This window comes from Manis javanica, chromosome 16, assembly GCF_040802235.1.
Source record: "Manis javanica isolate MJ-LG chromosome 16, MJ_LKY, whole genome shotgun sequence".
In the NCBI taxonomy this organism is placed as follows: domain Eukaryota; kingdom Metazoa; phylum Chordata; class Mammalia; order Pholidota; family Manidae; genus Manis; species Manis javanica.
Genome location: NC_133171.1, coordinates 59836149 through 59976869, shown reverse-complemented (window position 1 = coordinate 59976869; position 140721 = coordinate 59836149). Strand labels below are relative to the sequence as shown.

The 140721-nt window shown below is 43.6% G+C and overlaps 7 protein-coding genes and 1 long non-coding RNA gene across 25 annotated transcripts; 4 read left to right on the top strand and 4 right to left on the bottom strand.

The window, feature by feature from the left end:
- Nucleotides 1-40194: 40194 nt before the first annotated feature.
- On the bottom strand, nucleotides 40195-57917 carry PPP1R10 (protein phosphatase 1 regulatory subunit 10). 4 transcript variants are annotated; one of them, XM_073224248.1, is made up of 21 exons: nucleotides 57899-57917; nucleotides 56679-56786; nucleotides 55933-56455; nucleotides 49879-49996; nucleotides 49109-49195; nucleotides 48821-48956; nucleotides 48361-48412; nucleotides 46100-46177; nucleotides 45780-45953; nucleotides 45448-45553; nucleotides 45240-45367; nucleotides 44659-44759; nucleotides 44270-44417; nucleotides 44035-44193; nucleotides 43690-43936; nucleotides 43442-43505; nucleotides 43136-43330; nucleotides 42913-42988; nucleotides 42573-42686; nucleotides 41700-42416; nucleotides 40195-41431 (listed from the first exon to the last, which is right to left on the bottom strand). In XM_073224248.1, exons 4-21 carry the CDS (start codon nucleotides 49983-49985, stop codon nucleotides 41322-41324), a joined length of 2799 nt encoding a protein of 932 aa, XP_073080349.1. In that variant the 5' UTR covers nucleotides 49986-49996; nucleotides 55933-56455; nucleotides 56679-56786; nucleotides 57899-57917; the 3' UTR covers nucleotides 40195-41321. The 4 variants fall into 4 exon arrangements, with proteins under 4 accessions (XP_073080349.1, XP_036882263.1, XP_036882275.1 ...); XM_037026368.2 differs by lacking the exon at nucleotides 57899-57917 and having other exon boundaries at nucleotides 56679-56869; XM_037026380.2 differs by lacking the exons at nucleotides 56679-56786; nucleotides 57899-57917 and having other exon boundaries at nucleotides 48821-48874; nucleotides 55933-56671.
- MRPS18B (mitochondrial ribosomal protein S18B) lies at nucleotides 57224-62625 on the top strand. Of its 2 annotated transcripts, XM_017655497.3 has the most exons (7): nucleotides 57224-57405; nucleotides 58553-58661; nucleotides 58768-58865; nucleotides 58992-59060; nucleotides 60338-60404; nucleotides 61409-61468; nucleotides 62040-62625. In XM_017655497.3, exons 1-7 carry the CDS (start codon nucleotides 57280-57282, stop codon nucleotides 62333-62335), a joined length of 825 nt encoding a protein of 274 aa, XP_017510986.2. In that variant the 5' UTR covers nucleotides 57224-57279; the 3' UTR covers nucleotides 62336-62625. The 2 variants fall into 2 exon arrangements, with proteins under 2 accessions (XP_017510986.2, XP_036882699.1); XM_037026804.2 differs by lacking the exon at nucleotides 61409-61468.
- ATAT1 (alpha tubulin acetyltransferase 1) lies at nucleotides 62595-89635 on the top strand. 6 transcript variants are annotated; one of them, XM_037026671.2, is made up of 13 exons: nucleotides 62595-62703; nucleotides 63661-63721; nucleotides 63831-63922; nucleotides 64047-64107; nucleotides 64230-64343; nucleotides 64543-64644; nucleotides 83904-83949; nucleotides 84068-84136; nucleotides 85673-85744; nucleotides 85915-86158; nucleotides 88740-88819; nucleotides 88913-88955; nucleotides 89284-89635. In XM_037026671.2, the coding sequence occupies exons 2-13, from the start codon at nucleotides 63683-63685 to the stop codon at nucleotides 89456-89458; spliced, it is 1137 nt and encodes a 378-aa protein (XP_036882566.1). In that variant the 5' UTR covers nucleotides 62595-62703; nucleotides 63661-63682; the 3' UTR covers nucleotides 89459-89635. The 6 variants fall into 6 exon arrangements, with proteins under 6 accessions (XP_036882566.1, XP_073080353.1, XP_073080354.1 ...); XM_037026652.2 differs by lacking the exon at nucleotides 62595-62703 and adding an exon at nucleotides 62987-63199; XM_037026668.2 differs by lacking the exon at nucleotides 62595-62703 and adding an exon at nucleotides 62988-63511.
- A 213-nt stretch (nucleotides 89636-89848) lies between these two features.
- On the top strand, nucleotides 89849-93551 carry C16H6orf136 (chromosome 16 C6orf136 homolog). 4 transcript variants are annotated; one of them, XM_037026736.2, is made up of 7 exons: nucleotides 89855-90080; nucleotides 90511-90635; nucleotides 91427-91822; nucleotides 92113-92201; nucleotides 92388-92588; nucleotides 93144-93213; nucleotides 93291-93551. In XM_037026736.2, the coding sequence occupies exons 2-7, from the start codon at nucleotides 90579-90581 to the stop codon at nucleotides 93402-93404; spliced, it is 927 nt and encodes a 308-aa protein (XP_036882631.1). In that variant the 5' UTR covers nucleotides 89855-90080; nucleotides 90511-90578; the 3' UTR covers nucleotides 93405-93551. The 4 variants fall into 4 exon arrangements, with proteins under 4 accessions (XP_017496725.1, XP_036882631.1, XP_017496724.1 ...); XM_017641235.3 differs by lacking the exon at nucleotides 89855-90080 and adding an exon at nucleotides 90170-90218; XM_017641236.3 differs by lacking the exon at nucleotides 90511-90635 and having other exon boundaries at nucleotides 89849-90080.
- Nucleotides 93552-93640: 89 nt separating this feature from the next.
- Nucleotides 93641-114121, bottom strand: DHX16 (DEAH-box helicase 16). Its single transcript, XM_037026342.2, has 20 exons — nucleotides 113445-114121; nucleotides 111994-112241; nucleotides 111735-111897; nucleotides 111393-111449; nucleotides 102180-102434; nucleotides 101791-101994; nucleotides 101519-101710; nucleotides 100769-100879; nucleotides 100507-100622; nucleotides 98711-98921; nucleotides 98414-98512; nucleotides 98153-98305; nucleotides 96619-96759; nucleotides 96273-96435; nucleotides 96059-96177; nucleotides 95879-95946; nucleotides 95013-95175; nucleotides 94756-94917; nucleotides 94290-94463; nucleotides 93641-93849 (listed from the first exon to the last, which is right to left on the bottom strand). Exons 1-20 carry the CDS (start codon nucleotides 113649-113651, stop codon nucleotides 93721-93723), a joined length of 3135 nt encoding a protein of 1044 aa, XP_036882237.2. The 5' UTR covers nucleotides 113652-114121; the 3' UTR covers nucleotides 93641-93720.
- A 2433-nt stretch (nucleotides 114122-116554) lies between these two features.
- Nucleotides 116555-125457, bottom strand: PPP1R18 (protein phosphatase 1 regulatory subunit 18). Of its 4 annotated transcripts, none has more exons than XM_037026442.2 (4): nucleotides 125318-125457; nucleotides 122259-123887; nucleotides 118062-118260; nucleotides 116555-117475 (listed from the first exon to the last, which is right to left on the bottom strand). In XM_037026442.2, exons 2-4 carry the CDS (start codon nucleotides 123858-123860, stop codon nucleotides 117456-117458), a joined length of 1821 nt encoding a protein of 606 aa, XP_036882337.1. In that variant the 5' UTR covers nucleotides 123861-123887; nucleotides 125318-125457; the 3' UTR covers nucleotides 116555-117455. The 4 variants fall into 4 exon arrangements, with proteins under 4 accessions (XP_036882337.1, XP_036882347.1, XP_036882333.1 ...); XM_037026452.2 differs by lacking the exon at nucleotides 125318-125457 and adding an exon at nucleotides 124716-125286; XM_037026438.2 differs by lacking the exon at nucleotides 125318-125457 and adding an exon at nucleotides 124674-125285.
- LOC118974006 (uncharacterized) lies at nucleotides 124152-129061 on the top strand. Of its 2 annotated transcripts, XR_005063593.2 has the most exons (3): nucleotides 124152-124271; nucleotides 126767-127583; nucleotides 128181-129061. It is a non-coding gene; the product is annotated as an uncharacterized lncRNA (long non-coding RNA). The 2 variants fall into 2 exon arrangements; XR_005063594.2 differs by lacking the exon at nucleotides 126767-127583 and having other exon boundaries at nucleotides 124184-124271.
- On the bottom strand, nucleotides 125870-128894 carry NRM (nurim). 2 transcript variants are annotated; one of them, XM_073224255.1, is made up of 4 exons: nucleotides 128582-128894; nucleotides 127811-128007; nucleotides 127031-127207; nucleotides 125870-126488 (listed from the first exon to the last, which is right to left on the bottom strand). In XM_073224255.1, the coding sequence occupies exons 1-4, from the start codon at nucleotides 128892-128894 to the stop codon at nucleotides 126165-126167; spliced, it is 1011 nt and encodes a 336-aa protein (XP_073080356.1). In that variant the 3' UTR covers nucleotides 125870-126164. The 2 variants fall into 2 exon arrangements, with proteins under 2 accessions (XP_073080356.1, XP_017534947.2); XM_017679458.3 differs by having other exon boundaries at nucleotides 126232-126693.
- Nucleotides 129062-140721: the final 11660 nt, after the last annotated feature.

Below are 140721 nucleotides of genomic sequence, written 5' to 3'. Positions count from 1 at the left end.
TTATATATTAATTAACCATATATTTTTTGGTTTATATTGGGGCTCTCTAGTCTGTTCTATTGGCCTATAGGTCTGTTCTTGTGCCAATAACAAATTGTCTTGGATTACTGTGACTTTGTAGTAGAGTTTGAAGTCAGGGAGCAGAATCCCACTTTATTCTATGGATTGCTTTGGCTATTCGGGGTCTTTTGTAGTTCCATATGAATTTTATAACTATTAGTGCTAGTTCATTGAAGAATGTTGCTGGTATTTTGATAGGGATTGCATTGAATTTGTAGATTGCTTTGGGCAGGATGGCCGTTTTGACAATATTAATTCTTCCTATCCATGAGCATGGGATATATTTCCATTTATTGGTATCTTCTTTAATTTCTCTCATGAGTGTCTTGTAGTTTTCAGAGTATAGATTTTTCACTTCCTTGGTTAGGTTTATTCCTAGGTATTTTATTATTTTTAATGCAGTTGTGAATGGAACTGTTTTCCTGATTTCTCTTTCTGCTAGTTCAGCTTAGCATATACGAATGCAACAGATTTCTGTGTATTGATTTTGTATCCTGCAACTTTGCTGAATTCAGATATTAGATCTAGTAGTTTTAGAGTGGATTCTTTAGGATTTTTTCTGTACAATATCATGTCATCTGCAAAGAGAGACAGTTTAACTTCTTTACCAATCTGGAGGCCTTTTATTTCTCTTTTTTTTATTAAGGTATTATTGATATATACTCTTATGTGGTTACTACATTCACCCATATTATCGAGTCCCCCCTCCATAACCCATTGCAGTCACTGCCCATCAGTGTAGTAAGATGCCACAAAATCCCTACTTATCTTCTCTATGCTACACTGTCTTCCCTGTGACCCCCCACACACCATGTCAGCTAATCATTATGCCCCACTATCCCCTTATCTCTCCCACCCCACCCTCCCTCACTCAGTCCTCCCCTTTCGTAACCACTAGCCCCTTGGACTGTGTGAGTCTGCTGCTATTTTGTTCCTTCTGTTTTGCTTCATTGTTATACTCCACAAATGAGGAAAATCACTTGGTATTTTTCTTTTTCTGCCTGGCTTATTTCACTGAGCATAATACCCTCTGGCTCCATCCAGGTTGTTTCAAATGGTAGAATTTGTTTCTTTCTTATGGCTGAATAGTATTCCATTGTGCATATGTACCATATCTTCTTTATTCATTCATCTACTGATGGACACTTAGGCTACTTCCATATCTTGGCTATTGTAAATAGTGTTGCAATAAACATCAGTGCATATGTCTTTTTGAATCCAAGAAGTAGTTTTCTTTGGGTAAATTCCTAGGAGTGGAATTCCTGGGTCAAATGGTATTTCTATTGTTAGTTTTTTGAGGAACCTTCATATTGCTTTCCACAGTGGTTGAACTTGTTTACATTCCTGCCAGCAGGGTAAGAGGTTTCCCCTTTCTCTGAATCCTCACCAGCATTTGTTGTTCTTAGTCTTTTCTATGTTGGCCATCCTAACTGGTGTGAGGTGGTATCTCATTGTGGTTTTAATTTGTATTTCCCTGATAATTAGCAATGTGGAGCATCTTTTCATGTGCCTGTTGGCCATCTGAATTTCTTCTTTGGAGAATTGTCCGTTCATATCCTCTGCCCATTTTTAAATCGGGTTATTTGCCTTTAGGGTGATGAGGCATGTGAGTTCTTTATATATTTTGGATGTTAACCCCTTGTCGGATATGTCATTTACAAATATATTCTCCCATACCATAGGATATCTTTTTGTCCTGCTGATGGTGTTCTTTGCTGTACAGAAGATTTTTAGCTTGATAGTCACATTTGTTCATTTTTGCTTTTGTTTCCCTTGCCCAAGGAGATGAGTTCAGGAAAAAGTTTTTCATGTTTATATTCAAGAGATTTTTTGCCTATGGAGATAGAAGATGGTGGTGCGAGAGATGAGACAGAGATCTCCTCCCGAAAACACATATAACATAAAAATATAGTTAATATAACTAATCCTAAAAGAGCAAGAGGAAAGAATGTTGCAACAGACTGCATACACCTGGAGAACAGAGCAGACCTCATGAAACAGGGTAACATACCAAAGCCTTGATTTGGCGGGACTGAAGCCCTTCCTTCACCCCAGCTCAACAGAAGGAAGATGTGAAACAGATCGGGGAGATCTGGGAAGCTTAGGACTGTTGAACTCCCAGCCCTGGAGATCTGCTTTGGTAAGACAAACCTACATTGCATGATGCTCTGGAGGTTACTGCGGTTGGAAAGCTAAGACAGAATATTTGGGGTGACTGAGATTCCAGCTATTTGTGAAGAACAGGGACGCACATCTGGCTGCTCTGGAACAAAGGAAAGGTGGGCAGTCTGAGAGGCTTCCTAGCAGTGAGAGGGCTGCTGAAGGGGCAGGCATTGCACAGAGCTTCCTCCTCAGGAGAACAGATAGGTGGACAAGGTTGTCTGGGTGCACTCTGCCCAGCAGTTTGGGAACTTCAGGAGCTTCAGGCTCCCCATCCCCCTGGCTGGCTACCAAGCTCTGAGGCCCCCCAGTGTGATATGCAGCCTGCTTCACCCTCATTCTGGCCTGCCATCATAGGCTCACAAACTGGCAGACACTGCCCTGGCATCAGGCCAACCAAAGGGAGGCCCTGCCCTATAGCAGCAACAAACGCAAAGCACAGAGGCTTACACCTGTGTTCTCAGCCCACTGGTTCTGACCGTGGGAACAGGTACTGTGACCAGGAAGCAGGAAACACTGCTTTCCTACCCCTAGACACCAATGCCTTCCCTGCAATCCCCGACATCACTATAGGGGCTGTGCAGCTCAGAGACTAGAGTTTCTGGGTACTAGAGGGCGCCACATACAAATATGAAACATCAAAGGAAACTGATTCAAACAATAATCTCACAAACATGAGAAAAATGGACAAGTGAAACAACTCACCAAACTTCCCAAAAGAGACTTCAAAATAAAAATCATAAACATGCTCATGGAGGTACAGAAAAATATTCATGGAATAAGGGACAATTTTAGGATGCAGATTCAATCATTAAGAAATTCCATTATCAGAAATGAAACACAGTGGAGGCATTTAAAAGCAGATCAAATGTAGTAGAAGAGTTGGTAAATGGAATAGAAATTAGAGAAGAGGAGAACAAAGAAGCTGAGGCACAGAGAGAAAAAAGGATCTCAAGGAATGAAAGAATATTGAGAGAACTGTGTGACCAATCCAAACAATATTCTCATTATACAGGTACCAAAAGAAGAAGAGGCAGAAAAAGAGATAGAAAGTATCTAGGAGGAGGTAATTGCTGAAAACTTCCCCAACATCAGGCTATGGACATGCACAGATCTCCCAACACAAGGGACCTAAGGAAGACAACACCAAGACATAGAATAATTAAAATGGCAAAGATCAAGGATAAGGACAGACTATTAAAAGAAGCTAGAGAGAAAAAAAAGATCACATACAAAGGAAAACCCATCAGGCTATCATCAGACTTCTCAGAAGAAACCTTACAGGCCAGAAGGGAGAGGCATGATATAATTAATGCAATGAAACAGAAGGGCCTTGAACCAAGAATACTCTACCTGGCAAGAATATCATATAAATGTAAGGAGGTATTAAAGAATTTTCACACAAGCAAAAGCTGAAAGAATTTACCTCCCACAAACTACCTCTACACTGTATTTTTGACAGACTGATATAGATGGAAGTGTTTTCCTAAGGCTAAATAGCTCTCACCAGGGGAAATAAAACCACAGTAAAGAAAGTGGAACAATTAATTACTAAGCAGATGCAAAATCAAATAAACTACCACCAAAGTCAGTCAAAGGACAGACAAAGAGTACAGAATATGATACATTATATATAAAGAATGGAGGATGAAGAAAAAGGAGGGAAAGAAAAGAACCTTCAGATTATGTTTGTAATAGCATGCAAAGTGAGTTAGACTACTACATAGTAAGGGAATTACCCTTGAACCTTTGTATCCATGAATCTAAAGCCTGCAATGGCAATAAGTACATACCTATCAATAATCACCCTAAATGTAAGTGGTCTGAATGCAGCAACCAAAAGACATAGCGTCACTGAATGGATAAAAAACAAGACCTGTTTTGCTCTTATATGCTCCCTATAAGAGACTCACTTCAAACCCAAAGACATAAACAGACTGAAAGTAAAGAGATGAAAAAGATATTTCATGCAACAAATAGGGAGAAAAAAGCAGGAGTTGCAGTACTTGTACCAGACAAAATAGACTTCAAAACAAAATCACAAGAGACAAAGAAGGACATTACATAATAATAAAGGCATCAGTACAACAAGGGGATATATATCTATTATATCTATGTACCCAACATAGGCTTACCTACATATGTAAAACAAATACTAATAGAATTGAAGGGGGAAATAGAATGCAATGAATTCCATTTTTTTTTTTACCTCAACACACTACTCACTGCAAAGGATAGACAATCCAGACAGAAAATAAGTAAGGAGACAGAGGCACTGAACAACATTTTATAACAGATGGACCTAACAGGTATCTACAGAACACTCCATCCAAAAGCAACAGGATACACATTCTTCTCAAGTACACATGGAACATTTTCAAGAATAGTTCATATACTAGGCCACAAAAAGAGCCTCAGTAAATTCAAAAAGATTGAAATTCTACCAACCAGCCTCTCAGACCACAAATGTATAAAACTAGAAGTAAATTACACAAAGAAACTGAAATAGCACACAAACACATGGATGCTTAACAACATGCTGCTAAATAAATGGATCAATGACCAAATAAAAACAGAGATCAATCAATATATGGGGACAAATAACAACAATAATTCAACACTGTAAAATCTATGGGAGGCAGTGAAGAACATGCTAACAGGGAAGTATATTGCAATACAGGCCTACATCAGCAAAAAGGAACAATCCCATATGAACAGTCTAAACTCACAAATAATGAAACTACATAAAGAAGAACAAATGAAGCCCAAAGCCAGTAGAAGGAGGGACATAATAAAGATTAGAGCATAAATAAAAAAAATCAAGAATAATAATACAAGGAATAGAGGAAAGAAGGAGCTGGTTCTAGGAGAAAATAAACAAAATAGATAAACCCATAGGCAGACTTATCAAGAAAAAAAGAGAGTCTACACACATAAAAAGAATCACAAATGAGAAAGGAAAAATCACTATGGACACCACAGAAATACAAGGAATTATGAGAGAATATTATGAAAAATTATATGCTAACAAACTGGATAACCTAGAAGGAACAAACAACTTTTAGAAAAACACAACCTTCCATGGCTGGACCAGGAAGAAACAGAAAAACTGAAGAGACCAATTACCAGCAACAAAATTGAATTGGTAATCAAAAAACTACCTAAGAACAAAATTCTTGGACCAGATGGTTTCACTGCTGAATTTTATCATACATTTAGAGAACACTTAATACCCATCCTCCTTAAAGTTTTCCAAAAAGCAGAAGAGGAGTGAATACTGGCAACCTCATTCTATGAGGCCAGCATCACTCTAATACCCAAAACAGGCAAAGTCACCACAAAAAAATAAAATTACAGACCAATATCCCTGATGAACATAGATGCAAAACTACTCAACAAAATATTAGCCAACTGAAAACAAAAATACATCAAAAAGATCATGCATGATGATCAAGTTGGTTGAATCCCAGGGATGCAGGGATGGTATACCATTCTAAAATCCATCATCATCATCCAACTCATCAACAAAAAGGACAAAAACTATATGATCACCTCCATAGATGCTGAAAAACAATTTGACAACATTCAACGTCCATTTATGATAAAAACTCTTAACAAAATGGGTGTAGAGGGCCAATACCTCCATAAAGGCCATATATGACAAGCACACCATCAACATCATACTTAACAGCAGGAAGCTGAAAGCTTTTCCTTTAAGATCTGGAAAAAGACAGCGATGTCCACTCTCCCCACATTTACTCAATATAGTTCTGGAGATTCTAGCCATGGCAATCAGACAACATGAAGAAATAAAAGACATCCAGTCTGGCAAGGAAGAAGATAAACTGTCCCTATATGCAGATGACATGATAGTGTACATAAAAAACTTCTAGATCTAATATCTGAATTCAGTAAAGTTGCAGGATACAAAATTAATACACAGAAATCTGTTGCATTGATTGCATGATACAATAACAATGAACTAGCAAAGAGAGAAATCAGGAAAACAATTCCATCAAAAAGAATAAAATACCTGGGATAAACCTAACCGAGGAAATGAAGGACCTATACTCTGAAAACTAGAAGACACTCATGAGAGAAATTAAAGAAGACACCAATAAATGGAAACACATCCCATGCTTATGGATAGGAAGAATTAATATTGCCAAAATGGCTGTCCTGCATAAAGCAATCTACAGATTCAATGCAATCTCTATCAAAATACCAACAGCATTCTTCAATGAATGAGAGCAAATATTTCCAAAATTAATATGGAACCACAAAAGACCCCAAATAGCCAAACAAATTCTGAGAAGGAAGAATAAAGTGGGGGGATTACACTCCCTGACTTCAAGCTCTACTACAAAGCCACAGTAACATGTCTCAACACCCAAAAAGCAAATGGTCTGATTAGATAATGGACAGAAGATATGAACAGACACTTCTCCAAGGAAAAAATCCAGATGGCCAACAGGCACATTAAAAGATGCTCCACATCGCTAATTATCAGTGAAATGCAAATTAAAACCACAATGAGATATCACCTCAGACCAGTTAGGATGGCAAATTTGGAACCTACACAAGACAGTTTTGTCCTGCACAAGAAGAGACCAATAGACCAATGGAACAGACTTGAGAGCCCTGATATAAATGCAAGAATATATGGTCAATTAATATACGATAAAGGAACCATGGATATACAAAGGAGAAGTGACAGCATCTTCAACAACTGTTGTTGGCAAAACTGGATGGCTATATGCAAGAGAATGAAACTGGATTATTGTCTAACCCCATACTCAAAAGTAAACTAAAAATGGATCAAAGACCTGAATGTAAGTCTTGAAACCATAAAACTCTTAGAAGAAAACATAGGCAAAAATCTCTTGCTTATAAACATGAGCAACTTTTTCCTGAACGCATCTCCTTGGGCAAGGGAAACAAAATAAAAAATGAACAAATGGAATTACATCAAGCTAAAAAGCTGCTGTGCAGCAAAGGACACCATCAGCAGGACGAAAAGGCATCCTACAATGTGGGAGAATATATTTGTAAATGACATATCCGACAAGGGGCTTACATCCAAAATATATAAAGAACTCACATGTCTCAACACCCAAAAAGCAAATAATCTGATTAGATAATGGACAGAAAATATGAACAGACACTTCTCCAAGGAAGAAATCCAGATGGCCAAGAGGCACATTAAAAGATGCTCCACATCGCTAATTATCAGTGAAGTGTAAATTAAAACCACAATGAGATATCACCTCAGACCAGTTAGGATGGCAAACAGAAAAGACTAGGAACAACAAATGCGGGCAAGGATGCAGAGAAAGGGGAACTCTCCTACACTGCTGGTAGGAATGTAAAGTAGTTTATTGTGGAAAGCAATATGGAGGTTACTCAAAAAAATAAAAATAGAAATACCATTTGACCCGGGAATTCCACTCCTAGGAATTTATCCAAAGAAAACAGCTTCTCAGGTTCCAAAAGACATATGCCACCATATGTTTATTGCAGCACTATTTACAATAGACAAGATATGGACACAACCTAAGTGTCCTAAGTAGAGGAATGGATAAAGAGATGTGGTACATATAAACAGTGGAATACTATTCAGCATAAGAAAGAAAGAAATCCTACATTTGCAACAACGTGGATGGAGCTAGAGGGTATTATGCTCAGTGAAATAAGTCAGGCAGAGAAAGACAAATACCAAATGATTTCCCTCATTTGTGGAGCATAACAATGAAGCAAAACTGAAGGAATAAAATAACAGTGGACTCACAGACTCCAAGAAGGGACTAATGGTTCATGAGGGAGAGGCATGGAAGAGAGTGAGTGGGGGACAGTCGAGGAGTGGTTGTGGGATATTGTGAGTGGTACACATGGTGTGCAGGGGGTCATGGGGAAGACACTGTAGGTCGGAGAGGACAAGTGGGGACTCTGTGGCATCTTGCTGCACTGATGGTCAGTGACTGCAGTGGGGTATGGGGTTGACTTGATAGTAAGGGTGAATGTAATAAACACATTGTTTTTCTTGTGAAACCTTCGTTAGAGTGTATATCAATGATACCTTAATTTAAAAAAGAGAAAAATTTGCCTATGCTTTCTTCTAAGAGTTTTATGCTTTCATGAATTTCATTTATGTCTTTGATATATTTTGATATATTTTGAGTTTACTTTTGCTTATTAGGTTGGACAATATAAGCAAGTTTCACTCTCTTGCATGTAGCTGTCCAGTTTTGCAAACACCAGCTGTTGAAGAGGCTGTCATTTCCCCATTGTATATCAATAGCTCCTTTATTGTATATTAATTGACCGTATATGCTTGGGGTTTTATCTGGGCTCTCTACTCTTTTCCATCAGTCCATAGATCTCTTCTTGTGGAGGACAAAATTGTCTTGATTACTGTGGCTTTGTAGTAAAGCGTGAAGTAGTGGAGCATAATCCCTCCACTTTATTATTCCTTCTCCGGATTACTTTGGCTATTCAGGGTCATTTGTGATTCCAAATGAATTTAGAACAAGTTTCTCTCATTCGTTGAAGAATGCTCTTGGTGTTTTGATATGAATTGCATTGAATCTGTAGATTGCTTTAGGCAGGATGGCCATTTTGACAATACTAATTCTTCCTAGCCAAGAGCATGGGAAGAATTTCCATTTATTAGTGTCCTCTTTAATTTCCCATAAGAGTGTCTTGTAGTTTTCAGTGCATAAGTCTTTCACTTCCTTGGTTAGGTTTATTCCTAGGTATTTTATTCTTTTTGATGCAATTGTGAATGGAATTGTTTTCCTGATTTCTGTTTCTGACAGTTCAGCGTTAGTGTATAGGAGTGCAACAGATTCCTGTGTATTAGTATTGTATCCTATAACTTTGCTAAAGTCATATGTTATGTCAAGTAGTAGTTTTGGAGTCTATTCTTTGGGGTTTTTTATGTACAATATCATATCATCTCAAAACAGAGACAGTTTCACTTCTTCCTTGCCAATCTGGATGCATGTTATTTTTTTGTGTTGTCTGATTGCTATGGCTAGGACCTCTAGAACTATGTTGAATAAAAGTGGAGAGAGTCGGCATCCTTGTCTTGATCCAGATCTTAAAGTAAAAGCTATCAGCCTCTCACTGTTAAGTATGATGTTACTGTGGGTTTGTCATATATGGCTTTTATTAGGTTGAGGTACTTGCCCTCTATACCCATTTTGTTGAGAGGTTTTATCATGAATGGATGATGAATTTTGTCGAATGCTTTTTCCGCATTTACAGAGATGATCATGTGGTCTTTGTCCTTTTTGTTGATGTGGTGGGTGATGTTGATGGATTTTCTAATATTGAACCATCCTTGCATCCCTGGAATAAATCGTACTTGAACATGATGGATGATCTTTTTGATGTATTTTTAAATTTGGTTTGCTAACATTTTGTTGAGTATTTTTGCATCTATATTCATCAGGGATATTGGTCTGTAATTTTCTTTTTTCATGGTGTCTTTCCCTGGTTTTGGTATTAGAGTGATGCTGGCCTCATAGAATGAGGTTGGCAGTATTCCATCTTCTACTTTTTGGAGAACTTTAAGGTGGATGGGTATTATGTCTTCAATAAATGTTTGATAAAATTCATCAGTGAACCCATCTGGTCCAGGACTTTTGTTCTTAGGAAACTTTTTGATTAACAATTCAATTTCATTTCTGGTAACTGGTCTGTTCACATTTTCTTTTTCTTCCTTCAGCAGCTTTGTAAGTTTGTATTATTCTAGAAATTTTTCATTTCTAGATTATCCAGTTTGTTAGCATATACTTTTTCATAATATTCTTTCATAATTGTTTGTATTTCTGTGGTGTCTGTAGTGATTTTTGCTTTCTAATTTCTGATTCTGTTTATGTGTGAGGACTCTCTTTTTTTCTCGGTAAGTCTGGCTGAGTTTAGTGTTTTGTTCATTTAATTCAAGAACCATCTCCTGATTATTTGATTCTTTCTTTTTTTATATTATTCTCAACTTTATTTATTTCTGCTCTAATCTTTATTATGTCCCTTCTGCTACTTACTTTGGGCCTCATTTGTTCTGCTTTTTCAAGTTTCGTTATTTGTCAGTTTAGACTGTTCATATGGGATTGTTCCTCTTTCCTGATGTAGGCCTGTATTGCAATATACTTCCCGGTAAGCACATCCTTCCCTGCATCCCACAGATTTTGTGGTGTTGAATTTTTATTGTTATTTGTCTCCATATATTGCTTCATCTCTGATTTATTTGGTCATTGAGCCATTGGTTATTCAGGAGCATGCTGTTAAGCCTCCATGTGTTTCTTGGCTTTTTCATTTCATTCGCAAAATTATTTCTAGTTTCATACCTTTGTGGTCTGAGAAGCTGGATGGTACAATTTCAATCTTTTAGAATTTACTGAGGCTCTTTGTGTGGCCTAGTATATGATCTATTCCTGAAAGTATTCCATGTGCACATGAGAAGAATGTGTATCCTGCTGCTTTTGGGTAGAGTGTTCTGTGGATGTCTGTTAGGTCCATCTGTTCTAATGTGTTGTTCCATGCCTCTGTCTCCTTACTTATTTTCTGTTGGGTTGATTTGTCCTTTGGAGAGAGTAAAATTCATAAAATGAATGCACTGCATTCTATTTCCCACTTCAATTCTGTTAGTATTTGTTTCACATATGTAGGTGCTCCTCTGTTGGGTGCATAGATATTTATAAAGGGTATATTACTTGTTGGACTGACCCCTTTATCATTATTTAATATTATTCTTTGTCTCTTGTGGCTTTCTTTGTTTTGTAGTCTATTTTTCTGATACAAGTACTGCAACTCCTGCTTTTTTCTCCCTATTAGTTGCATGAAATATTCTTTTCCATCCCTTCACTTTTAGTCTGTGTATGTCATTGTGTTGGGAGTGAGTCTCTTGTAGGCAGCATACAGACGGGTCTTGTTTTTATCCATTCACTTCCTGCATGTCTTTAGATTGGTGCATTCACAACATTTACATTTAGGGTGTTTATCAACACATATATATTTTTATTGCCATTACAGGCTTTAGATACGTGGTTACCAAAGTTTCAAGGGTAACTTACTTACTATCTAACAGTCTGACTTAACTCTCTTAGCATGGTATTATAAACACAGTCTAAAGGTTTCTTTTTTTTTTCTCCTCCTTTTTCTTCCTCCACCATTCTTTATACATTAGGTATCATATTCTGTACTCTTTGTCTATCCCTTGACTATGAGAGTAGTTGATTTAATTTTGCATTTCCTTGGTAATCAATTGTTCTACTTTCTTTCCTGTGTTTTTACTTCCTCTGGTGGCAGCTATTTAGCCTTAGGAACACTTCCATCTATAAAAGTGCCTCCAAAATGCCCTGTGGAGAAGGTTTGTGGCAGGTAAATTCTCTCAGCTCTTGCTTATCTGGAATTTGTTTAATCCCTCCTTCAAGCATAAATGATAATCTTATCAGATAGAGTATTCTTAGTTAGAGGCCCTTCTGTTTCACTGCATTAAATATATCACGCCACTCCCTTCTGACCTGTAAGGTTTCTTCTGAGAAGTCTGATGATAGCCTGATGGGTTTTCCTTTGTATGTGATCTTTTTCTTTCTCTGGCTGCTTTTAATTGTCCTTATCCTTTATCTTTGCCATTTTAATTATTACATGCCTTGATGTTGTCTCCCTTGGGTCCCTTGTGTTGGGAGATCTGTGTACCTCCATGGGCCTAAGAGATTATCTCCTTCCCCAGACTGGGAAAGTTTTCAGCAATTACCTCCTCAAAGGGCCTTTCTATCCCCTTTTCTCTATTCTTCTTCTGGTACTCCTATAATGCTAATAGAGTTCCATTTGGATTGGTCGCACAGTTCTCTCAATAGTGTTTCATTCCTAGAGGTCCTTTTTTCTCTCTGTGCCTCAACCTCTTTGCTTTCCTCTTCTCTAATTTCTATTCCATTTACCAACTCTTCTACTACATTTTATCTGCTTTTAAATGCCTCCACTGTATGTTTCATTTCTGATAATGGAATTTCTTAATGATTGAATCTGCATCCTAAATTTGTCCCTTATTCCATGAATATTTTTCTGTACCTCCATGAGCATGTTTATGATTTTTATTTTGAACTCATTCAGGAAGATTGATGAGTTAAGTTTCACTTGGCCATTTAGTGTTTGTGGAATTTTGGGTTGAACCAGGTTCCTTTGATGTTTCATATTTGTATGTGGCGCCCTCTAGTGCCCAGAAGCTCTACTCTCTGCAGCTACTCAGCCCTTGGGGTGATGATGGGGCTTGCAGGGGAGCAGCGCTGGTGCCCTGTTTCATGAGGTGTCTGCTCTTTTATCCAAGTGTATGCAGTCTGGCACAGCCTTCTTTCCCATTGCTCTCTTAGGATTGGTTGTGTCAGTTCCTCCCAGCTTCTGACTCACAGATAAAGGAGGAGATATGATGAGATATCGAAGATCTGAAAGGACCAGCCAGGGGACTCAAGGCTTAACAGTGCAAGAGTGGTGCTGAGAGGGCACCCTTTGTATTTATTGACCAAATAAATGTTAACAACAATAGAATTCTGTGTGAGGGACTTAATACACAATCATTAACTAACTCGAAACTTAATCCTCAGCAGTCTTCAGTCTCCTGGGGCACAATGTCTTACATGGTATTGAAACAACAGCAAGGGCAATTAGGTCACAGAAACTGTTTTGGTCTTGTTTGTTCTGTTCTTGATCACTTATCAGGAATTACAGGAAAAATAATCAAGTCATATATGATTATACATCTGATTTCTATACTTGATTTATATATTAATCCCACATTTCCCCCTCATTTTTTAAATAAAATGTTTAAGTAGTAGGTAGACAAAATAAAGATTATGGTTTCTAATAGAAAGCTTTCTAACAGTTTATCTTTCCAAAAAAGATAATTTATTTTTTAAATCTTGTGATGTAAAATAAAGATGGAAAGTAAAGTTTAATGCAGTAGGAGGGCAAGTACAGGCTGTCAGGTCCGTGCCTATAGACTAGGTATTGATCCGAGCTAGACAAGGGTGATAAAAGAGCCATGGGTGCAGAAGATTTCTCTCAAAGCTGGGGAGGTGAGGTTCTAAGCCTCACCTCTGTTGACCCCCAATTTCTCACCTGATGACCCCCCTGTGACTGTGCCTGTCAGGTTGTTCCTCCCATGCGGAATCTTACCTGTCTCTGGCTAACCAGTCATCTTCTGGGGCCATACAGGGAGATGTAAAGTTGGTGAGAGAGAAGCAATATTCTTTGAAAAGGTTAGCTTTTTACTTCTTTGCAGATTTATGCCCTGTGGCTTCTATGCCCAGCACATGTCTTAAGGTATCTTTACCAGCTGGAAGGATTATGATACATGGAATTTTAAGTACGAGGCACGAATTCTAGTAAAGGACTGTATTTAGGAAGGAAAAAGAAAAGCTATAGAAGTAGCAAAGCAAGAGAACATGAGAAGATTGATTATTTCTTTAACATAACTTCTTGTAGAGTAATGTGAGCATTTTTAGGTTTTAACGAACTACTAATTAAATTACATACACATTAACAGAACAGGAATACAGATACATAACAAAGGCAGACCTACAATTAATGGCCATATCCAATGAAACCAGAAAAATCAGTTAGGTAACCCAGACATTTGTGAAAACTTTTTAATAATATGATGAATATTGTCTAATTGATTTTGAATAGTTTGAGAAAAATCAGACAAATTTTAACACATTCCTGGAAACTGTTCACATCCCGTATGTTCTTTTAAGAGCAGATAGTCTATAGTAGCACAATTCTGGAGTACTGCTATTCTCACTTCCCCCAATCCTTGATTGTTCAGATAATATGAAAGTAGTCAAATTCGTTGTCTTACTGTACACACAGGTTAACTTAGATATTTCATTTTGCATTCCACCTATAAGTCCAGGAACTGGCAGGATGAATGCAGCAGCAACTGCAACAGAGGTGGGATATAAAAGCTTGAAGTTGTAGTAACAATCAAACGGCAGAGCTCAAAGAAATCTTTTATGAATATTTCAGGGATAACCTATTAGAGCAGGAAGGATTCCTCCCATGCCACATATACCTTGATAATGTGAAGAGAAGACTTAGGGTGTGGACCTGTACCACCTGCCCTGCCCCTAAGGTGGGCTGGGTTGTCTGGTTGCTAGCGCTGTTTACAGTGAAGTCACGGGTTATGCTGAGTTACCTTTCTTTATTTGCGGAACACTCAAACATTTGAGGCCAAGTTGCTCCTGGCCTTTTGAGCTTTAACTGATCTCACTAAAGAATGACTCTAGAGCTTAATGTTTAACACACAGTTTTGTTAGGGGGCTTCCTTGCGTGTTGTTACATTGCTCTGACTGCAAATATCCTGCCTCGCTTTTTCCGAAGACCCTCACCTTATTCTGTCTAAGCTAACGGTCCCTGTCTCATTCCCCCCTCTACAGATAGAAACCCTAGCTCCCTCTAGGGAAAGGGGGTGATGGCCGTTCTGCCTGCTTCATGCTGAGAGGGGGCGCATAAAGGATGCAGTTAGGTCTCCATTACTGGTCACTTGAGAGGGCCACGGAAGATTGGCACTTCTATTCCGGGTTCCATTTCTATTATTATTTGCAGTTTTATGACTTCCAGGCAAGATAGAACAAATCATGTTGTTAGGTTAAATAGCAATATCTGGAGTTGGATTTTCCTCTATGGAGCAACTTGACAATATTAAGAATGCATGGCTGAATATGAGGATTAGAAACAGTAAAGTTTTAATTGAAATTATGGGAGAAAACAAAAACATTTGGGGAATCATAGGTACATATTTTGGGGAAGCTAGAATTCTGGATCTACTCTACCTTTCAATGACTAGTATGAGGATTTAGTATAGATAAGGCTGCATTACTGAAACAATATTTTTCTCCAAAATCACCCTCATTTTTATTAGAAGTAACCAGATAAAGAAATTAACACGTGGCTTGACTATTTGCATAAGTGCAGCAAGAAGAGTAATTGATTACCTAGGATGTTTAAACTTTTTTTATTAAGGTATTATTGATATACACTCTTTTGAAGGTTTCAAATTAAAAAACAATGTGGTTATTACATTTACCCATATTATCAAGTCCCCACCCATACCCCAATGCAGTCACTGTCCATCAGTGTAGTAAGATGCTACAGATTTATTATTTGCCTTCTCTGTGCTACACTGTTCTCCCTGTGATGTTCCGCACCATGTGTACTAAACATAATACCCCTCAATCCCCTTCTCCCTACTGCCCCACCCGCCTTCCCACACCCCTTCCCTTTGGTAACCACTAGTTCCCTCTAAGACCACTTGGAGTCTCTTAGTCTGCTGCTATTTTGTTCCTTCAGTTTTGCTTCATTGTTATACTCCATGAATGAGGGAAATCATTTGGCACTTGTCTTTCTCTGCATGGCTTATTTCACTGAGCGTAATGTCCTCCAGCTCCACCCATGTTGTTGCAAATGGTAGGATTTCTTTCTTTCTTATGGCTGAATAGTATTCCATTGTGTATATGTACCACATCTTCTTTATTAATTCATCTACTGATAAACACTTAGGTTGCTTCCATATCTTGGCTATTGTAAAAAGTGCTGTGATAAACATAGGGAGCATATGTCTTTTTGAATCTGAGGAGTTATTTTCTTTGGGTAAATTCCTAGGAGTGGGATTCCCGGGTCAAATGGTATTTCTATTTTTAGTTTTTGAGGAACCTCCATATTGCTTTCCACAATCGAACTAGCTTACATTCCCACCAGCAGTGTAGGAGGGTTCCCCTTTCTCCGCATCCTTGCCAGCATTTGTTGTTCTTAGTCTTTTCAATGCTGGCCATCCTTACTGGTATGAGGTAATATCTCATTGTGGTTTCAATCTGCATTTCCCTGATGAGTAGTGATGTGGATGGAGCATCTTTTCATGTGTCTGTTGGCCATCTGAATTTCTTCTTTGGAGAACTGTCTCTTCATATCCTCTGCCCATTTTTTGATCGGGTTATTTGCTTTTTGGGTGCTGAGGCATGGAAGTTTTTATATTTTTTGGATGTTAACCCCTTGTCGGATATGTCATTTATAAATATATTCTCCCATACTGTAGGATGCCTTTTTGTTCTGTTGATGGTGTCCTTTGCCATACAGAAACTTTTTAGTTTGATGTAGACCCATGAGTTCATTTTTGCTTTTGTTTCCCTTGCTTGAGGAGATACATTCAGGAAGAAGTTGCTCATGCTACATTCAGGACATTTTGCCTATGTTGTCTTCTAAGAGTTTTATGGTTTCATGACCTACATTCAGATCTTTGATCCATTTCAAGTTTACTTTTGTGTATGGGGTTAAACAATAATCCAGTTTCATTCTCCTGCATGTAGCTATCCAGTTTTGCCAACACTAGCTGTTTAAGGGGTTGTCATTTCCCTCTTGTATGTCCATGGCCCCTTTATTGTATATTAATTGACCATATATGGTTGGGTTTATATCAGGGCTGTCTAGTCGGTTCCATTGGTCTATGGGTCTGTTTTTGTGCCAGTACCAAATTGTCTTGATTACTGTGACTTTGTAGTAGAGCTTGAAGTTGGGGAGTGTAATTCCCCCAGCTTTATTCTTCCTTCTCAGGATTGCTTTGGCTATTCGTGGCCTATTGTCGTTCCATATGAATTTTAGAATGATTTTCTCTAGTTTGTTGAAGAATGCTGTTGGTATTTTGATAGGGACTGCATTGAATCTGTAGATTGCTTTAAGCAGGATAGCCATTTTGACAATATTAATTCTTCCTATCCATGAGCATGGGATGTGTTTCCATTTATTGGTATCTTAATTTCTCTCATGAGTGTCTTATAGTTTTCAGAGTATAGGTCTTTCACTTCCTTGATTAGGTTTATTCCTAAGTTTTTTATCCTTTTTGATGCAACTGTGAATGGAATTGTTTTTCTGATTTCTCTCTCTCCTAGTTCTTTGTTAGTGTATAGGAATGCCACAGATTTCTGCGTATTAATTTTGTATCCTGCAACTTTGCTGAATTCAGATATTAGATCTGGTAATTTTGGAGTGGATCCCTTAGGGTTTTTTATGCACAATGTCATGTCATCTGCAACAGGGATGATTTGACTTCTTCACTTCCAATCTGGATGCCTTTTATTTCTTTGTGTTGTCTGATTCCCGTGGCTACGACCTCCAGAACTATGTTGAATAGAAGTGGGGAGAATGGGCATCCTTGTCTTGTCCCTGATCTTAAAGGAAAAACATTCATCTTCTTGCTGTTAAGTATAATGTTGGCTCTGGGTTTGTCATATATGGTCTTTCTTATGTTGAGGTACTTGCCCTCTATACCCATTTTGTTGAGATTTTTTATCATGAATGGATGTCGAATTTTGTCAAATGCTTTTTCAGCATCTATGTAGATGATCACGTACTTTTGGTCTGTTTTGTTCATGTGGTGGATGATGTTGATGAATTTTCGAATGTTGTACCATCCTTCCATCCCTGGTTGAAACCCAGTTGATCATCATGGATGATCTTTTTGGTATATTTTTGCATTTGCTCTTATAATATTTTGTTGAGTATTTTTGCATCTATGTTCATCAGGGATATTGGTCTGTAATTTTCTTTTTTTTGTGTGGTGTCTTTGCCTGTTTTTGGTATTAGAGTGATGCTGACCTCATAGAATGAGTTTGGAAGTGTTCCCTCTTCTTCTCCTCTTTGTAAAAATTTAAGGAGGATGGGTATTAGGTCTTCACTAAATGTCTGATAAAATTCAGTGGTGAAGCTATGTGATCCAGGAGTTTTGTTGTTAGGTAGGTTTTTGATTACCAGTTCAATTTCGTTGCTGGTAATTTGTCTGTTCATATTTTCTGTTTCTTTCTGGGTCAGCCTTGGAAGCTTGTATTTTTCTAGAAAGTTGTTTGTTTCTTCTAGGTTATCCAGTTTGTTATCATAGTTTTTCATAGTATTCTCTAATAATTCTTTGTATTTCTCTGGTTTCTGTACTGATTTTTCCTTTCTCATTCCTGATTCTGTATATGTGAGTAGACTCTCTTTTTTTCTTGGTAAGTGTAGCTAGGCGGTTATCTATTTTATTTTCTTGAAGAAACAGCTCTTACTTTAATTATTTCTATTGTTTTATTCTTCTCGATTTTGTTTATTTCTGCTCTAATCTTTATTATGTCCCTCCTTCTACTGACTTTGGGCCTCATTTGTTTTTCTTTTTCTAGTTTCATTAGTTGTGAGTTTAGACTGTTCATATGGGATTGTTCTTCTTTCCTGAGGTAGACCTGTATTGTAATATACTTTCCCCTTAGCCAGTCTTCACTGCATCCCACAGATTTTCTGGTGTTGAATTATTGTTGTCATTTGTCTCCATATATTGCTTGATCTCTGTTTTTATTTGGTCTTTGATCCATTGGTTATTTAGGAGCATGTTGTGAATCCTCCATGTGTTTCTGGGATTTTTCATTTTCTTTGCATAATTTATCTCTAGTTTCATACATATGAAATCTAAGAAAATGGTTAGTACAATTTCATTCTTTTTGTATTTACCGAGGTTCTTTCTGTGGCCTAGTATATGATCTATTCTAGAAAATGTTCCATGTGCACTTTAGAAGAATGTATATTCTGCTTCTTTTGGGTATAGAGTTCTATGGATGTCTGTTAGGTCCATCTGTTCTAATCTGTTGTTCAGTGCCTCTGTCTCCTTAGTTATTTTCTGTCTGGTTGATCTGTTCTTCAGAGTTAGTGGAGTGTTGAAGTCTCCTAGATCGAATGCATTGCATTCTATTTCCCCTTTTAATTCTGTTAGTATTTGATTCACATATGTAGGTGCTCCTGTGTTGGGCACATAGATATTTATAACAGTTATATTTTCTTGTTGGATTGACTTTTTATCATTCTGTAATGTCCTTCTTTGTCTCTTGTGACATTCTTTGTTTTGAAGTCTATTTTGTCTGATAAGAGTAGTGCATCTCCTGCTTTTTTTCTCCCTATTAGTTGCATGAAATATCTTTTTCCATCCCTTCACTTTCAGCCTGTGCATGTCCTTGGGTTTAAAGTGAGCCTCCTTTAGACAACGTACAGATGGGTCTTGTTTTTTTTGTTTTTTTTAAATTTGGTATCATTAATCTACAATTACATGAAAAACATTATGTTTACCAGGCTTCCCCCTTCACCAAGTCCCCCACCACATACCCCTTCACAGTCACTGTTCATCTGCAGAGTAAGATGCTGTAAAATCACTACTTGTCTTCTCTGTGTTGCACAGCCCTCCCTGTGCCCCCCACACACTATACATGCTAATCGTAATGCCCCCTTTCTTTTTCCCCGCTCTTATCCCTCCCTTCCCACCCATCCTCCCCAGTCCCTTTCCCTTGGGGAACTATTAGTCCATTCTTGAGTTCTGTGATTCTGCTGCTGTTTTGTTCCTTCAGTTTTCCTTTGTTATTATACTCCACATATGAGTGAAATCATTTGGTACTTCTCTTTCTCCACCTGGCTTATTTCACTGAGCATAATACCCTCTAGCTCCATCCATGTTCTTGCAAATGGTAGGATTTGTTTTCTTCTTATGGCTGAGTAATATTCCATTGTGTATATGTACCACATCTTTATCCATTCATCTACTGATAAACACTTAGGTTGCTTCCATTTCTTGGCTATTGTAAATAGTGCTGCAATAAACATAGGGGTGCATCTGTCTTTTTCAAACTGGGCTGCTGTATTCTCAGGGTAAATTCCTCGAAGTGGAATTCCTGGGTCAAATGGTATTTCTATTTTGAGCTTTTTGAGGAACCTCCATACTGCTTTCCACATGTTGAACTAATTTACATTCCCACCAGCAGTGTAGCAGGGTTCCCCTTTCTCCACAACCCCGCCAACATGTGTTGCTGTTTGTCTTTTGGATGGTGGTGATCCTTACTTGGGTGAGTTGATATTTCATTGTGGTTTCCATTTGCATTTCTCTGATGATTAGCCATGTGGAGCATCTTTTCCTGTGTCTGTTGGCCATCTGAATTTTTTCTTTGGAGAAGTGTCTGTTCAGATCTTCAACCCATTTTTTAATTGGGTTACTCACTTTCTGTTTGTTGAGGTGTGCAAACTTTGTATATATTGGATGTCAACCCTTTATCAGATCTGTCATTTATGAATATATTCTCCCATACTGTAGGATGTCTTTTTGTTCTATTGATGGTGTCCTTTGCTGTACAGAAGCTTTTCAGCTTTATATAGTCCCACTTGTTCATTTTTGCTTTTGTTTCCCTTGCCCGGGGAGATATGTTCATGAAGAAGTCACTCATGTTTATGTTCAAGAGATTTTTGCCTAGGTTTTTTCCTAAGAGTTTTATGGTTTCATGGCTTATATTCAGGTATGTGATCCACTTCGAATTTACTTTTGTGTATGGGGTTAGACAATGATCCAGTTTCATTCTTTTACATGTAGCTGTCCAGTATTGCCAACACCAGCTGTTGAAGAGGCTGTCATTTTCCCCATTGTATGTCCACGGCTCCTTTATCATATATTAATTGACCATATATGTTTGGGTTAATATATGAACTCTCTATTCTGTTCCACTGGACTGTGGCTCTGTTCTTGTGCCAGTACCAGATTGTCCTGATTACTGTGGCATTGTAGTAGAGCTTGAAGTTAGGGAGCGAGATCCCCCCACTTTATTCTTCCTTCTCAGGGTTGCTTTGGCTATTCGGGTCTTTGGTGGTTCCATATTTATTGTTGAACTATTTGTTCCAGTTTGTTGAAGAATGCTATTGGTAATTTGGTAGGGATTGCATTGAATCTGTAGATTGCTTTGGGCAGGATGGCCATTTTGACGATACTAATTCTTCCCAGCCAAGGGCATGGGATGAGTTTCCATTTGTTAGTGTCCTCTTTAATTTCTCTTAAGGGTGTCTTGTAGTTTTCAGGGTATAGGCTTTTCACTTCCTTGCTTAGGTTTATTCCTAGGTATTTTATTCTTTTTGATGCAATTGTGAATGGAATTGTTTTCCTGATTTCTCTATTGGTTTATTGTTAGTATATAGGAAAGCCACAGGTTTCTGTGTATTAATTTTGTATCCTGCAACTTTGCTGAATTCCGATATTAGTTCTAGTAGTTTTGGAGTGGAGTCTTTGGGGTCTTTCCTGTACAATATCATGTCATCTGCAAATAGTGACAGTTTGACTTCTTCTTTACCAATCTGGATTCCTTGTATTTCTTTGTTTTTTCTAATTGCCATGGCTAGGACCTCCAGTACTGTGTTGAATAACAGTGCGGAGAGTGGGCATCCCTGTCTTGTTCCCGATCTTAGAGGAAAAGTTTTCAGGTTCTTGCTGTTCAGTGTGATATTGGCTGTGGGTTTATCATATATGGCCTTTATTATGTTGAGGTACTTGCCCTCTATGCCCATTTTGTTAAGAGTCTTTATAATGAATGGATGTTGAATTTTATCGAATGCTTTTTCAGCGTCTATGGAGATGATCATGTGGTTTTTGTCCTTTTTGTTCATGTGGTGGATGATGTTGATGGATTTTCGAATGTTGTACCATCCTTGCATCCTTGAGATGAATCCCACTTGTGTCTGTGTTCTCAGTGCGGATGACTAAGGCTGGGTATTTAGCAGTCCTGGGCTCCCTCTCCCTCCCTGCTCTGACTCCTTTCCTCCTGCCAGGGAGCTGGGGTGTGGGGGGCGCTCGGGCCCCGCTGGGCTGCAGCTTTTATCTTACCCCCTTCGTGAGGAGCTGGGTTCTCACGGATGTAGATGTAGCCTGGCTGTTGTGCTGTATCTTCTGGTCTCTCTTTTAGGAATAGTTGTATTTGTTGTATTTTCAGAAATATATATGGTTTAGGGAGGAGATTTCCTCTGCCCTACTCATCTTGGCTCTTCTCCTATTCTTTTAACAAACAAAAAATTCTATTTTGCTGTGTACTTGATATCAAGACTTATTTGCTTTAATTTCACATAGCATGTCTATATCAATTTTTCCACAAACTTTCTACAGCTTTCTTTTTACATACAGTGTTCTCCCTCATTAAATAAACAGCTGTAATTTAGAAGTTACCTTTTGTTACCCTCAACAGAAAGAATTTCCATTCCTTATACCTTCTCTTATTAAAATACACATCTTTTTTAGGAAGTAGAGATGTTTTCTTTATTACTTTAAGTAGCTTTAATTAGACCTTAAAACCATTAGGAACTTTAATTTTCAATGAACCCTGAGAAGTGGGCTATTGTAAACCATTACATTCTTTAGATTAACAAATTCAAGAACACACTTTATAATTTCTGGAACCATGTTCTTTACAGCACAATCTCTAAGCACAAAACATGTCTACTTAGCAAAACATTAAGATTTAGGTTACCACAAAGATTCTCAGGCTGTTTGTAGGTATACACACTGTGACACACTGTAATATATTAACACACTATTATTAAGAAGTTTACTTGCTACACTTATTTACTTTACTCATTCCTAACAACTATGTTCACAAAACTTTTACTAAACAATGGACAAAGTCAAGTCCATCTTAAAGCATTTTTTCTTGAAAGATTTAACAGATAACATCAACTTCATTGACTTTGGGCAAATTTAGGCAGCTGATAACCAAAAGGACATGTCCATTTTAGTTCAATTTAAATTAGCATTAATGCTTAATATCTTCTATTAGAATTTTCTGGAAGTTTTAGAATGCCCAATTTTCACAAGCGTTTGTCTTTAAATCAATTTTTATTAATACCATATAGAGGTAGAAAGATATTTTTCATTTACACACTTAGACACACAAACGTATAGATTGAGACGTAATGACTACAGTTAGCAACACTTTTCAAAAAAGAACATACACACTGACAGATAAACTGATACAAAGATTTGAGTTACTAATATTCAATTGCCTTCTTTTTAGCTTACTTGATTAAAAGTATCTCAATTTTCAAGAATATACTCTAAGGATGAGTAGTTTACATAACTGGGTTTAGATGGCCCCAGACTAAAAGGACTGATGAAGGCTCTGAACTGATAGGGACTGTGTGTGTCCAGGGGGCAGGAAATGAAACGCAAGTACAATTCTAGCACCAGTTATTTAAAAATCAGACTGTCTTGCAGAAGATATATTTCTTTCATTTCAGGAAGTCTAGTTTAAAAATCTCCCAATTTTTGAAAATAATTATGAACCCAATGAGAATAGATTTTCACCCAAAAAATTTTAGAAAACAAATACCATATTGTAGTCTAAGGGATTTTTGACCATTTCCCTTCTTTGCATCAAAATATATTTAGCTGCATAATCTTATTATATTGTATACTTCTCTCAGGGGCCAAGCCTTTCTAATCAGAGACAAGACTGGTAGCCGATGTTAATCATCTTTTAAGTGGCTAGCAGATACTCAGACACATTTTATGAGATAAAGAGTACAGCATTGAGTTAGGAATAAGAGCAATCTCTTACCTTGTGGTGGTGGGCATCAGGTTCCGTGAAACTGATGAAGTTAGAAGAGAGTTAGAAATGTCCCCTGCCTCACTCAGAGGCCAGGGCGGCCTGAAAAAGCAGGCTGGAAGTCAGAGATAGTCACTCCCCATGGATACCCAGTCAGGCTGTCGGGGTCTGATTCCAGATACATGGACCTTTGAGAAGCCGCTGAAGTGTAGCCTCAGCCAAGACTCGCGCAGTTGCCCACAGCTTTACTCAGTCCCTCGCATCCAAGGAGATGCCGTGGAAAGGGAATCCTGGCCTCCACTCAGGTGACTTTCCCGGTTCCCAAGGGAGATGGGCGATCCACTGAGGGAGACGCAGGGGAACCTGTCACTTGAGACTTTGAGAACGGCAGCTGGGCTAGTCCCATTTAAATGGCTGATGAGCACCCAATGTTGTGTGCCATAGATGGCTTCCTTCTACAAGGACAGTGAAAGAAAAGGCAGGCTTGGATGCTGATACTCACCTCTGATGTTATCTCAGGCGAGCACCCCAAAATGATGCTAGGGTTCCTGGTATTGAAACAATAGCAAGGGCAGTTAGGTCACAGAAACTGTTTTAGTCTTGTTTGTTCTGTTCTTGATCACTTATAAGGAATTACAGGAAAAATAATCAAGTCATATATGATTATACATTTGAGTGCTATACTTGATTTATATATTAATCCCACAAGTTGTATTAACTATGTTTTCATATTATATGTGTTTTTCAGAGGAGTTCTCTGACTCACCTCTCATGCCACCATCTTTAAGCCTCTCTCATCTGGATGCCTTTTATTTCCTTGTGTTATCTGATTGCCGTGGCTAGGACCTCCAGAACTATGTTGAATAGAAGTGGGGACAGTGGGCATCCTCATCTTGTTCCAGATATTAAAGGAAAAGCTTTCAGCCTCTCACTGTTAAGTATGATCTTGGCTGTGGGTTTGTCATATATGGCCTTTATTATGTTTAGGTACTTGCCCTCTATACCCATTTTGTTGAGAGTTTTTATCATGAATGGATGTTGAATTTTGTCAAATGCTTTTCTACCATCTATGGAGATGATCATGTGGTCTTTGTCTTTCTTTTTGTTGATGTGGTGGATGATGTTAATGGATTTTCTAATATTGTATCATCCTTGCATCCCTGGAATAAATCCTACTGGATCACGATAGCTGATCTTTTGGATGTATTTTTTAAATATGTTTGCTAATATTTTGTTGACTATTTTGGCATCTATGTTCATCAGGGATATTGGTCTGTAATTTTCTTTTTTTGGTCGGGTCTTTGCCTGTTTTTTGTATAAGAGTGATGCTGACCTCATAGAATGAGTTTGGAAGTATTCCCTTCTCTACTGCTTTTTGGAGAACTTTAAGGAGGATAGGTATTAAGTCTTCACTAAATGTCTGATAAAATTCAGCAGTGAAACCATCTGGTTAAGGAGTTTTGTTCTTAGGAAGCTTTTCAATTACCAATTTAATTTCGTTGCTGGTAATTGGTCTGCTCAGATTTTCTGTTTATGCCTGGGCCAGCCTTGGAAGATTGTGTTTTTCTAGAAAGTTGTTCATTTCTTCTAGGTTATCCAGTTTGCTAGCAATAATTTTTCATAGTATTCTCTCATAATTTCTTGTATTTCTGTGGTGTCTGTAGTGATTTTTCCTTTCTCATTTCTGATTGTTTATGTGTGTAGGCCCTCTTTTTTTCTTGGAAAGTCTGGCTACGAGTTTATCTATTTTGTTTTCTCCAAGAACCAGCTCCTGCTTTCATTGATTCTATTATTTTATTTTTCTCAATTTTATTTATTTCTGTTCTAATCTTTATTATGTCCCTCCTTCTACTGACTTTGAGCCTCATTTGTTCTTCTTTTTCTAGTTTCATTAATTGTGAGTTTAGATTGTTCATATGGGATTGTTCTTCTTTCCTGAGGTAGGCCTGTATTGCAATATACATCCTTCGCTGCATCCCACAGATTTTCTGGTGTTGAATTATTGTTGTCATTTGTCTCCATATATTGCCTGATCTCTGTTTTATTTGGTCATTGATCCATTGGTTATTTAGGAGCATGCTGTTAAGTCACCATGTGTTTCTGGGCTTTTTCATTTCCTTAGCAAAATTTATTTCTAGTTTCATACCTTTCTGGTCTGAGAAGCTGGTTAGTACAATTTCAGTCTTTTTGAATTTACTGAGGCTCTTTCTCTGGCCTAATGTAATATACGATCTCTTCCTGAGAATGTTCCATGTGCACATGAGAAGAATGTGTATCCTGCTGCTTTTGGGTGGAGTGTTCTTTAGATGTCTGTTAGGTCCATCTCTTCTAATGTGTTGTTCCATGCCTTTGTCTCCTTACTTATTTTCTGTGTGGTTGATCTGTCCTTTGGAGGGAGTGGAGTGTTGAAGTCTCATAAAATGAGTGCATTGCATTCGATTTCCCCTTTCAATTCTGTTAGTATTTGTTTCACATATGTAGGTGCTCCTGTGTTGGGTGCATAGATATTTATAAAGGGTATATTACTTGTTGGACTGACCCCTTTATCATTATGTAAAGTCTTTCTTTGTCTCTTATGACTTTGTTTTGAAGTCTATTTGGTCTGATACAAGTACTGCAACTCCTGCTTTTTTCTCCCTATTAGTTGCATGAAATATCTTTTTCCATCCCTTCACTCTTAGTTTGTATATGACTTTGGGTTTGGCATCAGTCTCTTGCAGGCATTATACAGACAGATCTTGTTTTTTATCCATTCAGTGGCCCTATGTCTTTTGATTGGTGCATTCAGTACATTTCAGGATGATTATTGACACATATGTACTTATTGCCATTGCAGGCTTTAGATTTGTGGTTACCAAAGTTTCAAGGGTAACTTCCTAACTTTCTAACAGTCTGACTTAACTCACTTAGCATGGTATTATAAACACAGTCTAAAGGTTCTTTTTTTTCTTCTCGTTTTTCTTCCTCCTCCATTGTTTATATATTAGTTATCATATTCTGTAATCTTTGTCTATCCTTTGACTGACTATGGAGGTAGTTGATTTAATTTTGCATTTGCTTAATAATCAATTGTTCTACTTTCTTTACTGTGGTTTTATTTCCTCTGGTGGCAGCTATTTAGCCTTAGGAACACTTCCATCTATAGCAGTCCCTCCAAAATACCCTGTAGAGAAGTTTTGTGGCAGGTAAATTCTCTCAGCTCTTGCTTATCTAAAAATTATTTAATCCCTCCTTCAAATTTAAATGATAACCTTGCCAGATAGAGTATTCTTGGTTCAAGGCCCTCCTGTTTCATTGCACTTAATATATCATGCCAGTCCTTTCTGGCCTATAAGGTTTCTGCTGAGAAGTCTGATGACTGCATATCACCCTGGGTGGTCTTGGAGCTGTGTAGCCAGCAGGGGATTGGAGCACTTGAAGATCCTGAAAGTACACAACCAGCTTGGCAGAGTATGCCCAGACAATTTAGTCTACCTGTACTTTCTCCTGAGTAGTAGGCTCTGTGCAATCCTTGCTCCTTTCGCAGCCCTCTTGCTGTTAGGAAGTCTCTCAGACTGCCCACCCAGGGCAACTGGATATGGATCCCTGCTTTCCTCAAGCAGCTGGAATCTCAGTCTCTCCAGGTATTCTGCCTGTCTTAGCTTTCCAATCCCACTAGTCACCAGAGCACCATGTAATGTAGTTGTGTGCTCCCAGATCACATCTTCAGGGCTAGGTGTTCAGCAGTCCCATGCCTCCACTCCCTCCCTGCTCCATTTCTCTTCCTCCCACCCATGAGTTGCAGTGGGGTAGAGCTTGGGTTCCCAGGTCATGGATTTTGGTATATTACCCTGTTCCATGAGGTCCATTATTTTCTCCAGGTGTATGCAGTCTGACACAGCCTTCTTTCCTTTTGCTCTTTCAGGATTAGTTGTATTAATGATACTTTCATGTTATACGTGGTTTTAGGAGTATGTCTCTGTCTCACCTCTCATGCTGCCCTCCTCCATTCTTTATATATGAGGTATCATATTCTGTAATCTTTTTCTTTCCCTCAACTGACTTTAAGGGTAGTTGATTTAATTTTCCATCTGTTTAGTAATTAATCATTCCACTTTCTTTACTGTGCATTTATTTCCTCTGGTGACAGCTATTTAGCCTTAGGAACACTTCCATCTATAGCAGTCCCTCCAAAATACACTGTAAAGATGGTTTGTGGGAGGTAAATTCTCTCAGCTTTTGCTTACCTGGAATTTGTTTAATCCCTCCTTCAAATTTAAATAGAATCTTACTGACTAGAGTATTATTGGTTCAATGCCCTTCTGTTTCATTGCATTAAATATATCGTGCCACTCCCTTCCAGCCTGTAAGGTTTCTGTTGAAAAATCTGATGATAGCCTGATGGGTTTTCCTTTAAATGTGATCTTTTTTCTCTCTCTAGCTGCTTTTAACAGTCTGTCCTCATCCTTGATCTTTGCCTTTTTAATTATTATGTCTTGGTGTTGTCTACCTTGGGTCCCTTGTGTTGGGAGATCTGTGCACTTCCATGGCCTGAGAGACTATCTCCTTACCCAGATTGGGGAAGTTTTTGGCAATTACTTCCTCAAAGACATTTTCTATCCCTTTTCCTCTCTACTTCTTTTTCTGGTACCCCTATAATGAGAATAGTGCTCCATTTGGATTGGTCACACAATTCTCCCAATATTCTTTCATTCCTAGAGATCCTTTTCTCTCTGTGCCTCAGCTTCTTAGTATTCCTCTTTACTAATTTGTATTCCATTCACTCTTTTCTACTACATTTAATCTGCTTTTAAAGCCCTACATTTTTAAAAATCCATACATCAATTTATTAATTCATACACTGAACACTTTTTTTATATCATTAATGTACAATTACTTGAACAACATTATGGTTAGGAGACTCTCTGCATTATCAAGATCCCCCCACATACCCCATTACAATCACTGCCCATCAGCATAGTAAGATGCTGTAGAATCACTATTTGTATTCTCTATATATACTTCCTTTCCCATGTTCCCCCCACACCACTATATTATGTGTGCTAATTGTAATGCCCCTTTTTCCCCCCTATCCTTCCCTCCCCACCCATCATCCCCAGTCCCTTTCCCTTTGGTAACTGTTAGTCCATTCTTGGGTTCTGTGAGTCAGCTGCTGTTTTGTTCCTTCAGTTTTTTCTTTGTTCTTATACTCCATGGATGATTGAAATCCTTTGATACTTGTCTTTCTCCACCTGGCTTATTTCACTGAGCATAATACCCTCTAGCTCCATCCATGTTGTTGCAAATGGTAGGATTTGTTTTCTTCTTGTGGCTGAATAATATTCCATTGTGTATACTTACCACATCTTCTTTATCCATTTATCTACTGATGGATACATAGGTTGCTTCCATTTCTTGGCTGTTTTAAATAGTGCTGTGATAAACATAGGGGTGCATGTATCTTTTCCAAACTGGGATCCTGCATTCTTGGGATAAATTCCTAGGAGTGGAATTCCTGGGTCAAATAGTATTTCTATTTTGAGATTTTTGTGGAACTTCTATACTGCTTTCCACAATGGCTGAACTAGTTTACATTCCCACCAGCAGTGTAGGAGGGTTCCCCTTTCTCCACATCCTCACCAACATTTGTTGTTGTTTGTCTTTTGTATGTTGGCCATCATGACTGGTGTGAGGTGATATCTCATTGTGGTTTTAATTTGCATTTCTCTGATAATTAACGATGTGGAGCATCCTTTCATGTGCCTGTTGGCCATCTGAATTTCTTCTTTGGAGAAGTGTCTGTTCAGCTCCTCTGCCCATTTTTTAATTGGCTTGTTTGCTTTTTGTTTGTTGAGGTACGTGAGCTCTTTATATACTTTGGATGTTAATCCTGTATCAGATATGTCATTTATGAATATATTCTCCCATACTGTAGGATATATTTTTGTTCTACTAATGGTGTCCTTTGCTGTACAGAAGCTTTTTAGTTTGATATAGTCCCACTTGTTCATTTTTGCTTTTGTTTTCCTTGCCCAGGGAGATATGTTCATGAAATTGCTGCTCATGTTTATGTCCAAGATATTTTTGCCTATATTTTTCTCTAAGAGTTTTATGGTTTCATGACTTACATTCAGGTCTTTGATCCATTTTTAGTTTACTGTCATGTATGGAGTTAGACAATGATCCAGTTTCATTCTCTTACATGTAGCTTTCCAGTTTTGCCAACACCAGCTGTTGAAGAGACTGTTATTCCCCCCTTGTATATCCACAGCTCCTTTAACATATATTAATTGACCATATATACTTAGGTTTATATCTGGGCTCTCTATTCTGTTCCACTGGGCAATGTGTCTGTTTTTGTGCCAGTACCAAATTGTCTTGATTACTACAGCTTTGTAGTAGAGCTTGAAATCAGAGAGCATAATTCCCCCTGCTTTATTTTTCCTTCTCAGGATTGCTTTGGCTATTTGGGGTCTTTTGTTATTCCATATGAATTCTTAAACTATTTCCTCTAGTTCATTGAAGAATGTTGCAGGTATTTTGATAGGGATTACATTTAACCTATACATTGCTTTAGGCATGATGGCCATTTTGACAATATTAATTCTTCCTACCCAAGAGTATGGGATAAATTTCATTTATTAGTGTCTTCTTTAATTTCTCTTAAGAGTGTCTTGTAGTTTCCAGGGCATACATCTTTCACTTCCTTGTTTAGGTTTATTCCTATGTATTTTCTTATTTTTGATGCAGTTGTGAATGGAATTGTTTTCATGATTTCTTTTTCTGTTAGTTCATCATTAGTCTATAGGACTGCAACAGATTTCTGCATATTAATTTTGTATGCTGCAACTTTGCTGAATTCAGATATTAGATTCACAGTTTTGGAGTGGGTTCTGTAGGAGTTTCTATGTACGATATCATGTCATCTGCAAACAGGGACAGTTTAACTTCTTCCTTGCCAATCTGGATGCTGTTTATTTCCTCCTGTTGTCTGATTGCCATGCACAGTCTCTCCAGAACTATGTTGAATAAAAGTGGAGAGAGTGGGCATCCTTGTCTTGTTCCCGATATTAAAAGAAGAGCTTTCAGCTTTTCACTGCTAGGTATGATGTTGGCTGTGGGTTTGTCATATATGGCCTCTATTATGTTGAGGTACTTGCCCTCTACACACATTTTGTTGAGAGTTTTTATCATGAATGGATGTTGAATTTTGTCAAATGCTTTCTCAGCATCTATGGAGATGACCATGTGGTTTTTGTCCTTTTTATTGATGTGGTGGATGATGTTGATTGATTTTCAAATGTTGTACCATCCTTGCATCCTTGGGATGAATCCCAGTTGACAATAATGGATGATCTTTTTGATGTGTGTTTGAATTCGGTTTGCTAATATTTTTGAGTATTTTTGCATCTATGTTCATCAGGCATATTGGTCTGTAATTTTATTTTTTTGTGGTGTCTTTGTCTGTTTTTGGTATTACAGTGATGCTGGACTCCTAGAATGAGTTTGGAAGTATTCCCTAGTCCTACTTTTTGGAAAAGTTTAAGGAGGATGGGTATTAGTTCTTCACTAAATATTTGATAAAATTCAGCAGTGAAACCATCTAATCCAGGTGTTTTGTTCTTAGGTAGTTTTTTGATTACCAATTCAATTCCTTTGCTGGTAATTGGTCAATTCAGGTTTTCTATTTCTTTCTGGGTCATCCTTGGAAGTTTGCCATGCAAACTTTTCTAGAATGTTGTGTGTTTCTTCTAGGTTATCCAGTTTGTTAGCTCATAGTTTTCCATAGTATTCTCTACTAATTCTTTGTATTTCTGTGGGGTCCATCATGATTTTTCCTTTCTAATTTCTGATTCTGTTTATGTGTGTGGATTCTCTTTTTTTCTTTGTAAGTCTGGCTAGTGGTTTATTTATTTTGTTTGTTTTCTCAAAGAACCAGCTCCTGCTTTCATTGATTCTTTCTATTTTATTCTTCTCAATTTTATTTATTTCTGCTGTAATCTTTATTATGTCCCTCCTTCTACTGACTTTGGGCTTCATTTTTTCTTCCTTTTCTAGTTTCATTCATTGTGAGTTAAGACTGTTCATTTTGGATTGTTCTTTCCTTAGGTAGGACTGTATTGCAATACATTTCCCTCTTTGCACGTCCTTTGCTGCATCCCACAGATTTTGCAGTGTTCGATTGTTGTTTTCATTTGTCTCCATATATTACTTGATCTCTGTTTTTATTTGGTCTTTGATCCATTGGTTGTTTAGGAGTATGTTATTATGCTTCCATGTGTTTGTGGGCTTTTTCATTTTCTTTGTGTAATTTATTTCTAGCTTCATACCTTTGTGATCTGAGAAGCTGGTTGGTTGGTATAATTTCAATCTTTATTAATTTACCAGGGCTCTTTATGTGGCCTAGTATGTGACCTATTCTTGAAAATGTTCCATGTGCACTTGAAAAGAATGTGTACCCTGTTGCGTTTGGATGGAGTGTTCTGTACATGTCCATTAGGTCCATCTCTTCTAATATGTTGTACAGTGCCTCTGTCTCTTTACTTATTTTCTGTCTGGTAGATCTGTCCTTTGGAGCGAGTGGTGTGTTGAAATCTCTTAAAATGAATGCATTGCATTCTATTTCCCCCTTTAATTCTGTTAGTATTTGTCTCACATATGTAGGTGATCCTGTGTTGGGTGCATAGATATTTATAATACTTATATCCTCTTGTTGGACTGACCCCTTTATCTTTATGTAATGTCCTTGTCTCTTGTTACTTTCTTTGTTTTGAAGTCTATTTTGTCTGATACAAGTACTGCAACTCCTGCTTTTTTCTCACTATTAGTTGCATATAATATATCTTTCCATCCCTTTACTTTCAGTCTGTGTATGTCTCTGGGTTTGAAGCGAGCCTCTTGTAGACAGCATATAGGTGAGTCTTGTTTTTTTTTATCCATTCAGTAATTCTGTGTCTTCTGATTGGTGCATTCAGACCATTTACATTTAGGGTGATTATTGATAGGTGTGTACTTATTGCCTTTGCAGGCTTTAGATTAGTGGTTACCAAAGGTTCAAGGGTAATTCTCATACTATCTAACAGTCTAGTTTAACTCACTTCATATACTATTACAAACACAGCCTAAAGGTTCTTTTTTTTTTCTTCCTCCTCCATTCTTTGTGTGTTATGAATCATATTCTGTACTCTTTGTCTATCCCTTGGGTGATATCTATTTAGTCTTAAGAATACTTCCAACTATAGTAGTCCCTCCAATACGCACCGTAGAGGTGGTTTGTGGGAGGTAAATTCTCTCAGCTTTTGCTTATCTGAAAATTGTTTAGTCCCTCCTTCACATTGAAATAATAACCTTGACAGGTATAGTATTCTTGGTTCAAGTCCCTTCTGCTTCATTGCATTAAATATAGCATGCCAGATAATAAGAACTAAGATAGCAGCATGAGTAGAGCAGCGAAAATCTCCTCCCAAAACCATACATATTTTTGAAAATACAACAAACACAACTATTCCTATAAGAGAGAACAGGAGACACAGGACAACAGCCAGACTACATCTACACCTGCAAGAACCCAGCATATCATGAAGGGGGTAAGACACAAGCCGCAGCCCGGCGGGACCCGAGCGCCCCTCACCTCAGCTCCCAGTGGGAGGAGAAGAGTTGGAGCAGGGAAGGAGAGGGAGCCCAGGACTGCTAAACACCCATTCCTAGCCATACGCACTGAGAACACAGACACACAGTGTGTGAGGTGCTGGATACTAGGGATACAGGACAGTAAGAACTGTGAAAGGGTACCCCAAGCCAGTGCACCCAGGACAAAGAAAAGTGAGTGCTTTTTGAAAGTGTTAAAGGGACAGGGACCCCAAAGCTGGACGGAAGCATCCTGGGACACTTAGCCTAGCACCTGGGAATCCCAGGGAACACCAGGCGCCCTAACCCTTGGGCAGCAGCACAGCTCTGAGGCCCCTCACAGCGATAAACAGCCTCCCGCCCATTCCCACTCTGATGAGACTCCTCCATATTGGAGCAGCAGCCTGAGGCAGGCCACACCCACAGCAACCACAGAGCTCCACAGTGGCCAGGCAAGAATCAGAGGCCCCATCTACACGCAGCTGCCCAGCAAAAGCCACTAGAGGTCGCTGTTCTCCCAGTAGAGGAAGGCCACGAACCAGCAAGAAGGGACTTTCTCTTAGCCAACACAGCTCCCCAGAAATATCTCCATCACCATGAAAAGGGAGAAGAATTTGATACAGACCAAGATCACAGAGGCAAACCCTGAGAAGGAGATAGACCTAACAAATCTCCCTGAAAAAAGAATTCAAAATAAAGCTCATAACCATGCTGATGGAGCTGCAGAGAAATATACAAGAGCTAAGTGATGATGTCTGGAAGGAGATTACAGAAATGAAACAATCTCTGGAAGGATTTATAAGCAGAATGGATAAGATGCAAGAGGCCATTGATGGAATAGAAACCAGAGAACAGGAATGCATAGAAGCTGACACAGAGAGAGATAAAAGGATCTCCAGGAATGAAACAATATTAGGAGAACTGTGTGACCAATCCAAAAGGAACAATATCTGCATTATAGGGGAACCAGAAGAAGAAGAGAGAGAAAAAGGGATAGAAAGTGTATTTGAAGAAATAACTTCTGAAAACTTCCCCAAACTGGGGAAGGAAATAATCAGTCAGACCATGGAAGTACACAGAACCCCCAACACAAGGGACCCAAGGAGGACAACACCAAGACACATAATAATTAAAATAACAAAGATCAAGGAAAAGGACAGAGTTTTAAAGGTAGCTAGAGAGAAGAAAAAGGTCACCTACAAAGGAAAACCCATCAGGCTATCATCAGAATTCTCAACAGAAACCTTACAGGCCAGAAGAGAATGGCATGATATATTTAATACAATGAATGAGAAAGGCCTTGAACCAAGAATACTGTATCCAGCATGACTATCATTTAAATATGAAGTAGGGATTAAACAATTCCCAGATAAGCAAAAGTTGAGGGAATTTGCCTCCCATAAACCACCTCTACAGGGTATTTTAGAGGGACTGCTCTAGATAGGAGCATGCCAAAGACTAAATAGATGCCACCAGAGAAAATAAAATCACAGCAAAGAAAGCAGACCAACCAAATACTAACTAAAGGCAAAAAATAAAACCAGCTACCCACAAAAGCAGTTAAAGGAAATACAAAAGAGCACAGAATGAAACAACCAACACATAAAGAATGGAGGAGAAGGAATAAAAAGGGAGAAAAATAATCACCAGACATTGTTTAAAATAGCTCAATAAGCGAGTTAAGTTAGACAGTAAGATACCAAAGAAGATAACCTTGAACCTTTGGTAATTACGAATCTAAAGCCTGCAATGGCAATAAGTACATATCTTTCAATAATCACCCTAAATGTAAATGGACTGACTGCACCAATCAAAAGACACAGAGTAATAGAATGGATAAAAAAGCAAGACCCATGTCTATGCTGCTTACAAGAGACTCACCTCAAACCCAAAGACATATACAGACTAAAAGCCAAGGGATGGAAAAATATATTTCATGCAAACAACAGGGAGAAAAAAGCAGGTGTTGCAGTAGTATCAGACAAAATAGACCTCAAAACAAAGAAAGTAACAAAAGATAAAGAAGGACATTACATAATGATAAAGGGCTCAGTCCAACAAGAGGATATAAAAAATTATAAATATATATGCACCCAACACAGGAGCACCAACATATGTGAAACAAATACTAACAGAACTTAAGGAAGAAAGAGAATGCAATGCATTCATTTTGGGAGACTTCAACACACCACTCACTCCAAAGGATAGATCCACCGGACAGAAAATAAGTAAGGACAAAGAGGCACTGAACAACACACTAGAACAGATGGACCTAATAGACATCTGTAGAACTCTATATCCAATAGCCACTATTTACAATAGCCAAGAAATGGAAGCAACCTAAGTGTCCATCAGTAGATGAATGGATAAAGAAGATGTGGTACATATACACAATGGAATATTATTCAGCCATAAGAAGAAAACAAATCCGACCATCTGCAACAACATGGATGGTGCTAGAGGGTATAAATAAGCCAGGCAGAGAAAGACAAACACCAAATGATTTCACTCATATGTGGAGCATAGGAACAAAGAAAGACTGAAGGAACAAAACAGTAGCAGAATCACAGAACCTAAGAATGAACTAACAGTTACCAAAGGGAAAGGGACTGGGGAGAATGGGAGGGAAGGGAGGGATAAGCGTGGGGAAAAAGAAAGGGGATATTATGATTAGCATGTATAATGTGGGGGAGAGGCTGTGCAACACAGAGAAGACAAGTAGTGATTCTACAGCATCTTACTATGCTGATGGACAGTACTGTAATGGGGTTTGTGGGGGGGACTAGGTGAAGGGGGGATCCAAGTAAACATAATGTTCTTCATGTAATTGTAGATTAATGACAAAATATATATATCATGCCAGTCCCTTCTGGCCTGTAAGGTTTCTGCTGTGAAGTCTGATGATAGCCTGATGGGTTTTCCTTTCTATGTGATCTTTTTTCTCTCTCTAGCTGCTTTTAAAAATCTGTCTTTATCCTTGATCTTTGCCATTTCAATTATTATATGTCTTAATGTTGTCTTCCTTGGGTCACTTATGTTGGGGTCTGTGTACCTCCATGGCCTGAGAAACTATATCCTTTCTCAGATTGGGGAAGTTTTCAGTGATTACCTCCTCAATGACACTTTCTAACACTTTTTCTCTCTCTTCTTCTTCTGGAACCCCTATAATGTGAATATTGTTCCTTTTAGATTGGTCACACAGTTCTCTCAATATTCTTTCATTCTTGGAGATCCTTGTTGCTCTCTGTGTCTCAGCTTCTTTGTATTCCTCTTCTCTAATTTCTATTCCATTTACCATCTCTTCTACTACATTCTAATCTGCTTTTAAATCCCTCCATTGTACGTTTCATTTCAGATACGGAATTTCTTAATAATTGAATCTCTGACTTAAATTCATTTCTGAGTTCTTGAATATTTTGCTGTGCCTCCATATGCATGTTTATAATTTTTGTCTTGAAGTCTCTTTCAGGAAGAGTGGTGAGTTCACTTTCATTTGGCCCTTTTTCTGGGGTTTGTGAGATTTCGGTCTGAACCATGTTCTTTTGACATTTCATATTTCTGTGTGGTGCACACTAGTGTCCAGAAGCTCCAGTCTCTGGAGCTGCTCAGCCCCTAGAGTGAAACTGGGTGGGAGCGGAGCTGGTGCCTCAGGGGAAGAAAGATCTGTTTTCTGATTCCCATCTGCGGTGCCTGTTTCCAGTGTTAGAGCCAGTGGGCCGAGCACACAGGTGTGAGCCTCTGTGCACCTCCTCTCTAGCTGTTGTAGGCGGGGCCTCCCCCTGGCTGGCCTGACGCCAACACAGTAACTGCCGGTTTGTGAACCAGTGCTGGCAGGCTCAGAACAAGGTGCAGCAGGCTGCATGTCTCAGTGGGGGGCTTTGGAGCTGAGCAGCCACCCAGGGGGATGGAGCACCCGAAGCTCCTCTAAGTTCCCAACAAGCTGGGCAGAGAGCACCCAGATAACCTTGTCTAGCTCTCCCCTCCCCCGCGCAGCAAGCTCCATGCAAACCCCGCCCCTTCAGCAGCCCTGTAGCTACTAGGAAGCCTCACAGACTGCCTGCCATTCCTCTAACACGGAGCGACTGGGTGTGGATCCCCTCCTCCACAAACAGCCGGAATCCTAGTCTTTCAAGCACTCCCCCTGCCGGAGCTCCCCATAGTCCAGAGCACCATACAATATAGGTTTCTGCTCACAAAGCATATCTCCAGGGCTAGGTGTTCAGCAGTCCCTGCTCCCCACTCTGTTTCTCTTCCATCGGTGAGCTGCCTTGGGGGAAGGGCTTGGGGCCCACCAGATCACGGCTTTGGTACGTTACCCTGTTCTGTGAGGCCTGTTCTTTTCTCCAGGTGTATGTAATCTGGCGCAGTCTTCTTTCCTGTTGCTCTTTCAGGATTAGTTGTATTAATTATATTTTCGTATTATATGTGGTTTTGGGAGGAGGCCTCTGTCTCACCTCTCACACTGCCATCTTTAATCCTCAGGACTGAGTTTTAGGAACACAGAGAGCTGGGTTAGGGAAGCCAGTACTTCAGTGGAAAAGGACAGCCTGTGGGCACACAAAATTCAGAGGAGGCTTGGGAATGTAAAAGCTGCCCTTGTATGGCCAGTGATGAGTGCAAGAACCAAGCAACTTGAACTAGCTGTTCTTGAACAGTGGGTCAGAGTCCAGACCAGCAGCAGCTCCTGAGTCTCAGCAGCTCAGGGAGGAGTTTGGTGGTGCCTTTGGAGCACGTCAAGGGAAATGTGCTAGGACAGGAAGCCGGGGAGGTCATGTTCAGACTGAGTGAACAGCAAGGCTACTTGGAGGAAGTAACATTAAAGCCAAAACCTGGAGGGTCAAAGGAACCAACCAGGGGAGTGGAAAAGAGTCGTGGGGAAGGGCCCGGAGTGTGCAGAGGCCCAGGAACTGGGATGAGCTTGATAATGGTTTGAGCTTACAGCAAGGGCCAGACACACAGGGCTTTACAATGTAGCCTTGACAGGAAGTTGAGATGTGGTTCTAGGTGCAATGGGAGGCCACTGGTGCTGTTTACACAGGAGGGTGAATTCATCTGGTTTTCATTTTTACAAAATTGCTCTGGCTGCTGAATAGAAAATAGTAGGTAGAGGGAGACAGGGAAGAGACCAGGAGAAGAATTAGATATAGATATTGCCTTGGAAAGGAGATACCCTTTTCCCCCTAAGGAAAGAAGATAATCTGATATTTTCCAGTGCAGGGAAGGGGAGGTGTGTTCATATTGGATGGAGCTCACTCTAAGGAGTTTTGTTGCCAGAAAATCAAGAACTAGGACGTTTGCCAAGCTGCAGGAAAAGTTAAGTTGGTGCTAACTATTTGTACTGGGCGAAGATAGTAGGACTTTTTAATTTTTCAACATTAGGTTTACTCCATGGGATCCGGAATGAGAAATACAATAATGATTCAGAATTGGAGATCTAACTGGTGCATCTGGGGAAGCGTTAACAGAGAATGAAGCTGAAAGGGCATTTGGGGGGAGAAAATGGAAGCAAAACATAAGAACAGACCAACTGAAACAGGAGGAGGTATGGTGGGATACCTGCAGGGCTTGAAAAAACAGAAATGGGTCAGCAGGTGTGGTGAAATGGAGGATGCTCAGCCTTCCTGCCAAAATAAATATCTTAGGTAACAGGATTTTCATAGAGAATTTGGCAAATGACTGAACTCATCTTTATATTAAAATAGAACAAAATTTTTAACTGTTTAAAGGTTCTTGTGGCCTGTGGCTGGTGATGAAGCAGGTGGTAGATAGAATCAGAAGAAAAGAAACACAGAAGTTGAAGAATGACCTGGTAAGTCTTGACCTGTCCATTTTTTTTCTTTTGATCTGTGTACTTGACTTGCATTTCTCCTCTTAGCTTGGTCCTTAGATTACCTGCTCCTCTCAGAGTCTCTCCCAAGTGCACAGAGCAACAATAGGCCAACTGACTGAACTCCTGCCTCGGAAGACAAAGCAGAGGGAAGGTAGATTAGTCCCGTTGTAATCCTAAATGAGGCCTGTGAAATGTAGGAAGTTGTTGCCCTCATGTGGCCAATGCCGGGAACAACAGCCAAGAAACGTGTTCTAAGGCAGAGACTTCTCAGGGTTTCCCGATCAGCAAGCGCTTGGGAATTTAGAGCTGCGAATCTCAGGATCAATCCCAGACATGCTGAATCAGAAAATGTGCTGGGCCTCACCCCGCAAGTCTTTTAGCAAGCCCTTCAGGTGACCCCGACGAGTGCTGAAAGGTTGAAAATCACTGTTCAACAACCCACTCCCCAATAACCCCATCTTCCCTCTCCTCTGAGAATAGCAGAACTTCCTATTATTCCTACCCTCTCCGTGTTGTGGTCTCCAAAACCTGTCTACTGCAGAATCTTACTCCATCAGCCAGGCCCCCAATTTAATACTTCTCCCTAAGAACTGACACCTGTAGCTGCAGGCTTGGTTTTCCCCTGCAAGGCTACACTTGGGGAGGTCAGTCTATATAGTTCCCCTTTTCTTGCTGCTCACTTTATCCACTGAACAGCTCTTAAAAGGAGCCACTTTTTTTCCCTTTCTTGCCCAAAAACTGCTCCTGGATTTTTCATTAGCAGCTCTTCCCTCCCCTTTTCTACCTACCCTCAAATTACTGCCCTACACACGTGAGGTGGTAAGTCCAACCGGAAGTGATGTGCACACCTCATGCAGCTCTATCAACCTGAAGAGCCCCTCCTTCCCCAAGGCACCACTGCTTGATCAATGTATGTTCATCTATGGGATTTACCGTGCCTATGGTGTCTTAGATCCAAAGCGTCCCTTCACCAGTGTTTGACTTAACACCAACACTGACTTGAAGGTAGAACAAGTGCCAGCTCCACTCGAAGAACTAAAAACCCAACTCCATAAGTTTGCATTACAGCACTTAAAATAGCAGTTGGTAATGCCTGTTTTATTATTAAACAAAGGAGTCCAAATACAGGGGTTCAATAAGCTTCTCTTTCCACTGTTTATTATTAATGTACAAAATATACAAAACCGAAAGAAAAAGAAAATACTCATCCTCAAATCCATTGTGGTTCTAACCCAAGACCCTGCACAAAACCCAACCAATCCACTGTTTTCATAGAAAACAACTGATGCCAAGACAGTGAAGGAAGGGGCTGGGAAAGGGCAAGACATCTTGTTGACCCCACCCAGGAAAGCACCTGGTGGGGATCCTGAGGTGGACGACAGGACAAGGGAGGTGGAGGCCTCACACCCACAAGGTTCCAGGTGGCGGTAAGGAGCGCGCTAACTCCCAAAGGCAGTGCATGTAGTGTGACTGTTAGGCCCGGCGTGCCAGGCTGAAGTTGATGGAAAGCTGGTCTCACTTAAGTCTTTTATGAAGTTTCCAGAATGAGCTGTAGGCAAGGGTGGATCAACACCACCCACCTCACCTATTCCAGCTAAAACTTTCACTGGACACAAACATTAATTTGCCATCATCGAACCTAGCAGACCCATGATGCAGACACGGGTCTTCACAGAAAGTTGCGAAGTCTTACTTGAGAGAGGATTCAGAATGTAGACTGTGCTGGGGGAGAAGTGGGGATGATGTGTTCCAGAACTCAAATCCAGCCTGATTGAGCCCTCTCAGTGCAGTGGGATATACAATATCCCTTTTACCATCTCCCCACCTCCTGGGTATTAAGGAGCTTGGCTAGGATTATTTCATAAGTGCAGGTGATCCCATGTCAGTTCTGTGTGCATGTGGAGGACCCCCAATGGAAAGCAGAGGTGTTCTCCAGGATAACCAGATTTAGGTTCTCAGGCAGAAGAGGTTTGGGGTTACAGGGTAAATCTCCTCAAAAAGTGAAGCCAACTGGGTCTCCTCTTCAGCAGTCCAGGATACAGAGTATGTCCAGTCTCTCTCCTCCCCAGACTGGAGGAAATACGTACATCAACGTGCACCAGTGATCAGAAAACACCCAGGAACCAAGCAGGTGGGAACTGGGAGGGGGCCGGCTCCTCATCAGCTGGGGAAAGTGGGCCTCACAGAAGCCATTAACAGGTGCAAGGAGCAAGGCTGCAGTCCACAGGGGTACGTGTGGGCAGGGAGGCAGGTGGACCCTAGGGCAGGGGGGGCCCATTGACACCCGGGTGGTAGAAGGCACAGTTGTTCTCATAGCGGCAGTTGCCCTTCATCATGAAATGCCGGCAAACGGGGCGGTTTGACATGTCTGTGGGAACGATGGTGGAATGGTTAAATAGGAAATGGCTAAGTGGTCAGCGCCACCCTCACCCACCACAGTCCATGGCATCCTGAGAACTGCCTTTTAGAGAGATATGGGGTCTTGGGGTTTAGGGTTAGGGCAAACGGTAGGAACTGCCATACATGCTGGGAATGGGGCAACCTCATGTTTGGCCTGGCATACTCAGGGTGGTGACACTTCCCAGAAACTTGTATGGGACACCAAAAGCCATCTGGGGGACAGGGAGCATCCTCACCTCCTCCATGGCTGTGGCCTCCATCGTGCCCTCGGTGGCCCCCTCCTCCATGGCCAGGGCCATCATGGCCACGGTGCTCATGAGGGGGTAGCCCTCGATGGTCATGGCCTCGGTGACCAGGGACATCATGAGGCCGGTGGCCATGGGGCCCCCCATGTCCAGGACCTTCGTGAGGGCGGTGTCCACCACTTCCACCCATGCTCCCACCAGGGCCTTCGTGGGGGCGGTGTCCACTGCCACTGCCCATGCCACTGCCAGGGCCTTCATGGGGACGGTGTCCCCCACTTCCACCCATGCTCCCGCCAGGGCCTTCGTGGGGGCGATGGCCACCACCCATGCCATTGCCAGGGCCTTCGTGGGGGCGGTGTCCACTGCCACTGCCCATGCCATTGCCAGGGCCTTCATGGGGACGATGTCCCCCACCTCCAACCATGCCTCCACCAGGGCCCCCTCGTCCATTTGGGGGTCCTCCTCCAGAGCGACCTCCTCTGGCCCCTCGGAATGGAGGAGGAGGAGGAGGTTCATTTCCTCCTCGGCCACCACGGCCTCTGTGGTATGGTCCAGGACCAGGTCCTGGACCTCCCCGCATTGGGCCCCCCCGCATGGGGTCACCCGGGCCATCCCAGAAGGGATCGCCTCCCCGGGGAGGCGGTGGAGGACCCAGAAGACGTGGACCCACTGGCCCACCAGGGCCCCCAGGGCCTCCTCCATGGGGGCCTGTCAGGGAAAAAAAGGGAGAGACAATATCAGCTACCTGTTATACTCAGGGACTGCCTCACCCAACTTAAACTACCTCCCACCTTTTGGTCAACATACTATTACCAGGCCAAAATCAAGCAGGTAGACCATTCCAACATCTCACTCAATACCTACCTGGCATAGGTCCCCCAGGTCCAGGGGGAAAGTGCTGCATGCCCTTAGGGCCCCCAGGGCCTCCTGGTGGGAAACCATTGGCTATTGGCCCAGGGCCTAAGAGTCCATGAGGCACTGTTAATGAAAAAAGGAGAGAAACATCAGCAAAAGGATTCTAGAAGGGTGGCATGACTTCCCACCAGCTGTGCCTCACTGACCCTCTCAGAACAAGTTGGCAAAGCAGGGCTCTCTGTCCAGTCTCCCCCTCCCATGTCTTGCCACCTGGTGGTGACACCCCTGCTTTCCATGCCTCCACTGCAGGCTTCCTCCCCAAGGGCCCGGTGCTGGCCCTGGTAATTACCCAGCATCTGCTTGATCTTGTCTGAATAGTCTGGCTGCTTTAGCAGTTCCTCTGAGGGATGACTGTTTGGACTACCCTATGAGGCAAGGTCAAGAGAGTGAGGTCAGCAAACTGGCAGGGAAAGGAAGAGCCCAAGAGGAGGTATGTGGGAAGGTGAGGAGGACTGGGGTAAAGAGAAAGGGAGGTTCCAGAGGAGGTGCCAAAGAGGACGGATGGCCCATACCATGATGGAGGTGAGGATCTCCTGGACGTTGATGCCTCCTCCTCCAGGACCCTGGGGGCTCTTCCCAGCACTCATGCTTCCCATGAGGTTGGCTAGAACAGGAGGCAACTTGGAGCCGCCTGCCCCATCAGGTGAGCCACCAGCCCCCCCAGGATCCAGGCTCTCAACATACGGAGTCTCATCCATGGAACACTCCTGGAAGAAGAATGGGAGGACAGTGAGGGCTAACTGAAAGGACAGAGACATCCTCACACCAAAGATACATTACGGTCAACCACAGCCTCTGTCACCAGGAAGCTCACTCACCTCATCTAGGGGGATGAGTTTTGGAGGGATAGGTTCATAGGGTTCAGGATCAGGCTCATGAGGACTATCAGGAATGCCACAGGCAACAGAAAAAAGAAGAGTCAACTTATTTATATGTAAATCAACTTACTTATATATATATTATATTCAGGACTTCAAATTTCTCTTAACCTCCATCCCTTTCTTAACCACCTATGGCATGTTCTCAGGAGTCCAAGGGCTCAACACCCTGGGGATGAACTGCTCACCTTTCCTTGTTCAGGAAGAGCTCCTGAAGAATCCCTTTCTCCCGCTCCGCCTGGATATATCGCTCCTGGCTGTTGCTTCCAGGTGTGACAAGAGGTGAGGGCAGAACCAGGGGCCGGGGGCAGACCCAGGGCACCTTCTCCTCCATGTTGTCATGGCTCAGACGCCGGGCCGTCTCAAATGCATGTCGGTCTGACAATATCTCTCTCTTAGCTGCCTCACCAAAGTCCTTGATCTTATTCACATTTACTATTGAAGAGAAAAAGACCAAGAGAGAAACTAAGCACAACCAAGTCCTTTTTAAGCTCTTTTTACCAACCTGCTATATAGGAAATGTAACTTCTAACCTCGTTCAGTTTCATCCAGTTCAAAATAGAAATATTCTCTCAGTTTGCCCTCCTCAGGCCACGTCACAGTTTTCCTCTTCTTGCCTTTCCGGGTCAATTGGCTAGGATCTCCGGGACTCTCCACTGGCTTTGCATCCAGAGCTCCTGGCTCCAAAGAGGCTATAAGCAGAGAAGTTTCAGACGCAGGCCCATCTTTTCAGAAAACCCCAACACCAGAACCAATGTTTAGACTTACCTGCATCCATGAGCTCTGGAACTTCAACAGGGGGAACTGGGGTCCCTGGACGGTCTGTGTCCACAGCATCAGAGGGAGGTGCTGGTTCTGGGGAAGAAGGTTTGGCTGTGCTTGGTTCTGTGTTCGTTTTCCCTTCAAAGGGGCTTGGCTATTGTGAAAGAAGAAGTAGTTAATGAGCTGACAAAAAAGCCAAGGTCAAGGCAATGAGTCCAGGATCTCAGGTGGGATCTTAACAAAGACTCTGCCTCTAACACTGTCCCACCGCCACAAGTCCATATCCGAGACAAAACTCCTCTTGCTGACTCACCTGCTCCTGGCTGCTGGGCCCCTTCCTCTGACATCACCTTTCACACCCTGTCACTGAAACACCTACCACCCAGGACCAATACCTTGCCAGCTGTAGGTGACAGCACTTTCTTCTTCTTTTTAATTTTGATGCCTGGAACAGGGGCTGAATTGAGCGCATCCAGAAAGCCCAGGCCCTCCATAGCTACAGAAGGAAAAAGCATAAAGTGGAATCATCAGATCCCCTTCATAATCCTAATCTTATAGTCTGGGCAGAAAATGGGCCAATGGAAATCCAGCCTCAACCTAGGACACAGTGAGCTCAAGGTGAACAGGGAGTGTATACAATAGGATCCACCTAAGAAATTCTTTTCATCACTCTCTCTTTTAAAGGCAGGCAACATGTGGCTTTGGATCTGAATCAGGGCTTAAGGAAACTGAGGAAGCCAGCCTGTGACATGCTATCCTGCCAGCTGGGAGCACCTCTATCAATCACTAAATGGCACCCCCCTCTCCCCCACACCAACTCATCTCTAAAATCACTGTTACGCAGCCTGTGAAGATGAAAGGGGCGTTCCAGAGGTGCGGAGTTTCAGGACACCAAGGATTACCCACCCTCCAGGCCACTCATTCCCATGAAGAGTATGCTCCCAACTCAAAGCACATTCCCCAAACTCAGACTCACGCTGTGGTGGGATGATCTTCACTTTGATCTCTTTGGTGGCATTGGGTGTTGTGTTGAGTGGCTTGTATTTTTTCTCTGCAGGGGGGGTGGCATCTCCTGGAGTAGCTGCAGGGCTGTTAGAAAAGGAGCTGTCAATGACAGTTTGACTCACCCCATCTTTCCCTCTTGTCCGCAGACCCAGCCTACAAACCCAGAACACAGTCCGTACCTCTGACGCTTGAGGGGGATGGGTTTAAGGTTGTACTTGTCAGAAACTACCACTGCACTGGCGTTCTTCTTCACAGGTACCAAGGATGGGGTCTCCAGCTCTAGCCCTGGCAGCAGACACATGGTTTTAAAGTTGAACTCACTCCCGACTCTCCTAACTCTTCCTCCCTGTTCCCACAGTTAAATTTTCATCCAGCCTTACAGAGCCCCGCAAAGCTTCACCCACTAGTCTCGCCTCTTCCATGGGTTAACCATGTCATAAATCCACTACTCCATGCAAGGCCCTGGGCCGGCATCTGCCCACAGACCCCTGGGGCCAGCCAACAGCCTTACCAGTGGAACGGAACTTGGCATGACTGGGTGCTGTGGTTCGAAGAGACTTGGGCTTCTCCTTCTTCTTTTCTGGGGCCTCCTCTGCCCGGGTTTCAGCCTTCACCTCAGTCAAGGGTCGCTCAGGAGGGGTGGTTCGACTCTTTCCCTCTTCTTTACGTTTTTTCTTATCTTTCTCTGTTGTGGAAAAACAAAACAGGAAAGGATTTTATTTAGATAAAGAAAAACACTGTCAGTCAGAGGTGAAGCAGGCAGAGGACACTGAAGGCCCTATCCCACTGGGAAAGAAGTAAATATAAGGGATGAAGGACTAAGGAGCTTACCAGCAGGCTGAGTACTACTCTGGGAGCGGATGACAGCCATCCAGTCACTGACAAGGACTGAGGCCAATTTCCGGAGTTCTGCAGGTAAGAGAAATGGGAAATGCCTAAGTAATTAAAAATATTATTCCTTCCAGTAACAGAAAAGAGAGATGTTTGAAAATATACCATGAAAATCTGTGTAATAGAAAAAATAACCCAGAGTTTTAAAAGAACATGAGTTAGGCTTAAAAACCAAAGTCTTCAAAATGGTTTAATGAACCACAGAGTTATCTTCTATTCAGATAACTTTCAACCCAGATGCCATCACACAGGAGGGGGTGAAAAGAAGGAACATTTATTACAGAATATATTGCAAGAACTACTTTAGTTGCTTTATATGTATCTCATGTGGTTGTTACAACTTGAAGGTTTTTGATCTCCCTCCACACACACAGAAGCATAACAATTAAAGTCACAAAACTACAAAGCAGCAGAATGAACTAGTGCCTATACTCTTCCACTAATCATGTGTTATAAGAACAGAAACTAAAATCAGGAGAAAGGCAGACAGGATTCAAGCAGCTGAAGGGCTAGCAGATTTTAAAAGAAATAGTATTATTCTGCATTGTCCTAAAGGCAAACTTAATGCAATTAAGCTTCAAGGTGGCCAATTTACATTCATTGTAAAGAAGATTTTCTAGGCAACCTTTTCCCCTAGAATGCTGCTAGTGATAATGGCTTTAAAAAAATTAATTAAGTATCACAATGATGAAAAAAGAGCTTAAAAACAGAACAATTAAGGGTTGGGGAAGCAGAGTTTATTTACAGAAACAGAATTTATTTTTAAATATATGAAACACCTTTGTAGCTCTTGCCTTTCGTACTTGGCAAGTAACATCTCTTACTCTGGCACCTCTCTTCTTGTCAAAATTTCTACTTATAGACTCCTTTAATAATGAGATTGTCATAAAAAATTAAAACCTAACTCTTCTAAACACTCAACACAACTGGCAATTTCTGTACTTAAGGCAACATGAACCTCAGTGCTTCATCCCCAATGCAGGAATGACCTAAAACTCTTTTGGAGCAACTGATACTATGGTCCAGTGAGACTTAACTACTCAATAAGCATGTATAAACTTCAGTACCTAAAGAAATATAGAATAATGAAATATATATTCAAAGGAGGCAGCATAATTGTGCTAGCTAGAGAACAGGGAACAATTACCCGGCAGTAAAGAAAGAAGAGATGGATGACAAATTAATGGGATCTTCCATGTTATATGTTAAGCTACAAATTACTGAAGATACTTCAAGATGTCACAAAAATAGTGAAGGGACCAAAATCCAAAAGTACCTAAAGACTGAGAATTAATACAACTAAAAGAATCAAAAAGCTAGAGAATGTATTTCACTTAACCAACACTGTGAGTTAAATCCTTATCTTGGCAAGTGTTCCCAGTATTTTCTCCTCTAGCTAAACAACTGCAAATAGGCTTATCTAGGCCTGCCTGCTTCCTCCACACCAAATGGCCAAAGCCTCTTTCCACAAGGACCTATCACGGCATTCTCTTTAGACAAAGAGCAAGCCCTCTTCTGATCAGGGGGATCAGTTCTGCTTGAATGCTGCTCACTTGTGGAATACGAGTATCTTGTGCTCCTCGTTTACGCCTTGGACATAGACCCTTTTCTTCTCTAAGGAAAAGGCTGTGACAGTCCAGAGCCAGGTTTCATCTTTAAGCCAGAACTGTATACAGCCCTTGCCAGGAGCTCCAAAACCCTTGTCTCAGAAAAGAATCTGTTGCTATCAAAACTATGATATACTCCAGGAGTCAGGACTCTGCCAATACCCTAAAGGAAGGTGTATTGGTAGAACTAGTGTATCTATTGTTAGGAAAATAGACAGGATCCTAGCATATGTAATATTAATTTAGAAAGACAGAAGTAAATGATGGCGAAACTCTCTAGGATGCCACTATTTCCTCCAAATAATTTTAAGTGTATGCCTTTTATACCAAGAGATCTTAAGAATCAGCTTCTGGTTAAAGTATGGTATCTTATCTTACAATAAACAGTATAGAAATAAGTCCCATTCAGAACTGAGAAAAGAAAAAAGAGGGGATAGGTTAGAGGAACTATATTTCTAAAAGAGAAAAGCAAGGTAAGGTAGAATTAAGAAGGAAGGAGTGAAGGGACAATCCAAGGATGGGGAGAGAAGCAAAGGTAATTATGTGGCAGTAAAGGAGGGGGGCCCAGAACAGAGAGGAAGGACTGGCCCCTACCTTCATCTTCACTTGACTTGCTCAGCTGCTTCACCAGTTTAGCTGTGTTGTTCTATGAGAGATGGGGCACAGCAGAAAGGTAAACACCAGGAGGAAAAGCCCACTTGGAGCTAACAATTGCACAAACTTACTCATAATCTCTTAACAGTCCCTTAACAGCCACTACTTTACCTTTTATAAGACCTTTGTAGCTATATTCTTACTTAGAACAATTAAGTTGGGCAGGTACAAATATTCCCATTTTATAGATGAAGAAACTGAGGCTCAAATATATTAAGTGCCCCAAGCCACACACCTATCAGAGGTCAGTTTGAACCAAGTCCTTTGATTCCAAATTCCTTTTTTTCTCCCATTCTACCTCACAAGCCCAAGACTGCCACCACATCAGAGTTGGTATGACTTTTTCATCAGTTAGGTTACACCAAAAAGGAAGCACTGGGGTCATAAAGACTGAAGGTACCTGCTTGAGATGGTCCACAGTAAGCGGTAGGTGCTGCAGGGTCAGTAGAATCTGCTGCAAGAGGGGAAGGTTGTTGGTTGTCTTTGAATACGTCAGCCAATTGTTAAGAAGCTTGTAGCCACCAACATCAATAAACCTGTTAGCAGTAAAGAGATCTGTATTGCCCTTCTCAGGTTTTGAAGCACCACATACACACTCCCAGCCCCACCAATCCCAGGAAACCCCATGCCTTATCTCCCCCCACTTCTAACTGCATCTACCCATCCAAGCCACCAGCTCCCCACTTACTTGACCAATATTTCTGGTGACCGGGTCTGCAGGAGAATGTTCAAGTAAGTGCATCGACTCACCAACTTCCGTGCTTCCTTCATCAGGCTGCAGGAGGTGAGTTAAGGTTAGAAACAGAGCAGCCAGAGGGAGCCTCTTCTTTGAGCAGAAGAGTCTCTCATCTGGGGGGCTGCCTGGAAATCCTTGATGACTTGGGACTTTGCTGCAGAATGGGAGGCTCACACTGGTCTCTAGGAGGATGGGATGGACCCAGAGGGACATAGAAACCCAAAGGAAGACAGAAGAGAGCTGAGGAGACACTGAAGTCTCAGATTGGGGAGGGGAACACTGCCTCTCTAACACAGGGCATATTTGATTCCTATCCCAGGTGAAGAGCCCCAGCCCTCCAACCATTCCTTCCAGGTCTGTTCAGGATTGGTTCAGTCATTTACTTTCCCCTGGGAAAACTTGAGTATCCCTGAAGGAAAATAAATATGGGTATGTGGAACATGACCCCAACCAGAACCAAGAATTCTGTCACCTGGTTCCCCTGATTCCCTCCTTCCAAAGTTTGTCTCCCTTGGGACTGGATATGTGACTATCCAGATTTCATTATGGCCAGGAACCAAGGGATCATCCATCACTTATTCTAGAACTACTGTTTCAATCCTATTCCACTGACTCTCCCTTTACTCTCCAGGAAGATTGATCCTCTCTGCCTTAATTATAGTCATATTATAACATACAGTACTCCCTATTCACAATGAATCCAAAGATGGGTATAGACTCACCTGAAGATCTTGGAAATCCCATCTACACTCTTGACTTCCCCATCTCGGTTAAGGAAGCTATCCAGGCCCTTGAGCAGCTCTTTGGGGTCTATGGGACCCGAACCCATGATTGAGGTTTCTGAGAGGACAAAACAAACCCACAGAATAAATGGGTGGCAAGGACAGCCCCAGTATACCCTCTAATAAATTCCATTTCCACATTTGACAAAACACTGTACTACACTCACCATTTTCTAGATTAGAAATATCAACACCCCATTGCCATCACTGAGAAAACTGCCCTGCCAAGCTAAGCATGGTGCTACCACACGACTGGGCAATGACTGCAGGATGGGCAGCACACCCTCCTCTCCTAGTTCCATCCTTCCTAAGACAGCTGGGCTTCCCTAGATGATACCATATTAGAGCGAAGATTCACATTCCCATAACACTCAACTCTACAATGCATTTTTGCTTATTGTTAGGTCCTGTCTCTCCTTAGTTGCTGATCTGACTTGAACAAAAAATGCCAACTTGGTAAAAACTGGGCCAGTCTTGGGCACTTTGGCTAAATGTTTTCTAAGCTTAGCCAATTCCTTTTTAGCTTAGCCCATTAAGAGTCATAATCACAAATGGCAGGCTATATGCTCTGTGCCAGCAGACAATCAGTTTAAATAACAGGCACTAGAGAAGAAATGGTTTGTCAACAAGGGAGTTATAACAAGCTCCCAGAAATGGAAACAAATGGATACAAAGGAAATCTAACAGGTCTTCTTAAGCCTTGAAAGAATGTCACTCATTAACCAACCAAACACTGCACAAGTTTTTATTGTTTCAAAATTAAGGGCAGACTGGTCTGTGGTTTCAAGAGCAAAGATGCAAATCTGACCCTTTATTCCCCCAGGAAATCATACCATCTAAGATCCCTAAGAAAGCCCTGAAACTAGAAACCATGGAGCCAAAAAGAATGGAATAGAGCTAGAAGCTGGAAACATGCCAGTACATTTTAAGTAGCTACTTTAGACCAGAGAAAAAAGGAGTTAACTGAAAAGCTAAACTGCTGTTATGGGACAGACAAGTATAAAGCAATTTGTAGGCCAGGACCTAAGTTTCAGAGAGGTATAATTTACAGTGTGGTTCTGATAGGGGTTTTTATACACAATGCCCCTACCAGCTTCTGAGAACCAAAAAAGAAAGCCACCTCAGTAATGTCGGTTTGGGAAATAAGGCTGGAGAGAAAGGACAAGGAGAAAAAACATACCTTGTACCTTGCTTTTGGTACCGAGTTAACAGACACTGTCCCACCAAAGGGTGGAAAAATCAAAAGACTTTTTACAAAGATGACTATATTCTGTGCAGAAAAGAGAACAGGTTTCTTATGATGTAAATTAGTTCTACTTGTTCTCAAACCAAAAAGAAAAACAACCATTAACCATCCCAACAGTTTAGTCCTCCCAATAACAAGGTCAGTAAATTCCTAAATATTATGTCCTAACAACTAAGGTGAGAAGAGGCCGGAGCATGAGGCTTCTTGAGATCATAACCTGTGGGCTGAATACAGAGAAGATGACGTAAGAAATGTTGACAGGTGAGCACATTTGAGTTAACTGTGCTGTCACTGCTGCCCTGGAACCTCCACAAGGACAGGTAGAACCTGAGGTCTGAGGAAAAAACACTAAATAGAATACCAGGTAAAATTAGAGGTCCAAGGGCCAAATCCACTGAAGAGTCGTGATTCTTATACAGAGACAAACATGGGACAAAGGCATTTTTCCCATGTAGTTAAGACAATATAAATATGTACATACAATAAAGGGATATAAAAAAAGATTCCCCATCTGCGAGACTGGGAAAGCAATAAACGAATCCAAAGTAACATCATATAACATCAGCAACCAAAATACACAATTTAACCAAAAGCCTTCAATTAAACTTCACTTCAAACCAGTCCCCACTGACTATAGCCAACTCCACTGTTTCAAATCCAGAACTGAATAAACACCACCTCAGAGATTTTGCATATCCAACTACCATCTAAGCCAACAGGCCTACTGCCAGTTCAGAAACTAAAAACACTGTTACATGAGTTCAAATGCTCCTCTGCATTAAGAAGGTGGGAGACAAGAGAATAACAATCTTTAGAAAGAGGCCAATGAATACAAAGCTAAATTCTGTCCAGTGGCTTCTGCTGGCAATGGGACCCAGGGACTTTTTCATTCCCATTCATAACAAGAGGAACAGTCAAGGGATGCTAGAAGAAAAGCAGAATTAATGTTAAATGTTCATTTTCCACTATTACTCCTATTATTTGTATTTTGGAAATATAACAAAACTACATTTGGTCTCATGAGCATCCATCATGTGATAAAATGTAAATGTCATTTTCTCAAGATGGCTTTCCTATAGGCAAATTAGTTTTTATTAATTTAAAATTAAGGACCCCAATCTAATTTCCTTACTCTGAAGTCAGTACATTTTGAAAAAAGTTCCAAGGCACTCAAGTAGAAAGTAGCGAAGAGTCTAAATTCCTGGCACAGGCCTCCAGCAGAAAAAGCAAATGAGCTGACCAAGGAAGGAGCGGGAGGGACCAAGTGTCTTAACACTACCTAGTCCTACCTGGAGCCTGGCACGAAAGTTTGAGGGAGCTTTCTGGAACCAAAAATAATCCAGGGCATGAAGTTTTAATTTCCTTGAAGGTAGAACACACAGAATGGAGAAAGGCAACCCCCCTGGCCTTGTCTCCACCTTGTCCTAAGCTGTGCTTTCCTTATTGAGGCTGTTGCAGGCAGAGATGTGTACTATTGACACAAAGCACTGGGGAATTCCTACTGTTCTTACCAGAGATAAAATTACAAGTGCAGAAGTGAGACTTCTGCCTCCAAAATGCTCTTTACTTGAAGGTTATTCATTTAAATAGGGTGAAAAATACCTGGCTTAGCTAGTTACTCCACACCCATCACCAATGAAAAATAACTGAATTGGTTCAGGGCAAAAATTCCATGCAAGTCAGAACTTTGACATTCTTTTAAAAACAATCACAACACCCTTCTAACAGAGGAGGGAGTCCGAGTTTACCTTAACTTAGCACTTAGCACTTCTGGAAGTGAAAGTGCTTTATATCTGACCCCTTACATTCCCCTTCCTTTCCTTGGTGTGAGGCATTTACTAGCATGACTTCAGTAGTGGCCTGAATTAAGTCTCTCAGGTGATTCACAAAATTAAACCTCTTTACTAAATAGTAAGCCCCTATTCTTCAAAACCATTTTGTAAATCAGTACATGATTTCCCCAAAAACTCATCTGCCTTTCAGTAAGGATGTAAATCCCACTCCCCAAGAGTCCCAGAATAAAACTCTAGCCTCAAACTACAATGATCAGGTTCTCCGAGGTTGTCTGGATGGATCTGGTTTCCCTAGAAGACCTTGTCTCCCATCTCCCAAGTTAAGGAAGATCTTCTTAATCCCCTGCTCAGGCACCCCAGTGGTAGAAAGTTCAGCTCCCAAGGTATGCTGCAGAGACATATGGCAAACTGCTTAAAAGATAAAAAAACTTGTGGTCAATAGACATGTGGAAGAGTCCCACCCATTCAACCCAGAAACTAGTTAATTTGATTGAGTCCATACCCAGCAGTAAATTAGCCCTTAAGTCTCACCAAGTCACCACAGGACAGTTGTACAAAATGGCTTTCCGATTCTGCCTACAATTTCCAAGCTTCAGGGAAGGACTTGAAAAAAATGAAAGGTATATGGAGAGTCTGACAAAGATTTGACTTCGAAAAAGTTGGACGAAGAAAGTTTAAGGGAAAGGGTGCCCAATACCACCCCCTCAGGGGCTTGGATCTCAAACATGCATGGACTGCTATAGCACCGCAAGAGTTGAAAAATGAGTAAGACATATTCCCATTGTTTTTGAGGAATTCCTTTTAGAAGGGGAAGAAAAAGAAATTCAAAAAGAGGTAGCTCTTTGGAAAAAAGAAATGGTTGTGAAATGTTAATACCAGAAAGGTTTTGCTTACCAGAAACCGTAGCTTGATTCCCCCTGCCTTGAGTTTACAACTGTTGCCTCCTTTCCTAAAGATTCACTTCTCATCCTAGTACCAATGTACAGGAGCTAAGCCAACTGGAGAACGTGATACAGAACTGAATACAAAGAGTTTACCCCCAAACCCAGAGGCGGGAATAAGGGCGATTTAGAAGAAAGTCCTCTAAGTACCCACCCTCCCCCCAGATTCTCATTCAAAGCAACCAAATGCGACGCCCAAGAACTGGTTCCTGAGCAGAGATGGCACATTTGTGTCATTAGGCCCCAATGGTCTATTCAAATTCTTTCACAAGCCTGTGTGTCTTGCCCCGGTATCACCCAACACACATACACACATTCACACACACACGTTTGTCTTATATAGTTGGTTTGACTGGTTTTCCACCCCACAACTGAATCAGGGAAAACTTCCAAGCAGTTGTAATGAGTGCAAGGTGAAAATAAAAGCAACAGGCTCTGGTTAATAGAAAAACTAGAGCCGTCAAGGAGATGGACAGCTTCAACATCTAATTCCTGTAAGCTTTTTTTTCCGTGGCTGTAAAAGATAATTATTCTAAAGAAAACAAGGAAAATGTCTTTTTCTGTCTAGCAGCAGCGTGCAGAGTCCAGAAGGTTATCTGCTTAAGGGTGTTTAGTGTGGAGGAAAACGCTGATTACATCACCTTTCCACGCTGCTCCTCCCCTTCACCAAGTTTCTAGGGCGGCCCTAAGCTCTGGTTGGCAAAACGTGAAGCAAAACAACAAAGCAGGGGCGCCATTTTGTAATGGAGAAGAGGAAAACTTAGATAAGGTACTCCGGCTCTGCCGGGAGCTAGTTACATAAAAAAGCACCCTTTTTAAGTATAAAAAAAAGAGAAACCACCCACTATCCTGAATAATTTTTGACCTATTTTAAGAGCATTGTGAAAATAAAAGCAATTAAAATATTAAAAAGAACAATTTCCTGCGGGGAAGAACTGAATTTGCAACTGAGGTTCAACCTGCTACCATAGACCACCTCTATAATCCCTGTAAAGACGAAGGGGGAGGACTTGGACCCCTCTCAACAAATAGGGTTGAGGCGGGAGGACAGGAGAAAATGGGTCAAGACACAATCTGCAACGCCGCTTGTTAAGACAAAAGGACAATGAAAAGTCGCCATATTGAAGCAGGGAAGAAAAAAAAACCCTTTTAACGACACAAATCTTTTAGAACGCTAGCATTCAATTGCACTAAATGGCTTTAAAAGTTATACTCCTGAATTTCACATTTCCCACCCTTTCCACCCTCTATTAACTGTAGTCCCACCATAAAGTATCAAGTTAAAATGTTAATCACTCTTGGCTTTTAAATAACCTATGCAATCTGCAACAATTACAAAACATTTACCTCCCCAACTATTATCTTGTTTTGTACTGACACTATTCTATCTTGCCCTGGATTAAGTGTCTTGCAATCTTTATTCCTAGATTGCCACCTATTTAACCACACAAATACACCCCAAGCAAATTACATTGAGAGGATTTAACATTTAAGTCATAGCCAGCTATTTCTCTCTGCCCATCTCCTTACCCTGCAATCTTTATGTACAGATTGCTTATTATAATCTGGCGAATTGAAAGGCGCTCTGGTTGTCTCACACACAAAGTGGTGGGACTTCTAGGCCACAAGATCCACCATCTTTTGTATGTGAGCTCATTAACCCTTTTTAAGACTGCTGATGAGAGGAACATAACCATTCCCCCTTATACTTAGAGCTTTGGCAGTCTGGAAATTGGCTGGATTACCAAGGGTTAACCGTCAAAATTCCCACTTGCTGGCCCTCCATCTTTTCGCCTGCAGCAGGGCAGGGAAGAGGTAGGTGGCAGGGGAGAGAGAACAGGACTGTTTTTAGACCCAAAGGCCCTTTTCAGTGGAGATTAAGTGACCGGCTTGGTCCTTCTCCAGTTCTCTATTTTGTCCTATGGTCTCATTTCTTCCTCTCATTATTTTGGTTTCACAACGGGATACGTTGATTTCTTGTTGCAAGGCTGGTTTTTGAAAATTCGACACTTACTATCCAATTTTTTTGCGACGTCAGCACCTCGGGCTCAGGGGGGAGGGGGTTAAAATTTTGGAGAAAAAAAAAATCAACCAACCAGGACCCAAAACTCAATTATTTGGGGGGCCTCATTGGATCAAAAAGTCTCTTAGAAAAAAAAAAAGCCAACTCAGTATTCATTTCCCCCCCCACCCAACTCCATTTAGGGCGGGGGGGGGGGTCGTAGAAAGTAAGTTCTGAGTGGATTCAAAAAGGTAAATGCTGGATGAATGAATTTGGGTGGGTTTGGTAAGGGAGGGTGGTTGATTATTTTTGGATTTATGTGGTGATGGTCCTTCGGCCACAGATTTCAAGTCCCAAGCAGCGTGGGCTGGTGGGGTGGGCAAGATAGGTGGGAAGGGAGGGGGCAGAAGACACAGTGGTTGGGCTGGTGGCTGCTGTTTTCCCTTCCCCCCCAGGATCCTTTCAAGGGATTAGATGTTGCTGCGGCTTGTTTCTTTTTTCCTTGAGGCCGGCCTTTCTCCGAGATAATTCAAACCTGGGATAAAAGGAACACAAGGGAGAAAGCTGTAATCAGTGCGGGTTGCTTTCAAATACCCGAAAGTACCACCTTTGTTGTCCCCAACCAATTCCGTGTCCCGTCCCGAACACAGCCGCTTCACATAAGCCATCTTTGAACTGAACCCACACCTTACCCCTAGCCCACTCTGAAGCTCTCAAAAATAACTTGACCACCTAAACAACGAGAAGAAAGTACTTACCTCTAAACGAACCCCAGAATGGCGGCTGCCCGCTCGGGCGGAGTCTTTTATATCCGGACACCGCCCAACGCGCCCAACCGTGGTCAGTGAACGCCCTTGTCGCGAGACCTTGGGAGCGAGGCGTAAATCCATTGGTCAGCCCGAAAGACAACTCAGTAGCTGGTTGGCTACCCTTCCTTCGACTTCACTCAACCCTTTTCCTACCAGCACCTTCTTCCGCCTCCTGCCGGGCCTCCCGTACGTGCGCGTGACCGGAGAGACTAGCACCTCCCTTTCCTCTGTTTCCACTACTTCCGTCCTCAAGACCGTCTCTTACCCTGGGTTGGTAGAACTGAATCGGCGCATGCGCACTGAGAGGATCGCGGTCAAAAATCTCCTTCAAAATTGCTTAAAACGCAAAGTCTGAGTATGAGAGCTAAGACTCATAATGACTAGTTCGATAAAAATGTGTTTTTGAGGCCGAATTCTATTGTGACGCAGTCGAAATTGGCTTCTCCGCTACGCCCCTCCACCCTCCCACGCTTCCGTCCTGACGCAAGTGCGCGGCGCTTCCCGCCCTACGGGCTCGTCCTTGGTCCTACCCTCGTCAGTTTTCTAGGGCATGCGCAGTCGCCTTTCTAGACCTTCCTGTTTGGGGCGTTACGTCAAGATGGCGGCCTCCGTGCTCAGTACGCTGCTGAGACGCCTTCCCAGGTTTTCGCCCTCCAGAGGTGCCGCCGGAGTTCAGGTAACTCCTTGGAGCACAGTTTGCACAGCCCTAATTTAGTTATATCTTCTCTTGGTCGTCACTCCGCTGGTCGGAATCCAGGGGCTTATGACTTTGATGTCTGGGTAACTCTTTGCTTCCACCATCCTCCCCGTTCCTCTCACCCTTCCCTGTACTGCGCGCATTTTCTAATCCCGAGCCGAGGTTAGCTGTTGTCTTCTTCCCAAGTTACCAACTATGCTAAATGATTAAGTGAAGAAATCGACCCCGTTGGTAATGCACAACCAGTTCAGCTATGCAGATGGCGTCTATATCTGAGATGCTCTGAAGTATCCCTGGGTTGATGAGGGATGCTGACTTCTATCAGCCTTGATCTTTCCCATAAAGCTAGGATACAGCTTCTTGACCTGGGGACCAGTTTTTCAGCTCTCTTTATCTCACTAAATCCGTTCATTTTTAAAATTAAAGCTTAACTCAGCCCTTTGGATTGAGGTTTCGAGCCTCAAGTACTCACCACCCCGGAGGTTCTTGAAAGCAGATTTTTGGTGGGGCAGGATGAGATAGGAAGACTTGCCCACTGCCGCTCCCTGAAGTGGGCCTGAGGAGTTGTGACAGAGGTCACCACAGAGTTAATAACAGGTCTAGGAGCTTTAAAGCTAGCGTTAGGACTCGTTTGTTCTGCCTTATGGAATGTTGACTTTCAGCCTTTTATAAGCCGGGTAACTCAGTGATTCGGGATTGGATTGGAGACTCACCTGTCCTGTGCCACCCCTCTGTCCACCACATCTTACTTTCAAGAAGCTAGACATCCTCCCTTTTCTTTTTTTCTCCTTTTTTTCTTCACTACATTCAGTTCATCCAAAAATTCATGAATATCTTCTTCCATGTGCCAGGTGTTTAAGTTGTCTTTTATATAATATTGCCTTCCAGTCACCTGTCCTCATTTTCCCCTTACCTTAGCATCCTTTTCAGGATTCACTTCGAGATTGAATGATTGTTGATGATGTTAGTTTAATCTCAATAGAAATGCTATTTTCCATACATATTCTTGATATATTCCATTAACACAATGGGTGTTCATTCCTCTTCTCCCCCAAAGTGTGGACGGCAAAACAATTGGGCCCCTTCCTTGGATTTATTCTCTCATTTTTTTGCTCTCTTTTTATAGGTTCCCCTCCAGTCTCTTTGCATGGAAGCCCCCTCTGAGGAAGATTCTTTGTCCCAGCTTCCCACATCCCCTTATGAGAATGAACCCTGGAAGTACCTAGACTCAGAAGGTACCTCTGAATGGGGAGGGGAAGGTCAGGTGGGGTCTGAAATAAATGGACAGAGACACCTGCTTCACCCTCACCCAGGAATAAGTTGAGTGAGCTTTCATTTCAGAATACCAGAATCGCTATGGTTCTCGCTCCGTCTGGGCTGACTACCGTCGCAACCACAAAGGTGGAATACCCCCACAACAGACTAGAAAGACGTGTATTGTGAGTCTGAGAGTGGCACGTGAATGGGAGGTGGAGTGGGGGGTGGAGACCATGGGGACAGTCGCAGTAGCACTTTTTCTGATAGGGCTTTGAACATCTTTACTTGCTAGTTTCTTTTCTCTACAGCGTGGAAATAAAGTCGCTGGGAATCCCTGCCCCATCTGCCGGGATTACAAGCTGCACATTGACTTTAGGGTAAGGAGAATCTTTTCTCCAAGGTAAGGATTTGGAGGCTCTTTGCAATACTAATAAGATTACCATAGGTGCCTCACTCTTCTTCATTTCCTGGCACCCTAAAGTCCATTTTGTACTGATTTTCTGGCAATATAAAAACATTTTTCCCACCAGCCTTTTCCCATCTACTATGGATTATACTAAAAAGCCTCTTTCCCTACCTATGACATTTATAGTCTCAATTGGCAGGCAAGAAAAATGCCTATTTCTAATGGGAGAGCAACACCCAAAGGTTCATTTATATCCATCACAATTACTAGCAAGTAGATTAGGCTAGTTTTCTTCTTTCATTGTCATGTTGATGATTGGTGGCATGCCTAGACTTGGGATTAGAAGGCAGATACATGAAGCAAGATACAGAGTCCAGCTATTTTCTCTTCCACTGTAAGGAGAACAGGACTTGCTCCTTAAAGACTTCAAAAACCTTACAAAACTGGTAATGGGAAAGTGCTCTTCTGAGCTTGCAGTGAAGCTGTTAGAGGAGATGCTGAATGGCTGGTCATTGGGGAAGTTGAAGGGCATTCTTATATCAGTCAGCAGATGGAGATGTCTGACTACTGTCAGGCCCCTTCTGACTAATGCAGAACAGTCCTATAGATAACTTTTCAAGTTCAACTGTCTACAACTGGTTATAAAAATATTATAACCAATTGCATATAGTTTATAACCAAGGGAGACAGAAAGATTACAAATTGAATAATCAGATGATTCTGCCTGCCAGATGATTCTACTCTGCAACTGTACATGCTTTTTCCTTGGGTGTCACCTCCTGGCTGATGGTCATTTACATAATTAAAACTGTAGAAGTGATCTTAGTAAATATATCTGTTACATATACTGTGCTATTCAATATGTTAATCGTTTATACAGAAACATTACAACATACACTACATTTTCTGGATGATTTAAGGGATTGCCAACTGACCCTAATTTTTTACAAAAGGGCTGATCTTAGAACTTAACCTTGTAGAAGAGAATTCTACGTGAATCTCAGTGACAGAATACCAGATGTGCACGTGAAATGGCTGAAAGGCCAGGAAAGGGAAAAGTGCTGGAGTTTTCAAGAATCTGTTTAGTAAAGTGATGGCGCTAAAACTGGGACATGGAGGAGGAGAACATCTGGAAAGACATAGAGGGCTTAAGGTCATCGTGTAGGCAGTATAGGGGTTGTCTAGTCTTGAAAGGTCTCACTGCCCTTCCTTTCCCCTCTTGTGTTTCTCCACCACTTTCTCCTACAGAACGTGAAGCTGTTGGAACAGTTTGTCTGCGCTCACACGGGTATCATCTTCCATGCTCCATACACAGGTTAGCCCATCATCCCTGTCACCACCGAAACAGCTTTTCCTTGGAGCATTTTTCATATATTAACACAAACAATAGGTATTTGTTTGGTGGCTCTTACTTACAGCATAAAAAGTGTGATTACAGAAATCCTGCCTTAATGGGGCTACTCACATACTAAAACAATTACATGTGGACGAAAGATACAGGCAAGTACCAATCAGTATAAACAAACTAATTATAGCTCTTAAAAGATAATGCTGGTGAGTATTTTCTTTCTGTAAGGTCTCCTTACTTTTTACAAGAGGTTTTCTCACAAACTAATTATCACATAAGTTCTTTAAAACCATTGACAATTAAATTCGGTTTCACAAATTGGCTCTTGTAATATTCACAATTCAAGATTACATCTATTCCTTAACTATCGTTAACAGGCCAGATTTGGCTCAGTGCCACATCCATTTGTTTTCATATTCTGTAGCTGCTTCCACGCTACAACAGCTGAGTTGAGTAGCTGAGACAAGACCCTCAGAATCTAAAATATGTGGCCCTACACAGAAAAATTTGCTATTCCCTGCTCTAAAGCAAGATAAGTTGGCAAAGAATAGTCTGAGTCTGCCTTTTTTGGGGTGGCAGCATGATCCTTGGAAGTTAGTCTGTCAGGAAGGCCGAAGGGACTATTTTGCTACTTTTTCAGATCACTTTCCCAGGTCTGAAATCCTTACTGACCACACTCTAACCACACTCGCTTTTTGAATTGTGTTCAACTCCCTGTCTTGAGCTTTTATTACTAAATGGCTTCTTTATAGTGGCTAGGCCCTTCTAAATCTTCATCCCCACTCCGAGAGGGAGGAAGGATTCTTCCCATTGAGCAGATGGGGAAACTGGAGTCCATGGAGGGGTTAGGTGAAGGGGCCATTGGGTACAGGCCAGGTCTTCCAGATCCAGCCCTCTCACCAGATAGAAGCAGTTGTATGCTGTAGTTACTATGCATTTGAGCACCAAATTATGTTTTTTACTCCTTACAGGGGTCTGTATGAAGCAGCATAAAAAGTTGACCCAGGCCATTCAGAAAGCCAGGGATCATGGTGAGCACAAGAAGGGACACAGGGCAGTTTTATTAGGCATAAAGGTGACTTAGGGCTGGAGGGTGGCTATAAATGCTATCACCTATCTGGGACGTAGCATCCAAAATTTTCTTCCCAAGAATCTCTTCTTTCATCATTCCACTGTCCCTTGTTCTCACTCCTGAGTCTCTTTACCTTGTCACTGCCCTGTACCTTTTTCTTTGTCTTTTCTTTCTTAACCCTCTTATTTTGTAACTATTGGTCCCAATGCCATAGCTAGATCATAGGAGGATCTTTGTAGAAATTTCTGGCCCTGGGTTCCATGACATCTTTGCACAAATTAGCAAAAGGTACCTAGGGCAAATTCAACTTCATAGCCTGCATACAGGGCTATACAGCTTGGCAGGCAAGAAAGAGCCCAGGCAGTATGTAAGCCCACACTTGCCCCTTGGCCAGTTGCCTTTTTGTACCCAGTGGCTCTAATGGTACCCTTGCTCCCTCTATAGATCATTTTCCTGATTGTCTTAATCTGAACTACCTCTCTTTGCTTCCCTCCATCACTTTATATTGTCTCTCTTTTTTAATCATTTAGGTCTCCTCAGTTACTACATTCCCCTGGTTGAACCTCGGGACCTTGACCTTAATACCTCTCATGGAGCTGTGAGTGCTACTCCACCAGCCCCCACCCTGGTTTCAGGTGATCCCTGGTACCCATGGTACAGCTGGGAACAGCCACCAGAGAGAGAGCTGCTCCGCCTTCGCCGGCTCTATCAGGGGCATCTTCGAGAAGAGAGTGGCCCTCCTCCTGAGTCAATGCTGGAGGTGCCCTTCACACCCCCAGCTGGAGCCTCTTCCACTGAGCAGGCGGGCCCCCAGAGTGCTATGTAGGAGCTGCAGATTAGGAAGGGAGCCTGAGGGATTAAAAAATAGGGCCTAGGGATTACTTGATCGGATTTCACCCAGAAGAGTTCTGTTCTATGGCTAATAGCATGCCCATGGCCCATAAAGGAAATGTATTGAAAGGGATAAATACATCTGAGGCTGCAGGAGGGCAGGACAGATACATATAGAAAACCCCAACCCTGATACGTTGTATATAGATGGGCTAAAATAAACATTCTGTTGCTGTTTGACTTCTACCAGCTGGGCTTTTCCACAATAAAGCTGAGTCTCCTGTCTCTGGGCCAAGTTTCACATGAATGCCATTGGTGGTGGGGAAATGGGAACAGGCTTGAGCCGGCCGGACCAGCGACTCGGTAATTAAAGTCACTTGTAGTGGGCAGCTGTGCCAGTCTGTCATGACAACCTCTGTGGTTCCCCTGTGCCAGATGCAGCATTCCCACCATACCCAGCTATAAACTAAGGGACTAAAGGGTTGGAGAAAGACGCTGTGCCTAGGAAAAATCTGTTGCTTAGTCACCCGCTGCTGTGCAGGCAGGGGCGGGGCAGTGTCGTGTTGCTAAGGGACCTATGGTCTTGCGAGACGAACGGGGTCTCCGGGGCTGGCTGCCAGGATGGGCGTGGGGGTGGGGTGGGTCTTGGGTCCCTTTAGACACAGCGGGGAAATGAAGACCGAAGGGTGGGGCGGTGAGGGATGGGCGGAAGTGACGTCGTGTGGGGCGGATCCAGCCGTGTACAATGGGCCATGGAGTTCCCGTTCAATGTGGATGTCCTGCTCCCGGAGCGGATCACGGTGCTGGACCAGCATCTGCGACCCCCAGGCCGCCGACCCGGAACCACAACTACTGCCCGGTGATCTCAAACCCGCCCCAAGGCCCTTCTCCCGGTTCCTCTCAAAACCTGGCCCAGGCACCACGCCCCCTTTTCACTGACTAGGGACCGTTCACTTTTGGTGTCCTGGCTTGTCTTGTGATGGCCTTTGACCCCGGACTGAGCAGGGTTGATTGGCGCTTGGATCTGTGACCTTTCACACCTTGGCCCAATTTGTGGTTCCAGCTAAAGGATATGGATGACCTGCCTTTCTGCTTCCCCTGAATAACCTTAAGGGAGGAGGGAGTGTACCACAGTGAAAGAAAGTGTGGCAAAAGTTTGGGTTCCAAAGGGGTGAGTGGGAAATCAGATTGGAAGACTCCAGGGTAAAATCAGAGGATGTTAAGTGCCGAACCTGGCTGAGGGTTATGGCCCATGTTCCCAGGGATTGAGTGCCCAGGACCCTCTAATTCAGTATTTGACTCTTTCTTTTCTTTCTATAGTGTTGATCTGCAGCAGCAAATTATGACCATTGTAGATGAACTGGGCAAGGCTTCTGCCAAGGTACTGGGGAGTCTTAGACTAAAGGGGAGGCCTCTCTGGGCACAGCAGACAAGGGAGCCCTGGGTACTTTGAAATGTACCTGCAGAAAGTGTCTTCATCTTCCCAACAGGCCCAACATCTTTCAGCTCCCATCACCAGTGCATCAAGGATGCAGAGTAACCGCCACGTTATGTATGTGCTTAAAGACACTTCAGTACGACCGTGAGTGCCAGATGCTCTATCATGCCGTGCTTAATTCCTTCTCCCAATGTCCCTCTCTTTTGTTGGGGTATACTTGTCCCAGATAACTGTTCCTACCTTGTTCATTATTCTCCTCATCCTGCAGGGCTGGAAAAGGAGCCATTATTGGCTTCCTCAAAGTTGGATACAAGAAACTCTTTGTACTGGTGAGTGTTATTGGAAGGTGAGAGCTCATAAGCCTTGGCTCCTGAGAACAAAAGTGCGGGAGGTTGGGAGGTGGCGACGATGTCTGGGTCCTAAAAGGTATTTGTTGTTCTTTACCTCTTAGGATGATCGCGAGGCTCACAATGAGGTAGAACCACTTTGCATCTTGGACTTCTACATCCATGAGTCACTTCAACGCCACGGCCATGGGCAAGAACTCTTCCAGTATATGTTGCAGGTATCGATTATCCTTTCAACAGTCTATCTAAAATGGAGGTCAAAGGCCCTCTTGCCCTGATCCCTTCCAGAAGCCCTGCCTCCTGCCCTCTGCCCCCCATTTTCCCTTCACATCCTTCACTTCCCTTCCCTGGCTCCTGGTTCTTGTTGACATGCTCTCCCCACACCTCCTCCTACCCTGACTCTACTGTTCCCTGCAGAAGGAGCGAGTTGAACCACACCAACTGGCTATTGACCGACCCTCACCAAAGCTGCTCAAGTTCCTGAATAAACACTACAACCTGGAGTCCACAGTCCCACAGGTTAGAGGTATCAGAGAGTAGATCTCCATTGAGGATTCCTATTGAATTTATTTATTATTTGGGGGTAAAAAAGTGACAACTTTCAAGTTCTCCTTATTCCTCATTATGTAGGATTCATTTTATACAACTGAGCTCTTTTTCTTATCTCTCTTTTTCTTTAGTTTTTGGCAGTAACATATCTCATCCTGCAGCTATTTCACTCTCATCTATTTTGACACTTACATCATGGGTGGTTCTATACACCCACTGATACATTTGTAATCAAAACACAGCCAGCTCATTTCACCTCCTTGCTTTCACGCAGACCGTTAATCAATCAACATTTATTAAGGGTCCAGAATAATACACGTTTTCTATTTTCCAGGAGCTTTAGTCTAACATCCGAAGGTGGTTTGCTTATAAATAAATACAACATAAGGAATTAATGCTGTCCATTAATTCAACTAATATTTATTGAGCGCCTGGCACTGTTCTGGGCACTAGGAATACTTTACTTAAGAAAACAGGTAAAAGTCCCTACCATTGTGGAGTTTATATTTTAGTTAGGGAGACAAACAAGTATATAACAGGACTGATGATAAGTTCTCTGGAAAAATGACAGCCAGTAAGAAGCTCAAGAGTGACACAGTGGGGATAGCAGTGCATGCACTTGCGAGTTTAAATGGGATAAGCAGGGAAGGCCTTACTGACAAAGGGTATTTGAGCAATAACTGAAAGGAGGTGAGAATAAAAGCCAGGTAATATCTGGAGGGAGAGGGAATGGCTAGTGTAAAGACCATGAGGTGGGAGTGTGCCTAGAAGATTGAATTGCTTTGTGTGGCTAGAGAAGCTAGAGTGAAAGGCAGTATGGTAGATTAGCTCAGAGTGGTAATGGAGGAGGAGGAAGGACATTTTAGGCCTTGTAGTTTATTGCAAAGGCTTTGGCTTCTTTGCTAAGCAGAAATGGACAGCCATCATAGGGGTTTGAACAGATGCAGGATAGGATACTTTTTTTTTTAATTTTTTATTAAGGTATTATTGATATAAACTCTTGTGAAGGTTTCACATGAAAAAACAATATAGTTACTACATTTACCCATATTATCATGTCCCCACCCATACCCCAATGCAGTCATTGTCCATCCGTGCAGCAAGATGCCACAGATCCACTATGTGTCTTCTCTGTGCTACACTGTTCTCCCCGTGATCCCCCACACCATGTGTACTAAACATAATACCCCTCAATCCCCTTCTACCTCCCTCCCCACCTGCCCTCCCACACCCCTCTGCTTTGGTAACCACTAGTTCCTTCTTGGAGTCTCTGAGTCTGCTGCTATTTTGTTCCTTCAGTTTTGCTTCATTGTTATACTCCACAATTGAGGGAAATCATTTGGCACTTGTCTTTCTCCGCCTGGCTTATTTCACTGAGCATAATACCCTCCAGCTCCATCCATGTTGTTGCAAATGGTAGGATTTGTTTCTTTCCTATGGCTAAATAGTATTCCATCATGTATATGTACCACATCTTCTTTATCCATTCATCTACTGATGGACACTTAGGTTGCTTCCATATCTTGGCTATTGTAAAAAGTGCTACAGTAAACATAGGGGTGCATATGTCTTTTTGAATCTGAAAAGTTGTATTCTTTGGGTAAATTCCAAGGAGTGGGATTCCCAGGTCAAATGGTGTTTCTATTTTGAGTTTTTTGAGGAACCTCCATACTGCTTTCCACAATCATTGAACTAGCTTACATTCCCACTTGCAGTGTAGGAGGGTTCCCCTTTCTCCACATCCTTGCCAGCATTTGTTGTAGTTAGTCTTTTTGATGCTGGCCATGCTTACTGGTGTGAGGTGATACCTCACTGTGGTTTAATATGCATTTCCCTGATGATTAATGATGTGGAGCATCTTTTCATGTGTCTGTTGGCCATCTGAATTTCTTCTTTGGAGAACTGTCTCTTCATATACTCTGCCCATTTGTTAATCGGGCTGTTTGCTTTCTAGGTGTTGAGGCATGTGAGTTCTTTATATATTTTGAATGTTAACTCCTTGTCAGATATGTCATTTACAAATATATTTTCCCGTACTGTACGATGCTTTTTTGTTCTGTTGATGGTGTCCTTTGCCATACAGAAACTTTTTAGTTTGATGTAGTCCCATGAGTTCATTTTTTTATTTTGTTTCCTTTTCTCGAGGAGATGCGTTCAGAAAGAAGTTGCTCATGCTTATATTCAAGAGATTTTTGCCTATGTTGTCTTTTAAGAGTTTTATGGTTTCATGACATACATTCAAGTCTTTGATCCATTTCGAGTTTACTTTTGTGTATGGGGTTAAACAATAATCCAGTTTCATTCTCTTACATGTAGCTGACCAGTTTTGCCAACACCAGCTGTTGAAGAGGCTGTCATTTCCCCATTGTATGTCCATGGCTCCTTTATCATTTATTAATTGACCATATATGTTTGGGTTAATGTCTGGAGTCTATTCTGTTCCACTGGTCTGTGACTCTGTTCTTGTGCCAGTACCAAACTGTCTTGATTACTGTGGCTTTGTAGTAGAGCTTGAAGTTGGGGAGCGAGATACCCCCCCCACTTTATTCTTTCTTCTCAGGATTGCTTTGGCTATTCGGGGTCTTTGGCGGTTCCATATGGATTTTAGAATGATTTCCTCTAGTTCACTGTTGGTATTTTGGTAGGGATTGCATTGAATCTGTAGATTGCTTTAAGCAGGATGGCCATTTTGTCAATATTAATTCTTCCTATCCATGAGCACGGGATTTGTTTCCATTTATTGGTATCTTCTTTAATTTCTCTCAAGAGTGTCTTGTAGTTTTCAGAGTATAAGTCTTTCACTTCCTTGGTTAGGTTCATTCCTAGGTATTTTATTCTTTTTGATGCAACTGTGAATGGAATTGTTTTCCTGTTTTCTCTCTTCGCTAGTTCATTGTAGTGTATAGGAATGCCACAGTTTTCTGTATATTAATTTTGTATCCTGCAACTTTGCTGAATTCAGATATTAGATCTAGTACTTTTGGAATGGATTCTTTAGTGGATTTTTATGTGCAATATCATGTCATCTGCAAACAGGGACAGTTTAACTTCTTCCTTGCCAATCTGGATGCCTTTTCTTTCTTTTTTTTTTAATGGTTAGAATGTTTATTCTTTTTTTTTTTGGTATCATTAATCTACACTTACATGAAGAACATTATGTCTACTAGACTGCCCCCATCACCAAGTCCGCCCCACAACATACCCCATTAAAGTCACTGTCCATCAGCGTAGTAAGATGCTGTAGAATCACTACTTGTCTTCTCTGGGTTGTACAACCCTCCCAGTGCCCCCACCTACATTATGTCTGCTAGTAGTAATGCCCCTTTTTTCCCCCCCTTATTCATCCTTTCCCACCCATCCTCCCCAGTCCCTTTCCCTTTGGTAACTGTTAGTTCATTCATGGGTTCTGTGAGTCTAATACTCTTTTCTTCCTTCAGTTTTTTTTCTTATTATACTCCACAGATGAGTGAAATCATTTGATACTTGTGTTTTTCTGCCTGGCTTATTTCACTGAGCATAAATACCCTCTACTTTCATCCATGTTGTTGCAAATGGTAGCATTTGTTTCCTTCTTATGGCTGAATAATATTCCATTGTGTATATGTACTACATCTTCTTTATCTATTCATCTGCTGATGGACACTTAGGTTGCTTCCATTTCTTGGCTATTGCAAATAGTGCTGTGATAAACATAGGGGTGCATATGTCTTTTTGAAACTGGGCTGCTGCACTCTTAGGGTAAATTCCTAGGAGTGGAATTCCTGGGACAAATGGTATTTTTATTTTTAGTTTTTTGAGGAACCTCCACACTGCTTTCCACAATGGTTGAACTAATTTACATTCCCACCAGCAGTGTAGGGGGGTTCCCCTTTCTCTACAACCTTGCCAGCATTTGTTGTTGCTTGTCTTTTGGGTGTTGGCAATCCTTACTGGTGTGAGGTGATATTTCATTGTGATTTTAATTTGCATTTCTCTGGTGATTAGTGATGTGGATCATCTTTTCATGTGTCTGGTGGCTGTTTCAGTTTCTTTGGAGAAGTGTCTGTTCAGCTCCTCTGCCCATTTTTTAATTGGCTTATTTGCTTTTTGTTTGTTGAGGTGTGTGGGCTCTTTTATATTTTGGATGTCAACCCTTTATCAGATCTGTCATTCATGAATATATTCTCCCATACTGTAGGATGCCTTTTTGTTCTATTGGTGGTGTCCTTTGCTGTACAGAAGCTTTTCAGCTTGATATAGTTCCATTTGTTCATTTTTGTTTTGTTTCCCTTGCCTGGAGAGATATGTTCATGAAGAAGTTGTTCATGTTTATGTCCAAGAGATTTTTGCCTATGTTTTTTTCTAAGAGTTTTATGGTTTCAAGTCTTTGGTCCATTTTGAATTTACTTTTGTGTATGGGGTTAGACAATGATCCAGTTTCATTCTCTTACATGTACCTGTCCCGTTTTGCCAACACCAGCTGTTGAAGAGGCTGTCATTTTCCCCATTGTATGTCCGTGGCTCCTTTATCATACATTAATTGACCATGTGTGTTTGGATTAATATCTGGACTCTATTCTGTTCCACTGATCTATGTGTCTGTTCTTGTGCCAGTATCAAATTGTCTTGACTACTGTGGCTTTGTAGGAGAGCTTGAAGTTGGGGAGCAAGATCCCCCCTGCTTTATTCTTCCTTCTCAGGATTGCTTTGGCTATTCGGGGTCTTTTGTGGTTCCATATGAATTTTAAAACTATTTGTTCCAGTTCGTTGAAGAATGCTATTGGTATTTTGATAGGGATTGCATTGAATCTGTCAATTGCTTTAGGGCTTTTTATTTCTTTGTGTTGTCTGATTGCCTTGGCTAGGACCTCCATTACTATGTTGAATAGAAGTGGGGAGAATGGGCATCCTTTTCTTGTTCCAGGATAGGATACTTTTAACCAGACCATTTTGGCTTTCAAGAATAGGCAGTAGGGAAGCAAGCAGACCAGTTAGGAAGAAACAATCCTGATGAAAAAATGGTGGTGGTTCAAACTACAATAGTACTAGTAGAGCTGGTAAGGAGTGCTCAAATTTGAAATATTTTGAAGCTAAAGCAAAAGATTTCCTGATAGATTGTCCGTTGAGAAAGAATGAGGAAGTTAGGGATGATCCCAAAGTTGTTGACCTCAGCAGTTGGAAGGATGAAGTTGTATTAACTGAGATACGAGGTGGAACAGCTTTCAGGGGATGTAGTAAAAGTCCATTTTCTTTTTTTCTTTTTCTTTTTAATCTTTATTAAAAAAAAGTTTATTAAGTATAATTGATATACAATCTTATTAAGGTTTCACAAGAAAAACAATGTGGTTACTACATTCACCCTTATTATCGAGTTCCCTCCCAATACCCCATTGCAGTCACTGTCCATCATTGTAGTAAGATGGCAGAGTCCCTACTTGTCTTCTCTGTGCTACTCCGTCTTCCCATGACCCTGCACACACCATGCGCACTAATCATAATACTCCTCAATCCCCTTCTCCCTCCCTTCACACCTGTCCTCCTCCCCACCCTTCCCTTTGGTAACCGTTAGTCCCTTCTTGGAGTCTTTGAGTCTGCTGCTATTTTCTTCCTTCAGTTTTGCTTTGTTATTATACTCTACAAATGAGGGAAATCGTTTGGTATTTGTCTATCTCTGCCTGACTTATTTCACTGAGCATATTACCCTCTAGCTCCATCCATGTTGGTGCAAATGGTAGGATTTGTTGCTTTCTTACAGCTGAATAGTATTCCATGGTGTATATGTACCACATCATCATTATCCATTTATCTACTGATGGATACTTAGGTTGCTTCCATATCTTGGCTTTTGTAAATAGTGCTGCAGTAAACAGGGATGCATATGTCTTTTTGAATCTGAGAAGTTGTTTCCTTTGGGTAAATTCCTGGGAGTGGAATTCCAGAGTCAAATGGTATTTCTATTTTTAGTTTTTTGAGGAAATCTCCATATTGCTTTCCACAATGGTTGAACTAGCTTACATTCCCACTTGCAGCATAGAAGGTTTCCCCTTTCTCCACATCCTCACCAGCATTTGTTGTTCCTAATCTTTTCTATGTTGGCCATCCTAATTCGTGTGAGGTGCTATCTCATTGTGGTTTTAATGTGCATTTCCCTGATAATTAGTGATGTGGAGCATCTTTTCATGTGCCTGCTGGCCATCTGAATTTCTTCTTTGAAGAAGTGTCTGTTCATATACTCCACCCATTTTTTAATAGGGCTGTTTGCCTTTTGGGTGTTGAGACATGTGAGTTCTTTATATATTTTGGATGTTAACCCCTTGTCGGATATGTCATTTACAAATATATTCTCCCATACTGTAGGATGCCTTTTTGTTCTGCTGATAGTATCCTTTGCTGTACAGAAGCTTTTTAGCTTGATGTAGTCCCATTTGTTCATTTTTTATTTTGTTTCCCTTGCCCGAGGAGATGTGTTCAGGAAACAGTTGCTCATGTTTATATTCAAGAGATTTTTGCCTAAGTTTTCTTCTAAGAGTTTTATGGTTTTATGACTTTCATTCAGGTTTGACCCATTTCAAGTTTACTTTTGTGTATGGGGTTAGATAATAATCCAGTTTCATTCTCTTGCATGTAGCTGTCTAGTTTTGCCAAACACTAATTGTTGAAGATGCTGTCATTTCCCCATTGTATGTCCATGGCTCCTTTATCATACATTAATTGACCATATATGCTTGTGTTTATATCTGGGCTCTCTAGTCTGCTCCATTGTCTATGGGTCTGTTCTTGTGCCAGTACCAAATTGTCTTGATTACTGTGGCTTTGTAGTAGAGCTTGAAGTCAGAGAGCATAATTCCCCCAGCTTTATTCTTCTATTCGGGGTCTTTTGTGGTTCCATATAAATTTTAGAGCGATGTATTCTAGTTCATTGAAGAATGCCATTGGTATTTTGATAGGGATTGCATTGAATCTGTAGATTGCTTTAGGCAGGATGGCCATTTTGACAATATTAATTCTTCCTATCCATGAGCACATATGTATTTCCATTTGTTGGTATCTTCTTTAATTTCTCTCATGAGTGTGTTGTAGTTTTCACGGTATTGGTCTTTCACTTCCTTCATTAGGTTTATAACTAGGTATTTTATTCTTTTTGATGCAATTGTGAATGAAATTGTTTCCCTGATTTCTCTTTCTGCTAGTTTATCGTTAGTGTATAGGAATGCAACAGATTTCTGTGGATTAATTTTGTATCCTGCAACTTTGCTGAATTCAGAAATTAAATCTAGTAGTTTTGGAGTGGATTCTTTAGGGTTTTTTTAAGTACAATATCATGTCATCTGCAAAAAGTGACAGTTTAACTCTTCTTTACCAGTCTGCATGCCTTTTATTTCTTTACCAATCTGCATGCCTTTTATTTCTTTGTGTTGTCTGATTGCCATGGCTAGGACCTCCAGAACTTTGTTGAATAAAAGTGGGGAGAGTGGGCATCCTTGTCTTGTTCCTGATCTTAAAGGAAAAGTTTTCAGCTTCTCACTGTTAAGTATGACTTTGGCTGTGGGTTTGTCATGTATGGCCTTTATTAGGTTGAGGTACTTACCGTCTATACCCATTTTGTTGAGTTTTAATCATGAATGGATGATGAGTTTTATTGAATGCTTTTTTGGCATCTATGGAGATGGTCATGTGGTTTTAGTTCTTTTTGTTGATGTGGTGGATGATGTTAATGGATTTTTGAATATTGTACCATCCTTGCATCCCTGGAATAAATCAGTAGGAGTCCATTTTCAGTGTGTTAATTAGAGATGTCTGTGCTAACTCCAAGCTGAATAGACAATTGAGTACTTATCTGGAGTTCAGAAAACAAGTTTGGAATGGAGAGTTTTCAGTCTATAAACAGTATTGAAAGCAGAGAGACAGGATGAGCTCACCAAGGAGAGAGTATAGAAAGAGTAGTCCAAGGACTTGAACCTATGGGCACTCTTTTACATCACAGAGGAGAACAAGATCCAGCAAATGTGACCATGGAGTGACCAGTGAATAAATGAAAATTTACAAGTAGGGTGACATGGAAGGCCTATAAAGAAAATGTTTCTACGGGGAGGGAATGGTTTACTGAGTCAAATGGTGCTGATCAGTGAGGTAAGAAAAGGTCTGAGAAGTGACGGTTGGATTTAGCTGCCTGAAGCTACTGGTAATCCTGACAGCTTTAGTGCAGTGGTGGGTGGGAGCCTGGATGAAGTGGGTTTCGGAGATTGAGATGATAGGAACAGGGGACAGCAAGAATAAACCACTGTTTTAAATGCTGATTAAAGGGGAATAGAAATAGAGCAAGAGCCAGAGAGAGAGGTGGATCAAGAGAGGGTTGATTCTTTTCCATTGAAAGAACTAACAGCATAAGAATGACTCAGTAGAGAGAAAAATTGATGTCAGAGAACATGGGGAGAATTGCTGAAGCAATGTCATTGAGTGGGCAGGAGGGATTGGGAGTGGGTTGACAAGTAGCCTTGGATAGGAGCACAGACAGTTCATCCATTGTAACATGATTTGTTTGCTGTGCTAACAGAGGAGGCATAAGGACATGATGAGTCCTTGGGATTGGGTAAAGGGAGGCTTGATTTAGGTTTATTTTGCAAGGTGATTATGTGTCAGGGGACAGAAGTGGGTGGGCTAAAATATATTTCATGTAAGCGAACCAGAATGAGCAAAGGCGAAGAGATTCAACTACCTTTCAGGGCGCTGCAAGCAATTTGGTGTGGCTAGATTGCCGGGCATGTGCTTGCTGGGAGAGCATGAATGTGGGTAGGTAGACATTACAGTAGGATCAAGGCAGGGACAATTAGAATGTTTCTCCAGTACATTTTTCCATTAGGAGGCAGCAGAGAGCAGTGGAAGGAGCACATTTTGGCATCAAACATAATTCCCAGGTAATATGTAAAATAAGAGCAGCCTGCGTGTAAATAATAATAGCTAATGTTTTATAAGCTCTGTGTGCTGTCCTCCATGTATCATTTCAGTTAATCTTCCTACATCTTTTTAAGGTAGGTGCTATTTTTCTTTTTTTTTTGAGAGGGCATCTCTCATATTTATTGATCAAATGGTTGTTAACAACAAAAAAATTCAGTATAGGGGGGTCAATGCTCAATGTACAATCATTAATCCATCTCAAGCCTAACTCTCGTCAGTCTCCAATCTTCTGAAGCATAACGAACAAGTTCTTACATGGTGAACGAATTCTTACATAGTGAATAAATTCTTACATGGTGAACAGTACAAGGGCATTCATCACAGAAACTTTCGGTTTTGATCACACATTATGAACTATAAACAATCAGGTCAAATATGAATATTTGTTTGATTTTTATACTTGATTTATATGTGGATCCCACATTTCTCCCTTTATTATCATTATTATTTTTATTTTTAATAAAATGCTGAAGTGGTAGGTAGATGCAAGATAAAGGTAGAAAACATAGTTTAGTGCTGTAAGAGGGAAATGTAGATGATAAGTTGTGTGCCTATGGACTAAGTATTAATCCAAGCTAGACAAGGGCAATAAAACATCCACGGATGCAGAAGATTTCTCTCAAAGCAGGGGGGATGAGGTTCTGAGCCTCACCTCTGTTGATCCCCAATTTCTCACCTGATGGCCCCGCTGCGACTGTGCCTGTCTTAGTTTGTTCCTCCCTTGAGGAATCTTACCTGTCTCTGGCTAACCAGTCATCTTCCGGAGCCATACAGGGAAATGGAAAGTTGGTAAGTGAGAGAGAAGCCATATTGTTTGAAAAGGTTAGCTTTTTACTTCTTTGCATATTTATGCCCTGTGGCTTCTATGCCCAGCACTTGTCTCGAGGTATCTTTACCACCTGGAGGAATTATGATACTCGGTAACTTCGATATGAGGCATGAATTCTATTTAAGGGTTGTAATTAGGAAGGAAGAAGAAAAGCTATAGAGGTAGCATATGGAAGAAAACATGGGAGGATTGATTATTTCTTTGACATATCTTCTTGTAGAGTACCTTAAGTATGTATAGGTTTTAAACTACTAACTAATTTGCACACACATATTAACATACTAGGAATACGGTGACATAAACAAAGCAAATCTATAATTACCATCCATCTCCAGTGAAGCTAAGAAAACCATTTAGGCACCCTAGGCATTTGTGAAAATTTGTCTATGATATGATGCATATTGTCCAACTGTACTTGAACAGTCTGAGAAAAATCAGACAAATTAAAGCAGCCCATTTCTGGGATCTGTTCACCTTCCATATGTTCTTTTAACCGTAGATAGTCTATAGTCATAAGATTTTGGAGTGCTACAACTTGCACCCCTCTCAACTCCTGGTTGAGTTCCAACAGTACAGATCCGGTCAAATTCGTTGTCTCACTGTATGCACATGCCAGCCTAGACATCTCCCTCCTCATTCCAATGGCAAGTCCAGGAAATGGTGGGGTAGACGCAGCCACAACCACAGCATCGCCCGTATCCCTGTGGAGGCTTTTTGATGATCATCCCCCGGCACGAGTCCTCCAGAGAGTGCTGATGCCGGAAGCTCCTCCTCATATCGTATCTTAGTTCATTTTCTGGGTAGCCAAGCTAGGCCTTGATCTTCTGCATAGAAACAAACAGACCCTTTGCCCACACTTTGACATGCCCTCTATACCACTGTGCAGAACTCATTGGAGGTCAGCACACAGGGACTGCTTTTTTTTTTTTTTTTATTAAGAGAAAGGAATATTATCAGAAAAGAGTACCTCCATAGTTGATCCTCTGACACCCTTTAAGTGCTCAACATTAAGGATATTTAAAGCATGCATTGATCTTTGATTTACCAATAGTTTTATCCTATCAAGGAGTAATCCCCCTTTTCTTTCTTTCTTTCTTTTTTTTTTTAATCTTTAATCTACACTTACATGAAGAGTACTATGTTTACTATGCTCTCCCCTATATCAGGTCCCCCCTAACAACCACATTATGGTTACTGTCCATCAGCTTAGCAAAATGTTATAGAATCCCTACTTGTCCTCTCTGTGTTGTGCAGCCCACCCTCCCCTTTCTCCCCCCCCATGCATGCTAATCTTAATACCCCCTTCTTCTTCCCCCCCCTTATCCCTCCCTGCCCACCCATCCTCCCCAGTTCCTTTCCCTTTGGTACCTGTTAGTCCATTTTTGGGTTCTGTAATTCCGCTGCTGTTTTGTTCCTTCAGTTTTTCCTTTGTTCTTATACTCCTCAGATGAGTGAAATCATTTGGTATTTCTCTTTCTCCGCTTGGCTTATTTCACTGAGCATAATACTCTCCAGCTCCATCCATGTTGCTGCAAATGGTTGGATTTTTCCACTTCTTATGGCTGAGTAGTATTCCATTGTGTATATGTACCACATCTTCTTTATCCATTCATCTACCGATGGACATTTAGGTTGCTTCCAATTCTTGGCTATTGTTAATAGTGCTGCGATAAACATAGGGGTGCATCTGTCTTTCTCAAACTTGATTGCTGCATTCTTAGGGTAAATTCCTAGGAGTGGAATTCCTGGGTCAAATGGTAGGTCTGTTTTGAGCATTTTGATGAACCTCCATACTGCTTTCCACAATGGTTGAACTAATTTACATTCCCACCAGCAGTGTAGGAGGGTTCCCCTTTCTCCACAGCCTCGCCAACATTTGTTGTTGTTTGTCTTTTGGATGGTAGCTACCCTTACTGGTGTGAGGTGATACCTCATTGTAGTTTTAATTTGCATTTCTCTGATAATTAGCGATGTGGAGCATCTTTTCATGTGTCTCTTGGCCATCTGTATTTCTTTTTTAGAGAACTGTCTGTTCAGTTCCTCTGCCCATTTTTTAATTGGGTTATTTGTTTCTTGTTTGTTGAGGCGTGTGAGCTCTTTATATATTCTGGACGTCAAGCCTTTATCGGATGTGTCATTTTCAAATATATTCTCCCATACTGTAGGGTTCCTTTTTGTTCTATTGATGGTGTCTTTCGCTGTACAGAAGCTTTTCAGCTTAATGTAGTCCCACTTGCTCATTTTTGCTGTTGTTTTCCTTGCCCGGGGAGATATGTTCAAGAAGAGGTCACTCATGTTTATGTCTAAGAGGTTTTTGCCTATGTTTTTTTCCAAGAGTTTAATGGTTTCATGACTTACATTCAGGTCTTTGATCCATTTTGAGTTTACCTTTGTATATGGGGTTAGACAATGGTCCAGTTTCATTCTCCTACATGTAGCTGTCCAGTTTTGCCAGCATCATCTGTTGAAGAGACTGTCATTTTGCCATTGTATGTCCATGGCTCCTTTATCAAATATTAATTGACCATATATGTTTGCTTAATTTCTGGAGTCTCTAATCTGTTCCACTGGTCTGTGGCTCTGTTCTTGTGCCAGTACCAAATTGTCTTGATTACTGTGGCTTTGTAGGAGAGCTTGAAGTTGGAGAGCGAGATCCCCACCCCCACTTTATTCTTCCTTCTCAGGATTGCTTTGGCTATTCAGGGTCTTTGGTGATTCCATATGAATTTTTGAACTATTTGTTCCAGTTCATTGAAGAATGCTGCTGGTAATTTGATAGGGATTGCATCGAATCTGTATATTGCTTTGGGCAGGATGGCAATTTTGACGATATTAATTCTTCCTAGCCAGGAGCATGGGATGAGTTTCCATTTGTTAGTGTCCTCTTTAATTTCTCTTACGAGTGTCTTGTAGTTTTCAGGGTATAGGTCTTTCACTTCCTTGGTTAGGTTTATTCCTAGGTATTGTATTCTTTTTGATGCAATTGTGAATGGAATTGTTTTCCTAATTTCTCTTTCTATTAGCTCATTGTTAGTGTATAGGAAATCCACAGATTTCTGTGTGTTAATTTTGTATCCTGCAACTTTGCTGAATTCCGATATTAGTTCTAGTAGTTTTGGAGTGGAGTCTTTAGGGTTTTTTATGTACAATATCATGTCATCTGCAGATAGTGACAGTTTAACTTCTTCTTTACCAATCTGGATTCCTTGTTTTTCTTTGTTTTGTCTAATTGCCATGGCTAGGACCTCCAGTACTATGTTGAATAACAGTGGGGAGAGTGGGCATCCCTGTCTTGTTCCCGATCTCAGAGGAAAAGCTTTCAGCTTCTCGCCGTTCAGTATGATGTTGGCTGTGGGTTTATCATATATGGCCTTTATTATGTTGAGGTACTTGCCCTCTATGCCCATTTTGTTGAAAGTTTTTATCATGAATGGATGTTGAATTTTGTCAAATGCTTTTCCGCCATCTATGGAGATGATCACATGGTCTTTGTCCTTCTTTTTGTTGATGTGGTGGATGATGTTAATGGATTTTCTAATATTGTATCATCCTTGCATCCCTGGAATAAATCCTACTTGATGACGATGGATGATCTTTTGGATGTATTTTTTAAATATGTTTGCTAATATTTTGTTGACTATTTTTACATCTACGTTCATCAGGGATATTGGTCTGTAATTTTCTTTTTTGGTGGGGTCTTTGCCTGGTTATGGTATCAGGGTGATGTTGACTTCATAGAATGAGTTTGGGAGTATTCTCTCCTCTTCTATTTTTTGGAAAACTGTAAGGAGAATGGGTATTATATCTTCTCTGTATGTCTGATAAAATTCCGAGGTAAATCCATCTGGCCTGGGGGTTTTGATCTTGGGTAGTTTTTTGATTACCGATTCAATTTCTTTGCTGGTATTTGGTCTGTTTAGATTTTCTATTTCTTCCTTACTCGGTTCTTGGAAGGTTGTATTTTTCTAGGAAGTTGTCCATTTCTTCTAGGTTTTCCAGCTTGTTAGCATATAGGTTTTCATAGTATTCTCTAATAATTCTTTGTATTTCTGTGGGGTCTGTAGTGATTTTTCCTTTCTCGTTTCTGATTCTGTTGATGTGTGTTGATTCTCTTTTTCTCTTAATAAGTCTGGCTAGAGGCTTATCTATTTTGTTTGTCTTCTCAAAGAACCAGCTCTTGGTTTCATTGATTTTTTTCTATTGTTTTATTCTTCTCAATTTTATATTTTCTTCTCTGATCTTTATTATGTCTCTCATTCTGCTGACTTTAGGCCTCATTTGTTCTTCTTTTTCCAGTTTCGATAATTGTGACATCAGATTATTCAATGTGGGATTGTTCTTCCTTCTTTAAATATGCCTGGATTGCTATATACTTTCCTCTTAAGACTGCTTTCGCTGCGTCCCACAGAAGTTGTTGTTGTCATTTGTCTCCATATATTGCTTGATCTTTATTTTAATTTGGTCAGTGATCCATTGATTATTTAGGAGCATGTTATTAAGCCTCCATGTGTTTGTGAGCCTTTTTACTTTCTTTGTACAATTTCTAGTTTTATACCTTTGTGGTCTGAAAAGTTGGTTGGTAGAACTTCAATCTTTTTGAATTTACTGAGGCCCTTTTTGTGGCCTAGTATGTGGTCTGTTCTGGAGAAAGTTCCATGTGCACTTGAGAAGAATGTGTATCCTGTTGCTTTTGGATGTAGGTTTCTATAGATGTCGTACATCTGTTCTAGTATGTTGTTCAGTGCCTCTATGTCCTTCCTTATTTTCTGTCTGGTGGATCTATCCTTTGGAGTGAGTGGTGTGTCGAAGTCTCCAAAAATGAATGCGTTGCATTCTATTTCCTCCTTTAATTCTGTTAGTATTTGTTTCTGTCAGCCTCCTCCCTGTCTCCGGCCTGCAGATAGAGGAGGCGACGCAATGAAATATCAAAGATCTGAGTAGGCCAGCTAGGGGTCTCAAGGCATACCAGCTCAAGAGTGGTGCTGGAAAGGCACCTCTCATATTTATTGATCAGGCATCACATTTTTGAGTGGGTTAACAAGTTTCTAGACACAATGATTAACATGCTTTACTATAGGAATGTAATTGCCTCCAGGTCACTGGGGCAAGTCGTCCCTGGCACCAGGCAATGAGGGGGTAGAGATAACAAGAAACAGATCTTGGTTTAGATTTAGTGAGCTGCGGCATGCACCACAGATAACAAGGATGGCAAACAATTCCCATAGAAACAGAATCATCTATGGATGGCAACCCACAGTTTCACATATGCTGGTGCTCCTGTGTTGGGTGCATATATATTTATAATGGTTATATCCTCTTATTGGACTGAGCCCTTTATCATATGTAATGTCCTTCTTTATCTCTTGTTACTTTCTTTGTTTTGAAGTCTATTTTGTCTGATACTAGTACTATAATACCTGCTTTTTTCTCCTTGTTGTTTTTCATGAAATATCTTTTTCCATCCCTTGACTTTTAGTCTGTACATGTCTTTGGGTTTGAGGTGAGTCTCTTGTAAGCAGCATATAGATGGGTCTTGCTTTTTTATCCATTCTATTACTCTGTATCTTTTGATTGGTGCATTCAGTCCATTTACATTTAGGGTGATTATTGAAAGATATGTACTTATTGCCATTGCAGGCTTTAGATTCGTGGTTATCAAAGGTTCAAGGTTAGCTTCTTTAACATCTTCCTGTCTAACTTAACTCGCTTATTGAGCTATTATAAACATTGTCTGATGATTCTTTATTTCTCTCCCTTCTTATTCCTCCTCCTCCATTCTTTATATGTTGGGTGTTTTATTCTGTGCTCTTTTGTGTTTCCTTTGATAATTCAGCTTTTTGAATGTGTTGTTCTACTTCCTTGAGTTCTCAGCTTTTCAGGTTAATTCTCTAGGACTATTAAGATCTGAGGGTCTTTTCAAAGTATTGAAGAGATGTTGCAGTTTATAAGTAGGAATATTTAATAACAGTCAGATCCAATTAATATCTCCTAATAATCTTCAAAAATCATTTAAAGTTTTAAGATGATCTCTCCTTATCTGAATTTTTGAGGGATTATTGAATTTCCTTGAATTCTATTCCCCAAGTAATTCATTGGGTATTGTATTTGTATTTTATCAGGAGCTATTTATAAGCCCCATTGTTCTAATTCAGCTTCTGTCTCATCGAGAATGGTAGTAAGAGATAAATGTTTAGGTAGGGCTATGAGAATGTCATCCATATAATGAATGATATAAGCTGAGGGCCATTTTTCACGTATAGGCTGAAGGGCTCTGTGTACATAATTTTGGCAAATTGTGGGGCTACTTAGCATTCCCTGAGGAAGCACTTTCCACTGGAACCTTTCTGATGGGGCCTATAAGTTCAGGGAAGGAACAGTAAAAGCAAATTTCTCCCTGTCTGTAGTGGCTAGAGGAATAGTAAAAAAGCAATCTTTAAGATCAATAATAGCCATGTTCCAATCTTTTGGAATCATAGTTGGAGAAGGGAGACCTTGTTGCAAAGGTCCCATAGGTTTAAGAACTGCATCAATGTGTCTTAAATCATGCAAGAGTCTCCACTTTCCTGATTTCTTCTTTATAACAAATACAGAGGAATTCCACGGACTCATGGGAAATTCTAATTTATCTAGCTGAAGCTGTTCTTAAACTAACGTGTGTAAGGATGCCAGTTTTTTTCTTTATTAAGGGGCCATTGATCCACCCAAACAGGCACAGGGATAATGTTTCCCTGTCTGTGAGCCTTTTTAAAAATCTCTCATAGCATTAGTCCAATCAGTCTGTTTGAGGGTTCCCTGTGGTGGCAACCAATAACAATGTTTCTTAATATATTTATAAAGCTGAGCAAAATCTCTTTTAGAAGTTTTCACCCCTGACGTTTTTAGGAGGGCACGGAGCAATTTTAAATAATCCTCCAGTTTAGCTGTTTTGGTTTCAGTTTGGCCCACTATAGTGTCCCTGACGTCTCGATCCTATCCCTACGCGCAATTTCCCAGGAGTCTTACCAGATCAACGATCTTCGGAGCCTGCCCGCTCTGCTTTTCACGGGTCACCCGAGCGGAGCTTCCCTGCTCTGGGTTTCAAATGTCACCATTCTGAGTTTCAACAGTCCCTGTTCTGAGTTTCAACCATCCCCTCCCTGCTTCTGAGCCGACCTGATGAGTTATCGAAGACCTGAAAGGACCAGCCAGGGGGCTCAAGGCGTAACAGCTCAAGAGCAATGCTGAAAAGGCATTTCTCGTATTTATTGAATAAATGAACTTACAGTGAACTCAAACATCATTACCTGAGTCTAGCCCAAGGATGCGACGCTTCTCAAGGATACCAAAACTGTGTGAAGGTGGCTCCAAGCCATGAGAACTGCTTTGGTTCTCATCACTCAGTCCTTGACTACACATCAACAGAGTGTGTGGGAAAAACAATCATGTGTGCTTATACATTTGATTTCTACCTTACTTGAATTATGTATTAACCTCATCAGTCCCACATATGTCATTTGGCCTTGTCGGGTGTGTTGTTTTTTTGAAGTTTTCGACAGTTTTAGATATCTCATCTTCCCTGATGTTTTGTGCACTGTGTCCCCATTAGCCTGGGTCCTGAGAGAACTGAAAAGTAGGGTCTGGGTGTTCTGCTTTTGAGGTACAATCCACTATTTAACAATGTAAAATACACAATTCAGTGGTTTTTAGTATATTCACAGTGTTATGCAATTATCACCACTAATTACAGAATATTTCCATCACCCAAAAAGAAACCTAGTACTCATTAAGCAGTCACTCCTGTTCCCCTTCCACTAGCTCTGTCAACCATTAATCTAGTCATTCCATGGATTTACTCATTCTTCACATTTTATATAAATGGTATCATACAGTATGCAGCTTTTGTGTTTGACTTTCACTCCGCATAATGTTTTCACGGGGTTCATCCATGTTGTAGCACATATTAGTACTTCATTTCTTTTTATAGCTGAATAGTATTCTGTTATATGGATATACCACATTTTGTTTATCCACTTATCAGCTGATTGATATTTGGTTGCTTCCACTTTTTGGCCATAATGAATAATACTGCTATAAATATTCATGTATAAGATTTTCTTTGTACATATATTTTTAATTCCCTTGGGGATATACCTAAGCATGGAATTGCTGGATCATATGGTATTTCTATATTTTACTTTTTGAGGAACTGCCAAGCTTTTTTCTACAATTACTGCAACATTTTACATTTCCACCAGCAATGTATGAGTATTCCAATTCCTTGACATCCTTACCAATGTTTATTTTCCTTTTTTAAAAAATACCCATTCTGACAGTTAAATACTTTGTAATAATCTTGAGGAGCTTGCAAATAAAATTTCTGCATAATTCATTTCTAAAAAATGCCCATTCTAAGGAAAAAAGCACAACTCTTTATTAAGTAGTTTTTACATCTACTGAAGTTTGATCCTTTGGTTGCAGCCTGACATCATGTTTTATGTAAATCATTGTTCAGTTGCTAGTAAGTGAAGTTTAATAAAAGTGAGACATCTGCAAAAACAAAAACAAAATACCTGTTCTAGTGGATGTGAAGTGGCATCTATTTTGTGGTTTTGATTTGCATCTCCCTAACAACTAATGATTGAGCAGATTTTCAAGTACTTGCTGCCATTTGTATATCTTCTTCAGAAAAATGTTTATTCAAGTTCTATGCCCATTTTTAAATTGTGTTCTTTATTTGCTCTTGAGTTATGGGTTTTTTTAATGTATTCTGGATACAATACTCTTATCGGATGTATGATTTACAAATATTCTGTTTGTTGGGTTGTCTCTCCATTTTCTTGATGGTGTCTTTTGGAGTGCAAAAGGTTTTTTCTGTTAAAGTCCAATTATCTATTTTTTTCTTTTGTAGATTGTATTTTTGATGTCATATTCAAGACACCAATCCAAGGTCATAAAGATTTACCCCTGTTTCTTTCTAAGAGTTTTCATAGCTTTTGCTGTTACATTTAGGTCTTTGATACATTTTTAATTATTTTTTTGTCAGGTGGAGGAAGTAGGAGGAGAGGTCTAATAAATTCATTATGTTGCATGTGGATCAGTTGTCCTAGCACCATTTGTTGAAGAGATTGTTCTTTCTCCAAATTGAATGGTTTTGGCAACCTTGTTGAAAATCAATTGACCATAGACACATGGGTTTATTTCTGGACTTTACTCACTCCATTACTGTAGTTTTGTAATAAGTTTTGAAATCAGGAAGTGTGAATCCTCTAACTTCTTTCTTCCTTTTCAAGACTGCTTTGGCTATTTGAGGTCCTTTGCAATTCCATATCAACTTTAGGATATGCTTATCAGGGTCTGAGTTTTTGACTGACTTGGTCTACAGGACAGGAATGCTGGCTTTTGTTCCTCCCTCTAGGAAGGGTTCCATACCCAAGAATGTGCTGAGTGACTGAATAGACAACCATTTTTCTCCTGTTTCATTTTATAGGTGAACAACTTTGTGATCTTTGAAGGCTTCTTTGCCCATCAACATCGTAAGTTTTCTCACCTTGTGTGTAATGTTTAAGTAACTGGGGTGAGGGAAAGGAAAGAGGTGGATTCTTGGTCCCACTGGCCTCTCACTGAGGGGCACCACCACTTCCTTCCTCACAGGGCCCCCTGCTCCCTCTCTGAGGGCAACTCGACACTTTCGCGCTGATGAGGTTGATACTACGCCCGCTGGTAAAGCTACATTGAATGGGTGGAATTGTAGTGCCATGATGGCTAGTTCCTCTGGAGGCTGTGGGGAGACAGTGTGATCTGTGGGCAATTTGGAAGAATTCTAAGGCAACCTCAGTCTCCAGCAGTCATTACCTGTTTGCCTTCACCCTCAAGGGAACTCAGTGCATCTTATACTTATCAAGACTTTTCACTAAGCAAGCTCATTGGGAGCCTATTTGGTGATTAATCCTGAAGGAGCCTCTTGCTGCTTCAGGTCCATCAAAATAGATCAGAGTCACTGTCAGCCAGTGAGGGACAGGCAAGTGCAGTCAGCCCTTACATTTCATGACAGAATAGTGACATAAACGATCCAAAGTTTAAATAGTCATTTTGGAAGATAACACTCAGAATTTATAACATTTCCAACCAAATAATAAAATTGATGTGGAGAAACCAAACCTAGAAGCCACTGAAGTGCTGCCAGATTCCCTACTCCACCCTCATCCCTGCCAGTCAGAGCCCACTTCCTCTTCCTCACTGCTTTCCAGAGGAGGAGTGGCACAGCCCTCTGCTGGCCATGCAGTACGTGCTTGCACAGAAGGGCCCCCTTCTGGAGCTGGCTTTGCAGCCTACTCTCACCACCTCTGTGACCAGGAAAGGGAGTATCCATCACCAGTCTGTTCCTAGCTTCGATCATTGTCAGAGGCAATTCATGTCCATGACTTGCTTTGGTTTCCAAGGCTTCCCCCATCTAGCTCTTGCTGAACTACAGGCTGTGAGAGGGAGTGAGAGCCAACAAGCATGGTGAAGATGCAAGTCCACAGGGAAGGGACTGTGGATAAAGCTTAATGGATTTGCTGAGAAGTCTCGTTTGGTACACAATGGAGAACCTCTTGAGAGGGGAAGGGAGGAAGCAAGCAGGGAAGTGAGGGAATGGGAGACAGAGCCTTAGACAATACGTTAGCCTCCCATTTACTCTGGTAACCCCTTCCCAGATGTCTGTGTTTTCTTCTCAGACTCTCTTCCCTCATAATAAAACTTAATCTGTCTTCCTATCTTTGCACCAGAAAGAAAGGTTCAGTCCCACAGCATTCTCCCCTGACTTGGCTCCAAAGCAATTCCTAATTAACCAAGGACTTTGCCCATCTCATCTAGAAGGACCTGGGGTCCTCGTTGGCCAGGCTGTGACCATTCCACTGCCCCAGAATCCCAGGGGGTCCTGAGAGCATCCACTGACAGTAAGAGCTCACCTCCCTTAGCTGCCCTTATGAATCTCCCAGGCGCCAGTCTTCCCCTGGATCTTTTCCCTAAACTCTGCATTTGGCCTACTCCTTCTGGCTCTCCTCAGAAGTGCTCCAGCACTCCCCCTGAATTCCCTTTTGATGTGATGGCATTGCTGCAGAGCTGCTTCTGCAATGGAGCGGAACTCTCTTCTTCCCCAGGAGGAACTGTGATGTCAGGGAGCAGAGGTTTGGGGTTATGGGGGTACTGGCTGGGAGGACGGGAGCAGAGTTTGTCTCCTAATGCTTACCTTGCCTGTGTCCTTTCTACCGCCAGCTCCAACAAGGAAGCTGCCACCCAAGAGAGCAGAGGGAGACATTAAGCCATACTCTTCTAGTGACCGAGAATGTAAGACTGGGGAAGAGTGTCTGGGCCTGGGGGACCTTAACCCAGGGGAAGGATTAGTTTTCTCTAAGGGCTCTGATTTCTTTTTTTTCTACGTGAATCTTTGCCGTCATGACTCTCTTTTCTCTCCTTTTTCTTCTTTCTCTGTCTTGCTCCTTATTCCCTCTCCCCAGTTCTGAAGGTAGCTGTGGAGCCTCCTTGGCCCCTTAACAGGGCCCCTCGCCGTGCTACACTTGCAACCCACCCACCCCCCCGCTCCAGCAGCCTGGGAAACTCGCCAGAACGGGGTCCCCTCCGCCCCTTTGTGCCAGAGCAGGAGCTGCTGCGTTCCCTGCGCCTCTGCCCCCCACACCCTACTGCCCGCCTTCTGCTTGCTACCGACCCAGGGGGCAGCCCAGCCCAACGCCGCCGTACCAGGTAATAGGAGTTAGAGGGTTAGGAAGCCTCACCAGTGTCAAAGAGGGTGTTGGATATAACACAGGGCAATCTGAGTCTGTCAAAGATGTGAAGTAACAGGACAGGTGGACTGAAGAGTCCTGAAACCTTTTGAGAATATACAGGAAAATATTTGTGGGAGCAGTCTGGAAAGATACTACAGTGAGAGAGCAGAATAGGACTTTCTGTGGCATCTAGGGACTCTAGTTTTAAAGTGAGAGTTGGGAGGAAGAGTAAGAAGAGCACAGGTCCATTGGGTGGGGGAAACTGAGCCTGTCAGATTGGGGAACTCTTGGTTTAAATAATTGCTGGGAAGGAGCAATGTCTCTGACAGACTGGGGAGCCACTGGCCCCAGGTCACTGCCTTGTGTGGCAGGAACCCACCCCATTAGGCAGAGTAGGCATCTCCTTTAATTCTCTCCCTAGCTTTCTCTTCACCTCTGACTTCTCTGTTTTTCTCTCTCCCCCATTTTCCCTCTCCCTTCCTCCTGTCCATAACATCCATCCACAGCTCCCTTCCCCGCTCAGATGAGAGTCGATATTGACAGACAGCTAACCTCCTGCCCCTCCCTGGGAGATTTGGGGTGGGCAGAGATTGGTTTCCCTGAGAATCCTGGACCTACTCTTCTACTGCATCCCACAGGATTTCGTGGAACCTGACAGTCCGTAGGATTCCCTCTTCCCCTTTCTCGGTTATCATGGTCATAGATGGCCTAATACTTTGTAGCTTTTCTTACCACAGAAAGCACCCCTTCTCTCCTAACTTGGACTCTGAACAGTCTCCCACAGACAGTCTGATTCGCTGCCAGACTTGTTGGCTGGGTGGTTCATACTGATTATCCAGGGAAGCACATTCTAGCTTGCTGTCAAGACTCTAGAGCACCATAGAAGACCCAAGAGCCTTCTCTGCCAGGGAAACCTTTTAAGGAGTCCTGTCTGTAGAAAAAATCCCAGAATCCCTCTACAGTGTCTGCTGGTGGCTCTAATACTGCTTTGTGCTGCCTACCACACTTTTCCCAGCTCCTCCCAGCCTGCTGATGCCAAGCAGTGAGCTCTGCTTCAGAGCAGTCCAGTAAGGTAGGACAGGGACCTAACAGCTTCCCAAAGGGATCCACTCAACATTGCCAAACTCTTTTAATTTCCACATTTTTGTATGTGTCAGGGAACCCTTAGGTGATGTATGGAGCTCTAAAGACTCACCATATTTCTAAAGACACCACCACTTCCCAGAAGCAAATTCTGTGAGGTAGTTTCTTGGCAGTAGAGCCCAGTTAGCACCCTGGGATCACTCTTAGCCATGTTTCAGAAGGTAAACCTGAGTGTCAAAGATCTGTTAGCTCCTGGAATCCCCTCTTGCAACTACCCCTCCCCAGTAGCTAGATGCTGATATATTCCTGTCCTGTGAGATTATCTTGAGATGATAGAACTCTTCCTCTGCCCTTCCTTCCTTCATAGCAAGAACTTTCTTCCCTGCTCAGTACCCAGGTTTTAGAACATCCTTCCCCCTCCCTACCCTTTAAATGTGTGGTAGGTCAGGTACTCCCACTGTGTCCCCTATGTCCTTGGGAGCAGGATCTCCCTCTCTCTCGGCTCAATCCTCCTTTTCCTTCTCCCTCTCAATGTTGTCTGAATAAATTGTGAATTCTTTTGTGTTTTTAAATGGACATTTTCAATGAAAAAAACAAACAAAAACAAAACCTTAAGGTCTCAGCCTCATTTATGCATCATTCCTGAGGTATCAGGACCTGTCCCTCATCTTCCTCACCTCTGGGATCTACAGCTCCTCCAGTAAGGAGTCTCAGAGCTCCCTTTGCAGGATCTGGTGTCTGCCCATCCCCACTTCACTGCTAGACATTTTTCGAATTCTGTGTCCTTGCATATAGTCACTGGATTCCACTGTGTAGGCTTCTATATCCACTCCCCTATCCCCTCCAGAAACCTCCAGCTCTCCCCAGTGACTTGTACCCTTTACCTTAGGCCAGCTTATACTGAGATTTCAAGATTTATCAACATCTCTGGAATCCACTCATTGCCTCTTGAGTGTTCCCTTGATTTCCTGGCCTCTCCACCACTAAACCCCTGGACCTCTCTCAAGACAATCTTTTTTCTGTTGAGAGTCCAGCAGTCTGTCACCTCTCTCCAAAAGGCTCCCTTCATTTTCCCCCTGAATTCAGCCTTGCCACACACTCCCTATTTCCCCCTGGTCTGAGGTACCCTATAATGAAGGTAACCATTTTTCCAAGCCAAACATCAGGACACCTGGTCCAACAAACTTCTTGCCTATATGTGAGTCACTTTTATATGGTTTATATCACATTTAGCCTTACCTCAACTAGAAATAATAAAGCAACAAATCAGGACTGCTCAAGAAAATCTTAGGGAATAAAATGAGCTCCCTCCCCTTTTCTGGGTCACAGCTTAGCTTAAAACCCTTCAAAAATGATAGTTACCCCTTTCTTCTCTTTGCTGTGCTGTTCCTTTTATTCCTCTCCTCTAATTCTTCCATACCCACTCATCTTTCATCCTGTAGCCTCTTCCCTATCATCTCCCATTTCTTCTGCAGGGAGACTTCCCCAGGGTTGGTAGACCAAAGCTGCTGCTATAGCCGCCCTGAGGGGTTGAATTCCTCATCCCCCACTACAGGTAAGTATTCATCCCTTCTTACCCTCAAATCAGGTAAGCCATTATTTACTACTTACTCTAGCCTTCCCATGCACATGCCTGGTATTTTCACAGGCAACCAAGAACTGAAGCAGGGGAGACAGGAAACAGAGAATAGGTGAGATATGAGCCCCTCCCCGGACTGACTCCTTTCCTAACATCACTCTCAGCTACTTCCTCCTAAATCTTACTCTCTGAACTGGACACCAACTCCTCCCACAGATCATTCCACCTAACATTATACTGCCCTCTTTCCCCATTAAGTTCAGCTCTTGGGCATCCCTTGGCACTGAGGGGTTTCAAATTTGGACATAGCACTAATGGTGTCAGCCTCATAATCCTCATGTGCTCCTCTACGTAAGAGCCAGACAAACCTTGAAGAGTGTGATCTTAATTCCCACGTGAGTACCCATATAACCACTCTCCATCTCTCTCCCACCTACCAGGTCTGCCAGTGAGAAGCAGGTCTTATCACAGGATGGGTCTGGAGAGGTTCCCATGCACACAGTTCCTCCACAGGCCCAGGCCCCACCAGCCCAGTCCTGGACAGTGGGTGGGGACATGTTCAACGCCAGGTTCATTCGAAACTTGCAGGAACGTCGCAGCACCAGGCCTTGGTGACCATAGGCCCCTCTCACACCTTCAAAGTATTATTTCTCTCTTACTACAGGGAATAGTTAAAGCCCACCCTCATAATGGATGTAATTCATTCACCCATTCAACAGGCTTTCTTATCAACGTTTAGTCATTTGTGTCTTATTTTTAACCAGAGCAATAAAGTACTTATTTTTATCAGTAGCTACTGAAAAACTTGTCATTTCAATCCCACCCCTTACTTTCGTTACACCCAGTTCAACACCATCATCGCCCAATTTTTTGCGCAAGCGCCCCAGGTGAGGCCGCAGTGCTCGGGCCGCTAATTTACTGCGCAAGCGCTCTGGAGCAGCCGCCAATCTGGCGTGCGCAGGCGCACTTACTGCAGAACGAGAGCCTCGCCACCTCCCAGGAATAATCCTCAGTGCGCAAGCGCGCGACATCTCCGTTTCCCTCCCCTCAGCCCCTTCGCCCCCCCGGCCTTTCCCCTTCAAGAAGCTGACTGCAGGGCGCGCTCACCCCTGTGAGGAGGCTAGCGGCCGGACTCGAGAGGCGCTCTCTACACTCCCGGAAGATCATGTACCAGCCTAGCCGGGGGGTGACCCTGCGTCTCGGCCACTGCCTGCGCGCCTACCAGGCTCGCCCCCAGGTGAGAGCAGAGGGAGAGCGGGAGAAGAGAGGGGGCGGGGAGAGACCCTCCTCAGAGCAGGCGCGTGGGGCGGAGCGCGCTCTCCGTTCCGCGCAGGCGCAGTCATGTCCCACCGCCCCTTGCCACCTGTGTTGGGCGGTGCGTAGAAGGGCTAGTGGTTGGGGGGTACCGGAGCGCGGCGCCGCCAACCCTGGCGCGCAGAGGACGTCGGTTCTGCTGGGTTTGGGGTGGGCAAGCGGGGTTGAAGGTGGGTCAGCGGTCCGCGTCCGCCTTTCGCTTGCGTCTCCGCGGTTATCTGTGCCTGGAGGTGATTTGAAGGGCAGGGGACGGAGAGGTTCGCAGCGCGGCCACGGCGCCGCCCTGGAGTTGCCCGGTCCAGACCAGACAGACCTGCGGACTGCGCTTAGCCTCCCTCTCATCTTGCTCCCAGATAGCAGTTCCGGCGGGAAGGCCGGCCCGGGGGGACCCGGTTTGGGCCCCTGTGCCCGTGCGGGCAAGATGGCCACGCCCCCCGGGGAGGCGGTGCCTCGGGGATATCGTCGGGACAGAACAGAGGTACCCGCGGGGCCTGCCCGCCTTCCCGAGAGTGAGACGCCCCTGGGGGGGTTCCTTGGGAGCGGAGGGACTCGGGTCAGGCCTGACTTTGGTTGACCTAACCGTATTGCACTTTCAACGTTGCTAAGCCAGGAGGAATGAAGTCCAACTTTTTAAGTGCCCTAGGGTGGTCTATCATGGGGGGGCCAAAATGATAATAACTTACAATTATATACTACTTTATGGGTCGCAAAGTTTTAGTTACACTTATTATCCTCACATAGTCCTCATAATAAGTCAGGGTGGCTTCATCATCCTCATTTATAAGAGGAAACTGACGTAAGGAATTAGAGTGCCTAAGGTTACACGATAGAGTTGGAACTCAAAGAAATGTCTCCTAGTTCCCGTTGGACGTTCTTTTCTCTTTACAACATCTGTCTTACACACTTAATCTTCGAGTTGAGTTAAAGGCCATATAGTTTCATCTGCAGTATAGTAAAACCTGTTACTCATTTGTTCTTCAAATATGTATTACGATTCTTGCTCTAAGAGGTGGAACTGCTTGCTCTCAGTGTTGGAATCTTAAATGTAAAGGTATTTGCTAATGCTTTGGGGAGGTACTTATACTTAGGTCACAGGAAACTATTCCCTCCTGTTTTCACTAGAAAGGGAGATGAATCCATTCCATTTTAATATTCCATCTTTCCTATCAGGAGGAGCAGGTGGGATTGGAAGCATGTTAATGAGCAGTTTGCATGAAGGGGCATTAGACAGCTGGATTCTTACCTTTTTCTCTGGTTCTTCCTCCTTAGGACCAGCTTTCTCCACGGCCTCTACCATTCCCACCCCATTGGCTCCACTCCACAACTTCTCCATCTTCTCCTCTTCTCTGGTCCCTCCCACCTCCATGCCTTCCTACTCAGCTGCTTTCCCGAGCCCCCCCATTACCTCTTCCTGAGGTCCAGGCCCTCAACTCACCATGGGTGGTTCTCCCTCCAGGAAAGGGGAAGGAGGGACCAGGACCTGAGTTGCACAGTGGCTGCCTGGATGGGCTTAGGAGCCTATTTGAGGGACCACCCTGCCCCTATTCTGGGGCTTTGATGCCTTTCCAAGCCCCTGGTACTGCCTGCCCTTCCCCTGCCACTCCATCAAGAGATCCAAGTATGGAAGAGCACCTGGCTGTCATGTATGAGAGACTGAGACAGGAGGTAAGTCAGTTCAAAAGTGGCCTTCATCTGCAGTGGGAAGAGATGTAGGTGATACTTGGAAAATTTTTCCGAGGGTTAGTCAGCTGGATTCTTTCTTGACACTATAAGGCAGGCAAGAAATCTGTTTACCAAGGAAAAGATGATCCTCAGTTTGGATTAAGGGAAATTGAACATGGAATAAAATGACCTTTCACTCAGGGGAAAAGGGAAAAGGAAGCACTAAAACTAGGAAACAGAAATAGAATCATCTTTTCTTTCCTACTGGTTTGATGCTTTCTTCTTTCACCTAGCTTCCCAATCTCTTCCTTCACTCCCATGACTACACACTCTATTCATCAGATGTGGAATTCATCAATGAGATCCTGAACGTGCATACCAAGTGAGAATCCAGGGACTGGTAGGACCTTGGAGAGGAAAAGGACCCAATGCTATGTATTGGACCCTTTTCACTTACCCGAGAGGGTCCGAGGCTGCTTCTTACAAATGTTCCCCATTCCTCGGACAGAGGCCAGTTTATTTTCTGATTTTACCATCATGAGCTTTCTTTCCCATTCCTTCTTCACAGGGGTCGGACATGGTACATTATATCACTGACCTTCTGCCGTTTCCTGGCCTGGAACTATTTTGCACAACTTCAGTTGGAGGTTCTACAGCTGACCCGCCACCCAGAGAATTGGACCCTGCAAGCCCGCTGGCGGCTGGTGGGGCTGCCCATACACATGCTCTTTCTGCGTTTCTACAAACGTGACAAGGAAGAGCTTTACCGGTAAAAGAAGAAAGAAAGAACACACACTACAAGCAGTTTCCTGATCTTACCCTTTTAGGACCCTGATTGTCTAGTCTCCCAGCCAATCCTTGATCTACCCTGACCTGACTGCAGACTCAAGGGCAGAGATCTTGCTAGTATCCTGTAATATAACAGAAATAGGGACTTTTAGTATATTAGGAAAGCTCTCAACTCAGTTTCTTCATGTACCTAATATATAGTAGATGTCCAAATATTTAAATAAGTGAAAATTCCTATTTTACAAGTTGAGCCTCACAACCTTGGGTAAAGTACCTAGCAAATTTCTGGCACAGAGAAAATTCACAGGAAATTGTTAGGGTTGGCCCAAACCCGTGGTTCTCAAGCTTTGCTATATAGCGGAGTCATCTAAGGATCTCTTAAAAATACTGGTGCCAGACATTCTGATTTAATTGCAACAGGATGTACCTGAGCATATGTAGCAAAGTTTAGGAATGACTAGTTTAAACAAATGCTGGGAGTCAAACTTTGTGGCCAGTCACCCTTACCCTCAGTGAACCTTTTTCTCTTCATCAGGACCTATGATGCCTATTCTACCTTCTACCTGAATTCCAATGGGCTCATTTGTCGCCATCGCCTAGGCAAAGTGAGTCCTAGAGCAGGTTGGTGGGGGGTAAGAGAGTAGAACACCCCATCACCTGGCATTAACCTTTCTCTCTGCAGCTGATGCCTTCACACTCACCGCCAACACCTGTGAAGAAGCTGCTAGTAGGAGCCCTCGTAGCTCTGGGGCTGTCAGAACCAAAACCCAGCTTACACTTGTGTTCTGAGACCTGATCCAGAACTGGAGTGGAGGCAGCACTGAAGACTTTGCTACACACAACAGGGGGCTGTGGGGGCAGCCAAGAAACTCAGGAGCTGGCTTCCTCCCCTCTTCACTCTCTTCCTACCTTCCTTGCCATCTCATGCTGTGTAAAGCTGCTGTGTAATTTAACTGTAAATAATAAATCTAAGTGAATATATGAACTAGTTTGCATGTCACTCTCTCTGGATCTCAAAAGTTCCCACAAGCATTATTCCAAAAATGTTTTATTAATGGATATTAAATAATGTCCAGAAGGAAAAGGAGCTGGTGTTGGGTTCTATGTCCTCTCTACCCTAGCTCTTCTCGTGTCTTGCCTATTTTTTTGGGCATTTTCTTTGCATGGGGATCTTCTAGCTCCTTGGCCTTATAATAATGGGGTGCCACCTCCAGAAGCCAACTGCTCTCAATCTCCAGTACCTACAAGAAAGAAAGAAATCAGTAGGGTTCCCCTTTTCCAACCTAGGTTCTAATGTATGTGTGATCAGAAAAGTTTCTCTTCTCCCTTTGACTGCAGGGCTAAGGGAAAAGGTGCTGAGCTCAAAGACTACATACCCCAAGGGTAGACATTTCTATGTGTTATCTCAGGCTAGTCCTGAAAAAAGCCTGAACCTAAAGACTAAAGTAGGCTCAGGATAGAGACCACATCTGCTTGATTCACTATTATCACTGACACAAACAAGAGGCATTCAAATATTGACTGACTGAACATAAGAGTTCTCGGATTTTAGTAGATGCTGAGGTACCTTGCAGGATGTCCTATTTTATCCTACCTTACACCAATGTGTTCATTTCTCTGCCAGTCCCAACAATTTGAACCCACACATCTCCACCTTCCTAGGCAGGGGATGGTCCCTCACCTGTCTCATGAACTCCTTGGTGGTCAAGACAAGTTCATGGTAGAGCAGCCAGCGTGGCTGTTCCTCAAAGAGAGAGGAGTTGGGATGAATGAAGACCGTCTGTTGCTGTTTCACTGTGCGATAGCCACTACGAGTCAAGCGTGCTGTGTGGTAAAAGTAACCGGCAGTGATGGCCTAAGGAGCAGGCAGAAAAGGAAGTCAAAGGGGAAGCCAGACAGCCAGGCACCCATGGCACTTGCTATGTTTAGAGCTCAGGTTTCTGGAGAACTAGAAAGGTAAGGAATGCATGAAGAACCCCCGGCAAAGGAACCTCCAGTGGTAAGGGAGAAAGCACAGGGAAAGCACAGCTGCCACAAGAGCAGGAGGGCATACTTCCAGGCTTAAGGAAGTGCAGCAGACCACCGTGGGAGAGGCGCACTGCTGAGGAACCAGCCCGGAGCCAGCAGCAGACCAAAGAAACACTGACCTTGCGAACTCGGACATAGTCCCCCTGGCAGGAGCTGAGGCCAACTTCCACACGTTCCAGGAGCCCCTCCAGCTGTTCCCGCACATCCCGGGCTCGGCGCATTGATCTGAACTGAACAAAGTTCTCATAGCACCACTGGGAAGAATAACCACTCTCGACCCACTTTGAAGAGGGTTAAAAAAAAGAAGGTTAAGTATATACAACAGCACCAGAGTCCCCCATATCTCACCCACTCCCATTCACCCAAGCCCAGTGACCTGTGTATAAACATTTAGCAGAACCAGGTGGTCCCCGCCAGGGAGAAAAAAGTTGACACGGGCATTGTCGGCATGGACGACCTTATCTTTAGGTCTGTAGAAGATAGAGTTGTTGACAGAGAGCATGGCAGCCACTGTCAGGATCTCCTCTGAACAGCTGTACCTGGGGCAGGGAGAGAAAAGCATGAGAGTTCAAGGCAAGATATAGTAACAGACACAGTGGGGGCAAGTGATCACTACATATGGATGAATGTTCACATGGAGACTGCAAATGGGATGATGGCTACACATCAGAGTACAGACTTTGGTGGCAGGGGTGGAATGACAGGGGTTGAGGAGGTGGGGGTGGTAGATGAAACAGTACCCAAGGAGGAATATCTGCAGAGGGGGAGGCAGGAAAGACCTGGGCACTTCTGTGGGTTTTGTAGTAGGAAGGTATGCATTCCACGCATTTGGGAAATGTAGCACTTCGAGTTCATGTGATGACCTCTGACTGATCACAGCAGAGGAATGGCATTTAAAGCTACATCTAAGTGTTCCAGTCTGAAACCTTAGGAATAATTAAGTCCCCAAACCAGACCTCACTCAGCCCTCCTCACAGTTGGAAAGTCTTCCATTTCCATTCATGCCCCCAAATTTTCTGTGTTTGTCAATCTTAACCCATTTGATATTATCATCAGGGACAGAACAGTGTCTTACTGATCCTATGGACCTCAAAACAGCATTAAGAGTTCTTCAGTAACTTATTATTTGTTAAAGAAGAATATGTTAGAGATAAAAAGAGCAAGATGACAACAGATGGCCACAAGAGACAGAGGAGGTATGGCCAGTTTGTGTGTGGGGCCCCGGCTGGAGTGGTGGCTTACTTCTCAGAGGCCAAGATCATTTTAGATAGCATGGGGTCCACCGGCAGCTCTGCCATCTTTCGGCCAGACTACAGAGAGAAAAGAGAGCTGAGGCCATCTTCCTTCAGGTGGCCCTTTGCAACTTGAGGGCTCATGCAACCCCTTCATCCTGCCCCAGTCCAGGCTGTCCTCCCACTTCACCGTGGTGAGCTCGCCAAGGTGGTTGAGGGCTCCCAGAGCGTAGAGCTGCTCCAAAGCCAGCAGCAGGGTCTCATATGGTGGAGGGTCCAGGAAATCAAAGTGCATCAGGTCATGAATCCCTGAAGAAAGATGTGAGAGGGTAGAACAGTTTCTTCACAAGGATTAGTGGCTCCAGCCCCACTCCCTCCTCAGGAGGACTGGAGACCCCAATCACCTAAACTCTTGAGCAGCAACACAACATTGCCCAGGCTGGTCCTCTGGATCTCAGGCACTGTGGTTTCCTCCAGCTCATGCTGATAGGCCCAGGCGGTATACAAGCGGAAGCACTTCCCTGCAGCCACCCGACCTGCCCGACCAGCCCGCTGGTTGGCTGAGGCCTGGAAAGAAAGGAGAGGCAGGCTGGCTAACAATCTGGTAAGGGGAGAGAAAGGGTAGTATTTATGCAGGAAATCTGGGAGAGTGCAAACTGCTTATTCCTGTCCTCTAAGAAGCCAGAGGGCTTCTGGGGCTGTTTCTTCCTCCCACTCCTCCATGGAGACCCTGCCGGAGCCCAGGCTGACCTTGCTGCAGGGTGTGACAGTGAGTGATTCCATGCCCGTTCGGGGGTTGTAACTCTTCTGCTTACAGAACCCTGGATCCAGCACATAAATGATGCCCTCAATGGTGAGCGATGTCTCAGCGATGTTTGTTGCTACAACCACCTGAGTAAGAGGATATAGTCACCCAGAGAACCCCCACCCACCTAGCTACTAGACACAATAATTCTGGAAGTTTTGGAGTGGAGAAACAGGGGCAGACAAGGGGCAGGAGCTGAGAGGATTAGTGTACAAAGTTAGGAGATGGGAACAAGGCCAGGAGAAGGGTAAGGGAGGAATAGGGATAAGTGGAGACAAAATGCGGAAAGGAAATGGAGAAGAGGATTCAGTTTTTTTCAGAGATGGGAGGTGGTGGGTCCAGGTCCCTGCCCCTATCTTTCACATTACCAAGTTCATATTCACCTTGACACATTACTGCCTGCAACAGCCTCCTAATGAGTCACTGTCTCGGCATCCAGAATGGTCCTTTTAAAATATAAACCTGTCATATCACTTCCCCCATCCTTCAGTGGCTTCCCCTGCTACTCAGGAATTCTATTCAAGCCCCTGATGCCCTGAGTCCTCCAGTCCCTGGCTACCTTGTAGACTTCATCTCCTAGCACTGTGGGCTCTCTTGCTCCACTCCCCAGCACCCACCTCACTCAGGTCCTTTGCATGAGCTGTTCCCTCTGCTGAGCACACTCTTCTCCCACAGATCAGCCTGGCTCTCTCCCTCACCAGGTCAGGCCTCAGCCTCCCTTTCACCTTACTGGAGAGAGAAACACCTTCCCTAAAAGCCCAAGGAAAATACCATACCCTCGACCCTATCTTCTCATCTCTGTATCTCTTCACAGCATGTGTCGCAAATCAACAGTATGTACATACATACCCACTGTCTCTTAACTGACATTAAGGACTGTAAGCTCTGTGAGGCTAGGGACTTTGTTTTGTTCATCGCCATGTCCTCATCCTCTAGAACACTACCTGGCATGTGGGAGGAACTTGTTAATTATCTGTTGACTGAAAATTACATCTTTGCTCCAAACCCTTTGATTGCCACTCAACTGTCTAAAGTCCAGACTCTTCCACCTGCCATCAAAGGCCCTCCCTGATTTCAGTCATAGTTGGTTTTAGCTTGTTTCCCACCACTCCACCATGTGAACTTTCCACTAAGCCTTCTAGATTACACTCTGACCTCAAACACACCTTAGACTTTCCTCTGATATTCCCCCACAGTTTTTCTTATAGGTCCAAATGAAATCCCCCCTCCTGGCACACCAGGGCTTCCCTTCTCCTCTGCATCTATCCCCACAGTGCCTACTTTCCAGATCACACACTCAGCTGCCTCTCTGTTCACACCGTATTCATCCTCCTTCTCTAGCTCTGGAGGCGAAGGACCACCTGCTGCTCAGCCTGGGAGTGAAGCCTAGGACACACCTTGCATAGGGCAGGCACAGTCTTCCATTTTGGCCACGAGTGGTGTGAACTACAGTGAAGAAAGTTGGTTTCTCCAACTGACCTTTCGTGCCCCAGGGGGTGTGGGCTGGAAGATCCGAGCCTGCATGTCAGAAGGGAGGTTGGCATAAATGGGTAGCACCAAGAGCTCCCGGATTTTGGAGCCCAGGCGGCGGCAGCGATCCTGGAGCATCTCACAGGCAGCTTCGATCTCCTCCTGGATTTGGAGTGGGGACAGCAGGTGTACAAGAGTCACAGAAGGCTGACCTGCCAGCCCTGTCTTCCCCTGGGATGCACATATTGCCCCTCCCCGCTTGTCACATACTTGTCCTGTCAGGAACACCAGGATATCCCCGGGGGGCTGGGTCACATGGATTTGCAGCACAGACACTACACAGGCCTCCAGGTAATCAGCCTCTGGAGCCTGGGGAGGAGGAAGAGAAGGAGAAGGGTCCAGGAAGGCCATCTGCACATGCAAAGCTCTTTCTCTCCTCCCAGCTAAACACTTTCTGCCAGTTCCCCTTTGGACTCTCTCTTTCCCCTTCCCTCCTTGGGACAACCTCCTTGTAAGGTGCCAGCTTCACTGCCTCGCAATTAAGTCCATCCTCCCCAAGGGGGGCACCTTGGTATAGAAGATGTCAACCGGAAACCTGCGTCCAGGGATTCGGAAGACAGGGGCATCATCAAAGAAGGTAGAAAAACGGGCTGTGTCCAGTGTGGCTGAAGCCACCAGGACCTTGAGTTCAGGCCGAAAACGGGCAACATCCTTGATCAACCCAAAGAGAATGTCTGTGTGTAGGGTCCGTTCGTGAGCCTCATCTACCATCACCACGCTGGGGAAGGAATGGGAGCAGTGAGCAAGGAGAGCCAGGCAATGCAGAAATGGACACAAGGGTCCCTTGGGTGTGCCCAAAGAGCCCAAGGATAAATGTGAATCATGGAGAAGCGAAACATCCCATTAAGTCAGACCAATAGTAAATTAGAGAAAGCCAGCGCCCTGCAGTCTGCAGCCTAGCCCAGCCTGGGCAGGCGACAGCACCCGAGATCTGGAGGCTGAAAGCCGAGGCCAGAACAAGTCAGACATGCCCTCTAGGTTAGAGCAGAAGTCTGTTCTAGTCAGCAGAGGTAGAGGCATCTGTTTAAAAGAAAAAAAAGTGACGACAGTCCTCTTTGAATAAGGCTGGGCCCCCCCAGGCTGGGTGAGGAAGGGCAGACAGGACTTGAGCCACCATGACTCAAACAATCCAAAAGCTCCCAGGCTCCTGTGGGAACTTGGTGCATGTCCCTGTTGGACCTGCTGCCTATTTCTGAAGGGAAGGGCTAGGGGAGCCTTCCTACCCCAACCTTAGAGGATTCTGCAGGCTTCTCGGTCTCCTCCCAACTTAGTTATGTGTGTGTCACCTTCTTTCTCCTTGTTCTAAGCTTTGGAATTCCAGATGACAGCCAAGCCTGCAGGAGCTCACCCCTAACTCGGCCCTCTATGCCTAACCTTTACTGTGATGGTGAAGTCCCTGGCTGTTTTACAAGGCAGGCTGGCTTGATTGGAAAACTCACACCCGAAACACTTGCATTGGCTCTCAGGTGCCATGGGTTCTTATAGATTTTTGCAAGTGATGTGAAGGATCAAATCATATTTGCCCTATTTCTCCACTGTGATCTTCTAGGACCAGAAATTCACAGCCTCCCAAGAGTTCAAAAGGCACATACTGCTCAGCTGGCCTGACCCCACCTCCATCCCATGCATGAATTCTTTCTCCTCCTCAGCACATGCTCATCCAGCCTGCTTGGCCAATGCCAGCACTGAGAACTCACTATTCATAGACCAAGCCCCTCCAAGACTTGGGCTACAGGCCCAAGAGTCAAGGTGAGAGTATTTTGACAGCCCTTGCAGTCCCTACCACTCTATGGCTTCTTAGCATTGAGATGAAATCCATCTCCCTATAACCTCCCCCATGGTTCCTAGGTGTGGCTCTCTAGAGTCATATGAAACAAGGCTGATCCCTTTTTCCATATAACAGTCCATCATATACTTAGAGGACCTCTGAGTTTCTCCCCTCTAAGCAGAATATTCTAAATTTCTTTAAGTGGTCGTCACATGCTTTTTAAGTCTCCACAGTACCATTCTATTATCCTGGTTGCTTTCTAAATTCTGGAATCAACTGGGGAGGGAGGAGAAGCTTTCTCTGCCGTCTTTTCTACCCCCGGACCCCACCTTCATAGTACTTGGGGGTCAGTTCTAAGAATGTTTGAACCATAAAGATTTAAGAACTGGTAAACTAATCAGAAGAAAATGCCCAAACTGACTGGGTAGGAAGGAAGGAAAAAAGGGCCAGGGATTAAAGGAGATCAGTAAGGCACCAAGAGGAACGAGGGCAATGGAAGGTGGGAGTCAGGCAGGGATGCAACCCCTGTGTATACCTGTAACTTGCAAGGTCAGGCTCAGAGAGGAACTCCCGGAGAAGCATCCCATCTGTCATATAGCGGAGGACAGTTCGCTCTGATGTGCAGTCCTCAAAGCGTATGCTGTAGCCAACCTGTCAAGGTTAGCAATCAAGAAGGAAGTACAGGGCTACAGGACGAGGGGCCAGTGCCTGGACCTGTGGTGTGGGTCCTCGGGGCAGATGGGCTGAGACCCAGACCCTAGGAGCTCCCCTTGCTCCTCAGTCCCCACAGACCTTACCTCATTCCCAAGCTTCACACCCATCTCCCTGGCCACTCGGGCAGCCACACTCATGGCTGCCACTCTCCGGGGCTGGGTGCAGGCAATCTTCATACCCTTTTTTGTGTAACCCTGAGTGACAAGGAAAAAGAACATGCTTTACTATGTACATCCCTGGAGCCCAAGACAATTCAGGGAAAAATGTTGTAGGTGCAAGGTAGAGGGAGAGTAGGGAATAGACAGGCTAGAAACCAGACAGTGGGGCAAACAGGACAGCTGACCTAGGGCCCTAGGGGGCCTGCACACAGCCCTGACTGTCCCAGACCTTGCAAAATCAAGTTCAGGGCTCAGCTAGACTGGAGCTAGAAAAGGACAGACCAGCCGGACAGACCCAAAGCAATGGGAACAAAGAGGGGGAGAGCAAACAAACAAGTCCATTCATTCCTCATTTTCTGGCCCTGGCAGAGCTGTGTGGGCCAGGCTGGCTAGAATGTGGGGAGGTCCATACCCCACCATCTGTCCATCCGCATGTCCTTTCAACATGAATGTACTAAATGCCTACCAGGCATGGCAAGGGTGGCAGAACATGAGAACAGAAATGAGAAAAGAATCTGGCCCTCTTTCTCAGGAGCCTCAGGATTTAGTGGAAATGACCAAACAATCCAAGTGGAAAAGGTAAGTGACCAAACTGTCACATAAAAGGAGCTTTGATGGGACTGTGCTTGCCAATGGCCGGCACCCCCACAACCTAGAGCAGATGGATGACTGTACCTCCTCGAATAGGTATTGCGGGATTTGGGTGGTTTTCCCTGAGCCTGTCTCGCCTTCAATGATGAGGACCTGATGACTGGCAATAGCAGCCAGGAGCTCCTCGCGAAACGGGAATACAGGGAGGCTGCGGCGGACGGCCTGGATGGACTCCTTCTGCTGAGCCTGGGTTGGTGCAGGTGATGCTGATGGCTCCTAAGAAGGAGAAAGAGGGGCATGAGCTCCAGAGCCAGCTCCCCATCTTCCTCAGAATGTCCCAGAACTTACCCTCTCACCTCATTGCCTTGGAGCTGAGTGGCTCGGACAAACTCAATGGTCTCATCCTCCTCCAGAACCAGTTGATATTTGGGCTCTTGGGCGGCAGCATCTCGGGCCCCAAACTTCAGGGATGCTGCCCCCAGCCGGGCCTCCTCCCAGCGCCGCTGCTCCTCCCCAGGGGCGCCGGATTCTTCCTCCACGATATCCACAGCTCGTGCTGGCTATGGAGAGGGTCATGGGAAGACAGAGGATGCCTCCCTCTGTGCCCAATCCCCTCCTCCCCAGTCACCACCCCTGCCCTCTGGGAAAGGCAAGACAAAGACTGGGCCAGCCAAGGCACTGCCCACTGCCTTTCCCTTCCCTCAGCCTGGGGACCAGGGCTGAAGCAGACCCTGTTTCGCCTCACCTGTCCTCGGGTCTCCTCAGGCATGTGGTAGCGATTGGTCACCTCCAGCTTCTCCTGCTCTCCTGCTGCCCGGTACTCCCGAGCCAGATCCCGCACTCGCCGCTTGTATTTGAGCTCCCGCCGCTCATGCCGGCTCAGCTCTACATCCCCAAAAAGGAACTCCTCATCAGCCAGCTCGGCCTCCAGGTCCTCAAGCTTCTCTCGCTCTCGCTTAGCCAGGTATTCTCGGCGGGATTTCTTCCGCAGCTCAGGGACCTGGGTCAGGACAGGCAGTCAAAGCCTCACCCTGCTGGAACAGCAACCCTTTTCCTTCCCTACCTGTCAGAATGACACAATCCCTACAGGCCAGTATGAGAACCTAACAATGTGTCCACCACCTTCACTCTGTGATGTCCAACTGGACAAATGGCATGCCCAAAGCTGGGCCTCTATGAAAGCCACACACTGACCCCACACACTGCCTTCCAGCAGCAGGATCCAGTTAGAAGGTCCTCTGTGCAGCCTCATCCTCTTTGTCAAGATAGATTCATTAAAGCAATTAATTGAATATGTTATGTTCTACCCTATTTGATTCAACTTAGTAGAAAGGGGGAAAACAAAAGGCTGATAACAGCATTTAGAAGCATAGGTCTCAAACTGAAAATAAGTGAAACAACTGGAAACCACTTGATGTGCCAACACTAGGTAATCTTCAGCCCCAGTTAGAGGCTCCCTGGTCTTAAACCAAACGACTATAATTTGGGGAAAGAGTATATAATTTTTTTTACATATAAAAAGTTGGTAGTACATCATCCAACTGTAAGGCAAGATGTAATCTAGGATGCTTAGCTCTCTGAGACCAACCTCTCCCCCCTATATAATGTGTCACTTAGCTTCTACATCTTTCCTTTGTTACAGACTTCTCAGGACACATTCTGGATGACAGTTGAAGACTGGCTACATCCCTAAGGCCTCTCTTGGTTCTCATCACAACTCCTTCCCCTGGGGCAACATCATCTTCCCAACAATCATGACACCCTCCTCTACTGCAGTTGTGAAAGTTCATCAAAACTCTTCCCTTGGGGCTCTGATTCTATTTAATTGCTTGTGTTTTCTGTGACAATTTAAACTGCAGTTTATGTTCATGATCTAATCTGAGTTCCACAATCAAATACTCTTTCAGCCGGATGGGTAAAGCAAATGGATGTCTTTTTAAAGTAAGGGCAAAAAATCAGTGCAATTTGAGCATCAAAAATAAAAATATGCAGAGGAGCCAAGATGGCGGCATGAGTACAGCAGTGGAAATCTCCCAAAACCATATATATTTTTGAAAATACAACAAATACAACTATCCCTAAAAGACACACCAGAAGATACAGGAAAACAGCCAGGCTACATCTACACCTGCAAAAACCCAGCGCATCGCGAAGGGGGTAAGATATGAGCCGCGGCCCGGTGGGACCCTAGCGCCCCTCACCCCAGATCCCGGCGGGAGGAGAGGAGTCAAAGTAGGGAGGGAGAGGGAGCCCAGGACTGCTCAACACTCAGCCCTAGCCATCTGCACTGGGGCACGGACACACAGTGCATGGGCTGCTGGATACTAGGGAAACGGAACAATAAAACCTGTGAGCAGGTCCCAGCAGGCAGCACCCCTAGGACAAAGAAAAGCAAGTGCTTTTTCAAGGTCTTAAAGGGACACGGACCCCACACCTGGACGGAAGCGACCTGGTGCACTCAGGCCAGCAGCTGGGAATGCTGAGGAACTCCAGGCACCCTAACCCCCTGGGCAGCAGCGCAGCTCTGAGGCCCCTCAGGGCGATAAACAGCCTCCCGCCCATTCCCCCTCCAACAGGGTTCCGCCACAGCTGAGCTGCAGCCTGAGAGTGGCCACGCCCACAGCAACCGCAGAGCTTACTCCACAGTGGCCAGGCAAGAATCAGAGACCCCATCTGCATGCAGGTGACCAGCACAACCTGTTAGGGGTCACTGTTCTCCCAGGAGGGAAGTCCACAAACTAGAAAGAAGGGACATTCCCCTGGCCGACACATGTGCCAGCTACCCACAACTACCTCTATCGCCATGAAAAGGCACAAGAATTTGATCCAGACCAAAATCACAGAGACAACGCCTGAGAAGAAGCTTGGAGAGATAGACCTAACCAATCTCCCTGAAAAAGAATTCAAAATAAAGGTCATAACCATGCTGATGGAGCTGCAGAGAAAAATGCAAGAGCTAATGGACAAAGGGAGGGAGACTACAGAAATAAAACAATCTCTGGAAGGACTTAAAAGCAGAATGGATGAGATGCAAGGGGCCATTGATGGAATAGAAACCAGAGAACAGGAATGTACAGAAGCTGATGCAGAAAGAGATAAAAGGATCTCCAGGAATGAAACAATGTTACAAGAACTGTGTGACCAATCCAAAAGGAACAATATCTGCATTATAGGGGTACCAGAAGGAGAAGAGAGAAAAAAATGGATAGAAAGTGTATTTGAAGAAATAATTGCTGAAAACTTCCCCAAAATGGGGGAGGAAATAGTCACTCAGACCACAGAAACACACAGAACTCCCAACAGAAGGGACCCAAGGAGGACAACACCAAGACACATAATAATTAAAATGGCAAAGATCAAGGACAAGGACAGAGTTTTAAAGGCAGCTAGAGACAGGAAAAAGACCACCTACAAACGAAAATCCATCAGGCTATAATCAGACTTCTCAACAGAAACCTTAAAACCAGAACAGAATGGCATAATATATTTAATGCAATGAAACAGAAAGGCCTTGAACCAGAATACTATATCCAGCACGATCATCACTTAAATATGAAGGAGTGACTAGACAATTCCCAGACAAGCAAAAGTTGAGGGAATTTGTCTCCCACAAACCACCTCTACAGGGTATTTTAGAGGGACTGCTCTAGATGGGAGCACAACTAAGGCTAAATAGATATCACCAAGGAAAATAAAATCACAGCAAAGAAGGCAGACCAACCAAATACTAACTAAAGGCAAAAAATAAAATTAACTACCCACAACAGCAGTCAAAGGAAACACAAAAGAGCACAGTATAAAACAACCAACATACAATGAATGGAGGAGGAGGAATAAGAAGGGAGAGAAATAAACTATCACCAGACAGTGTTTATAACAGCTCAATAAGAGAGTTAAGTTAGACAGTAAGATACTAAAGAAGCCAACTTTGAACCTTTGGTAACCACGAATCTAAAGCCTGCAATGGCAATAAGTACATATCTTTCAATAATTCCCCTAATGGTAAATGGACTGACTGTACCAATCAAAAGACACAGAGTAATAGAATGGATAAAAAAGCAAGACCCATCTATATGCTGCTTACAAGAGACTCACCTCAAACCCAAGGACATGCACAGACTAAAAGTCAAGGGATGGAAAAAGATATTTCATGCAAACAACGAGGAGAAAAAAGCAGCTGTTGCAGTACTAGTATCAGACAAAACAGACTTCAAAACAAAGAAAGTAACGAGAGATAAAGAAGGACATTATATAATGATAAAGGACTCAGTCCAACAAGAGGATATAACCATTATAAATATACATGCACCCAACACAGGAGCACCAGCATATGTGAAACAAATACTAACAGAATTAAAGGAGCAAATAGAATGCCATGCATTCATTTTAGGAGACTTCAACACACCACTCACTCCAAAGGAGAGATCCACCAGACAGAAAATAAGTAAGGACACAGAGGCACTGAACAACACACTAGAACAGATGAACCTAATAGACATCTATAGAACTCTACACCCAAAAGCAGCAGGATACACATTCTTCTCAAGTGCACATGGAACATTCTCCAGAATAGACCACATACTATGCCATAAAAAGAGCCTCAGTAAATTCAAAAAGAGTGAAAGTCTACCAACCAATTTTTCAGAACACAAAGGTATAAAACTAGAAATAAATTGTACAAAGAAAGTAAAAAGGCTCACAAACACATGGAGGCTTAATAACATGCTCCTAAATAATCAATGGATCACTGACCAAATTAAAATAAAGATCAAGCAAAATATGGAAACAAATGATAACAACAACACAAAGCCCCAACTTCTGTGGGACAAAGCGAAAGCAGTCTTAAGAGGAAAGTATATAGCAATCCAGGCATATTTAAAGAAGGAAGATCAATCCCAAATGAATAGTCTAACGTTACAATTATAGAAATTGGAAAAAGAATAACAAATGAGGCCTAAAGTCAGCAGAATGACAGACATAATAAAGATCAGAGAAGAAAATATAAAATTGAGAAGAATAAAACAATAGAAAAAAATTAATGAAACCAAGAGCTGGTTCTTTGAGAAAATAAACAAAATAGATAAGCCTCTAGCCAGACTTATTAAGAGAAAAAGAGAATCACCACACATCAACAGAATCAGAAATGAGAAAGGAAAAATCACTACGGACCCCACAGAAATACAAAGAATTATTAGAGAATACTATGAAAACCTATATTCTACTGAGCTGGAAAACCTAGAAGACATGGACAACTTCCTAGAAAAATACCATGTTCCAAGAATTGACCAAGGAAGAAACAGAAAATCTAAACAAACCAATTACCAGCAAAGAAATTGAATCAGTAATCAAAAAACTACCCAAGAACAAAACTCCTGGGCCAGATGGATTTACCTCGGAATTTTATCAGACATACAGAGAAGATATAATACCCATTCTCCTTAAAGTTTTCCAAAAAATAGAAGAAGAGGGAATACTCCCAAACTCATTCTATGAAGCCAACATCACCCTAATACCAAAACCAGGCAAAGACCCCAGTAAAAAAGAAAATTACAGACCAATATCCCTGATGAACATAGATGCAAAAATACTCAACAAAATATTAGCAAACAGAATTCAAAAATACATCAAGAGGATCATACACCATGACCAAGTGTCATCCTAGCAGTGCAAGGATGGTACAACATTCGAAAATCCATCAACATCATCCACCATATCAACAAAAAGAAGGACAAAGACCATGTAATCATCTCCATAGATGACGGAAAAGCATTCGACAAAATTCAACATCCATTCATGATAAAAACTTTCAACAAAATGGGCATAGAGGGCAAGTACCTCAACATAATAAAGGCCATATATGATAAACCCACAGCCAACATCATACTGAACGGCGAGAAGCTGAAAGCTTTTCCTCTGAGATCGGGTACAAGACAGGGATGCCCACTCTCCCCACTGTTATTCAACATAGTACTGGAGGTCCTAGCCATGGCAATTAGACAAAACAAAGAAAAACAAGGAATCCAGATTGGTAAAGAAGAAGTTAAACTGTCACTATCTGCAGATGACATGATATTGTACATAAAAAACCCTAAAGACTCCACTCCAAAACTACTAGAACTAATATCGGAATTCAGCAAAGTTGCAGGATACAAAATTAACACACAGAAATCTGTGGATTTCCTATACACTTACAAGGAACTAATAGAAAGAGAAATCAGGAAAACAATTCCATTCACAACTGCATCAAAAAGAATAAAATACCTAGGAATAAACCTAACCAAGGAAGTGAAAAACCTATACCCTGAAAACTACAAGACACTCCTAAGAGAAATTAAAGAGGACACTAACAAATGGAAACTCATCCCATGCTCTTGGCTAGGAAGAATTAATATCGTCAAAATGGCCATCCTGCCCAAAGCAATATACAGATTTGATGCAGTCCCTATCAAATTACCAACAGCGTTCATCAATGACCTGGAACAAATAGTTCAAAAATTCATATGGAAACACCAAAGACCCCAAATAGCCAAAGCAATCCTGAGAAGGAAGAATAAAGTGGGGTGGGGGGTGGATCTTGCTCCCCAACTTCAAGCTCTACTACAAAGTTACAGTAATCAAGACAATTTGGTACTGGCACAAGAACAGACCCATGGACCAGTGGAACAGAATAGAGACATTAACCCAAACATATATGGTCAATTAATATACAATAAAGGAGCCATGGCCATACAATGGGGAAATGACAGTCTCTTCAACAGATGGTGCTGGCAAAACTGGAGAGCTACATGTAAGACAATGAAACTGGGTCACTGTCTAACCCCATACACAAAAGTAAATTCGAAATGGATCAAAGACCTGAATATAAGTCATGAAACCATAAAACTCTTGGAAAAAATCATAGGCAAAAATCTCTTGGACGTAAACATGAGAGACTTCTTCATGAACATACCTCCCTGGGCAAGGAAAACAAAAGCAAAAATGAACAAGTGGGACTATATCAAGCTGAAAAGCTTCTGTACAGCAAAGGACACCATCAATAGAAAAGGTATCCTACAGTATGGGAGAATATATTCAGAAATGATAGATCCGATAAAGGGTTGACATCCAAAATATATAAAGAACTCACACACCTCAACAAACAAAAAGCAAATAAGCCAATTAAAAAATGTGCAGAGGAGCTGAACAGACAGTTCTCTAAAGAAGATATTCAGATGGCCAACAGAAACATGAAAAGATGTTCCACATTACTAATCATCAGAGTAGTGCAAATTAAAACCACAATGAGATATCATCTCACACCAGTAAGAATGGCTACCATCCAAAAGACAAACAACAACAAATGTTGGCGAGGTTGTGGAGAAAGGGGAACCCTCCTACACTGCTGGTGAGAATGTAAATTAGTTCAGCCATTGTGGAAAGTAGTATGGAGGTCCCTTAAAAAGTTCAAAATAGACATACCATTTCACCCAGGAATTCCACTTCTAAGAATTTACCCTAAGAATGCAGCAGCCCAGTTTGAAAAAGACAGATGCACCCCTAAATTTATCACAGCACTATTTACAATAGCCAAGAAAAGGAAGCAACCTAAGTATCCATCAGTAGATGAATGGATAAAGAAGATGTGGTATATATATACAATGGAATATTATTCAGCCATAAGAAAACAAATCCTACCATTTGCAAAAACATGGATGGAGTTAGAGGGTATTATACTCAGTGAAATAAGCCAGGCGGAGAAAGACAAGTACCAAATGATTTCACTCATATGTGGAGTATAAGAACAAAGAAAAACTGAACAAAACAGCAGCAGACTCACAGAACCCAAGAATGGACTAACAGTTACCAAAGGGAAAGGGAATGGGGAGGATGGGTGGGAAGGTAGGGATAAGGGGGGGAAAAGAACGGGGACCTTACTGTTAGCATGTATGATGTGGGGGGGGGGACGGGGAAGGCTGTGCAACACAGAGAAGACAAGTAGTGATTTTACAGCATCTTACTATGCTGATAGACAGTGACTGTAATGGGGTTTGTGGGGGGGACTTGGTGAAGGGGGTAGTAAACATAATGTTCTTCATGTAATTGTAGATTAATGATAACAAAATAAAAATAAAAAAAGAATAATATGCAATTCTAAAATATTGAAAAATAAAAATTCATAAGCCCAATGTGACACACACACACACACAAACACAAAGAATGGGAAAAAAACTTGTCATCTTGAAACCTTCTTAAGAGTGTATATCAATGATAACTTAATAAAAAAAATACTTGCCACCAATGAGGTGTCTGTTAAGCCAAACCCCCTACTCTGAAAATTAAAAGGAAACAAACATTTACCTTGTCTTCTAAGAAACATTTAGCTTACTCCTAGTTGTTGAGGAAAAGCTCTTCTTTATATAAAAAGGCTAGCCAATAAATGTAGAAGGCATGTCAGAATCCAAAACTCACCATTTTGCGATCTCCAATGAAATAACCGATTCAGGAAAGGATGAGATATGGTTGCTAAAACCAGTAAATAAGAAGCTATTGGAAGAAAGGACACCTGTACTAACAGGTACACAGTTGGAGAGCGTATCCCTGGATGGGGTACAAATGAAAGTGTCCATTACCACCCAAGAGGTGTTCCTGCCACAACGACAGAACCTGGAGTCTTGGCAAGCTTTAGATCCAACTTCCACTTGAAAGGAAGCATATGGCATAGAAGAACTTAACATTACAAAATAAGGATCAGATAAATCCTGAATGTAGGTCATGGTACAAGATGAGACAGAAAGAGGAAGACAAAATGAAACAAACTTAGGAGACTTAACAACCAAATGCAACGCATGAACTTGGACTAGATTAAGGTTTGGAAAGAGCCATTATCAAAGACATTTTGAGGTAACTGGGGACATTTTACTACAGACAGGTCCACAGCTGATATATGAGAATTACTGTTCATCTTGGGTCTGAAAATGGCACTGTGGTTTTAGAAGGCAGCATTTTTATTCTTAGGAGGTACATGCTACATGCTGATGAGATAAAATACTATGATGCCTATAACTTTTTTAAATGGTTCAAAAAAAAAAAGGCCCACATTTACATAGACAGCACAAATACTGCACATGGTATTAGCAATTTTTGACCAAATAATCGTATGAGCGTTCATTATACTGTTCTTTCAATCCTATTTATTTCAAGGTTTTTATAATTGAAAAAGAAAAGCAAAACTCAGGGAAATAAAAACATTACACCAGCATTGAGGGATGTCTCGGAAGCCTCTGACCACAGCCATTCTGTGGGGTAGGATGTGAGATGGATTGGTTGGGAGAGACCCGAGTTCCACTAGGCCATTCTTAAGACACCAGTCTTAAACTTCTTTGAGAAATCTAAGTGTCACTGTACCTGGGAAGACCAGGCCTCAGGAAAACTGCCTGCCCTACCTAGACTCACACCAGAATAAGTCCAGTTCATTAATTACAAGGGCTCCATCCCTGTCCAGTGAGAAGACCAACCCAGGATACCAGAGGGACATCACAAGGCCACGATGGGGAAGGAGGGATGAGGTGGTAGCAAGGTATTTGGAGAGGGTGTGCCCAAGATGAAAGGTCAGCACATCCATTGGCAGAGGGACAGCAATGCTGCCTCTGCCATCCATTCACCGCCATGTTGCTCCAGTTGCCTTTGATTGCATTTCATTAAGTACCAGGGACAGGAAAAGCTCGCATTCCCCTTACTAACACACAGTGTGATTTGATCCTAAGGAGGCAAGGAGGGTTTGTAGGTAGCTTCCTTCCCTCTGTAACTTAAGCCTATCCTTAGCAGGCTCCCGTCAACCATGCCCCCTCCTCCCAAGACTTGACACCCTATCAGTATCCCCTCCAAACTTCCTGTGTTATCTGTTCTCCTATCCCTAGCCACTCCATCAGAAAGTCCTCCCTTTTGTCTTATGATCTGGCTTCCTGGGCCTAGGACTCACCATAGCTTTCCGGTCTTCCTCAGCCATCTTAAGGCGCTTCTGAGCCTCTTCATAAGCCTAGGAGAAGACACCAAGAAGGGAGGGCTATAAGGCCAGAAGTCCCCATACCCACTCCCCTTCTAGAATCACAAGGATCATTCAAATGTATGCTAGCACAAAGAAATGTCCCTTCTCAGTGAGGAACCTCTGTGGCTACAGGTTCAGCAGAGGCTCACCACAGAGATGAACATAGCACGAGGCAGCCCCTTGTCTTCCCAGGGATCACTATTTCTGCAATCACACCCAACCTGAGATTTGACCCAGGCATCTTCCTGGGTTACAAAACATGCTTCTTCCATGCACCTTCTTGTCTGACCGCTCCAGGACATTGCGAGTTCGGTCCTTGTCCCGCTGCCGAACCCTCTCGGCGAAGGCATCACGTTCCTCCAAGTCCTGCAGGCGCTCGCGCTCTGTCCGCTCCCACTCATCCTCTGACTCTGGCTCCTCTGCCTGCTGTTTACTCCCCCTGCAACCCAAGCCGGCCATGAAATAAGGGCATCCAGGAGGCTTACTGTCCTGTCATCCACCTGCAACATCCTCTCTCACCCTTCTTCTGACTTACTCTTTCTTTCTCTTCCTTTTCTCAGAAACCTCTTCCTCCTCTTCTTCCTCCTCCTCCTGACGTTTCTTCCTGAGGTGTTTCCGTTTTTTACGCTTCTTCTGGAGACTGCTTCCAGCCTTACCTACAGTCTCCTCACTGCTCTCCTCACTGTCTTCCAGCAACTTGTAGGATCGGTTCTTCTCCAGGAGTGCTCTGGCCTCTCGCTCAGCTGCCCGAGCTGGCTTTTCTACCACTGTCTTCCGTGGTACCTGTCAGTAGAGAGGAAGAAAAGGGATGTGAGCAACTCCTGATCTCTGTCCACCTACTCTGCCCTGTTCCTAGTCTACAGAATGGCTTAATCTTAAACCAGCCTTCATCCTCTCTCCTCCCCATGCCTTCACACCATGTTCTTCAGCCTGAATTGGGCCTCTCAGCTTCCAAACTTTCTCACATTCATTTAACAAACATTTATTGAAGCCTGTCCCATGCACCAGATACTTGCTAGGTACTGAGAATATAGGAATAAACAAGAGACAAAAATCCCTGCCCTTATGGAATTTATTTTATATTGTCACACCCAATTTTCAATTGCACAGACTCTGTTCTTCCCAATTATTAAGTCATTAATACAAAAGGACTAAGATGCTACAAGGATAGATTTGCTCAGGTCTGTCACATGCCTGATACTGAACCACATTCAAGAGATATACTGATAAACAAACTAACATAAAGTACCACCCTGACATCACTTACATCCTAACTTCATCTCTCCCCAGGCACCATATAGGACAGCCACACCAGGCTACTTGCCAGTCTCTGAACATACTGAACACTTTCCATATACTTACTGAGCACCTTTTCTGTCAGGTGCTCTGTTAGTTGGTAGGAATACAAAGACGAGAAATATACAGGCCTGTCCTCCAGGAGCTCACTGTCACACCTTTACTACTTCCCCCTTCTCTACCTGACAAATTCCAGGGAATCTTCGGGCTTGCTTTTCCTGATCACTGCCTCCACCTCTTCTGCCCTCCCACAGCACTTCCCGCACATCTCCTTCTATAGCTTTGCTATTCCAAGTGTGGTCCTGGATCTTCACCCGGAAACTTGTTAGAAATGCAAGACACTAAGATCTCATCCCATACCTCCCAAATCGAAATATGCACTTTAACAAGGGCCCTGGATGGATCGTATGTTTGCTCTGAAGGAATGTTAAAGTTCGAGAAGCACTTAACCCAACACACTTGAGCCCTCCTCAATCTTCTCCCCTGAGCTGGACATCCAGCATCTAGCACAGTACACAGGCGATAACGGAAAGAGTTAATGCCTGTGAACTTAGCTTACTTAATTCCCCGAAGGTCACTTTGCCTAGCCGCACCTGTAAAATTAACCACGGCCCCTCCCCAGGCACCAACCTCAGCTCCCGCCCCTCCCACGCCGGGCCCCGCCCCAGCGCGCCCCACCCCTCGCGACACCTTGTTCCAGAGTCTCAGGGCGAAGTCCCGGGCCGGCCCGCTGAGGTCCAGGGTATCAGTGTCTCTCAGGCTCTGCACGAACTCCTCGGCTGAGGCGCAGCGCTGCGCGGTACCGATCAGGAACTGGGCCACGTGCCGCTCGCTCAGCCCCAGCACCGAGTGCAGCTCGTCTTGCACCCAGCGCTCTAGCCCGGCCGGTGCAGTCATGGCGACCCACGCTCCCTGTTCCCGGCCTTGAAGTGGCTCGAGCAGCTGGGCTGGCTGCCGGGCCCGGCGCGGAGGCCTGGAGGCCTTCAGTCCTGGGCTGGAGCCTTAGCTCAGCAAGGGTGCTGGCTTAGAACCTTGGGGTTCAGTTTCAGACAGCCCAAAACCTTCTTGGCCGACCGCAGAGGCCGGAAGCCCTCGCACTTTTCCGGCCTCAGCACTACGGTGGCCGAGCGAGTTCAAACCTCGCGGAACAGTACCTGAAACTTCGGTAAAACATTTTCATTTCCGCCTCTATCGAATTTCTCTGCCGCCCTCTGATGGTCAGTCCGTGGGTGCTTCACTCACTCTTTCAATAAATGCTGAACACCTAATGTGTGCTCGGCCCAATTTTAGTCGCTGGGGATATAGCCATAAAACACATCAGGCAAAATCCCTCACAGACTTTACATCAGGGTTGGGGGCGGGAGGTGAGGGGTAGACAAGATACATAGTAAATAAAATATGTAAGTCCTATGGGTTAAAAAGCATTCAGGGTGTCGGGGCAGGGATCGAGGTCGGGGGGCGGGGGGGTAGGCCGGGAGGTGGATTCTATTTCAAATTGGAAGATCAGGTCCAGGCTTAGGAAAGATTAGCACAAACTGATTAGGAGTGACCTTTGTTTAGAACTGGTATCTGCAGCAGGAACGAATACAGGTTAGGCATCAGCGAGAACCTCCAGGCAGGAAGAGATAGGACCTGGGAGAAAAATAAAAGATGCCCTCTTTTCTTGGTTATTTTAAAAGATCTTCAGACTAAGGAATGTGTGGACTGTGTTCTGCGTTTTTGCTAATAGGTTGCCAAATTCACTGGTGGCTGCTTATTTAAAAATAAGTAGAGTTTGTTTCTTGACTATCTGCTGTCTGAGGTCTGACCCTGTGAGGAGAAAGTGAAGGTTCCTATGGCCAGGATTCTCACCTGGCCCTGGTCGGTTTGCACACCATCCACGTGTGGGCAATACGTTGTTATTGACTCTATATAAAGAGCTCCATCCTGTACTCTGGCTGCAAGGCTGCAGAAGAGAAGAAGCTAGAAGGCGGTACTGATAATGGAGGCTGAGACAGCTGCAGAGGCAGAAAGGCCAGAGGCAGAGACTGGCTTGCTGCATGCAGACTCACTCTTGAGTACACAGGATTCTAGTGATTGACCTGCCACCATGGGAATAAAGTTGGGTATAAACCCTTTCACCCCAAGAATATTCCATTGTCATTTTTTGGTCTCACTGAACCCATAGTGAACTTATCCAGGGCTGAAACCCATTGGCAAGACACCCTGCTTCGTACTTCCATGATTCACTGAACTAGCCAGACACTGTTATTGGGAAGTGAAATATTGTTATTCCTATTAACAGCCACAGGTAGCTAGCTCCATATCGTTGACTTCTTGGATGCATTGTTTTCTGAAATGGACTTTGGGCACTCCTGGCATCTCAGAGCTTCCTGCCTCGGTTTTCCTGGGTCACAGCTGATTGGGATCTTTACCTAATTAGCTACTAATGTAAACACTCTGCTTCCCTCTATACCCATGCCCTCGCTAAGCTGGTCATTCTTTCGACAGCTTGTTTTTCCCTTGCAAGTAAATTAAAGACCTTTGGTATATGTTTAGGATCAATTTGTCTAATATATTTTGTATTTAGTAAAATGTATCTTCTGACTAGGCTGTGAGAAGCATCCTGTAGTGGTGGGACTATTAACTACTCAACCACATCTTTACTAGCATAGAGAACTGAAAAAATGACCTAGTAAGTAAAGTATAGATCTTCCACATTAGAAATTCCTTGAAATGGGAAAAACCTCTGTGGGGAAAATGAAGTTCCCCACTTCCATTTTCCAGGTTCCTCACCTGACCCTAAACTACTTGATGGTGTAACCGGCCTACTGCTAGACTACTGCTTCCACACCAATAGGAAATAAGCTTTTATTGACTGAGTCACTATATAAAGAGCTCTGCCCAGTATTCTGGGCAGAGGCAGAGACAGAGGATTACGCACTTGCAGACTGCCAAAGACATGATTCTAGTGCTTGACCTATCTCCAGGAGAATAAAGCCGGGTATAAACCCTTTTACCCCAGGAACATTCCATTGTCATTTCTTGGTCTCACTGAATTCATAGTGAACTTGCCCAGGGCTGAAACCCTCAGGCAAGACAATCTCCCAGTATCAACTATACTTGGGCAACAAAGCCATGAATTATTGAAGGATCTTAAACCTGTAGGAATATAAAATCCATTGTCCATGAGGCCCTTTTTCAGGAAACTGCACTTCTGTATATACTCCATATTTTGCAGCAGTTTCAAGAGATTTATTATTTATGCTTTCTGTATATACTCCATATTTTGCAGCAGTTTCAAGAGATTTATTATTTATGCTCCTGAGTCTTGGAGTAAATGCCCCAGATTAGCCAGAGTCACACTCTTAACTGGTCACTTGCACTGCCCCATGCTTCTGAATATTGGAATCTTTAAATTCAGAGTATCTTCTTCTAATTTTTTAGCTCTTTTCATTTATTCATTTATTTGTTCAGTCACTCATTCTAGAAATAATTTTGTGTTTATTAGATGCCAGGCATGGGGAAGGATGCTTCAGTAAACCCAGCTGACATAGTCTGCCCTCATGGCAGTCCCAGGATAGAGGTTACTTCCTGTCTTTCCTCTTACCAGTCCTTCTCCTGCTGGTCCTTCAAGAAAGCAGTGCAGGGGTCTTCCAGAGTCCTTTCTACATGTCAGTGTGGTTCATCCCTATCGTTTTCCCTCCCACAGCCATGGCCACTTCTTAGTGGCCAATAGGAAGTTGGGAGAGGCTTGGAATGAGGAACCTAGAGCCTCCCCCAACAAGAACATTTTTTTCTAAAGAAAAAGAAGCATCAGGGAGAGTTGGAGAGAGCTCCATTGTATTACAGAAAGTTAAAAAAACAACAACAGGCAACTGGTAAGGAAGGAGGAATGGGGGAGGAGAGGTGAGGTGCCGGTTAGTCACTGGACACCTTTGTAATTCAATTCAACTGTGACCCACTAGAAAGAACTAAATAACTAGATGGGGGTACAAAGTTAAGATTTCCCAGCCTTCCCTCTTGGGGAAAACTGAGGCACAGTAATACTGAGCAAAAGTGGAGGAAGCCACAGCCCCAGGCTACTTCCAATGAGGCAACAGCAGAGGACAGGGGAGAGGATTCCACCTGGACACAGCAGGTAAGTGTGGCTTGTAAACCTGGAACTTTGGAAGGTGGGGCTAGGAGATAGTAGGGTTTGTAAACCAGGCTGTGGTCCAAGAGGAGACAGAAGCTGTAAACAAAGGGACAGTGACCTAAGAAAAACAGGAGGGAGAAGTGCCTATAAATGGAGTGGGATCCAAGTCTCCCAGAGAGATGAGTGCTTAAATCCTGAGAGCCCCCAGGGGGGCTACACTATAGGATGCCACTACAGGGATGGTAGGGAGTCAAGGAAAGCTGTAAGGAGAGTGTACCCAGCCCTTGGAGATGGAGGGAGTGCTCCATCTCCACCCCCTATGAACTGTGAGCTCCTCCCCAGGACTTGGCGCTCACTCTTGGATCACCTAGGAGGCACTAGCACATTTGATGCACTCCCACCCTTAGGTGACGGTGGAAATTGAGCAGTTGGCTCTGCCCCCCAGAAACAGGGTGAGGAAAGCAAGTTGGAAGATGTTGGTTGCCCTTCCCTGCCAGGCTCTTCAGGTTCTGTCTGCTCTGAATCTTCCAGTCTCCAGGATGTCCAGTTCTGGAAAGGAGGTATTTTCTTGTGTTGGAAGAGGGTCACCTCCGGCAAGACTCATCTGTGGGAGAGGAGACATTAATGATAGAGAATGAGTGAGGACCTTTGCCTCCTGCCTCCTCCCACTGCTCCCCGCACTGCAGGGCAGCTGGCATACAGAAGTCTTATGCTATCTTCCATGTCTTCATTGCTTGTCATCACCAGTAACAGCAGCCATCACTTGTTTGACTCACATTTTGTGCCAAGCATTCTTATAACTCATTTAATCTCATGATAGTCCCGAGTGATTAAGTAATTTGATGTTCAGCCATAGTTTCTATGTGCTTCACAAAAATTACTTAATCCTCGCAACATTCCAGGAGGTAGTTATGAATGACCTCATTTCATAAATTATAAACTGAGGCCAGAGGTCAGGTGACTTCCCTAAGGTCAAACCACAAGTAAGCGACAAGATGGAATTCAAACCTTGTCTGACCCAAACCTTGTGTTTTTAATCACACTAGAGCACTAGAAAGAGTTCCTAGTTTTGAAATCTGGAGACCCCATGTGCACTTCGCTTTCCAGGACAACCACCTTGAACCCGCAGTGGGCCACACTGTCCTCCCTGAATGCCAGAGGGCGTCCTGGGGCCAACAGAGCCTGCTCACCCACGATCAGGGCCTTGGTGTGCAGCCCGCTCTGGAGCTCTGGCTGCAGCTCCTCCTCGTCTTCTTCGTCGGGTTGGGCAGCAGGGGAGCAGGGGGCACTGGGGGCCTCAGGCTCCGGGCCCAGCTCTTCCAGCACCGAACTCTCAGAAGGGTATTGGTACGTGGTCTCTAGTGCTGTCTCACTGAAGGAGATCTTGAGCTGAGAGTAGGAGAGAAAGTTGGGGGGAGAGGTCAGCGGGGGAAGGGTGGGGGGAAGCCACAGGGGAGCAGATGCTAGGTGGGGAGTGGGGGCTGGAGTTGGGCACCCCAGTGACTTGGTCCTCCCCAGCCACTCTGGGATCCAGTTTTACTTTTGATACTGGCTCTCCATTTTCAGATTTCCCCTCCTTAATCATATCGTTTCCAAAACATCCCACTTGGGCCTGAGCTTTGGCAGAGGTCCCTTCAGCAGAACTGAGTAAGGTTCCTACTTAGAGTATGGTAGGAAAAAGCGTAAAAAGAAATTATAATGCATGGAGGTAACTCTTGTGATCAGAACTGAATCTTTGGGTGTCCTGAGAGCAATCAAGGAGACTTCCCAGAGGAGGGGAGATTTGAGCTGGCAGAAAATTGCTGGATGGGAAGACAGTCCCAGGTAAAAGCACAGATCAGAAACATGGGTTTCCTTGTTCTCAGCCCCTTGCCTGCTGGGAAACCCAGGACCCTGGACACCTGCCCCCTCCTGCTCCCCTCACTCCTTTCCTGTAGCTGGAGTAGACCTAACAACAAAGGGACTCAAGGGCCTTGTAGGGAAGAGGACACCAATAGAAAGGCCCAGAGGAAATGAGACTCTCCCATAACACACACTGGGGAGAAGAGTCCCTGAGTCACTGAGAGCTGCAGATGGGGGAGGTGACAGGACAGAGAGGAAAGTCCACACAAACACAGGGCTGGGGTGGAGAGTGCAGCAGAAGGGACATGCAGACACCAGAGAGGGAATTTGAAGGGGGCAGAAAGTCCTTCATAAACACATAGTTCTAAGAGCAGGTCCTCACTGCCTTTCTACCCTTCCCGTTAGCTCTCCTAAGCTCAGGGGAAGGGACAGGGTGGGATTAACCTGGGAGGCAAAGTGATTAAGGAGACAAACAGGAGGATTCCATGTGAACTACTTGGAAAGGTCCATATGACCTACTCAGGCCTTCCCTGGTGCCTGTTTGGGAGGCAGAACTGGGGCACTCTTCATCCCTGAGTTTCCACAGGGACTAGGGTGTGAGAAGAGAGAAGCCAGGAGGTGGTCGGACAGTTGTTGCTAAGGGCTATATGGTATGTGACACGTAGGTCCCATGGGAAGCTGACACTCAGAACTGTATGTGTCTCTCCTTGGCTACAAACCCTGTACTGGCGCTCCCCATCTCACTGGAGGCAAAAGCCAGAGCCTGACCAAGGCCTACAGCGTACTCCCAATGTACCATTCCCCACTCACATCTCAGGCATCCTCCTTCACTCCGGCCACACTAGCCGTGATTCCTCCAAGCTCGCCAGGGGCACTGCCACCCCAGTGCCTTTGTGCTGGCTGTTCTCTTTGCCTGGAACACTCTTCCCCCAAATATCCCCATGGCTTTCTCTCTCCTAATCACCCTCATAAAGATGTCATATTCACTCCCCACCTCCTAGTCCTCTAGGTTTTACTTATCCCTATTATAATTTTTTCCCCATGATCGCTTACCTTTCTAACCCACTGGAGGACTTACTTATTATTATTGTGTATTTACTTGTCATCCTATGTGACAGCCTTGGGTTATCCCTAGACGCATTAAGTTGCTACAAGAGGTAACAAAGGGCTGGTCCAGACCTCAGATGAAATCCCAACAGAGGACCAACACTGAGGAACAAGGTGGGAGGTAACCCAGCCTATACACTAGCCCCCAGTCTGTCTGTGAACTGGCAAGTAGAACTGAGCAGCAACCAGACCCCTTACAACATCCCAGCTTCTCAAAAGGGACCACTTTTGGTTCTGCTACTGACTGATTTACCTAAACTTCTGGGAACCCATTTCTGTTTTCTTTTCATATCCCCTTCTGGGATAAAAATCTCCATAGTTTATTATCCACTGATGATGGATTCATTTCATTTGCTCTCAGTCCATGTTTGTCTCTCCCATCCCCAACTTCTGACTGGACTTCTCAGGAATGCACAGCCTGCATCCGAGTTGGGGGAGTGCAGGGTAGGGGTGACTCACTCGCTCCTCTCCCATCAGCTATATAAGGTCACAAGGGGGCCAGAGAGGGGAGGGGTGGGTCTCTCAGCCAGAAGGGCCTCTAGGGAAGGGCACCAGCCACAGCCCATACCATGGACTCCCTTGGCAGGGATACGTTTGATGGAATTAGCCTGCAAACCAAACTTACTTAGGGAAGACAGGGGTGGGATGGGCAGTGGGATCTTCCTACCCCTGAGCTATGGTTGGGACAGGGCCGGGCAGGGCTGAACAGGGCGTTACCAGTGCCTGATGAAGAGGGTGCTGAGAGCACAGTGGCCTGAGAGAGAGCAGAGCAGGCGGTGTCTGGGTCTAGAGAACTATGAGCTGCCTCTCCCCACCCCCACCCCCAGAGCGCCTTCCTTATTCTCTCACCACATCCTGAGCACACTTCTGGCATACTCAAGGCCCAGCGTTCCCCACTCAGCCCCACCAGCCTTCCGGCCTCCACACCAGCTTCCTGTTTGGGCGATCTGCTTCCGGCTCCCCTGCTCCCTAACCTAGGTATAGTTACCCTCACAGATCCTGCTCTGCACTCAGATCATCCCCAGACTTTGGGCCCAAACTTCATGCTTCTCCCTGCTTGTTGCTCCCCAAAGGTACAAGCCAACCTCAGCATACACTTTTCTGACAACCTCACCTTGGCAGTTCCAGCCTGAAGGGGAAGGGGCTGGTAGTAGACAGAGGGCTCAGAATAAACTCAAATTCAGTGGCTCCAGGATAAGAGCTTAAGCTTCACATGAAGATGAATTGGGGATCAAGAGGCCCCCAGGATTAACCCACGTGTTGGGTTCCTGTGGTTTCCCAGTGGTATTGAAGACAAAAACACATCTAAGGACATCACACATGGGATGAAGACTGGAGACTAGGAAGGGCTTTTGCAGTCCCTGGAAGATGTGCTAGGTCCAGGGAACTCTCTTTCCTTATAGATTTTTAAGCTGTAAACTAATAGGTGTGTAGGGAAGGGGTTGGGCCAGGGCCAGGGGAAGAAATCAGCCTGGCTGCTCCCATATCACTGAATACCCTTTCCAGTTTAACCTCTAACCGTTTCCTGCCTCTGCCCCCACCCCTATCCCCAACTCCCATTGTATTCCCTGCTCTCAGCTAAATTCCTCCAAATTCACTTCTCTCTTTTTCTACCCCAAAGGGAGGGAGAGACCAGGATAGCAGGAAGAGAGGGGAGAACCAAATGCTGAGCCAGTTCTAGGGGGAGGGGAAGCCCAGGGAGGAAGGACAGGGAGAGGAGAAGGCTTTTCTTGTCCCAAGAGAGAAGGGAGCACTGTCTGAAGCAGTGGCCCAGCTGGGGGTGTGCAACCCGGAGGTCACCTACTTCAAATGGCCTGTGTGTGTATGGGGCAGAATCAGGGTTCAAAAGCCTTCTCTCTGCTTTGGCCAGCCTTGTACCATTTCCCCTTCCCCCTCTACCCTAGGATGTCCCCACTCAGCTCTGCCCACCTCCTCCTTGAGACTGTGAGTCCTTCCTCCACTCACTCCTCCCTGCCATTTCTCTCTAGAACCCCAGAGCCACCCTCTCACCTCCCCAGGCTTTCTGCCTCACCATTCTCACCCCTGGAAGACTGAAAGTGCTTTCACCCTGGTAACCTGAGATCCAAGGACTCCCACCAGATGGGCTGAGTTGGGTCACAGATTCAGGAAAGGAAGGAGAGAGATGGGGGTCGGGGGGCACCTCACTGCCTGAGGGAAGGGAGAGTGAGCAGTCTGAGCACACCCTGAGAGAGAGACACCCTGGGACAGCCCTTGATTGCCGGGCAGGATCTTTGGGGCTTGGAAATTAATGGAGGGCTGCAAGAAGGAAGAATGTGTGTGCAGAGGAGGAAGGGTGGTGGCAGGAATTAACCAAGAAAAAACAGAGGAATACAAGAATACAGGGGTATAAAAAGACAAAGACAGGAGTCAGAACTGACAAGTGAGCTTTTCAGAAGACTGGCTTGGCTGCTCCCTACCTGTTTGTGGTGCCTCTCAGGGGACCCCTTGACAAGGCAGCTGCGGCTGAGGCGGAGGTAGCCCCCCAGCACCAAGATCTCCTCGGCAGTCGGGTACCGCTTCTTCCCAGCCCCAGGAACTGCAGCATCAGCTGTGACTGGGGTGGCCGGGGTGGCAGGGGCTGCAGGGGGCATGGACCGCCGGGGATTGACTGTGAAGGTGTGTCCACTGCGGCGTGGGGCCCCCACCCCTGGCCCTGCTTTCACCCCATAGAACAGACGACTCATGAGGGGATCCCCAGGGGGCTGGGGGGCAGGTGGGGCTGGGGGTCGTGGAGACAGAGGGGCTGCTGTTGGGGGCCGTTGTTCCCCGGCTTCCTCTTCCTGCTGTCTAGAGCCTTCAGTCCCAGCGTCCTCTGGTGGAAGGGGGGAGGGCACAGAGCAGCGGTTCTGTAGGTTGCTCAGAGGCCTGCCCTGATCCCCCGCCCCCTTCTCAACCTCCCCTTCTCCAGCCTCTGTACCAAGAGGCTCAAGACGCTTCTCAGCAGACTCTGGAGGGTCTGGTTTCTGAGTTTGAGTCTCTATCACCCTAAGTGTCCATTCTCGAACCTTTCCAGAGTTCAGGGTCCATTTCCACCCTTCTGTCAGCCTCAAGCTCCTCTCGTCATCCTCCACAGGGTTGGGCCTCTGATATGCTGTGTCCACTCCTCCACAGCTGCTATCTGGAGCCTCCTTCGTCAGGGTCTCTAACAACCCTGAAGTCAGTTGTGTGGCCATCCTTGGAACTGGCCTCTCTTCTTTTTTCCCACATTCCTCAAAGCAGTCTTTTCTTTCTTCTCCTGAACGCAGCCTCCACTCTGATGCTTCCAGTTGTACTAAACTCTGTTCCTGAGACTCTCTGGAGTCAGACCCCCATTTATGGGCCTCTGTCAGGTCCAGCTTCTCTTTTTCAATCTCTGTTGGGCTCAGTCTACTTTCCACCACCTCTTTTCTCCTGGGGCTTTGTTCTCTAGGCTCCGCCAGTCTCAAACTCTGCTCTGGAGTTTCTCTGGGTCTCAGCTTCCATTTCTGTGCCTCTGACAGCTTGGAGTTCCTGTCTCCTGCCTCTCCTGAACTCTGCCTCCAGTCCAGAGCCTCTGAAGCCCTGGGGTTGAACTCTCGGGCTCCCCCTACTCCCAGCCGCCTCTCTCTGGCCTCCCTGGGACTAAGGTGCTCTTCTCTTGACGCTGTTCCTTTGGGGCTCTGATCCCGCATCACCGCAGCGCTAGGTTTCGGCTCCCGGGTCTCGGAAGGCCCAGACCTTCTCTCTGCAGATAGCTCTCCACTCTGACGCTGCTGGCGTTCCTGCCGAATGAATCGGTTCTGGTGCACTGGCCCAATGGCCTCCAGGAGGACCGCAGGCTCGTCTGGGTCTGGAGGTACAGCCTCTGCAGTCCCAGGCACAGGGCTAGACTCCCCAGGAGACAGACCAAGTTTGGCCCGGCGGCGCTCCAGGAGCCCCCGCTTCCAGGCTGGCATCTGGGACAGCCGCTCCCTCTCAGCCTTCTCCCGGCCACGAACAATCGCCTCCTCCTGCCTGCGCCGGGCTAGCAGCTGTAGCTTCCAATCAGGGATGGTGGCCATGCTTGCCTTGAGGTGAGGTGAGCAGTGCTGGGGGCAGAGAACAGGAAGGAGAGGCTCCAGAGAGGCCCAGGGGATGAAACTAGGGGTGGCGGGAGAGGAAGTGGAGGGGGAGAGGTGGGCACAGAGAGGGCAGAGGGGCTGAGGGTGCAGACGGAAGGAGGAAGAGGAGGAAAGGCAGAGGACGGGGAAACTGAGAAACTGAAGAAAAAGCTATAGGCCAAGTTGTGGGGGCGAGTGAGGTGAGAGGAAAAGTGGAGATACGGGGAGAAGAGGCGGGAGTCGGATCTGGCAGTGCAGGGCTAGTGTGTATCAGAGGCAGTCCCAGGGATGTGAGAAGAAAGGGCGAAAAGAGAAGTTGGCAAGAGGGAGAAGACAGAAGAGAGGCTGAGGGTGAGGGAGGCAGCTTTCAGGGTAAGTGGCCCCGGCCTCCCCCAGGGGCGGTGAGAATGGGAAGAGACGGCAGGGAATCCCGCCGGAGAGCGGGCAGTGGGGCCTGAGTGGGTGTCGGGAGGGGAGGAGCGGACGGAGACCGGAGAGGAAAGGGGGAGCGGGAGAAGCAGCGGGCCGAGGGAAGGGAGCTCGGCAGTAGCAGCCTGACGCTCCTCGGCGGGGGCCCCAGAGGTCCGGTCCCCTTCCAGCTCCGCTCGGACCACGCCTCTCCCGCCCCCCAGCCCCCACCCCTCCGCTCCGCACTCCGCCCCAAAGCGGATTGGGGGAAATACCCTTCCCCGGGGACTTTCGGAACCCGGGTGTCTGGGCTGCCAGCACGTTCCCAGAACCCTGGCGTCCACCCCGACCCCTTCCCGTCTCCACCTCCTGCCTCCCACACTGGCTGTGCCCGGGACCCTGGCGTACGGAGGACCGGCTCCACGTCTCTTCTCTTCGGAGTCTGAGAGTCCTGTGCGCGGGTCTCCACTCTCATGGAACCCTGACATAGCCAGCCATGCCCACCCCGCCTGTGACCGCAGGGACAGGCAATCTCGGCACAAAGGGGAGACAGCCCAAGGTCTGGGGCAAGGACGGGAGCGGGGACGCGAGAGAGGAGACACCGCCTTCCCCAAGTCCGGTAGCCCCTCGGGCAACTTACACGCTGAGGGGTTCCGAGGGGAGGGGTGCGCGGGAGCCTGGGGTCCCGAGAGGAGAGGAAGAGGAGGAGAGAGGGATCAAGGGAGATCCGGAGACCGGAGGGAGGAGAGGGGAGGGGGGAGAGAGAGGAGGGGGAGAAGAGGGAGCCCTGGAGGAGCTGAGAGGGAGACCGAGACCTAGACCTGGGGGGCCGGGCGGGGGCCGCGACCGCTTTGTCTGAGGACAATGAGTAGAGGGAAGGGGCCGCGGGGCGGGGCCCAGGGAGGGGGCGGGGCCTCGCTCCCTGCGTCCGCGCGTGGGACTGGGCTCCCGTACACCCTTTCCGGCCGCGACCCCTGGCTCTCCGCTCTCCCTTCTCGGGGCCCCCTCACCAAGCTCCTTGCCGGTTGCCCTGGAGAACCCAGGTGTCCAGACCTCCGCCCCCATCTCGCCGACCCTGGGCGGCGGCCCGTGACTCAGGCCCCTCGAGGGACTTGGGAAGGAAGCAGCAGCTGCTCCGAGCGGGGCCCGCCCTTTCCATCCTGCCGCTCCTCCCCACGCTTTTGCCTTCCCGGGACAGCCTTTGTTACTGTGGGGTCCAGGCCGCCGCCAGGCTGTGGAGAACCCGTGTGGAGCGGGGCGACAGGAGAGGCGCTCGGAAGCCATGGATTTGGAAGCTCGCTTCCGTACCAGAACCGTTGCCCACTCAAGTGCAACCTGTCTCCCATGGGTCCCTGGTCTGCAGTCGGGAAATTAGGAGATTTGGAGGGAGACTGGGCCGCTCTGGGAAAGTGGGGGTAGGTCCATGGGGAGTGGCCGCCGCCCAGCGGTCGCCAGAGGGCGCGGTGGCTGCCCAGACTCGAGTTTGGCTCGCCCAGGCTCCAACTTGCCTTCCGTTCCAAAGTCAACCCTGCAACTTGGGAAACACCGACAGACTACATGCCTTTTGTTTAAAAATTTGGCTGAATTTTATTATGCTGCAGCACGTGTTCCTTCCAGCACGTGGAAACCAGGGAACCCTTAGAAACCCGAATTCAGAGTGAGAGGATCCTCTCAACGAGGTTGCAGGACCAAGCCCGTGGGCTGGGCCTAAGGAGGTGCAGCGGGGGCAGGGGAGTGGGGGTTAGATCCCTGAGGTTCAGAGGGAAGTTACAGTGCCAGGGAGTGGTCCGGCTAGACCCATGTCCGTATGAGGAGGTTGTTAGGTGGGAGGTGGTGGGGAGGGGGTCAAGCCTTAAACTATAAGGAGGCAGATAAATTCGCCACTCCTCTTCCTGGCTGGTGAGAAATAGACCTTGGAGTCCAGTAGCTGAAACTCAGAATGTAGGATGTGGAGCTGGACCCTGGAAGTGGTGGCTCAATCAGGGGAAGGGATAGCCCCTTCAGCTGTAGAATTGGGCCTCTGGTCTGAAGCTGCCAGGGTCTGGAAGTTAACTGACTGGGATGTTGAGGGAGAAGTATGGGGCTTGGAACCAGGGTTTGCTCCTCACTCTGCCTCCCAATCCTGGGGCCGAGAAAGCAGACGGAGTTTTCTTTGCAGCTGGGCCCGGAGGTAGCGGAGGTCTTGCTGGTCAAGCCCATGAGCCAAGCCCAGGTAGAGGGTAAGGAGGAGAGCAAGGAGGAGGCGGTCAGTGCCTAGGGTAGGCACCACCCATAGCACTGTCAGCAGCTCCACACACACTGGGTGGCGCAGGTGAGAGAAGAGTCTCAGAGCCCGAGGAGACTTCAGGGCCAGAGGCTCGCCCAGCCCCAGCACATGATAGTACACCTAGAAGGGAGAACAGCCTAGCAGTGGAGTCAGTCCCTTTTCACAATTTAGCCACCCTTTTCCTCTCTTCCAGGAAACTTTCTTCTGTAACTCAGGCCCAAGAACCACCCTGTGAGATTTGGCTCCTGACCTTCATCTCTGGTCCTTCTCCAGAGGCCAGGAAGCCCATGGTTTCTAGCCTTTGAGGAAGGGCTGAAGGAAGACTGTCTTACGAGAGAGGGAGGGAAGTAAGGGAGTCAAAAGCAAGGAAGGTGAAGACCATGGGGGGAGGTGGAGGGAAATCCATGGAAGGGAAAGCAGTGTTCTGGAAAGCATCAGGTGAGGATCTGGGACTCACCTGTTTAAGGCCCATGAGCTCGGCGTAGTCAAAGACGAGAAGAATGCTGAAGATGAGGAGCCAGGAAATGACATGGAGCACAAAGCAGAGGAGTGGCACCCAGGTGGCCCATGGCTCTGCCTGAGCTGCCCACAATACAGGGCCTCTGGATATGGGCTCCCAGGACCGCATCACCAGCTGGGGAAGGATGAGGGGCTGGGTATCCTGGCCCACCCTTGGGAGACCTAGACCCTGAGGCTGCTGACGCCAGGCTGGCCTGTGGCTCTTCCTACCTCTACGACAAGCATCGTTAAATATTCACCATGTGGAGGGTGCTGGGTGGGGGCCCAAGGATGTAAGGATGACCTGTGTCTACCCTGAAGACTTACAGAACAGAAGGGGGTGGCCACCTAGGTACACAAAGTGGCCTATGCCAAGCACCCACTGAGAAAGACTGATGAGTGTGAATTGGGAATCCTTTTGTGAGACCTAGGCAAGTGGTTCTGAGGAAAGGGTAGGACTGAAGAGCAAACGAGGGGATCTCAAGCAGGACAACATGAACAAAGTTGCAAAGGTAACAATGCACACTTCATATATCATGCCTGCGGAACGTATGCCCTTCTTGATAAAAAGTAGGGTATGTGCTGTAAAAGAATGGAAGCTGAACTTCAAGTCCTGAAAATCCTCAGTTACCCTAAACCCACTTTTTTCCCAAGATGCCTAAGATCTTTGCCCTTCCAATCTAAGGCATCCTTCCCACAGACTGTTTCCCTTGGGAACTCAGCTGCCAAGGCCTCATACCTGCAAGGTCAGGGCAGTACATGCCACATACAGTGACCTCTGAAGGACCCCAAAGTACCGGGACATCCATGCCTTCACCGTCTCAGTTGCCATGAGGCTGTGCTGCCCTACAAATAATAGCAGGAGCCCCAGATCCCAAGCCAGGGGAACAAGGATACTTTGGTCCTGTAGGGCAGCCAGCCATCCCTGGTGGGCATCTAGGGGGAGTGGAAGAGAGGGACAAAAGATAAAGAAGATGGTAGGAAACTTTCACTTACCCTCATCTCCTGGGGCCCCAGGACGCCCTTAATGCTTTCAATAGCCTTAATGCTTCCTCTCTAGGATTTGCCCACATCACTTTTCTATTCCCTGTTTCTTCCCTTTTCCCCAGGCCTCCTCCAGAGCTGGGGAAGAGGATTCATGTTGGGTAGTCACAAAAGACATGGATGGAGAGGCCACCAGTTGGATTGTCCCTCTTTTATTTCGGTTGGCTAAATTTGCTCCCTCTTTTGAACTCTCCTCCGGTCTTCTCCACAAAGCACTTTCCTTCGAATACTCTGTTTTATCGCTCTTAGTCTCCTACTCCGTCCTCACACCCTCACCTTTCCAAACCGCTAACCCCTGAGTTCCTAATTTAGCCCTGTAGTCTCTCTGCAGCTTCTCGGCGGCTTTCAAGGTTCTCGTTCCCACTCCCGTACTCCCGCTGTCATTTGTCCCCAGGCCCCGCCTCGCTCTGTCCACTCGGGCTCCACCTCCCTACCCCACAGCTCATCCTACATCCCTCCCGCTCACCCGGACCAGCAGACTCCGGGATCCCTCCAAGAAGTGGCCGAAGGGAAGTAAAGCGCACGAACTCCACCCCGGTGCCAAAGGCCAGGATGAAAGAGGCGAGGGCAGCAGAGACCAGGAGCAGAGCGGGGGCCATGGCGACAAGCAAAGGGTGGAGAAAGGGGAGGGTTTGGGATTCCCGCGGCCGCAGGCCCCGCCTCTTGCCCCGCCCATGGCCGGACTCCAGTCCAGGAGGGCTGGGCTCCTGTGCCCGCCGCCACCCGGGCTTCCGGGTGGCCGCGCGCCTCTGTCTCTCAACCCGCAGCAGGGCTGGCATCTGGTGCCTTCCCCAGCCAGCTACCTCCGCGTCACAGGGGGAAATGTTAGAATCCAAGTGAGAGGTGAAAAGGACAGCGGCTGTGCGGCCACTCGAATGGGTTGAGTTGCTTCTTGTTTTTCCAATATAAAATAAAGGCAGTATGTTAAAAATTTGTGATAACTTTATTACAGTTGTAAACTTTGTACTAGGTTAATTTTATCCAAGCCTGTGGTAATTAACTACCTATGACTTTACTCTGCAACCTCATTAGTTTGACTTCACTTACTAGTTAGGAAGCATTAAGACCTTTTGTCTGAACATATTTTTCGTACAGATCTGTTTGTAACACCTAGAGACTAATATATTTTAAAAAGCAAGGTGAAAATAAGGTTTTCTCTATCAGAATTAAAGATCATGGATCTAAGGACCTTGTCACAGTAGCTATGACCGTGGTAAGGACCTTAAACATCATTAAACTAATTTCCCTTAACTTACAGATGGAAGAAAAATAAGCTCAAAGAGACAAAGAATATTCCCAAAATGAGAACTGAGGAGCTACTAGTCCTGTGGTCTCAGGGATGAGAAAATTGCCATGCAGCACCCCGTAGGCTCTACATTCCTTCTCCTCCCTCCCAGAGGCTTAGTACTCCCACCCTCCTCTGAATCAAAGCTGTTGTACGCTGTACCAGATCAGATATATCTGATGTCCTCCCTCCAGATCCTGATTCCTGCTTCAGGAAGTTGTCCTGAATGCACTACATCAAAATCACGGCTCTCACAGAGGGAATCCTCTCTATACAACAGCTCCCTCCTCTCAACCTCTCAGGTGTAGAGGTGGTCACAACAGCCGTGGGTACTGGGGGACTGCAATATTCTTTGTGGCTTCTTTACACTCTTCCCTCTTTGTAATTTTTACATTACACTGTCCCCAAATTATCCTAATTTGTGCAACGGTTTCCAGCTAGGACCCTGATTACACACACAAGCTGTGTGGGATTCATTGGAAGTTTAAGAAAAGATCTCTATTCCCTATAAGTTTAAACTGAGGCACTTAAATGGTACCAGTCATGAGAAGGGAGTGCATGTTGAGTGCCAAATGGGACTAGAGAGACAGTGAGCACTATAAGGAATTCTGTGGACCTCAAAGACGTGGAATTTCATACAGCACAAAATTTCAAGTTGTGTAAGGGGATTAATATTTATTTGGGTCCTACTATGTGCCATACCCAACAATGGCTCTGCTTAAAATAAATAATGAGATTAGGTATGTTTAAAAGTCAGTACAATGTTTGGTAAAGTTCATGCTCTTTCCACTACACAAAAGTATTCCAAACTTAAGTATAACTTACTTGCAGAAAAGTACACAAAACCAATCAACCATCTTTTTTATTGAAGTTCACATAAAATTAACTATTTTAAAGAAAGCAACCCAGTGGCATTTAGTTTTTCATAATGTGTGCAACCACCACCTCTGTTTGGTTCCAAAGCATTTTCATCACCCCAAAATAAAACTCTGTACCCATTAAACAATCGATCCCTGTTTTCCTGTTCTTCCAGCCCCAGGCAACCACCAATCTGTCTTTATAGAGTCATCTATTCTGGGTGTTTCCTATAAGTGGAAACATCCAATGTGACCTTTAATGTCTAGTTTCTTTCACTTAGCATAATGCTTTTGAGGCTTATCCTCAAAATCCTGTACCATAAGTCTGTACTTCATTGCCTTTTATGACTGAATAGTATTCCACTGTAAGGATATACCACTTTTATCCATTCATCCACTGATGAACACTTGTTTCGATCTTTTGGCTCTTAAGAAGTGTTGATATGGATGTGGATAGGAGGGGATTAAAGTTGGTGGCATGAGAGGTGAGAGGCCTCCTCCTAAAACCATATATAATACAAAAATATAATTAATACAACCAATCTTGAAAGAGCAACAGGAAAGAAGGCTGCACCTGGAGAAAACAATAGACATCATGCAACAGGGTAATTACGTACCAAAGCCATGACTCGGCGAGACTCAAGCCCTTCCTCCACCCCACTGCACTGGCAGAAGGAAGGGAAATGGAGCAGTAAGGGAGTGGAGGCCTGGGACTGCTGAACAACTAGCTCTGGAGATTTGCCCTGGGAGCACAAACCTACATTGCATGGTGCTCTGGTGATTACAGGTGTTGGAAAGCTAAGACAGGCAGAATACAAGGAGAGACTGAGATTCCAGCCACTTCTGGAAAACAGGGATCCATATTCAGCTGCTCTGGAACAAAAGAAAGGAGGGCAGTCTGAGAGACTTTCTAACAGTAAGAGTACTGCTAAAGGGGCAAGTATTGCATAGAGCTTACTGCTAAGGACAAAGGACAGGTAGAAAAAATTGTCCAGGTGCACTCTGCCAAGCAGGTTGGGAACTTTCACGATCTTCAGTTGCTCCAGCCCCCTGGCTAGCTAAAATGCTCCAAGGCCACCCTCCATGATATGCAGCTTGCTGCGTCTTCCTCCCAGCCAGCCCGCACCTGACTCACAACCAGCAAACTCTGCCCTGGCATCGGCCAGCCAGAGGAAAGCCCTGCCTACAGCAGCTACAAATGTAAAGTACAGAGGCTTATACCTGTGTGCTTGGCTCGCTGGTTCTGGCAGTGCAGACAGGCATAGCAGCTGGGAAGGAGAAAACAGCTCTTTCCTTCCCCCAGGCAGGAACACCGCTCCCCTGAGACCCCCAACATTGCTCCAGGGGCTGAGCAGCTCCAGTGAGTAGAGCTTCTGGGCACTAGAGGGCACCACATACAAATATGAAACGTCAGAGGAACCTGGTTCAAAGCAAAATCATACATACACCAGAGAAAGAGTCAAGTGAAACTGATCTCATGAATCTTCCTGAAACAGATTTCAAAATAAAAATCATAAACATGCTCACAGAGGTACAGAAAAATATTCAAGAACTCAGGAATGAATTCTGCTCGGAGATCCAATCATTACAGAACACAGTATCAGAAGTGAAACATACAATGGAAGATTTCAAAAGCAGATTAGATATGGTGGAGGAGATTATAAATGAAATAGAAATTAGAGAAGAGGAATACAAAGAAGCTGAGGCACAGAGAAAAAAGGATCTCTGAGAATGAAAGAATACTGAGAGAACTGTGTGACCAATCCAAACGGAACAATATTCGCATTATAGGACTACCAGAAGAAGAGAAAAAGGGATAGAAAGAGTCTTTGAGGAAGTAATTGCTGAAAACTTCCCGAATCTGGGGACGGAGATAGTCTCTCAGGCCATGGAGGTGCACAGATCTCCCAACACAAGGGACCCAAGGAGGACAACACTAAGACATACAATAATTAAAATGGCAAAGATCAAGGATAAGGTCAGACTATTAAAAGCAGCCAGAGAGAGAAATAAGATCACATACAAAGAAAAGCCCATCAGGCTATCATCAGACTGCTCAGCAGAAACCTTACAGGCCAGAAGGGAGCGGCATGATATATTTAATGCAATGAAGCAGAAGGGCCTCAAACCAAGAATACTTTATCTGGCAAGATTATCACTTAAATTTGAAGGAGGGATTAAACAATTTACAGATCAGCAAAAGCTAAGAGAATTTAGCTCTCATGAACCATCTGAACAGTGTATATTGGAGGGACTGCTCTAGATGGAAGTGTTCCTAAGGTTTAATAGCTGTCTCCAGAGGTAATAAAACCACAGTATAGAAAGCAGAAGTTAACTACTAAGCAAATGCAAAATTAAATCAACCACCCCAAAGTCAGCCAAGGGATAGACAAAGAGTACAGAATATGGTACCTAATGTATAAAGACTGGAAGAGGAAGAAAAAGGAGGAGGAAAAAAGAACCTTTAGATTGTGTTTGTAATAGCATACTAAGTGAATTAAGTTAGACTCTTAGATAGCAAGGAAGTTAACCTTGAATCTTTGCTAACCATGAATCTAAAGCCTGCAATGTCAATAAGTACATACCTATCGATAATTACCCTAAATGTAAATGGTCTGGATGCACCAATCCAAAGATACAGAGTCACTGAATGTATTAAAAAAGAAGATCCAACTATATGCTGCCTACAAAAGACTCATTGAAGGGATGAAAACTAATGCAACTAATAGGGAGAAAGAAGCACCAGTTGCAGTATTTGTATCAGACAAAATACACTTCAAAGAAAGTCACAAGAGACAAAGGACATTACATAATGATAAAGGGGTCAATCCAACAAGACGTAACCATTACGAATATCTATGCACCAACACAGAGCACCTACATATTTGAAACAAATACTAATAGAATTAAAAAGGGAATAGAATGCAAAGCATTCATGCTAGGAGACTTCAACACTCCACTAACTCCAAAGGACAGATTTACCAGACAGAAAATAAGTAAGGAGGCAGAGGCATGGAACAACACATTAGACCAGATGGACCTAACGGACATCTACAGAACTCTACACCCAAAAGCAGCAGGATATACATTCTTCTCAAGTGCACATGGAACACTTTCAAGAATAGATCACATAGTAGGCCACAAAAAGAGCCTTGGTAAATTCAAAATGAATGAAATTGAACCAACCTGTTTCTCAGACCACAAAGGTATGAAACTAGAAATAAATTATGTAAAGAAAATGAAAAATCCCACAAGCACATGGAGGCTTCAAAACATGCCCCTAAATAACCAATGGATTAATGACCAAAAACAGAAATCAAGCAATATATGGAGACAAATGACAACAATAATTCAACACCACAAAAATCTGTGGGACACAGCGAAGGTGGTGCTAAGAGGGAGGTATATTGCAATACAGGCCTACCTTAGGAAAGAACAATCCCATATGAAGAGTTTAAAGTCACTATTAATGAAACTAGAAACAGAATTCACAATTATCGAAACTAGAAAAACAACAAATGAGGCCTAAAGTCAGTACAAGAAGGGACATAATAAAGATCAGAGCAGAAATAAATAAAATTGAGAAGAATAAAACAATAGAAAGAATCAATGAAAGCAAGAGCTGGTTCTTCAATAATATAAACAAAATAGATAGACTCCTAGCAAGACTGATACAAATACCGCAACTCCTGCTTTTTTATCCCTATTAGTTGCATGAAGTATCAAGAAAAAAAGAGAACCTACACACATAAAGAGAATCAGAAATGAGAAAGGAAAAATCACTATGGACACTACAGAAATAAAAGGAATTCTGAGAGACTACAGTGAAAAAGTATATGCTAACAAACTGGATAGCCTAGATGAAATTGACAACTTTCTAGAAAAATACAACCTTCCAAGGCTGATCCAGAAAGAAACAGAAAATCTGAACAGACCAACTACCAGCAACGGAATTGAACTGGTAATCGAAAAACTACCTAAGAAAAAAACCCCTTGATGAGATGGCTTCACCACTGACTTTCATCAAACATTTAGGGAAGACCTAAAACCCATCCTCCTTAAAGTTTTCCAAAAAGTAGAAGAAGAGGGAATACTTACACAAACTCATTCTACGAGGTCAGCATCACTCTAATATCAAAACCAAGCAAAGACAACACACAAAAAAAGAAAATTACAGACCAATATCCCTGATAAACATAGATGCAAAAATACTCTACAAAATATTAGCAAACCAAATTAAAAAATACATCAAAAAGTTCATCCACCATGATCAAGTAGGATTTATTCCAGGGTTGCAAGGATGGTACAACATTAGAAATATATCAACATCATCCACCACATCAACAAAAAGGACAATAACCACATGATCATCTCTATTGTTGCCGAAAAAGCTTTTGACAAAATTCAACATCCATTCATGATAAAAACTCTCAAAAGAAATGGGTATAGAGGGCAAGTACCTCAACATAATAAAGGCCATATATGACAAACCCACAGCCAACATCATACTTAACATCGAGAAGCTGAAAGCCTTTCCTTTAAGATCGGGAACATGACAAGGATGCCCACTCTCTACACTTTTATTCAACATAGTTCTGGAGCAATCAGACAACACAAGGAAATAAAAGGTACCCAGATTGGTAAAGAAGAGTTAAACGGTCACTGTTTGCAGATGACATGATATTGTACATAAAAAACCCTAAAGAATCCATCCCAAACTACTAGATCTAATACCTGAATTCAGAAAAGTTGCAGGATACAAAATTAATACACAGAAATCTGTTGCATTCCGATATACTAACAATGAACTAGCAGAAAGAGAAATCAGAAAAACAATTCCATTCACAATTGCATCAAAAAGAATACCTAGGAATAAACCTAACCAAGGAAGTGAAAGACCTATATCCTGGAAAGTACAAGACACTCATGAGAGAAATTAAAGAAGATACCAACAAATGGAAATACATACCATGCTCATGGATAGGAAGAATTAATATTGTCAAAATGGCCATCCTACCTAAAGCAATCTACAGATTCAATTTAATCCCTATCAAAATAACAATGGCAATCTTCAACAAACTAGAACAAATAGTTCTAAAATTAATATGGAACCACAAAAGACCCCGAATAGGCAAAGTAAACCTGAGAAGGAAGAAGAAGCTGGGGGGATTATGATCCCCAACTTCAAGCTATACTACAAAGCCACAGCAATCAAGACAATTTGGTACTGGCACAAGAACACAACAACAGACTAATGAAACTGACTAGACAGCCCAGATATAAAGCCAACCATATATATTCAATTAATATATGATAAAGGAGCCATGGATATACAATGGGGAAATGACAGCCTATTCAACAACTGGTGTTGGCAAAACTGGACAGCTACATGCAAGAGAATGAAACTGGATTATTGTCTAACTCCATACACAAACGTAAACTTGAAATGGATCAAAGACCTGACTGTAAGTCATGAAACCATAAAACTCTTAGAAGAAAACATAGGCAAACATCCTAAATATAAACATAAGCAACTTTTCCTGAATGCATGTCTTCGAGCAAGGGAAACAAAAGCCAAAATGAACACATGGGACTACATCAAACTAAAAAGCTTCTGTATGGCAAAGGACACCATCAACAGAACAAAAAGGTATCCTACAGAATGGGAGAATATATTGGTAAATGACATATTGGATTAATATCCAAAATATATAAAGAACTCACATTCCTCAACACCCAAAAAACAAATAACCTGATTAAAAAGTGGGCAGAGTATATGAAGAGAATTATCCAAAGAAGAAATTCAGATGGCCAACACACACATGAAAAGATGCCCCACATCACTAATCATCAGGGAAATGCAAATGAAAACCACAATGAGGTATCACCTCACACCAATTAGGATGGCCAGCATTGAAAAGACTAAGAAGAACAAATGATGGTGAGGATATGGAGAAAGGGGAACCCTCCTATATTGCTGGTGGGAATGTAAGCTAGTTCACCATTGTGGAAAGCAATATGGAGGTTCCTCAAAAAACTCAAAATAGAAAGACCATTTGACCTGGGAATCCCACTCCTTGGAATTTACCCAAAGAATACAACTTATCAGATTTGTTTATTGCTACACTATTTACAATAGACAAGATACGGAAGCAACCTAAGTGTCTATCAGTAGATGAATGAATAATGAAGAGGTGGTACATATACACAATGAATTATTCAGCCATAAGAAAGAAACAAATCCTACCATTTACAACAACATGGATGGAGCTGGAGGATATAATGCTCAGTGAAATAAGAAGTCAGGAGGAGAAAGACAAGTGCCAAATGATTTCCCTCATTTGTGGAGTATAACGATGAAGCAAAACTGAAGGAACAAAATAGCAGCAGACTCAGAGACTCCAAGAAGTGACTAGTGGTTACCAAAGGAAAGGGGTGGGGCAGATAGGTTGGGAGGGAGAAGGGGATTGAGGGGTATTATGTTTAGTACACATGGTGTGTGTGGGGTCACGGGGAAGACAGTGTAGCACAGAGAAGACAAATAATGAATCTGTGGCATCTTACTACACTGATGGACAGTGACTGCAATGGGTGGGAACTTGATAATATGGGTAAATGTAATCACGTTGTTTTTCATACAAAACCTTCAGGAGACTGTCTATCAATAATACCTTAATAAATGAAAAAAGAAGTGTTGATATGAACATTTGTGTACAAGTATTTGTTTGGACATCTGTTTTTTTTTCTGGTAAAATTATTCTATTCCTTAATTGAAAAAGAAAATTTCAGAAAAAATATTTATGAAAGTGAAAAGTCAAAATACATAAAAGTTAGTACACAGTAAAATAAAATCTATACACAACACAGAGGATGTGTTTGGGATGAACAACCCTGCAGTCACTCAAAATTTCAGTCCCCCATCAGGATGAAGGAAAAATATTGCATGAGCACAGATTCAGAGAACATACTACTAATTTATGCTTCCTGACAAAATAATCACAACAGGACTCTGATTGAACAAACAGATTAAACACAACAGAGATCTCTGTAGGACAGCATTGCATATGCATAGTTAACCCTAAAAATAATGTGACTGTGACCGATCGTTTTCAATATAAACGCTAAGTAAGTATTGAAGTGGACAACATTGTATTTGGGGAAATGCAATGATTAACTGGATCGCAACACATTTATAGTATAATCTACTGCTTTGGATGAATGTCAGTGATAGTGGGAGGTGAGCAGTAGTAGGCAGAAATACATCATTCTTGAGAACTCATCTTTGGGTTAGGGAAGCAGTAAAGGAGCAGAACACATTGCTTAAAAGAAAAAAGGTATCTTGTTAACATTTTCCGTTAGTGTGCAAAACTTGCTTTAGCATTTTTTCTAGGGCAGTTCTGCTGGCAACAAATTCTATCAGTTTTTGTTTACCTGAAAAATAACTCCAATTCACCTTTATTTTTACTTTTTATTTTTTATTATTCATTTTGGTATCATTAACCTACAATTCCATGAGGAACATTATGTTTACTAGACTCCCCCCTTCAACAAGTCCCCCCCACATACCCCATTAGTCAGTATCCATCAGCATAGTAACATGCTGTAGAAACACTACTTGTCTTCTCTGTGTTGCACAGACCACCCCATGCCCCCCCATTATACATGCTAATCTTAAGGCACCCTTTCTTTCCCCCCTTCTCCCTCCCTTCCCACCCATCCTCCCCAGTCCCTTTCCCTTTGGTAACTGTTAGTCCATTCTTGGGTTCTGTGATTCTGTTCCTGTTTTGTTCCTCCAGTTTTTCTTTTGTTCTTATATTCCACATATGAGTGAAATCATTTGGTATTTGTCTTTCTCCACCTGGCTTATTTCTCTGAGCATAATACCCTCTAGCTCCATCCATGTTGTTACAAATTGTAGGATTTGTTTTCTTCTTATGGCTGAATAATATTCCATTGTGTATATGTACCACATCTTCTTTATCCATTCATCTACTGATGAACCCCTAGGTTGCTTCCATTTCTTGGCTATTGCAAATAGTGCTGTGATAAACATAGGGGTGCATCTGTCTTTTTCAAACTGGAGTGCTGTATCCTGAAGGTAAATTCCTATAAGTGGAATTCCTGGGTCAAATGGTAAGTCTATTTTGAGCATTTTGAGGAACCTCCATATTGCTTTCCACAATGGTTGAATTGATTTACATTCCCACCAGCAGTGTAGGAGGGTTCCCCTTTCCCCCAAACCTCGTCAACATTTGTTGTTGTTTGTCTTTTGGATGGTGGCCATCCTTACTGGTGTGAGGTGATATCTCATTGTGGTTTTAATTTGCATTTCTCTGATGACTAGCAATGTGGAGCATTTTTTCATGTGTCTGTTGGCCATCTGAATTTCTTCTTTGGAGAACTGTCTGTTCAGCTCCTCTCCCCATTTTTTTTTTTTTGAGAGGGCATCTCTCATATTTATTGATCAAATGATTGTTAGCAACAATAAAATTCTGTATAGGGGACTCAATGCACAGTCATTAACCAACCCCAAGCCTATATTTCAACAGTCTCCAATCTTCTGAAGCATAACAAACAAGTTATTACATGGTGAACAAGGTCTTACATAGTGAATAAGTTCTTACATGGTGAACAGTGCAAGGGCAATCATATCACAGATACTTTCGGTTTTGATCACACATCATGAACTATAAACAATCAAGTCAGATATGATTATTCATTGGATTTTTATACTTGATTTATATGTGAATCCCACGTTTCTCCCTTATTATTATTATTTTTTAATTAAAATGCTGAAGTGATAGGTAGATGCAAGATAAAGGTAGAAAACATAATTTAGTGCTGTAAGAGGGCAAATGTAGATGATAAATTCTGTGCCTATAGACTAAGTATTAATCCAAGCTAGACAAGGGCAACAAAACATCCACGGATGCAGAAGTCTCAAAACAGGGGGGTGAGGTTCTAAGCCTCCCCTCTGTTGGTCCCCAATTTCTCTCCTGATGGCCCCCCTGCAATTGTGCCTGTCTCAGGTTGTTCCTCCCTTGTCCTCTCCCCATTTTTTAGTTGGATTATTTGCTTTTTGTTTGTTGAGGTGTGTGAGCTCTCTATATATTTTGGATGTTAATCCTTTATCGGATCTATCATTTATGAATATATTCTTCCATACTGTAGGATGCCTTTTTGTTCTATTGATGGTGTCCTTAGCTGTACAGGAACTTTTCAGCTTGATATAGTCCCACTTGTTCATTTTTGCTTTTGTTTCCCTTGCCCGAGGAGATATGTTCATGAAAGAAGTCACTCATGTTTATGTCCAAGAGATTTTTGCCTAGGTTTCTTCCTAAGAGTTTTATGGTTTCATGGCTTACATTCAGGTATGTGATCCACTTCGAATTTACTTTTGTGTATGGGGTTAGACAATGATCCAGTTTCATTCTTTCACATGTAGCTGTCCAGTTTTGCCAATACTGGCTGTTGAAGAGGCTGTCATTTCCCCATTGTATGCCCATGGCTCGTTTATCATATATTAATTGACTATATAAGTTTGGGTTAATGTCTTGAGTCTCTATTCTGTTCCACTGGTCCATGGGTCTGTTCTTGTGCCAGTACCAAATTGTCCTGATTATTGTAGCTTTATAGTAGAGCTTGAAGTTGGGGAGTGAGATCCCTCCCACTTTATTCTTCCTTCTCAGGATTGCTTTGGCTATTCAGGGTCTTTGATGGTTCCATATGAATTTTAGAACTATTTGTTCCAGTTCATTAAAGAATGTTGTTGGTAATTTGATAGGGATTGCATTAAATATATATATTGCTCTGGGCAGGGTGGCCATTTTGACAATATTAATTCTTCCTAGCCAAGAGCATATCATGAGTTTCCATTTGTTAATGTGCTCTTTAATTTCTCGTAAGAATGTCTTGTAATTTTCAGGATATAGGTCATTCACTTCCTTGGTTAGGTTTATTCCTAGGTATTTTTTTAATGCAATTGTGAATGGAATTGTTTTCCTGGTTTCACTTTCTATTAGTTCATTGTTAGTGTACAGGAAGGCCTCAAATTTCTGTGTATTAATTTTTTATCCTGCAACTTTGCTGTATTCCGATATCAGTTCTAGTAGTCTTGGAGTGGAGTCTTCAGGGTTTTTTATGTACAATATCATGTCATCTGCAAATAGTGACAGTTTAACTTCTTTACCAATCTGGATTCCTTGTATTTCCTTGTTTTTGTCTAGTTGCCGTGGCTAGGACCTCCAGTACTATGTTAAATAACAGTGGGGAGAGTGGGCATCCCTGTCTTGTTCCCGATCTCAGAGGAAAAGCTTTCCGCTTCTTGCTGTTCAGTATGATGTTAGCTGTGGGTTTATCATATATGGCCTTTATTATGTTGAGGTACTTGCCCTCTATGCCCATTTTGTTGAGAGTTTTTATCATGAATGGATGCTGAATTTTGTTGAATGCTTTTTCAGCATC

Coding starts and splice junctions, on each gene's coding strand:
- DHX16 (XM_037026342.2), bottom strand. CDS start 113,651: ATGACTGCACCGGCCGGGCTAGAGCGCTGGGTGCAAGACGAGCTGCAC. Junction 111,898..111,993: donor AAAAGGAAGAGAAAGAAAGA/GTAAGTCAGAAG, acceptor CTTGGGTTGCAG/GGGGAGTAAACAGCAGGCAG. Junction 100,880..101,518: donor CGCAATACCTATTCGAGGAG/GTACAGTCATCC, acceptor CTTGTCACTCAG/GGTTACACAAAAAAGGGTAT.
- NRM (XM_073224255.1), bottom strand. CDS start 128,894: ATGCCAGCCCTGCTGCGGGTTGAGAGACAGAGGCGCGCGGCCACCCGG. Junction 127,208..127,810: donor GTACTGCCCTGACCTTGCAG/GTATGAGGCCTT, acceptor ATCCTTCCCCAG/CTGGTGATGCGGTCCTGGGA. Junction 126,489..127,030: donor AGCTCATGGGCCTTAAACAG/GTGAGTCCCAGA, acceptor TTGACCAGCAAG/ACCTCCGCTACCTCCGGGCC.
- MRPS18B (XM_017655497.3), top strand. CDS start 57,280: ATGCGCAGTCGCCTTTCTAGACCTTCCTGTTTGGGGCGTTACGTCAAG. Junction 58,866..58,991: donor AGACTAGAAAGACGTGTATT/GTGAGTCTGAGA, acceptor TTTTCTCTACAG/CGTGGAAATAAAGTCGCTGG. Junction 60,405..61,408: donor CTTCCATGCTCCATACACAG/GTTAGCCCATCA, acceptor TACTCCTTACAG/GGGTCTGTATGAAGCAGCAT.
- C16H6orf136 (XM_017641235.3), top strand. CDS start 90,185: ATGTCCCACCGCCCCTTGCCACCTGTGTTGGGCG. Junction 90,636..91,426: donor ATCGTCGGGACAGAACAGAG/GTACCCGCGGGG, acceptor CTTCCTCCTTAG/GACCAGCTTTCTCCACGGCC. Junction 91,823..92,112: donor ATGAGAGACTGAGACAGGAG/GTAAGTCAGTTC, acceptor TCTTTCACCTAG/CTTCCCAATCTCTTCCTTCA.
- ATAT1 (XM_037026652.2), top strand. CDS start 63,042: ATGGGCGGAAGTGACGTCGTGTGGGGCGGATCCAGCCGTGTACAATGG. Junction 64,108..64,229: donor ACAAGAAACTCTTTGTACTG/GTGAGTGTTATT, acceptor TTTACCTCTTAG/GATGATCGCGAGGCTCACAA. Junction 84,137..85,672: donor GGTTGATACTACGCCCGCTG/GTAAAGCTACAT, acceptor TTCTACCGCCAG/CTCCAACAAGGAAGCTGCCA.
- PPP1R18 (XM_037026442.2), bottom strand. CDS start 123,860: ATGGCCACCATCCCTGATTGGAAGCTACAGCTGCTAGCCCGGCGCAGG. Junction 118,261..122,258: donor CTGAGAGGCACCACAAACAG/GTAGGGAGCAGC, acceptor TCCTACTCTCAG/CTCAAGATCTCCTTCAGTGA. Junction 117,476..118,061: donor CACCAAGGCCCTGATCGTGG/GTGAGCAGGCTC, acceptor CCTCTCCCACAG/ATGAGTCTTGCCGGAGGTGA.
- PPP1R10 (XM_073224248.1), bottom strand. CDS start 49,985: ATGGGTTCGGGTCCCATAGACCCCAAAGAGCTGCTCAAGGGCCTGGAT. Junction 43,331..43,441: donor AACTCATCCCCCTAGATGAG/GTGAGTGAGCTT, acceptor TTCTTCTTCCAG/GAGTGTTCCATGGATGAGAC. Junction 42,687..42,912: donor CAAGATCAAGCAGATGCTGG/GTAATTACCAGG, acceptor TTTCATTAACAG/TGCCTCATGGACTCTTAGGC.